At 41.9% G+C, this 121,606-nt stretch overlaps 2 protein-coding genes across 2 annotated transcripts; both read left to right on the top strand.

Moving 5' to 3' along the window:
* Window positions 1-8,157: 8,157 nt before the first annotated feature.
* Window positions 8,158-100,813, top strand: CR1 (complement C3b/C4b receptor 1 (Knops blood group); the record flags this gene model as incomplete). The annotated part of the gene is made up of 24 exons (XM_079762068.1): window positions 8,158-8,299; window positions 19,752-20,144; window positions 20,734-20,910; window positions 20,997-21,099; window positions 22,339-22,424; window positions 24,603-24,821; window positions 27,217-27,396; window positions 28,296-28,395; window positions 31,807-31,892; window positions 34,376-34,768; window positions 35,358-35,534; window positions 35,621-35,723; window positions 36,465-36,550; window positions 39,712-39,939; window positions 42,166-42,345; window positions 42,944-43,043; window positions 45,876-45,961; window positions 78,457-78,585; window positions 84,701-84,877; window positions 85,486-85,585; window positions 90,816-90,901; window positions 97,920-98,312; window positions 100,444-100,620; window positions 100,707-100,813. The coding sequence occupies 24 exons, from the start codon at window positions 8,158-8,160 to the stop codon at window positions 100,811-100,813; spliced, it is 4,008 nt and encodes a 1,335-aa protein (XP_079618194.1).
* A 2,025-nt stretch (window positions 100,814-102,838) lies between these two features.
* On the top strand, window positions 102,839-116,959 carry LOC307093236 (complement receptor type 1-like). The gene is made up of 7 exons (XM_079761161.1): window positions 102,839-102,914; window positions 105,211-105,429; window positions 108,155-108,346; window positions 110,114-110,137; window positions 112,324-112,399; window positions 113,428-113,532; window positions 116,185-116,959. The coding sequence occupies exons 1-7, from the start codon at window positions 102,875-102,877 to the stop codon at window positions 116,195-116,197; spliced, it is 669 nt and encodes a 222-aa protein (XP_079617287.1). The 5' UTR covers window positions 102,839-102,874; the 3' UTR covers window positions 116,198-116,959.
* The last annotated feature ends 4,647 nt before the right edge of the window (window positions 116,960-121,606 follow it).

Genomic DNA, 121,606 nt, shown 5'->3' with positions numbered 1-121,606 from the left:
TAAAGAAAGAGTAGGCATCCTGGATACAGGTTTTTCTCTAGCCACATTCCGTGTCTTGGGTACAGGAGCAAAATTATGGAGAATTGACTCTAACCAGGATAATTGGTCGTCTAATGCATGTAATAAAATGTGAGAAGGACAAGTAAACTGAGGATGTATGCAAGATGGTGATTACAACGATGGACCATGGAATTTAACCTGGCAAGGTGGGAAGTGAGGACACTAAGGGGGTGTGAGACTGAAAGATGGTGGTGAGATCAATGGGTTGTGGGTACTGAGAAATACAAAGATGGTTGGGTCAGGGCAAACTAGAAGGACAGATTTGGGGGTTGGACAGTGAAATGGTCGACATTCTGGAGCTTAATGTGAATAAAATTGAAGGTACTTCCATGGGCATAAGTGGCAGAGTAGAATGAAAGATAAGATCATTGGCAGAGAAGATGAAGGCGCTGAAAGGGCAGGTATTTGAAAATAGCACCGCTGGGAATATCAAATCGATGAGGGCTATTAGTGCAGGGAGAATGGAGAAGGTTGCTGTGAGCTAGAAGTGAAACTTTCAAGCAATGAGGAGAGAAAGCAGATGTTAGGAGATTAATGCAGAGGAAGTGGTAATGAGTGGTGTATTCTGATAGCATGTGACGTAAGACTGGGGAATTGAGTCATCAGCCTACTAGGATATGGCTTCTTCTTCCATTTCTCTGTTGAGAAAAGCTTGAAAGGATGATAAGAGGTCCTTGAGAGAATGGTACTAGACGTATTAAAAAGGAGGTACAATAAGTGATATAATCAATGTAGATATTTCTTGCAGTAGAGTCTTAAAAGAGAAAGTAATGGAAAAGAAAAGACATACCTCGCATTTGGGATGCTGTCCTTTCTCAATGAGTGAGGGTAGGAGCTGAGACTTGAGTAGGCAGGAACCAATAAAAACAGCATTCTGGAATCTTTACGTGAGCGAAGGCTATGCATGCTGAGTTAGATAGGTTTGCTGGACTGTGGGTCTGAGTATAGTTTTCCACCTTGAGTATCATTGCTCCACTTTGAGTCATAGTTCTGAATGGAGGAGAAAAGAGCTCACACATTTCCTGAAATATCTGCTACAATCTCTTTTCAAGCCTCTTCCCACTCTACAGCATTTCATATTTGTAATTTCTCCATTCGCCATATAATTCATTCCAACTCTTGCTTTAGAAATGACTGACTCTTGTTCCTAATAATTTTGAAATCTGGGGTTCTTGTCTCAGAGGCAAAAGACCTCAAAGGTTCCATGACTAGAACTGACTCTCTATAAATGGTTTGCTTTGTAATCTCATGTACTTTATTTTATGCATCCTATATAATAAGTCTAACATGCAAATAGACCGAACATGGAACAACTGGTCATTATGACACGCACTGACCACCAGGGGGAAGATGCTCAAAGCAGGAGCTGCACCCTGGTGGTCAGTGCGCTCCCACAGGGGGAGCACCGCTCAGCCAGAATCCGGGCTCACAGCTGAGGAGTGCAGCAGTGGTGGCGGCAGCCTCTCTTGCCTCTGCAGCAGCACTAAGGACCCCTTGGGGGATGTCCGCCTGTCAGCTTAGGCCTGCTCCCAGTTAAGCCAGCAGGCAGACATCCCCTGAGGGATCTCAGACTGCAAGAGGGTGCAGGCCAGGCTAAGGGACCTCCCCCCCGCCCCCCCCCCCCCCCCCCCCAGTGCACAAATGTCATGCACTGGACCTTTAGTTAAAAAATAATTTGAGAAAGAATCCATAGGTTTTACCAAACAGGCAAAGAGATCTATGATATACACAAAAATGTTAAATGTTTTCTTTTTAAAAGGCCTCTTCTTGAGTCTTTCTGGAAATCTAGCTTCATAATCAGCACACTACCTATATTGCCAAGCTTTTCCTAGAACATTCCCACATCCCCGGGACCTCAATATACTCCATCTGTCCCATACCCAAGGCTTTCTCAGTCAAAAACAAAACAAAACAAAAACATTTTACTCTTTTCTTTGATCCAGCTACCCTCTCTCCCCTCCATATTAGTTTCCTGTCACTGCTGTAACATGTACCTTGCTGGTTAAAATGACACAGGTTTACTCTTTCACAGTTCTGTTCAGAAGTCCAACAAGAGTCTGACAGGGCTAAAGCCATGGTGTTGCCAGGACTGGTGCCTTCTGCAGGCAGGGAATTCCTGACTTGCCTTTACCAGCTTCTGGAGTTGGCTGTCATTCCTTGATTTTGGCAGCATCCAACCTCTGCTTCAGTCATCACCCTCTCCCACGCTGATCTACTGTCTCCCTCTAACAAGGACCCTGTGATTACATTACCCAGTCAAATAACCCAGGGCAGTGGTCAGCAAAGTCATTAGTCAACAGAGCGGCAAACCACGGCTCGCGAGGCGCATGAGGCTCATGAGCCTCAGTTTGCTGACCACTGACCCAGGGGAATCTCCCATCTCAAGTTCCTCAATGTGATCACAGCTACAGAACCTCTCATTACATCAGGTAACATATTTTCAGGTTCTAGGAGTTAGGACCTGGACATCTTTGAGGAGCTATTATTCAGCCTGCCACACACATCCATTTCTCTCATCCTTGAACTCTTAGCCCCATGCTCCAAATATTTCCCACCCCCTATTTTTTTTCATTCCAACAAATGGTAAAACCATTCCTTTAGAAGCCTGGGGCGAATTATTGATTTTGTTTTTATCACTATTAACTTTCAGAAGGGAAGTAACCAAAATGCAATGCAAAAATGGTGTTCATTCCACCTCCAATATCGTGTAATTGCCCACTTTATCTAGTCAAGGCCACCACCAAAACTACCCAGTCCAGTCTCCCTATTACAGATGGAATTATATTTTTAAAAAATTCAACTCTGATTTATTCGCTCTCTTTTTAAAAAATCGTTCAGTGGCTTGGTATATCTCAATTCAACATAGAGGAATTGGTTCTTCATCGTCCCTGTACCCTGTACATGTTGTCTGTAGCTGTCAACACAGACAGCAGGCATTTAAGGAGCTGACCTACCCACGCACATTTTTGCAAAGGGCACAAGTCAGGCAGGAGCATAAGGCAGTGGAGCCGGGAGAAACCACCGCTTGGACCTGCCCACTCAGGCAGGCAGAACACACAGAGCAACTGAAGTTCAGCTAGATAGTGATCCCGTATACGGGACCTGAAGGTGGACTTTGGACACCAAATTCGCTAGAAACAATGCAAATTGAGAGCAGGCATGGCCTCCCCCGCCCATTAAGGGGAAGCTGTGGTCAAAAGCTTTTTGTTCCGCAACCCCAACTGCGCTCCCCAGATCCTGGGCGCACAGCCTTGACTATGGTCTGTGTCCTCTGAGCTGCGCTTTCTAGTGACTTGGATTTTCTTCCCGCGAACGTTGGTGACTGGGGTGCTCTGGGAAGATGGGAGCCCATACTTGGAGGAGTCCGGAGCCTCTCTGGCCACCAGCGCCCTCTCCCTCCTGCTCCAGAGGAGCCCTCCTGGCGGTGCTGATGCTGCTCGCGCTGCCCGCAGCCCGGGGTGAGATGCGGGAGGGGCGTGGGGAGTGGCTCCCGCAGGGAGGCAGCCGCGGGATCCATGGATTCTGGGGTTTCGTTTTCAGGGGGCTCAGCTTGCGAGAGGGCGAGGGCACGGGGGCTCTGGGATCCCCTCTGTGTCCTCAGACCCTCCTGGCCTCAGGGTAGAGTCTGGTTCCTCTCTGCAGGGTCTTAAGCGGTCCCCAGCCAGGGGAGAGCGCAGATGCTAAGGTGGTGCAGCAAGAAGTCCTTGCCTTCCTTGTTAACCAAGACTGGCTTTGTGAGAACGGGGCGCGGATACTAGTGCCAGAAAGAAGTCTGGGAATGTGACCAGCCTGGGTTCTACTCCTGGAAACTTCTTAACTGCGAGGAAAGTGACTACCCCAGCCAGCGTCCCTTTCCTCTTCTGTGAAATGGGAACACCCATATCCCTACCTCAGGGGATTGCTATCTAAATGGCATAAAGCATGCTAGGGGTCGAACCCAGTGCCTGTCACTCAATTTCTGTTCCCCAGCCATTAACTCTGCACGTTGTTCATGGGGGTGTTGGGATGAGTAGTGCTGGGAGGTGCGGTTTTCACCCGAAATCTGCCCTGCATCCAGCCAATATTCAGCCCACAGCACCTCCATCATCAACGCGATCACACTGAGAGGCTACAGGAGGGCATATCCCTGGCAGGGCACTTGGGGTTAGGAGAACTAGGGACGCCCCAGAACCCTCAGCGCAGCTGGCCTCCCATACAAGCTGGCCTCCCACCCTGGAAGTGTGGACCCGTTTTAGCCGTGTGTTTGGAACAAAATAAACCCATGATAACTATTATGGAAATTTTGAGGTCATGCCTTCCCTTCCTTCCTTCCTTCTAGCTTTAGGTAAACAACTTCAATGAGGGCCCTTGGCTTCTTATTTTTGGCTTTCCCCAAAGACCTTCTAGTTGCTGGGGCCCGTGGGCCACATCTCAGTTGGAGTGACAGTCTGGACTCTGTTTGCCCAGCCTCTGCTTGACAACTGAGCTTGGCTCTTCCCTGTTAGTAGACACTTTACATTGGTTATTGGATGGCGCCCTCTCTCATGGGAAAAGAAAAACCAGGTTTTCAGAAGAGTTGGTGTTCATGTTTTCTCTCCTCAGATATCGGAAAGTAACCTGTTGGGGGAGGAAATGTAATAGAACCTAAAGTTTTCTTTTCAGAAGAGAAGCGTCCCCAGTAAGTTAAGCCAGCTGTTGTCAGTGCTTGGAAATTGCTGTGGACCTTGTGAGTCTCTGGCTCCCTTCTTACTGGAATATTGTTATAGTTTCCCCCTGTTAACAACCTCAGACACTATTAACTGCCCCCCAAGTTATTTTACTAAGGTTATCACACTAGCTGTGAAACAGCCTAAACCAGTGGTCGGCAAACTGCGGCTCGTGAGCCACATGCGGCTCTTTGGCCCCTTGGGTTTTTAGCAAAGGCCAGCTTAGGAGTACCCTAATTAAGTTAATAACAATGTACCTACCTATATAGTTTATAAAAAATTTGGCTCTCAAAAGAATTTTCAATCGTTGTACTGTTGATATTTGGCCCTGTTGACTAATGAGTTTGCCGACCACTGGCCTAAACTAAGCTAAGTAGTGATTTACTTGCCAAAGTAATTTAGATAGAGACTGTTGATGGGATGTTGAATGTCACAGCACTTTGGAGTTGAAAAGAAGCCTGAGAGAGCCAGGCCTCCAAGGTGGATGCATATAGACCTAGAGGGTGAGGTTTGATGAAATCTCTATCATTAGGAGACCCGGGTTCTGGTTTGCCCAGGGTCTGCTACATACCAAATGGGGGTCTTGGATCCAGCAAGTCAATTAACATCCCTAACTTTCAGTGTCCATGAGTATAAAATGAGCATATGTGACATGCTGTTATCTGAGAGGGCTATTGCAAATATTGCATGAGGCAGTGCATGTGACAATGTTTGGAACCTGGAAATCCCTGTGCAGATCTAAGAGACCCTGATGAGGAAGCCACACAAGACAACCTCAAAGCCACAGGGGGTCTGAAATGGAGCCATCTCAGCTTCAATGATCAGAAAAGGCTGAGTGGAAGGAGCACAGCTTAAGCAGCACGCAAGGAGGGAGTCCAAAAAAAAACAGTTGTACAGGATGATTCACAGGGATATTGATTTATATACCAAGGAGCACACTCAGGAAGCATTACTAGTGTTCAGTATAGCAGTCTCTGTTGCCCTCTTCTGGTCCTCAGGTGAGCTCTCACTCTTGTTCCCTGCTGTGTAGAGATGCAAGGTCGAAAGGAGGGGCATACCAGTTTGCTTCTGTGTTTTGTGACATATTTCAGTTTGCATATATATGCTCAGATGAGAAGGTGTGTATGGTGACCATTAGACAGGTAACTTCAGAATTGTCTTGCATAGAAACACTGAGTGAAATAATTCTAATGAGGTGAACTCAAGCAAGTAAGAAAATAGCATACCTGCCAACACTCCCACACACACAGGCACACAAACACATATACAAGCTCTTTGTCGGAGAAACACTGTCAATCTCATCACAACTGACCAAAGGTTGATAAAAGCAAAAATGTAGAAAGTATTAAGAAACTAGCAATAGATAGCTTTATATCCACCATTACTAACAGAGAAACTCACTGTATTTTTGTCTGTTTAAATGTTAGTTAATGATCACATTATATTATGATTAGTAAAGCAATTATAATGTTTATTTCATCTCTATCCTATTTCTTTAAATTTCTATTATATGTAATATACAATATAAGTATCTAGAAGATTTGAGCAAATATGATTAATTGTTAATTGGGCCTTACTGGCATACCCAAAACACTATACCCACTATAACAGACACACCTTTAAAAAAATACATCTGATACAGTTACATCAGTTGACTATATGCTGAAACATAAAAGTGTCAATCAATTTCAAAACTTGATAATAAATCTACAGCTAAAAATTTCCTCAAATGTTTATAAATTATGCAAAACAATGCTAACTAAGCCATGGGTCAATGAAGAAATCACAATGGCCATTACCAAATATTCTGAGCTGAAAAAATGCATTTGTACACTGGAAACCTATGTAATTTTATTAATAGGTTAATTTATTCTCAATAAATTTAATAAAGCTAATAAACCCAAACACCTGAAAATATGGCACATCAAAACTTTGAGAATACAGCTAAGTCTATGCTCAGAATAAAATAATATGAATGCTTATTTCAGAAATTATGTAAGGCTGAAAATAAAAAAATCTAAGTTACCATCTCCAGAAATTTATTTTTTAAATTCAGCAAATAAGCTAAATAAAATTTTAAAAGGTAAAATAAAAATAAGTACAAATCAATAAATTCAAAAGTTGATTACTTAAAGCCTAATAAAATTGAATAATTGATTTATTAGTCTCAATCTACCCTCCATTATTTAAATTAAGTAATAAGGTGTGTGGAAAGAAATATAAGATTAATCAAAACAGAAGAGAACCTATTTCTAATGTAAAATCCTTTCCCAATAGCTATTTCTTCTTTATTACATACTAGAGGCCCGGTGCATGAAATTCATGCATGTGTGTGTGAGGGGTGTGTCCCTCAGCCCGGCCTGCACCCTCTCACAGTCCGGGAGCCCTCTTGTGATGTCTGCTGATGGCTTAGGCCTAATCCCTGGGGCAGCAGTCAGACATCCCTCTCACAGTCTGGGCCTAAGCCAGCTATTGGACATCCTTAGCGCTGCCGCGGAGGAGGAAGAGGCTACCGCCACCGCCGCTGCGCTCACCAGCCGTGAGCCCAGCTCAGGGCTTCTGGCTGAACATCACTCCTCCAGGGGAGCTCACTGACCACCAGAGTGTAGCTCCTGCGTTGAGCATCTGCCCCCTGGTGGTCAGTGCACGTCATAGCAACTGGTCGTTCCACCATTCAGTCTATTTGCATATTAACCTTTTATTATATAGGATTGTTAACTCTAAATGGTATTTTTATTAGTTTAAATTAAACCTTTAGATCTTAAGAAGTGAATGAGTCTGATGTTTAATTCAAGATTATACATTATACATTATAATGCATACATTATAAAATATAGGCCCTCATAAAGTTTACCTGTTGAGCTTGGTTGGCAACATCTTTTAACAATTGTGACACTACTGAAGGCCAGAGAAGAGGCTGTTGTTCTGCTAGGTCTGAGTGGTCTACTGGGAATTAAGATAGATGGAGAAACGCAAGCACGCTGCTTATTACACAAGAGGATGAGATAAATGAAGCCAGAGCCCAGGAACGTTCTGATTGACTAAACTGTGAAGCTATGAATTAGTTTTTCCTTCAGTGAAAGAACAGATAGAGTAGATATATAGATATAGATAAAATAGATATAGATTAGATATATGTTGATGTAGATATAGATATATATTCATTGCCTTCAAAATAGCAGGAACTTTTAAAATGGATAGATGCTGTTTTAAAAAGCTCTTTTCTAAAGTTGCTGCTAAGGGAAGCAATCCTTTTACCAGTATTAAAGTGTTCATTTTCTTCTTTGATCACATCTGTGAAACATATTGGAGAAAAAGAGGAGGTGGAATCAAAGTTCCCTCATTGATCTTGATGTCCCTGTGATCTTGGTCTTCAGGTCAATGCCAAGCCCCACCACATTTTCCATCCGCCATGCCTACAAGACAGACTGATGAGGTGGAGTTTCCCATTGGAACATCTTTGCAGTATAAATGCCGCCCTGGTTACCAGAGAAGAGTTTTCTCTATCACCTGCCTAAGAAACTCGGTCTGGTCAAGCCCTGAAAGCTGTACACGTAAGTAACTCTGGACTGAGAACTCCTCTGTATCAGTGAAACATCCATAAGAACTGACACAATTGTTCAAATTTGGGAATGAAAACCTCTATGACTTGTAAGTTTGCCTAATTAGTAGGTGGGAGAGTTATTAGGTCATATCTTCCTACTGCTTTGAGTTCCTGGCACCTACATTAAAAGTTCATTTCATAAGAAACTGTCATTATAGGGCATGATTGAGCGAAAATCTCCATTCACTAGGCCAGTGGTCGGCAAACTCATTAGTCAACAGAGCCAAATATCAACAGTACAATGATTGAAATTTCTTTAGAGAGCCGAAAACCAACTTCTGCTCATGGGCCATGAAGTTTCAATCGCACTGTACGTGTGCGCCCCCACGTGGTATTTTGTGGAAGAGCCACACTCAAGGGGCCAAAGAGCCGCATGTGGCTCGCGAGCCTCAGTTTGCCTACCACTGCACTAGGCATCTGCCATTTTCACAACTGAAACTCATATATGACTCAGGAAAGAAAAAAAAAAAAAGCGCAAGTAAGAACAAAAGCCCTGACTGTGAGACCTTTACACTGGTTGAATCACAGAGTAAACACTTTGGTAACAAATAAAGTTTACATTTTCCTGGAAGGCATGAGATGAGGATTAGATAGAACTGGAGGGGTGGTCTTTTTGAAAGTGGTGCTTAGTAGGTGGCTGATTTTGAGACAGTCTTGTGAAATTCCCCAATGTGGTGGAATCTGTAGAACTACAAATGTTCTTCAGTAAGCTACAGTCCGGTTGGGTCTTTACTAAGTTCAAGGAATTCTACCCCAGTCCCCAAATTCTGCTTCTTTCCCATAGGTAAATCATGTGAAACTCCTTCAGAACCCATAAATGGCAAAATGGAAATAACTGGAGAAGCCAAGTTTGGATCAGTTATTAAATATTCTTGTAATGAAGGGTGAGTTTGCAGTAACATTTGGGGGTTGGGGGAAGGGTGACGGTTCAAAAATCGTAACACCAATTTCTAAACAATAGCATTAGATTGGAGAGTCAAACTACCTATTGTTAACACAAACCAATAGGAATTCTAAGTGGAGGTGGTAGCTTCAATCCAGGCATTTAAATACCCTTGAAAGGATTAAGCATATATTTCAAAAATAGAAAAAAAAAATCTAGAAAATGGGGTGGGGTGGGGAGGGAGGTGCCTGTTGCACACCAAATTAATGCACATAAAACCAAGTGAAGCATTCATTAGATGGGGAGGACCAGCTCTCTAAAGAAGCAAATGGAACAAACACTGGTTTACCCACAAATATATTCTCTCCTCAAAGCAACAAGAGCTGGGGATGGTGGATTGAGCGGGAGGTGGGAGTGATTTGTTTGGGAGGATGGAGCAGGTGTGAGGACTGGGCAGATCCGGATTGCTATAGCACCTCTCCAGCAGTGCTCACAGTGCAAGCATCATGCTGCGGACATATTCTTGGCGTAGCCTCGGGGGAGGCATCCCACTTAGGAAAGAAGTAGGGAGACTGCTTCACCTTATATTAACTTTTACTTTTTTGTTTTTGTTTTTGCTTACTTAAAATACATACAAAATAATATAAGTGAACAATGAAAATAGTGCTAACAATAAAATGAGCTCCAGTGTATACACTACTCACCTTAAGAAATATTACTAGTACCTTTGGAGCCTCCTTTGTGCCCTTCCCAATTCTCATTCCTCCAGAAGTAAGCACCATTCTGAATTTTATGTTTTTCATTCCCTGGAGTTTATTTTTTTATCTCCTCCTATGTATAATCCTATATGTATTTTTTAAAATACATTTTTATTGATTTCAGAGAGGAAGGGAGAGGGGGAGAGAGAGAGAAACATCAACCATGAGAGAGAACCATCGATCGGGATCGGCTGCCTCCTGCATGCCCCCCACTGGGGATCTAGCCAGCAAAATGTCTGAATGGACCAGATATTGTGTTGAAATGTTTTAAAAAAGGGAGTATGGGTGACTCTAAGATTTTTGGTTTGATCTGAAAGAAGGAAATACCACAAATGGAATAGAAGTATATTTTTCTAACACTCAACACTAACTGGTATACATAATTTTTAAAAATTTTAAATAATTCTTTATTGTTGAAAGTAGTACATATGTCCCCTTGTCCCCCCATTGACCTCCTCCAGCCCACCCCACCCCAGGGGCACATGTATTTTTAATGGCTGTTACCCGGGTGTGTTACAAATTTTTAAATATTATTCCCAACTGAAATTATTATTAATCACATATATAAAACAAAGAGACATACATACATAAATACATACATACACTACAAGATGGAAAAACGTTTTAACTAGAATTCTTCTTAGGATAGACATACTATCTTAGGAAGGTGAAACTCCTAAGGCGCTGTTCTGTGCAAGGCAAAGGGGAGAAGTTGCTTGTTACTGCAGAGAAGCAGGAATAGAAAAACAAGGGAGGAAGAGAATAAAATGCCGAATGGCACCCACTCTCCAAGGTAACAGCTCCCTAAAATGCCCTGAAATAAAATGCTTTGAGCAAGTGGGTTTAGGGAGAGACATATAGAGGACAGGGCTTTGCTGCTGGATAAACTGGAGTGCAGAGCCCTGAGGCAGCAGGGCAGACCCTGGAGGCAGAAGCAGAGGGAAATGGGGGCAGTAAGCCAGGACACACAGACATCTGGGGGTAAAGGAGGACTCACACAGCTGTGACTTACAGGGCCCAGTCCAGTTTCACCACCTCTACCTGACAGTTGATATACATGTTCCAAGTATATCTCTTTCTAGAAAAGACTGAGGGAATTTACTCTGAGCCCTCGCCACCCCAACATGGTTCTCAGACCAGCAGGGTCCGCATCTCCTGGGGGCTTGTCACAAATGCAGAATCCTCATACCACTGAATCAGAATCCATTTTCACAAGATCCCCGGGTGATTTCCATGCAAATGGAACTCTTGAGAAGCACTGCTCTAAACCATGAACCATGCTAGTTTCTGTAATACAGCGTTTGGATCATTTTTCTGTACCTTTCCCATTTTTTCTACAATGAAAAGCTATTAACTTTTATAACCAGCTTCTAAAGAGTTAATACTACAGCCTCCAGTTTCAGGACAAGATGGGAAGACTCACTTTTCCCTGCCTGTCTCTGTACATATAACTAAATACCCTGGAAATAGTTCAAATGCAACTATTAAAAGGAACACAACATTTGGAAAGAGGTGGATGGTCTAAGGACCACAGAACTTAAAGAATGACAGCACTGTGAGTTCCGTGGGCTTTCTCTCGTACTGGGTGCTGTGCTGGAAAGGAGTATAAGCTGGAAGTAGCAACAGGCAGAGAGAGAGAGATCCAGCAACAGGCAGAGAGAGATCCAGCAATAGAGAGAGAAGAACAGCTCTCTGGTCATAGGACTGGGAAAGGGGAAGCCAGGCAGGACATAGTGGTGAGACCCATGTTTAGTGGCAATGGTGGTGCAATCTGCACATGTTAGCAGCATAAGCAGAAACCAGGGATGGAGGGAGGCTGTCCTTCCCATGTCCCACACCCATGTCCCACACCCACGAAGGCAGCAGGTCCACTCCACGCCTACTCCACCAATAGCTGTGTCCATAGCAGATTATTCTGGGTGGTTTTTCAGAGAAACCTCCCATGCCCATGTCTGCTGGTCCTCTATCCAGCAGCAAAAGACAGTCTAGATAAATGTCTCCTTCTCCTGTTGGCACCAACACATAGGAAGTGGGAAGCTCTTCCTCACCAGAAAGCCAGAGAACAGGCCAGAGAGTTTATTCTCCATCTCGAGGGTTGGACATCCCCCATTCCCCATCTAGTGACATCAGGCAGCCCAGCAGAGCACCTTCACTCCCACAGGCAGCAGGGATACATCCCGAACTTAGTGGAGCCAGAAGAATGAAGCAAACCAGAATGGCATTACAAGGCTCAGAAGGCTGAGTTTTCATTGGAACTAAAACTCACAAAAGGAGGACAGAATCTATCCAACAACTAAATGACATCCACTGCTGTCACACTTTACATTTATCTCTGATTGGCTTATTTTGCTGTTTGAATAAAGCTTGCATTGCCATATATATATGTGTGTGTATATATACATATATATATACACATATATACATACATATATATACACATATATACATACATATATACACACACACACACACACACATATATATGTATATATGTGTATATATACACACTAGAGGCCCAGTGCATGGATTCGTCTGGTGCATGGATTCATGCACTGGTGGGGATCCCTCGGCCTGGCCTGCTCACTCTTGCAATCCGGGACCCCTCAGGAGATGTCAGAGAGCCGGTTTTGGCCTGATCCCCACAGGCCAGGTCAAGGGACCCCACCAGTACCTGAATCCGTGCACCAGGCCTCTAGTATGCATATAAGATCTTTGGTTAATGTCTTCCCACCCTCCTGCCTTCCTCCTTCCCTCTGAGATTCATCAGTCTGTTCCATGTTTCTATGCCTGTGCACTGAGCATCTTCCCCCTGGTGGTCAGTATGTGTCATAGCTACTGGTCAAACAGTCGGCTGGTTGCTTAGGCTTTTATATATAGAGATGGCATTGTTCCAACTATACCAAATAACACTTGACAATTATGTGATATTATTTGTCTCAATTTGTAATAGTAGCAAGTTTGATCCTAGCTATACCAACTCTCGTGAATGGCTCAGCCCAGCATTCCATCACTACACATAGCTTCTGTTGAAGTAAATATAAATGTCATTAATTTTTCTAAATTTTATGGCACACTTTAAACAGTTTGGGGCATACTAACTGAGAATTTCTTCCTTTAATATTTAAAATATGAGATTATTGTTCAACTATTTTTGTTCTGCTTGGATTTCCTTTGGTTCTAATTTGATGAATCTTATTTACCTTAGATTTACATAAAAATGTATCTGAAGTTGATAAAGAAGAGAGATTCCATCCAGTTTAGAAGGTATAAAGGAAAAAATTTACAAGTCCCAATACAGACATAAAATTTGAGAAATTGATAGTTTGACAGAAGGAAATTGTTGTTCTGAATTCTTCAAGATGGTGGTCTCTTGTAAATAACAATCTAAGCAGCGACATTAGAATGTAACATTCATTATTCTTTGCCTCTAGATACCAACTCATTGGTGAAACTTCTAATTATTGCAGCATTGTAGGCAATACTGTCGCCTGGGAAAATAGAGTACCTGTTTGTCAGAGTGAGTTGAAATCTTCTTTTCTATTACCTTTACCAGTAGAGTCTAAGTTTCCACCTCTATTTATAAAAATTTGAATTGAATTCCTTTTGTGCATTCTGTCCTTCAGATAGTTGAAGACAGCACTACTGTCCTCAAAGTACTTGTGGGTTTCCTGGCAACTGTTTAAGTTCTTCCTTATCTCGGGTTGCGCCTTTTGTGAATCTAGGGACTTAAAGGCATAAAAGCCTCTAAAATGTATTTCTACTTCAGTTAATTTGGAATTGTGTTGGTTCTACCATCCCCAGTATAATAACCATTCTGCTTGGCAAATAAATATAGAATGATAAAGCGATGCTCTCCAAGGTTCATGAAGCTGTGGAAGAATCAATACACTCATGTATGAGGGTTCAACAAACCCTCTTGAAAGGCTCCACCTATATAATAAAGAGGGAATATGCTAATTGACCCTCACACCATCACAAAGGTGGTGATGCCCACAGCCAATAAGGAGGGAATATGCTAATTGACTGTCATGCCCTCAAATATGGTAGTGCCCACAGCCAAAAAAGAGGGAATATGCTAATTGAATGCCAGGCCTTCAAAGATGGTGGCGCCCACAGCCACAAGATGGCAGCGCCCAGTCCCTTCAGCTCCGCCAGTGTAGCAGGCGTGTGGCAAGGCCGGAGTCCCCAGTCCCCTTAGCCCCCCAGCCACCCAGGGCCGGCCCAAGGTGCAGGCGAGCCTTGGATGGCAGCTGCCCAGCTGATGCCCGAGGTGTAGGCAAGCCTCAGATGGTGGCTGCCCAGCCGCCCAAGGCCTCCCGAGGCTCAGGTAACCAGGACTGGCTGAGGCTTGTGCTGCCAGCAGTGGCAGCAGCAGAGGTGTGATGGGGGCGTGACCTTCCCCTGATCGCCGGGTCGCCTCCCACCCCTGAGGGCTCCCAGACTGTGAGAGGAGGCAGGCCAGGCTGAGGGACCCCCCTCCAGTGCATGAATTTTCATGCACTGGATGTCTAGTATACTATAAGCCTCAAAAGTAGGTACATACAAGACCTACTTCTTAGAATTCACACTGAGGAAATAAACACAGCTTTCTGCAAGGAGTTCACTGTAAACTTGTCATTGCTGCATTCTTTATAATAGTGAAATTGTCCCGGTGACCTAAATGTACTACATGTTTCAAAATATGGTTTAGAAAGAAACTACCAGAAGAAAAGAAACATGATAAAATGACTACATAGGATTTCCTAAGGAACATAAAATAGCCATGCAGCATTAGAAGAAATAAATCTGTACACTGGAATTCTATTCAGCCATAAAAGAAAAATACATTGGAGAAGCACTTAATGACATAAAGATGTTTATTATATCTATCTGATGTGAAAAAAATCAGATGACAAAACAGTTTGCATGGCAATAGCTCATTTTATTAAAAGATCATACATCTATGCGTATTTCTATATTTTCATCTCTAGCTCTAATTCTGTAACCATTTTTATACCCAAACCCCAGTAACTGGTTTTAAGCCTCTTTGGTGAAGGCTGGGGGGGTGGGGGAGAGAGTTTCCTATACCTTTTGGCTGTGTAGCAGGGTGCTTTCTCAAGAAGATCCAGACTCCCATTTCCTCAGGATCCTCTGTGTGTGTGAACTGGTTCTCAGTCTGGGAATCGGCTGGTGAAGAACCACCCTCCTTTACAGTGCTTCACGTCAGACTTCCGGCCACCGAACCTAGATCTCTTCTGCTCATACAAACCTGAGTTCACTCTTCATCTACTTCATTTCTTGAGACTCCATGATCAATGAACTGATGACAAAGGTCTCTGCAGATAAATCATTCTGATTTGTTTCAATGGCCTCTGGCAGTTAAGGGCTGCCACTGGGCCTCTGGCATTCTGAGGTCCTGTCATCCCCCTTGATCTTAGGGAACCTGGTTCAATAGCTACTGTTTCCCACTGTCATTCCTGGCCTACATAGAGGGCCTACATCACAGAGTTCTTCAAAGATGCGGAAACTCCTACATGAATGTATTTCTCAAAGCCTTGGGTGAAAGATCCCTCTTTCACCCGTCCCCCAACCCCCACCGGATGGACTTAGTTAAGGAGCCTATGCACAGGTCTTACAAAATGAATGCCCTGGAGCATTCTCAGAGCCCTGGGCCATTGTGATGCCAGGTGGGTTCTTGGCTTCTTGCAGGAAGGAATTCAAAACTTGAGTCGGACAGAAGAGGTTAAAATGGAGAAGCAGGTTTTATTGAGCAGACAGGACACACAGGAAAAGCCACTCCTCAGACAGAGGGGTGGACTCCCCTCAGGAGAGAAGGAAGAGGCCCCAGCCATCTCTGGACATTGAGCTTATACCTGTTTGTAGTTTCTATGGAAAATTGCTGGGACGGGGAAACAGAGTGGGGAAAGTCGGGATTAACCATTACAAGGCATATTTTGTGGTCTGTTTCCCTTTTATGGTATAGGTAAGTGATGGGTATGGCTGAGTAGCTAGTCATCAGTCTTTGCAGGAATGTCCTTGGTTCCCGGGTCCCTCATGGTCTGCTTGCATTTCCGTGTCAGGCAGCACGGAGCAGGCCCCTGGCTTCACTTTGTTTGGCTGTAGTTCATTTATATCGTTTTCATGCCCCTCTCCTATATGAATAGGATATCTGCCCCTGAGGTATGTTAGCAAAGTTCTGGTCTCTCAACTTCACTCGTCATGGTCCACACTCAAACTATCACACTGAATTCAGAATCTCACTTCTTTGGGGGCATTTGTACCTCTGTTACCCTGGGATAAATATTGGTCCAAATATGGAAGCAGAACTACTATCAGTGTTAGGAAATAAGAGATTTGTTATGAAATTAGACCTTGAGGTGTGAGGAGCTGCTCTAACAGATGAGAAACACCAGTCATCGAGTGCCTGGGAGTCGGCGCTTTCAGGAAGCTAAGCTCACCTGGCTGCTGGCGTGGAGCTGGGAAGGGCTCATGCAGAGAGTGGTCTTGTTGGCTCTTCACAGCTGCTGCTGCTGTCAGTTAACAGGGACGCATGTGACCGTGGGGAGGAATCAGTGCAGGTGAGCGGGACCAGCGTTTGCAGAGAGCTGGATGCAAACATAGGGAGAGCGCGAACAAACGGGGACCCCTGGCTCCTCTGCATCTGTCCCCTCGACACCTCCAACCAAGAATGACCTTCAGAGGAGAATGGCTGTTGCTTCACTTCTGCCTCTCAAATTTCAGGCCCATTTCTCAAGCTCCAACCCTAACCTAGAGCCACGCAGGCAAAGTAAGTCTGGGGAACCTGGTTCCAATTAGCCTGGGTGACACTGTACAAAACCAGTAGATAAATAAAACTTTTATCTTCCTCTCCCCCTTCCCCCGCCTCCCTCCTGGCCCACCTCTACCCCACTTTGTAGCTTTCACTGTCTTCTTAAATTATTATTGGTAATTTATGTTTTCATTTATATCACTTAGGTTTTCAAAATGTTTAACATACAGTTGTCTACAGTTTCATAAATGGTCTCATGTATATGTAAATATATTCAAATTCTATTTCTTACTGCTGTATATCTGTGTTGTCTCTCCTTATACTTTTTTAAATTGATTTTTTTTAAACTTTTTTATTGAGAGTATTACAGATATCCCCCTTTCCTCCCTTGTTGCCCCCTTCACCCGGTTCCTGCCCCACCCCAGACTTTCACCACCCTATTGTCTGTGTCCATAGGTAATGCATATAAGATCTTTGTTTAATCTCTTTCCTCCCCTTCACCCCGCTTCCATCTGAGATTCCTCAGTCTGTTCCATGTTCTCATGCCTCTGATTCTATTTTATTCAGTTTATTTTGTTCATTAGATTCCTTGTTCGTTTATTTATTTTATTTTTTTCTTTATTGATTAAGGTATTACATATGTGTCCTTATCCCCTCAGTGTCCCCCCACTCCCACCACCACTCATGCCCTCAACCCCTGGTGTCTGTGTCCATTGGTTAGGCTTATATGCATGCATAGAAGTCCTTTGGTTGATCTCTCCCCCTAAAACCCCACCCTCCCCTACCTTCCCTCTGAGGTTTGATGGTCTGATTGATGCTTCTCTGTCTCTGGATCTGTTTTTGTTCATCAGTTTATGTTGTTCATTATATTCCATAAATGAGTGAAATCATGTGATATTTATCTTTCTCTGATTGGCTTATTTCACTCAGCATAATGCTCTCCAGTTCCATCCATGCAAATGGTAAGAATTCCTTCTTTTTTACTGTAGCATAGTATTCTATTGTGTAGATGTACCACAATTTTTTCATCCACTCACCTGCTGATGGGCACTTAGGCTGTTTCCAAATCTTAGCTATGGTGAATTGTGCTGCTATGAACATAGGGGTGCATATATCCTTTCTGATTGGTGTTTCTAGTTTCTTGGGATATATTCCTAGAAGTGGGATCACAGGGTCAAATGGGAGTTCCATTTTTAGTTTTTGAGGAAATTCTATACTGTTCTCCACAGTGGCTGCACCAGTCTGCATTTCCACCAGCAGTGCACGAGGATTTCTTTTTCTCCGAATCCTCGCCAGCACTTGTTGTTTGTTGATTTGTTGATGATTGCCATTCTGACAGGTGTGAGATGGTACCTCATTGTTCTTTTGATTTGCATCTCTTGGATGATTAGTGACTTTGAGCCTGTTTTCATCTGTCTCTTGGCCTTCCTTATGTCTTCTTTTGGAAAATATCTATTTAGGTCCTTTGCCCATTTTTTGACTGGATTGTTTATCTTCCTTTTGTTAAGTTGTTTGAGTTCCCTGTAAATGTTGGAGATTAAAACCTTATCGGTGATAACATTGGCAAATATGTTCTCCCATGCAGTGGGCTTTCTTGTTGTTTTGTTGATGGTTTATTTTGCTGTGCAAAAGCTTTTTATTTTGATGTAGTCCCATTTGTTTATTTTCTCTTTAGTTTCCATTGCCCTAGGAGCTGTATTGGTGAAGAAATTGCTTTAGCATATGTCTGAGATTTTGTTGCCTGTGGAATCCTCTAGTATATTTATGGTTTCCTGTCTTATGTTTAAGTCCTTTATCCATTTTGAGTTTATTTTTGTGTATGGTGTAAGTTGGTGGTCTAGTTTCATTTTTTTTCATGTATCGGTCCAATTTTCCCAACATCATTTATTGAAGAGACTGTCTTGACGCCATTGTATGTTCTTGCCTCCTTTGTCAAATATTAATTGAGCAAAGTGGTTTGGGTTGATTTCTGGGCTCTCTATTCTATTCCATTGATCTATATGTCTGTTCTTGTACCAGTACCAGGCAGTTTTGAGAAAAGTGGCTTTGTAATATAGCTTGATATCTGGTATTGAGATCCCTCTTACTTTGTTCTTCTTTCTCGGGATTGCTGCAACTATTCAGGGTCTTTTTTTATTCCAGATGAATTTTTGGAGAGTTCATTCTAGGTCTGTGAAATATGCCCTTGGTATTTTAATGGGGAGTGCATTGAATCTGTAGAATGCTTTGGATAGTATGGACATTTTAATGATGTTGATTCTACCAATCCATGAACATGGTATGTTCTTCCATCTGTTTATGTCTTCCTCTATCTATTTTTTCAGAGTCCTGTAGTTTTCTGAGTACAGGTCTTTGACCTCTTTAAGTTTATTCCTAGGTATCTTAATTTTTTTGGTGCAATGGTAAATGGGATTGCTTTTTTAGTTTGTTCATTTATTTTGATTTTTGGATTCAACTGTTGATAGATATGTATGTGTTGCCACTTTATTGTTCATATTTTTTATCTTTTTTTTCTTTTCCCTCTTCTTCTTCCTCTTCTTAAAGAACACCCTTCAACATTTAATGTAATACTAGTTTAGTGGTGATTAACTCCTTTAGCTTTTTCTCCTTATATATATATATATTATTATTATTAAGGGTATTTTGATTTTATTTTTTTAAAGCTATACTGGTCTCATTTATAACAAAAATGAAAATTAAGAAGGCAGTTGGAAAAGAGTAGGGGGAAAACTGTGTAAACTATGATATAATATTATCAAAGAGTTATTTGTAATGAAAAGAATGTGAATTGTATTACTATATGGATATGTTCATAGGAAATAATCTAAGTAGGAAAAGCAGACTTATGCTTTTTATTATGTCTACGTAAATTAACTTTGGAAAACCTAGTCTACATGTTAGCAAAGATGAAAAGCAAATAACAAGTGTAAAATAGTAACCGTTTAGTGACATTGGATTGCTCTCAGTAGTTATTTCAATTCACTATTATTTCAATGGCTTTCCCTTTTTTCAGGTATTCAATGTGAGCCACCACCAACTATCCCCAATGGAGATTTCTTAAGCAACAGCAGAGAAGATTTTCCGTACGGAATAGTGGTGACCTATCGCTGCAATCCTGGGATTGGAAGGGACAAGTTTGAACTCGTGGGCGAGAAGTCCATATATTGCACCAGCAAAGATCAAGTGGGCCTCTGGAGCGGCCCCGCCCCTCAGTGCATCATACCTAATAAATGCACGCCTCCGCACATTGAGAATGGAATAAGGGTGTCTGCAAACAGAAGCTTGTTCTCCTTAAATGAAATCGTGAGCTTTAGGTGTCAGCCTGGCTTTGCCATGAAAGGCCCCTCCAGTGTGCGCTGCCAGGCCCAAAACACATGGGAGCCCGAGTTGCCCAGCTGCTCCCCGGGTGAGTCTGACTGGGGCTTCCAGGGGGCCTGCAGGTGCCAGGAGCTGTGGGAGGATCCCCAGTTTCGTGTTTGTTCTGGGAGGGAGATGTGTGGTGAGCAGGGTTAGTAAATTTTCTAGGAGTGAAGCATGAAGCATGAAAGGAAGGAGTATGGGTGCCCGCACTCCTGTGGGTGTGCCTTCATCCTGAGAAGTGAGAGCATAATTCATCAGGGAAGGGGACATTTGGGATGCTCCTATTGAGCAGTTCTCAGGGCAAAGCACCAGCTCTCAGTCAGAGAGAAACAGGATGTGAGCCTTCTGGTCAGCTGTGTAATGAGTACTCTCTGTGCATCATCTCACCGACTCTTTACAATCCTCCTTTGAAAGAGTGCTATTCTCTTATCCATCTGACTGTGAAGTTAGCTTGGTCTTTCAGCATTTGAAGAAATCGTCTAAATCACGTGCCAGGAAGAGAATTCACGTGTGTCAGGCCCTTTGTTAGACCAGAACCCTCTACTTATGAGTTCCTGACTCCTTGGATGAGTTAAGATTTAGCAAAGAATATTCCCCCATAACTGACAGGAACGTTGTGCCTGCTCTTTCCCCAGTTTGTCCGCCGCCTCCAGAAATCCTGCATGGCAAGCACACCCCCAGCCACAAGGACAGCTTCTCCCCTGGGCAGGAGGTGCTCTACAGCTGTGAGCCCGGCTATGACCTCAGAGGGGCTGCCTCTCTGCGCTGTTTGCCCCAGGGAGCCTGGAGCCCAGCCGCCCCCACATGCGCAGGTGCCTCCCCTCACTCTCACCCTTTTGGCAGATGCATGTCTCTGCACCTCACATGGCAGTCTTACTCCTCATTTCTTTTTCTCCAGTGAAATCGTGTGCTGCCTTCCAGGACCAACTTCCTAATGGCCGTGTGCTCTTTCCACTTAACTTGGAGCTTGGAGCAAGAGTGTCCTTCGTTTGTGATGAGGGGTGAGTGTGAGCTTGACGGGCCCCCTGGACACTAAAATTGGATTTAGAAGTTAATTCACAAAGGGAAGGTTTGGTGTGGCTAAAAAATTAATTCAGGGATTACATCTTGGAAGTGTGTAAGGAAAGTAAGAGTAAGGAACAGATGAAAAAATAGCATGAGATATGAAGGAAAAATTGGGACATATATGAAATGGCAGGTATAAAGACAAATACAATGACAGGTTATGAATATATATGTGATGCAGTAATTGAAAAAATAATATTTTTCAAGCAGTGAAAAAGAAGAGTAATTTGGAGAGTCCCAAGAAAAGTATGATATGTAATAAGCTTATTAAAAATAATTAAGATGATTTAAGAATTATTTAAGTCATTTTTTAACCATGAAAAGGAAAATTTGTCATAAGAGTAAAAGCATAAGAATGGGTGTTTTAATCTAATCACATATCTCTGGTCAGTAACGTGCTTGGGGCTCTGAAATGGGGTCCCGGTGGCTGGTGAATGTTTTAGGTAACGACCTTGTTCATGTGAGCCTGGTGCTCTTCCCGGTGTGCTCCTCTCTGCATGGGAAGGATCCAGTGTGAGCAAAGAAGCACCTGACCTCAGACTCTTTTAAGGAATCCTGGCAGGCACCCAGTGACAGCACCCACTAAGATTTCAGAGCCATCGGGGTCCCACATGCTTTGACCATTCTGGATGGTCGCATACAAAAGTCATTTCTGATCTCCTTTCCCTTCCCCTAGAGTACTCAAACTTACTCAATAGCCCAACGTGCCTTCTTCACAGCCATCACAGCCAGAGAGACAAAAGGGCAATCTTTGTGCTCTTTCCAGTTACTCTCTGCTTTTTCCATGCAAACTGGGAACTGTTTTACTCCCTATTCCAGTATCAGGATTAGGAGAATTAGGAGTCTGTTGCATTAGAAGACTGGGTTTCCCAGATGACGAGTACATTTATCAGGTTTATCATGGGATGATCAGCTAGAGATTCACTTCTCAGAATATGGGTCCCGGATCAAGGAGATGGCTGCTACGCTATGACTGCCTTCTTCAGTTCAGCCTGGCACTATGAGTTATGTGGCCAACTAACTGTCCTCCCTAACTGGAGGCTGTGATTTGTCCAGATCGATATGGCCTCCAAACTTCTGCCACCTGTTGGTTTCGGATGCTAAGGTTTTCGGCAGGGCCTCAGATTCTTGCAAACTGAAACAGCTCACCTATGCACTACCATTTTCTTCTTTAGATTCCATCTACAAGGCAGCTCTGCTAGCCATTGTGTCTTGGTTGGAATGGAGATCCTCTGGAATAGCAGTGTCCCTGTGTGTGAACGTGAGTAGAAGGAATAACACTTTTTGGATAGTTCCTCCCTTACCCTATTTAGTATTTTGACTTATGGCAACCCCAATATGGTTTTTCTATTTTCTAATCTGAATTATTGAGATATAGTTGCTTTGTAAAATAGTGCTTCTTTATGACCAATTTGTTGTGATGCATGTTATTGTACATCATGTGTTTTGGGAACCATTTTCTCTGTCTCTGTTATTTTGAATTCTTCGCTCTAGGTAATATATCCTGCAGTAGTTTGCCTCTAGATCATGAGAGATTAAATAATGTGAAGCTTTGACAATTTTCTTCCTTTCTTCTTTCTTTCCTTTCCTAATTCTTTCTTTTCCTTTCTTTTTCTAATATCAGGATGTAATCACTCTACATTTTTTCTACCTACTGGCTAACATGTAAATATGAAACATGCATTCATTCAAACAACTATTTATTGAGCACATACTATGTGCTTGGTATTTTCCTAAGCACTAGAGTTATAGCAGTGAAAAAGATAAGTTAATGCCCTGTCCCCATGTTATTTATACCCCACTGGGGAGATGGTCAGAAAAAAAAATAAACAAATAAATGTTATGGAAGTGATATATCAGAGCAGTGAAAGAATGAGGGAGAAGCTGGGAGCAACATTACATGGGGTAAGCAGTTTAAGACGCCTTAAACTCTCAAAACACACACTTAAATAAATTATGTTGAAAGATTCAGAAATAATAAGCTGATTAAAACATGAGTCTCCTGCCACTCAGTTGGTTGGAGCATTGTCCTGTACACCAAAAACTTGCAGGTTGGATTCCCAGTCAATGTACCTATCTAGGTTTCAGGTTCCATCCTGGTCAGGGTGTGTATAGGAGGCAATCAATTGATGTTTCTCTCACACAATGATGTTTCTCTCTTTCTTGTTCGTTCTCTCTCTCTCTCTCTCTCTCTCTCTCTCTCTCTCTCTCTCTCTCTCATCAATAAAAACATATCCTCAGGTGAAGATTTAAAAATAAAAGAGTCTCCTGTATGTAGGGTCAATACCAAGTTCTCCTGTTCTACCCAATTATATTTTGCCCAATAAAGAAAAGATTTTGCTTTATCTCTTGACCTTAAAGATTTTATATATATATATAGAGATAGATAGATAGATAGATAGATAGATAGATAGATAGAGATAGAGATAGAGATAGAGATAAATATATATATGACAATCACATTTTACTACAGTGTTTATGTTGTTAGAAATCTACTCAGACATCAAAGTGTGCTTTTTATAGTAAAACTTATGAAAAAATAGCTTACATACTGTTATCTGCTATCCAATGTTCCTTCATGGGAATGGGAATGATAAGTGGCTGTCCTACTGGCCTGCATGAGAGCTCAGTTATTGATTGGACATCTTTCTTATTTTCCTGACTCTTACTATTGACGTAGCTTCCTCAAAACACCAAGCCTCGTTAGAAACGCAAATTAGAAGTGAGGAGGGGACTGTTTTATACAGACAAGCAGATACTAGAAAGAGGTAACAAGTTGAAGCCTGACAGAAAGTAAAGGAGAAAATTAAGTCATAAGCAGATCCATACATTTTGAAAAACAAAGCAATCTGAGTTACTTAGAATTTTTACAATAACCTCAGAGGCTTCAATTCATTGTGTCAGCACACTGTCATAATCAAGATCGATGGCCAGATCAATAAGTTATCAAGGAAAAATTTCACATCTTTAAGGTGATTAGTACATGGGGACTACATTGTCAAAATATTTCTTGAAAATATCTTCCTTGGAGGACAGTGACTTTATCTGTGCTCTTCATCACTATATTCCAGGGCTCCAATGAGTGACTGACACAGAGTATGTGCTCAAGTAATATTTATTAAGTGGTCGAATGAGTTATCCTCTAAAGGGTTGTTATTCTTCTTTAAAAGTTTTGCTACTTAATTCAAGGGTGTTATGTTTCTATTATCCAGAAGACTTAACTATCAGGAAGATTCAAGATAAGCAGATTTCTTTTGTACTTTTTCCATGAAAAATGAGATGGAGATCTTATTTCATTATGCCCATCTCATCAAAGGCCGACAGCAAAGATAGAGTCATTGGTGTTTTCTAGGTAGCACTAACCATAGCATCCTATGCCTGTAGACTACCTCTAGTGAAAACTCCTCAATGAAACTAACAGCCCTTGCGTTCTTTCCAGAAATCGTATGTCCAAATCCTCCAGATATTCGTAACGGAAGACACACAGGAAAACCTCTGGAAATCTTTTCTTTTGGAAAAGAAGTAACTTACACATGTGATCCCCGACCAGACAGAGGGACGGCCTTTAGTCTCATTGGGGAGAGCACCATCCGCTGCACAAGTGATAGTCGAGGGAACGGGATCTGGAGTGGCCCTGCCCCTCGCTGTGGACATCCAGGTTAGTACATACTATGCCACATCCCAAATGGCTCCAGAAATATCTAAAACAGAACTTCCAGAATCTTCTAATTACAGCACCATGCTAATTTGTGCACTTGACACAATTAAATGCAAAATCGGTTATAAATGATTTTAAGATGTGTTAACACGTAAGAGTCTGATAACTTTCGTTGCTAGAGAATTGGTGAAAAGAGAAGATGGTGGGCGGTAGTTCTAATTATAACTAGCATTGGCAGAAAAATGTTTTCAAAGCATAGAAATTGAAAGCAAACACCTATGGGCCTTAACTAGCTAAGTTATGCCATCTACAGTTTTTGGAGGGAAGCACAGGTCAGTAGAGAATAAGGCCAGGCAAAACCACTTTTTCAATACTCATTTGGCCCAAGACCCCTGTGCATTCTCTGTGAAAACTGAGCTGCATTGTAGACAAACTACATAGATTGCGCTGTAGACAATTTGGGCTAAGCTCTAAATTAAAATAAGTCTTATTTGCTCCTTTGCCCCCCAGTAATTTTAGTTGTTGAAATCTTCTCACTTTGGTGGAAAGAAAAGGCAAAGGAAAATGCAAACAATAAAGAGTGTGTGTATTTCTAAGGTCTGGAGAAGGTTTCCTAAGACACCCACCCGCCCTGAGACATCAACCTTGAGAGAGTGAATACAGGAAGGAAAAATGAAATTGTAGAAGGGGCATTATATACTGAACACTGGGAAAGTCTGAGAGAAAATAACAATTCTAAAAGGAAAAGCACCGCCCTGGCCGGTTTTGCTCAGTGGATAGAGCGTCAGCCTGTGAACTAAAGGGTCCCAGGTTCAATTCCAGCCAGGAGCACATGCCTGGGTTGTGGGCTCCATCCCCGCAGTAGGGGACGTGCAGGAGGCAGCCAATCAATGATTCTCCCTCATTGTTGATGTTTCTATGTCTCCATCTCCCTTCCTTCCTCTCTGAAATCAATAAAAATATATTTAAAAATAAATAAATAAATAAATAAATAAATAAATAAATAAATGGAAATGTACCATGTGATCCCCAACCAGATAGAAGTCATTCTAATCACTCAGAAGTCATTTTGGCCCTACTCTCCTGCTCCCTCACCATAGCTTCAATTTGGGATGCACTTATAAGCTTGTTTACCAGTGTAGAGACCTAGTCCATATTACTGAATCAATAACAAAAGACAATCTTCTCTTACGTTTTATGATTTTTTTCATTAGAAACCTATCTAAGATGGCAACTCTAGTTTTATCAGCTAGATTTTTAGACTAAAGACCTGCCAGGTTACCTTCGTGTGTGATTTGGCCTTCATGGTAAATTTCAGTCCCGATGGGCACTCTTTGATCTAGAAGCTAGTAGAGCTAATATTTAAGCTGTAAGATAAAACTAAACAGGTAGTATAGATGAATACATTTCCTATAAAAAAAAAACACCTTGCAAATAAGCCACATTTTCTATTGAGAAAAATCTGAATTATTTTCAATAGATGAGAAATTGCTTTGCAAATCCTCCAACAGAAAATGCTCTGGGTGCAGAACTGGCTGTCATATAGCCATAGCTATTTAATAAATAACCTGAAAGGAGGTGGAGGGCAGCTGAAAGAGAAGCTAAAATAGAAGTTACTGCCAAATCCAAGTACATATGATTTCTATTTTTCCAAGCTTTGTACTGTTTTGGATTCACATTATTTGACCCTAAATCTAATAGGCCACAGGAGCATGGAGCTAAAGCTAGAATTGGATTTAATTTACACTTCAAACAAATGTTTTCTTATAATAAAAAGTGTAGTTTTGTTTGTTTCATTTTAAGGAAATGCTACTTATTTCCTCCTTGTGTTAAAATGGCGTACTTAGGAATCAGACCTACAAAATAAGTGGCCCCTTCCTAGTGTTAAGGAATAGCTTGAGTTCTCCATTCATGCTTGTGAAACCTCCATTGGGGTTTTGATTCACTGAAGTACAAGGAAATTTCCTATTTGGCCTAAGACCCGTGCATTCAGACAGAAATGGTGGAACCTGAGCAGAAGAACTCTTTTTGGCTCCCTAAAAATGTGAAAATTGAATTGAAATTGTCTTTGACAGCAAATTATATGAGCAAAAAAACCAGACAGCAGAATAGTTTTCCAGATAGTATATTTTCTAATGGGCAGGTGCTAATGGAACTTTCCCTCCCAAGGTTACAAGGAAATTATCTTTCCAGAACTAAAACTTCCTTTTGTTCTGGTATCAAATCTAATGAGACAGAGAGAGAGAGGGGGAGAGAGAGAAAGAGAGAGAGAGAGAGAGAGAGAGAGAGAGAGAGAGAGAGAGAGAGACAGAGAGAGACAGAGAGAGAGAGAGAGGAGGAAGGGCATTGTGTCTCTTTATGTTAAATCTGCTGTTCTTGATATCTTGGTCTTTAGGTTTCTGTAATGCTCCAGATCATTTTCAATTTGCTGAGTTGAAAACCCAAACCAATGAATCTGCATTTCCTATTGGGACATCTTTAAAGTATGAATGCCGCCCTGAGTACTACCGGAGGTCATTCTTTATCAGGTGTCTAGACAACTTGGAGTGGTCAGGTGCCCAGGATGTCTGTAAACGTGAGTGAAACCTGTATTGGAGCTTCCCATATCTATCAAACTCTCCATAGGATCTTCTTCAACTTTTTCAAATTTTAGAGATAAGAAAACTTTGCTCCTCAAAAGTGTCCAGGTAGGTGGATATAAGAGTTGGTGTTGTAGGTCATCCCTAATTATTAGTTGAAATGTTTATTTCATGAAACTGCTTTAATATATATTTGCAGGAAAAAACACACAAAACCTATTCCTTATGAGAAAGTAAGTAATGAACAACTTCAGACCAGGAAAAAATTTATAAGGAGACATACACTGAGTGGCCAGATCATTATGATCTCTGAACGCATAATAATCTGGCCACTCTGTGTGTGTGTGTGTGTGTGTGTGTGTGTGTGTGTGTGTGTGTGTGTGTATTATTAGAGGCCCGGTGCATGAATTCATGCATGGGTGGGGTCCGGCCAGCTGGTCAGGGGAAGGCGACATGGGTGGTTGGCCAGCCTGCCTGCTGGTGGAACTCCTGGTCGAGGAGACAATTTGCATATTAGCCTTTTATTATATAGGATATACACTGAGTGGCCAAATTATTATGCGTTCAGAGATCATAACAGTCTGGCTACTCGGTGTACACTGTTTTAATAACCAGGTAAGAAAAAAATTTATATTGGTAGGATATAAGGCTATAATTAACCTCTATATTTCGATGAGCAATTTGAGGTAGATATAAGACAGATGTAGGTGGGAGGTCTTTTTTAAAGTGGTACTTAGAACGTGGCTGAACTTGAGGCAGTCTGGTGAGGCAAAAATCTGTGGAACCATCAGAATTTCATGTACTCTTTAGTAAGTTACAGTCACGTTGAGACCTTCTGTACTACAAAAATTCAGATTATTCTACCTGGCTCCAAAATTCTGTTTCTTTTCCACAGGTAAAGTATGTAAAACTCCTGCAGAGCCTACGAATGGCATGGTGCACATAGACACAGACATCAATGTTGGATCCAGAATTAATTATTCTTGTAGTACAGGGTGAGTTGACAATAACATCTCTTCGTTTAAGATTTGCAGAATAGCAATACCACCTTCTAGTCACTTATTAGAAAGGAGAACTAGACTATGACCACCTGCTTTTTAAAAAAATATATTTTTATTGATTTCAGAGTGGAAGGGAAAGGGAAAGAGAAACATCAGTGATGAGAGAGCCGTTGATTGGCTGCCTCCTGAATGCCTCACACTGGAGATTGGGCCTGCAACCTGGGAATCGAATTGTGACCTCCTGGCTCATAGGTGGATGCTCACCCACTGAGCTACGCTGGCCAGGCGACCATCTGGTCTTTAAAAGTCTGAATATAGGTGTTCAATTCCTGATTGGAATGAGCAAAATGTTGATGAGATTCAGAGGGAAATCAGTGATCTTCGTGGAAACCACAGTAGTGCATATAAGAAAACTGAGGTACTCACCAGGTAGAAAGGACAAAAATGAGGGGAGGGCAGAGTCAACCCATATAAACAGCCCTAATTCAGATCGGACATGGCTGGAACCAAGGGAAGGCCACTGAGCAGGTCTGTGAGAAAATAAATCTTAAAGGCAATTGCACCATTTGGTTGCTAGGGCTGTCGTAAGAAAGTACCACAAACTGCGTGGCTTAGAACAGCAGAAACTTATTCTCAGACAGGTCTGGAGGCTGGAAGTCCAAAATGAAGGTGTTGGCAGGACAGGCTCCCTCCAAAGCCTCCCTCTGCAAACTTGTGGGAGCCTCCGGCCTTCCTTGGCAGTGTCAGCGTCACTCCCATTTCTGCCTCTGTTTTCCCACGGCTCTCTTCCCTCTGTATCTGTGTCTCTACATAGCATGTCTCCTCTCTGCGTGGATCTATGTTCAAACTTCTCCCTTTTTATAAGGATGTCAATCATATTGGATTAGGGCTGCCCTGTTGACCTCATCTTAACTCGATTACATCTGCAAAGACCCTATTTCCAAATAAGGTCACATTCATGGGGACTTCAACATATCTTTTTGAGGAATGCTATTCAACCCTATAGCAGAGCCCCCTGTGAAAATGTCAGTCATAAAATGTTTACTGGTCAGGGGTCCTGCTTACCCTTGCTCAGCGTACAGTGGACCCTTGCTCACGTTCTCTGTGTAAGCAATGCAGCCCATTAGGGACTCTGGGCTGCAGTCAAGCCAGGATAAGCACTGAAAAATCACTTGTGGTCACTGACATATGTATTCGCCACCCTAGGCCTCACAGAGCACAGTACCTATACTCCGACAAAGTAAAATTAGAATAATCTAAACACTTCTCTCCTTCTGTGAGCTCTTTAAAGTACAATCAATAAATTTTCTGACTGTACCTTCTTCATGTTGTTTTACTAAATGGAAGTGGACTGTCTATTGTATGAACCAGCAAACCATTGAGCTTATGATAAGTCTCAGGAAATAATTTAAAAGAGACCAATCTGAAAAATCATAATTTACCCTTCAGTTACTTCCAAGAGTTAGAGGAAACTTTTGGAACATATCCTGTTTAAATTTTTAACAAGATTCAGTTGCACACTGCTTTTGTAAAACTAGTTGGAAATTGGGAATGTCTGCACATGAATGAAAAGCAAAATTGTCAAACTAAAAAAAAAAATCTGTGATCAACACACTGAATTATGTAGGAAATTAAAGCAGAAAGTAAGAAAAAATTAACCCAATTCTTCCAGAAATTAAGGGAAAAGAATAAAGAAAAATACAAAAGAGAAGCTATGTTTATACAGACAGAATGAGAATTAAAAATACAGGGAACAAAAACTCCCAAAGGGAGAATAATAAGCCATACGTTAGCCATCATAGGGAAATGTCTGTATTCAGGAAGAGAGATTTGACTTTGGGTGGCAAACACACAATGCAATATACAGATGACTCATTATAGAATTGTACACTTGAAACTGATATAATTTTATTAACCAATATCACCCCTATAAATTTATTTTAAAAAATAAAAATAAGAAAGGCATGTTTTTAAAACTTTAAGAATTCAGAAAGGAAATTAACAAACTACACAACCTGCAAAAGAAATGGATGCATATTGGATAACAGTGATCCTTGGAATCACTAAATTGCAGGAGATAGTGTTTCTAATGAGCCAAGATAGTATTTATATCTAGAGGCTTTAACCTTTTGCACTTTGATGTCAGGTGTGACTCGACACGGTTAGCATTAGAATAAAAGAATCGAGAAAAAAGCAAGCGAGTGCAAAGGGTTAAATATATATTGAAGGAAAAAATTATACTACTTAAGTACACATTCTGGGAAGAGAAAAACATAAATCTAGGAAATCCAGAAATAAATTTTTAAAAAGGGAAAATGACACAGTACAAAAGTACTACCAGTGAGGTAGAAAATTTGTAAAAACAAATTTTAAAAAATCATGGCGGAATATTTTCAACAGTTATGAAACTAAATACAATGACAGAACTAAGTGTTCAAAAATAAAACTTTGCAATGTAATAATTTAATAACAATCTCTAAAGTCATAAAATGTATCCATAAAACCAGAAAATGGGAGATAGTAAGACAAGGTAAACTGGACTTATATTACACAGGGAATGGGTAAACTATATATCTTCTGACATGAAAATTGAGAAAATAGGTTTAATATATGTGCTGAGTAATTACACTATATATGCACATGAAATGAAATTTCTAATGGAATAAAATTGAATAATAATTAACTTCCCAATTAATAGAACACTTAAAAGAGGTGCACCTATCTGGTTCATATACTGTAGAAAATAAGAAGGAGGAAAAGGGAACAGTAAGGAGTGTATCTGTCTCTTCTGCCAAAGTAACTCCCTCCTGTCTGAGGCAGGTGTGTTTCATTCATTGCTGCATCTTCACCTTTGGACACTATGAAGCCAGTAGTCTAACTAATGATGACAAAAGCAAGATCAAAACACCATTTAATTCAGTAAATCTGAATGGTTTCATCTTCCTATTGAAAGACAAAGGCTTCTAAATGGGATTAAAAGCATCAAATATGGTATTTACAAGAAACTTGCCTAAATTAAAATTACATAGCAGTGTTCATTATGTGTGTATACAGGAAAATGCAAACAAAGTTTAAAATGGCAATAATAATATGAGAATAAAACAGGATTTAAGAAATTATCAAACAGGTCTACAAGAGGATTATTTTATTTTGGTCCTGATACAATTCACAAGGAAGCCAAAAAATTAAGAAGCCGAGTATTGCCCTTAGGAATTAAAGGTGAAATATCCCTTTCAATAGTCAGAGGGTAGGAAAAGAGAAATGAGAAAACCCAGATAGAACAGGTGGAGTTTGGGCTAGTCCGTAGGCTTCTCCCAGATTGTACTCTGGCGAGTCTGCCACGTATGCATGCTGTGAGGAAGTTCATGGGAGGTGGATGGAATAATTTTCACTTTTTGCCTTTAGGTATCAACTCATTGGTCACTCATCTGCCAAATGTATCATCTCAAGCAATACTGCCATTTGGGATACAGAGCCACCACTCTGTCAAAGTGAGTTAACATCTCTTCCCGTCGATCCCACTAGTTCATCCTAGCAGTGTGCCCCTAGAATTATGAAGACTCAATCTCATCCATCTTGGCAATGATATCCTTCCAATATTTGAACAAAAAGAGTCCTATTCTGAAAAGTGTTCACAATGTCCCAAACCTCTAGTTCCTCTTGGGTTTTCCTTATCTTGGGGTATAATTTAAAACAGCCCCCAACTTCCTCCTTTCTTGGTTGAACACTTCCCAATATGACGATCACTCTCTTTGGTGAAGTAAACAAACACAAAGTTAGTGAAAGTGGCCCAGCTTCCTCTCTGCCCACTCTTAGCATCAGGTCCTATATTGAAGCAGTGGCTGTCTCCCTTCCTTCTAATTCTTTGAACAGTGACATGCTGTTTTCCTGGGAGTTGTTTGGAATATGAGCTTCCTACACTTTGGGTAGGAAGAGCAATGAGCAATCACAAATTAACCAAGAATATAAAGAGGATACACCCCTGGGTTTGGAGATAATGTGAAGAAATCGACACTCTCACAGCCAACTGCTGGTAGGATAAGTGGGAACAAACTTTCTAAAAGACCAATATGCAATAGGTGTCAAAACCCTTAACTGTAAACATGCCTTTAATTGAGAAATTTGACATTTTCTGATTTATTCTTTAAAAAATAATTACCATGATTTTTTTCCTGCAAGGATATTGCTATACAGATACTTACCTACATTATTGTTTGTGATAGTGAAAAAGCAAAAACAACATAAATGTTGAGCATATTTCAAACAATGTTTCAGAAATAATGGTATCCAAACGGGAGTGAGATGATCCTTTGGAAATTAGGAAGGAAATACAATTTCTGAATATATTTAGTTTTATTTTGTGCTTTAACATTTTCTGTTTATCTGTTTTTAAAGCACTTAATCCATTAGTATTTTGCATCTGCACATTATTTCTAACTCAATAAATATACATATATTGGGAAAAATTAAGGAACAAAGCATGTATTCTGCAAGAAAAAGAAAAAGTTTAAAATATGCCAGAAAGCATTAGCCAAGAAAGATAGCTCTTCCAAATGGAATCAGATAGAACATTCTTACACTGAAATATTATTAAGCCAACAAAGATATTTTAGAAAAAATATTGTATGTATGTATATTAAAAATTATACATTAAACAGTTAACAGTGTTTCTTTTTAGATAACAGATTTAAAGGTATTTTTTATTTATTTCATAAATTTTCTGCAGGAAAATATCATCTGAAATGTTTTCTTAAAAGTGAAAATAAATAAGTGTTCCTACTATAAGGTAGAAATGATAGAAAGATTTTGTATGCTCATGAATGCTTTAAAATGCCTAGGAGTTATCTGATACTTAGATATAGATTATATTTGTCTATAAAATTATCTGTGCTTCCTATCTTTTTAGGAGTAGCATTTTTGATGCATTTTTCCACTTCTATATTCTACCATTTCCTGAGTCAATATTGGCAAAAATATCTATATCTCTGATATTAACATTTTCTAAATTTTTAGCATAGACTAGTCACTAACACATATATTCTGCTATTTTTATTATTTCTGAATCCATGATTATTGTGTCATGTGCAATATTGCATATTTTTTGTTAGCTGGGCCAGAGCTTTTTGTGCTTATTTATTTGATAAAGATGCTATATGTATGCTACCTCATATTACTCAGCAGTAGAATATAGCAGAATTACTTCTATAGCAAGAGAACTGAATTAAGAATAGTGAAGGAACATAAAAGTTCTCACATAACATGAGAAGCATGTGCACTATATATGAACATTTATTGAACTAAAGTTCATGGAAAACAGCAGGAGCCATCATATTGTGATTACCGAATCTACAGTTGTGCATAAACTCTGTACGTTAGAAAAGATTCGACAACAGCACAAGTGCTGTGAATATTCATATTTGGTAATTTGGGTTTTTAAAAAACTGGTTACTAACATTCATAATTAAACTAGAGGACCGGTGCATGAAAATCTGTGCACTCTGGGGGGTCCCTCAGCCCAGCCTGCGCCCTCTCGCAGTCCGGGACCCCTTGGGGGATGTCTACCTGCCAGCTTAGGCCTGCTCTCCAGGGGATAGGGCCTAAACTGGCACTCAGACATCCCTCTGGCAGCCTGGAAACCCTCAGGGGATGTCCAACTGACAGCTTAGGCCCACTTCCCACAGTCATATATCCTTAGTGCTGCCCAGGAGGCAGGAGAGGCTCCCGCCACCTGCCGCTGTGCTCACAGCCATCAGCCTGGCTTGTGGCTGAGCGAAGCTCCCCCTGTGGGAACGCACTGACCACCAGGGGGTAGCTCCTGCATTGAATGTCTGCCCCCTGGTGGTCAGTGCACATCATAGCCACTGATCATTCCTGGTCATTCTGCATTAGGGTCAATTTGCATATTACCCTTTTATTATATAGGATATAACTTTAAGAAATTGAGGTTTTGTTCAACTTGCCATCCCTTCTCCAGGCATTCATTGTAAACCACCACCAACCATCCCCAACGGAGATTTCATTAGCAACAGCAGAGACTATTTTCCGTACGGAATAGTGGTGACCTATCGCTGCAACCCTGGGATTGGAAGAAACAAGTTTGAACTCTTGGGCGAGAAGTCCATACATTGCACCAGCAAAGATCAAGTGGGCCTCTGGAGCGGCCCCGCCCCTCAGTGCATCGTACCTAATAAATGCACGCCTCCGCACGTTGAGAATGGAGTAAGGGAGTCTGCAAACAGAAGCTTGTTCTCCTTAAATGAAATCGTGAGCTTTAGGTGTCAGCCTGGCTTTGTCATGAAAGGCCCCTCCAGTGTGCGCTGCCAGGCCCAAAACACATGGGAGCCCGAGTTGCCCAGCTGCTCCCCGGGTGAGTCTGACTGAGGCTTCCAGGGGGCCTGCAGGTGCCAGGAGCTGTGGGAGGATCCCCAGTTTCGTGTTTGTTCTGGGAGGGAGATGTGTGGTGAGCAGGGTGAGTAAATTTTCTAGAGGTGAAGCATGAAGCATGAAAGGAAGGAGTATGGGTGCCCGCACTCCTGTGGGTGTGCCTTCATCCTGAGAAGCAAGAGCATAATTCATCAGGGAAGGGGACATTTGGGATGCTCCTATTGAGCAGTTCTCAGGGCAAAGCACCAGCTCTCAGTCAGAGAGAAACAGGATGTGAGCCTTCTGGTCAGCTGTGTAATGAGTACTCTCTGTGCATCATCTCACCGACTCTTTACAATCCTCCTTTGAAAGAGTGCTATTCTCTTATCCATCTGACTGTGAAGTTAGCGTGGTCTTTCAGCGTTTGAAGAAATCGGCCAAATCACGTGCCAGGAAGAGAATTCACGTGTGTCAGGCCCTTTGTTAAACCAGAACCCTCTACTTATGAGTTCCTGACTCCTTGGATGAGTTAGGATTTAGCAAAGAATATTCCCCCATAACTGACAGGAACGTTGTGCCTGCTCTTTCCCCAGTTTGTCGGCGGCCTCCAGAAATCCTGCATGGCAAGCACACCCCCAGCGACAAGGACAGCTTCTCCCCTGGGCAGGAGGTGCTCTACAGCTGTGAGCCCGGCTATGACCTCAGAGGGGCTGCCTCTCTGCGCTGTTCGCCCCAGGGAGCCTGGAGCCCAGCCGCCCCCACATGCGCAGGTGCCTCCCCTCACTCTCACCCTTTTGGCAGATGCATGTCTCTGCACCTCACATGGCAGTCTTACTTCTCATTTCTTTTTCTCCAGTGAAATCGTGTGCTGCCTTCCAGGACCAACTTCCTAATGGCCGTGTGCTCTTTCCACTTAACTTCGAGCTTGGAGCAAGAGTGTCCTTCGTTTGTGATGAGGGGTGAGTGTGACCTGGATAGGCCCTCTCTTCAACAGGTACATTCATTATTGGGGTTAACAATTCTAAGGATTCCTTGACAGTCATTTAGTAACAGTCATTCAATGAAGATCTGGAGGCACTTCAGGAGACCGATGTTCTGAAAATAAACCAGATGTTTTAGGATAATTATGCACTAAGGAATCCTGTCCTCTTTTCTTGTGTTTGTTTTTTTTTTCTAGTTAATTTGGCTCTGCTCTTCAATAATCCAGATATGCCATAAGTGTCATTTAGGAATATTCCATGTGTACTGGCGCAAAGTACAGTCTCTGATATCTTCCCTCATGTTCTATGATTTGCCAACCTGAATGAGGAGCTGTTTCCTTCTGGTCCATTAAGAAAAGGAAATGCTACATTTCGCATTAGAGGAAAAAGTTCCTCCTGATGACAAAAGGGTGCTATCAGAGAGCAGTCAGGGAAAGATGACCTCCTGGAGGCCTGGGCCCAGATCAGGAAAATGCCTGCCTGTTTCTTGTTCCTTCTTTGGTACAGGACTCTTACTCAGTAAGTGGATGCTACCATTTTTCAAAATGTTTTGCTTTCTGAGCCTTTATCCCAAGAAACCAAATGAGCTGAGCTTTTTCACCAGGGGTTTCACTGAGGAATTAAGCTGTATTTTAGCAGAAAGGAAGAAGCTGAGATCTAACCATGAAGAGAAGAGAGAAAGGGTACGCTCACCCAGTCACTCCTGCTTTTGTCCCTTAGGTTTCATTTACAGGGAAGTTCTACTAGTCACTGTGTCATGGTTGGAATGAAGAGCCTTTGGACTAACAGTGCTCCCGTGTGTGAACGTGAGTAGAAGGAATATGTGCTCAGCTCTGAATATTTCTCCTTCTTCTTCTTTTCACTTTTTTCTTTTCATTTTCTTACCGAGATTTTGCCCCATAAGATTATCAAGTGTCTGCTTCTCTGTTTATCTTCATTTTTGATAGAAATATTTCCTTGTGGATTAGTTAAAAAGAATGCTTTTGGGGGAAAATAAACCTGAGCATCACGTGTTTTGGGTACCATCCAAAAATATTTAGTAGCATATTATGTGCTATAAATGGGGAGAAATGCTTTGTAGATGGAGAGAAATTTGTGGCCTGAAGTTTTGTCAAATTTTCCCTTTTTTCCTGGCAAAAGTGATAGTCACACTTCAGCTTTTCTATCCTTTTCTAAATCACCTATTCATCCATATATTATTTTTTTAGCACTTACTATGGCTAAACAGTCTTCTAGACACCAGGAGTATGCCTGTAAACAAGATACACTAGGTCCCTGCCCCCATGTTGCCTATATTCTTGGATAGGAAGAAAGATTTTAAAAAATCACAAGTAGACAAGGAAACACATGGATAAGTAAGTTCAAATAATACTAAATGTCGCTAAAGGGAAAAACAACAAGGTAATGAATAGAATAGTTATGGGAATGGGAATAAGGAATGCCAGAAAAAGAATAAAGTTTCTATTTTAAATAAGGTAATTAAGGAAGTCCTTAATGAGGAAGTAACATTTAAGCATTGGCAGCAATTAGTTGATGCCAATGTGAATTACATAGAGGAAGAACCTTCCATTCAGATGGAACAGGAAGTGCAAAGAAAGGCCTAAGGCAGATATTTTCTTGGAATTTCCTTTAAAAAGCCTGTTCTAAAATTTTCTTGGAAGCTTATGAAGCTGGTGTAGAGTGAAAAGCTGAGGGGTCAAAAAGTGAGGTATAGCTAAGAAAATCTGAGAGTACAAACTAGGAAGCGACTGTAAAAATCTAATCAGAAATGTTAGCCCAGAATAGCAGTGGGAGAGGTGATAAGAAGTGCTCAAATTCTGGATGCATTCGGAAGGTAGAAATGACAGAATGTGCTGGTGGTTTACACATAGAGATTAAAATAGAGAATAAATGAGGTCATCTAGTGAGTGAATGTGTCCATAGAGCAGATGCATGGGCCATGCCTCAGAAAGCCAACATTGAGAACTCAGCAATATGAGGAGTCAGTAGAAGAGATGAGGAAGCAGCTGGTGCGTTACGATAAGAACCAGGAGGATGAGGGTATCTTTGGAAGCCCAGTGGAGAAATTATTTTAAGAAGATGAGACCAAGCAACTCTTTCAAATTCTACAGAGAGGTCAAGTAAGATGAGGACAGAAAATTATCAGTGGGTTTAGTGACCTGGAGGTAATGGGTGACCTTGACAAAAGCAGTTTTAGTAGAGTTGTGGGAGCATATGCTTGATTGGAATGAATTCAAGGAAGAACAAAGGGAAGGAAAGAAAGGTCATAGGCAACATCTTAAAGGAGCTCTAGTGTAAAGGAGTAGAGAAATGGAACTGCAGAGGGAAGTGGAATTAAAGTTATTTTTTGTTTGTTTTTAAGATGACAGAAATATAGTTTGTTAAATATAGAAATATAGTGTGTTAAATACAGAAACACTACCAATATATTCAGTCTGTCCATTTATTTTTTCACTAAATCAAACAGAATATTGCTTCATCTTCTGATCATAACTATTGAAAAATACAAGTTTATAATAGAATTTTTCATGTGAGTACTCTGCTTTAAAATTATTTGGACCTCTTGTACTGATTTATATAATGAATCTTGATAATTAGGTCTTTCATATTTGGAAGTTACCTATTAGAAAATCTTAACTTTCTGAAAGTATAGTTAAGAAGCATGAAAAAAAAAAATAAAGAGAAAAATACTCTTGTCAACCCAAAGATATACTTAAAATTGCTTACTAAAGTGTAAATGTTGATTAAGCTATTCCACTCTGAGATTAGTGTATGTTTTTTAAATATGTTTTTATTGATTTTAGAGAGAGGGAGGGAGAGAGAGAAATATCATGATGAAAGAGAATCATTGATAGGCTGCCTCCTACACACCCCCTACTGGGGATGAAGCCCACAAGCCTGGCATGCGCTGTTACCGGAAATCGAACTGTGACCTCCCGGCTCATAGGTCAATGCTCAACCCCTGAACCACACTGGCCAGGTGGGATTAGTTTATCCATGATTCTATCAAGTTGCAGTATCCTCTTCCCAAATACAGATCAAATCAGAAGGGGAAAGGAGCTTCTCCAGATAGTTATACTCAAAAGAAATAAAATCTGTACAAACTAGTAAGTATCTCAAAAGTCCTATCATTTCTGAGCCTTTTGGAGCATGCACTGGAGTATGGAGGATGTTTCATTTCATTGTGACATTACTGTCACCATTCATTTTGTTTTTTAGAATAACAGCCTCAAGTCATCAAGAAAGATTAAATCACTGATAGAGAAGTAGTAAATGTATAATATATTTGGAAAGATTTCTCTATGATGAAAATCCTTGATGTTAAAAGAGCTTGTCTGTTTTGTGCTTAAAATGGTACTTGATATATAGTAAATGTTCAAAAACTTGCTTGTTAAATTAATGGATGATTTTTTTTTAATTAAATTGGTGATTTTCTTGTTAAGGTGGTTAAGATTTTTTTTTTTTTTTTACTTTAAATGAATAAGCTCTCAATTATCCAGAAGTCTTAACTCTCTGAAGAGTTCAGGATGCTAAAACCCCTTTTGGACTTCTGTAATAAGCACTGATTTAGGTGTCTTTTTTAAAATTTTTATTTTACTGTTTAAAGTATTATAAATAGTAGTACATATGTCTCCTTTTTTTCCCCATTGACCTCCCCCCGGCCTCCCTTACCCCCGACCCCCCCACCCCCGGCACAGGACCTCACCCCCCTCTCCCCCTGCCAGTGTCTTGCATCCATTGGTTATGCTTATATGAATGCATACAAGTTGATTTAGGTATCTTGTCATTTAGCTGCATCTCGGCAGAGGATTTGATAATTAGTCCTCTTGATAATATATTTATTTTACAGTCCATATGCTTCCTAAGAGCTTAATTGTTCTTTAATTGGCAATGCAGTCATCGCATCATACCTGTAGAATCAATGTAAACATTTTAATATAATTTATGGCTCTTGTCTTCTTTCTAGAAATCTTTTGTCCAGATCCCCCTGCTATCCCTAATGGAAACCACTTAGGAACTTCTCTCAGAGACATTCCCTATGGAACAGAAATATCTTATACATGTGACTCCCACCCAGACAGAGGGATGACCTTCAAGCTCATTGGGGAGCGCACCATCCGCTGCACAAATGACAGTCAAGGGAAAGGCATCTGGAGCGGCCCTGCCCCTCGCTGTGAACTTTCTGGTTCTCCTGGTCAGTACCCACCTGCATATACCCTAAGTGTGTTCAGAATATCTGTACCAGAACTTTTATATTTCTATAGTAAGATTACAGTGTGTGCTTATGAGTTTAACTGTCATAAGTGGAAGTGTCAAATTACATGCCATCGCTGAAACAGATGGTTCCAGCAGTGCCAAGCTATGACTAAGTAGGGAAGATGCTAATAACTCATCTTGCTGGTTAAGTGGTGAGGAGAGTAGGGGAAGAGGAGAAAGGGAAAGGGTGGAGAGAAGACAGTAAGCACTTCCTGTGTAAATCTGGAAGAAAAATATATTCATTGGAGAGGACAGGAAAACAATTGCCTATGCACACTAACCAATATCAGGATAACTGATAAAGCACCCTCTACAAGGTCACGGGCATGCAAAGGATAAAACTGGCAATATAGATATTATTTAGCTAAGGCTTTAGCTAGACTTATGCTGAATAGGTTAAGTCACAAAATAAACTCACTATACCAGTGGTCGGCAAACTCATTAGTCAACAGAGCCAAATATCAATAGTACAATGATTGAAATTTCTTTTGAGAGCTGAAAACTGACTTCTGCGCACGGGCCACGAAGTTTCAATCGCACTGTACGTGCGTGCCTGCACATGGTATTTTGTGGAAGAGCCACACTCAAGGGGCCAAAGACCCGCATGTGGCTCGCGAGCCGCAGTTTGCCGACCACTGCACTATACCTTTGTATCTTAAAGACCTCAACTCAAAGTTCACCCACTTGTCAGCTCGCCTAAGGGCCCATCTTAATCTGTCCTTAAACTCTTCCCCCGTTCGTTCTGGGAGTGAGAAGAAGCAAGGAAAGAGCAGCTTAAGGAAAACAGTACCAAAAGAAAGACACTATTTCTTTCTAAGGACTGGAGCAGATGGCCTGGTACTTGAGGCCTTCCTAAGAATGAAACCTGGAGTAGACTCCATGCAGCGCCAGCCTTGGAATACCACTTCCCCTGCAGGGAAGCCCTGAGAGAAGAGCAATCCAATGAGAAAAGGCCATTCGTGATGAAAAGCATTTAGCCTTTCTTTGATCTCGCTCGCCCTCCAACTGGGTGTTCTATATCTGAATCTAATGATATTTCTTTAAATGCAGATGCCTAGATCGCAGCCAGGCCCATTGAACTGGCAAACAGAAGCAGTCTCCTCCTGGGAAGAGACAGTTGAGTTCAAATTCTATTTCAAATGTGCAGCGCACAATATACCCTCTCATAAAGAAGACATAACTTCTGAGAGGATGCTGCTTAATGGCTTAATCTATTTGTCCTTGTCCTTAAATGCCTGGTTTAGCATCAGAATAAGAAAAAATAGTCTATTGGATTCCTAGGGCTATTATAACAAATTACCACAAACTAGGTGGCTTAAAATAATAAAATAGTTATTCTTTCATAGATAATGGGGCTAGAAGTCTGAAATCAAGGTGTTGGCAGGACCCCAATCCTTCCTATGGCTCTAGAGGAGAATCCTCCTTTGCTTCTTCCAGCTTCTCATGGCTCCTGGTTTGTGGGCTCATCACTCTGACCACTGCCTCTGTCTTCACATGGCCTATTCCGCTCTGTCTCTGTGTCTCCAATCTCCCTTTCTTTTCTTTTATCAGTACACCACCAGTCATTGAATTTAGGACCACCCTGGTAACATGGGATAATCTCATTTCACTATCATTACCTTAATTATATCTGAAAATACCCCTATTTCAAATGAGTTCCCATTCCTCAGAAATTCTGGATGGATGTATCTTTAGGGGAAACATCATTCAACCCACTACAAGTAGTGACTGCTCTTTAGTGCCAGAGGAGCAGCTTATGATGAGCACCCTGGGAAAGAGGCAGGGAGCAATAAATGAAAAGAGATGGTAAAATATATGTCTTGATATACAAAGGTACATTAACACTAATAAATGAGGATATGAATGGTTAACTCTAGGCATTCTGTTAGGAGGTCTGACATGTGAAACCATTAGCTAAATGTCTTGCTTTGGTGAAATAAGAGGAGAAAGTTCAGAAAGGTAAATAGTCTTTAAGTGGCAACATTTTTTGATGAGTAGATGTTGTTGGAAAGCACCATCCTAAGGTAACTTCAAAAAGAAAAAAATATTTGCCATTATGACAAGTCTCTGTTTATGTGCTCATATATCAACTTAATTGGAGAGAAAGAACAGTTGAGTGGAAGTCTCATTGCTCACTTGATACTCCTGTGGCTTTGGTCTCCAGGTTACTGTAAAGCTCCAGAACGATTTCTATTTGCCAAGCCTACAACCCTAACTGATGAGTCTGAGTTTCCAATTGGGACATCTTTGAGCTACAAATGCTCCCCTGGGTATTTTGAGAATATGTTCTCTATCACCTGCTTAGAAAATTTGGTTTGGTCAAATGTGGAAGATGTCTGTAGACGTGAGTAACCCTGTCCCGGGAACTATGTTCTGTAAGTCAAAGCATCTATGGGATCTGATTTAATTTGTTTTGATTTTGAAGGTGAGATATCTAAGTTGGCCCAAGATATTTAAATGGAGGGTGGACTTGTAAGTCACCCCTTTTTATTGTCTGGCTTTCTGCAGCTTGACCAGATATTCATTTCGTGGGAAAGACTCACACTAAAGGAATTGTAGGGAAACTTTCCATTCACTGGAGGTTACCTTTGATGGTATGGATGAGTGAAAAAGGAACACCAAAGAAAATGATATGGGTCGCAGTGTAGGCAACTAAGATGAAGGGAAGTCCCAAATTATGAAGCCTTTGGTTTAGGCGGGTGGGATGAGAAAACCATTCTTTAGCCATGGATGGCTTTTATTGAGAGATGCAAGGTAGTCCTTTAAAAGCGGTACTCTGTTGCTTCTTGATTCTAAGGTCGTATGGTGAGTATCCTCAAAGAGGCAGTTCCGTGGGAAAATCACAGATATATAGGCTAAGCGTGCTGCACTCCAGTCTGAATCTTAAGTCAAATGTAAATCTGACTCTACACCTACTCCCAAATTCTGCTGCTTTCTCATAGGAAAATCATGTGGATCTCCACCAAAACCTTTCAATGGCATGGTGCAAATAAACACAGATACTCACTTTGGATCAACAGTTAATTATTCGTGTAATGAAGGGTGAGTTGGGAGCACTCTCTTTGGAATATGAGTTCCAGAACCGCAATGTCCATCTCTGTCCCAGTCTTAGAGAGGCAGACTAGATGACTTCCCCCTGTACTTCAAGAAGTAAGCAATAGGAGTTCTAAACAGAGATGGTAGCTTGAACGTGGGCACATGACCAAAGGGATCTAAAAAAGGGAGATGAATGTCTATCTGTATTATAAACCAGGGTGGGCACCATGCCCTTGCCGAAGGTAGTCTATGTGAAACCTGGTGAGATAGCCACTGGATAAAAAGGACCAGCCTGCCAGGTCAGTAGAAGGATAAATTCTAGTTGAACCATGCAGTCATCCTTAACTGAGGTCAGTGAGTACTGTAGCTGAGTTGGAGGACCCTAAAAAAGGGGTGGGAGGGTAAATCATATATAATATCAGTTCTGGGAAACATAAGCATTCAAATGCACACAGTGTAGGGACACTAATGGAATTTTTGCTCTTGAATTTTCTTTCTGAACTTTCTCCTGTTATTTCACCAAAGCAAGACATTGAATTTTCTTTTCTAGCTTCAGTAACTGAACTAGAAGCCATTGCCTCAACTTAGAGTGAGCAATTAAATAAAGTATATTAATTTTTAGTTCCACAATAAATTTAGAGGAAACAAGTTATCTAAATATATCACATCTTTCTGCATAAACTGCTCTTGGTGATCGGTCCCATCCTGTCCTACTCATTTAGAATCTATGCATTGTACCTATGATCCAGCAATTTTAAACTAGGATAACATTCACCCCTGCTCACTTTGTCTGAAGCCTGGAGATTTTAACACATTTCCATACAATCTCTTCACCAGTTCTTTCTCACCTCCCATTGTGAATAAGCCTAGAGCTCTTTCATTCATGAGGGAAACAAAACACCATGAATACAAGGGAAGGAAGATAGAGCAATTAAAAATAAAAGAGACATTTCTTGCAGAAATCAGAGACAATATTCCTCTACAAATCAGTGTACTCCAATAAATAAGGGAATGAACTCTAAAACAGGATGCTAGAAATCTCTCATATCTATTTGTAACATAGAATTTCTGAAACAGTATGAGGATTTAATAATCTGATATCAGTAAAGTTTATATATGAGTAAACACACAGTAGTCTAAAAAAAGCAACAATAATCAAAGATTGAATTCTAAGAAAAAGAAACCAAATAGATCATGAGAAAGCTGAATTAAATTCTCCAGAATAAATGACAGACAACACTGGAAATTACACACACACACACACACACACACACACACACACACACACATTTTCACACACATTGAAACATGAGAAAAAAATTTAAAAAGCAAAAATTGGTGAAGTATCAATTAGCACAGAATGGAAGATACTTTCCCAGGTCAGAAAGAAAGAGGTTAGATTGTTGGAATCCTAAGGCTTACTGAAAAAATGCAGAATTAATGAAAAGAGGCCCTTACCCTCTATGGAGAAAATTTATGACATTCAGATATTAAAACAATTTGCAACTCTCCAGAGCTAAAATAAACAGGGGAAAAAATGTACATTGCCATCAAATGTTTTTTCCACACCCTAAATAGTGGAAATTAGTATTTTGAAGGAAAATATTGTGCTATAAAATATCTGTACTCAGCCAAGTTGCAGAAGTGTAGTCTTACATGACCAAGTACCCACAACATATACCAATTGGATATATTTCTTGAAAAAAGGATAATTCCCATACTAGATGTGTTTTGATATCTTCTATGTGAGTGCAGTACAATAACACTAGAAATTCATAAGCAAAAATTAATTAAAATTCAAAGTTTTGGATCTTGATCAAAGAGAAAATTTAAATGGCCATTGCAGATTACCTATAAAAAAGCAATAATGAATGATTATTGAGTGCAGTTGTCCCAAGCAGTCTACCAAGTGCTTTAAATGAATTAACTTAATCTTTAAAATGACAATTAGAAGTGGGCATTGGCCAGTTAAAAACACAGGATTCTGTTACTAATAAGGAGGAGAAAAGTGGATACTGAAAATACCTATAGTTTCTGCTACAGATGGTTAACTGTCCTGATCATGTATCTTAAGTAATCAAGAGGCAAAGTTCTTAGCTGGTGCAGAAACTATCCCACTGTTACATGGCATTGCATTAGACACCTTACCTTTCACTTAATCGAGGTTAGTCCTGCTGTACTTTGGAACACTTGACTAGCTTAGCAAGTATCCTTTGTGACATTTCTTGCAGTAACAGTATAGGGACATAATAAAAAGAAGATGCAATATTCCAAAATTTGTGACCTATTTTGAATGGTTTTATGGCACAGTGGACAAATACCCCTGGTTTCCACCATTAAAGTATGAAAATGATTAACTATTTCTTCTGGCTTTTCACTGAATCTTCAGGGTAAAGCCATCATTCATTCCTTCAGTCAACAAATATTTGTTGAGCACCCCAAGCTTAAACATCTTTTGACGAGGGCCAGAGACTGCACATATTTCCATTAAGACATTTTCTGCCTTTGAGGAGTTCCTAATTGCCTTGACAGAACACATGGATTTAAAAAAACACACCTCAGTTTCCCTAAAGATAAGTTCAAAAATGTTCCATTATGAATAACACAGTTATTGCATTGAATTCTGAGGGACTAGGAATGATGGATTAAAGAGGTGGGAATTGAAGCTTGTTCTTAGCAATAAACAACTGGTTTGCAGGTGGAAATGGGGTTTCTTCTTTGCGGTCTCCCATGTGTTAGTTTGTCCTGTAATTTGTAAAATCCTCTTAGCATTATTTTCTCATGGTGATTTAGTGGGAAACATGGGTAGGGTATAATCATTTTTCATCTTGTTTCTAGGTATCGACTCATTGGCTCCCCATCTGCTGCTTGTAACCTCTCAGGCAATAGTGTCACTTGGGATAAGGAGGCACCTGTTTGTGAAAGTGAGTGGAAATATTTTCCCCCATAATTCCCTCCAATTGACCCCGATTTGACCCTGTAGTTACAAAGAAGAAATCTAATCCTTCATGCACAGACTAGTCTCTGAGATATTTGAAAATTGGAGTCAATTGCTACATGGTTCTCCTGTTTTGCTTTTTGTTTTTAATTTTAGGAGGTCATTTATCTGAAACTGTGGGCTTGACCTCAGGTCAAACTGCCCTCCTCTCCTACTTTTATAGTAAACTCTTTCCCGAGAAAAGACCATTCTCCTGTGAGTAAATTTAAAATACATTAGAGAAAATTAAACCCGCCTCTGCCAGCTTTTAATAGCACACGACAATCCCAGGAAAGAGATACATTACTCTATTCCTTATTGTTCTTGCTTTGAACAACTAAAGAAAATATTGTATGTCTTAACAATTCCCCCAAGCTAAAGAAAATATTGTATGTCTTTTCAGAGAATATTCAGAGAATTTCAAATTATGGGCAGGTTAAGGATGCACCTTTTCTCTGGCCCTTTCTTCCTCCTTCAAATTCCTCCATGTTCAAACCCTAGTTCCTGATTAGCTGGCTCTGTGTATTCAATGGGATGTTGTAAAGTGAACCTCCAAAACTTGAATGAACATGGAAGACTGAATACAAATGGATAGAGTGTTAAGGCTGTTAAGGAATCAGTATCACATGCAGAATTGATGTCAGTAAAAGTGAGCACAAATTTCTGGAAGGCTAGTGAGGAATAAATACAAAAGCCGTAATGCAATACCTTTTGACCTAGCAATTCCATTTTCTAGAACATAATCATGGAATTTTCCTATGATTTTGGTTTAAAGACATTTAATGCAATTATATTTATAATCATGGGAAATGTTAAGAATCTAGATGTTCAGCATGGTTTGAAAATAGCTAATAGAAGAAACAAGACTTATTAAAAATGATTATAAAATTTTAAGAAAGATGTAAGATGAAATTAGAGGCTGAGATGCCTCATCCAAGTGGAAATAAACACTATATCTATTTACCGGCATGCCTGAATATTATCCAGCTACCAAATATGATGTTCTATAAAATATATATTCAGATATGTATGTATGCCCACACATGCATATGCATACATACGTATCTGAAATGATATGCATTAAATTAAGAATATTTATTTTTGGACCATTATTATTTTCTTATTTTTGTTTGTCCATATTTTGTAAAATTCCTACAATGAATGTATTCATTGTATTCACAAGTATTCACACACACACACATACACACAAACTAACATTAGCTTTTAAAGATCCAAAGAAATGAATGAGAAATTATACAAGGTGCATCCTTAACCTGCCCATAATTTGAAATTCTCTGAAAAAGTATAAATTAGCAACGTATTATCAGTTTACTATAAAAAATTTTTTAGGCCTAACACCTTTTGTAGGGGGTTATCTCTGATGAAAAATGTATCCACTTCTATGGCATTTTTAGGTCAATAAACAGTTAACTGCATCAATATTGGTTATATACACTGAGTGGCCAGATTATTATGATCTCTGAACGCATAATAATCTGGCCACTCAGTGTATATCCTATATAATAAAAGGCTAATATGCAAATTGTCCCCTCGACCAGGAGTTCGACCAGCAGGCAGACCAGCCAACCACCCATGTCCCCTCCCCTTGGCCAGCTGGCCGGATTCCACCCATGCACGAATTCATGCACCAGGCCTCTAATATATATATACACTGAGTGGCCAGATTATTATGCGTTCAGAGATCATAATAATCTGGCACTCAGTGTATATGTCCATTTATCCTCTCACTGATCTAAACTATTCATCCTGTTATTTAGTCCTGAGGAGGGGCTTCCCACATATCAAGACTTTCCATGTGGGGAGAGTAATGAATAGGGAACACATATCCCTGTTCTCATGGAGTTCACTTTTTTATTGATTTCAGAGAGGAAGGGAGAGGGAGAGAGAGAGATAGAAACATCAATGATGAAGGAGAATCATTGATCGGCTGCCTCCTGCATGCTCCCTACTGGGGATTGAGCCCGCAACCCAAGCATGTACCCTGACGTGGAATTGAAACCTGACCTCCTACTTCATGGGTCCATGCTGAACCACTGAACCACACCGGCCGGGCATGGAGTTCATTTTCTACTTAGGGAGGCTGCCCACGAACAAGAAAATAAATAAACATATAAAATTGAATGCATAAAATATGTTAAAATTGATGTGTTATAAATTTTAAAAAACAGTGTTATATGATAAATTTGTATGGTACAGGGAGGTGAGTCAATAGTTGAAATGATGAGGTGAGGTACCCTAAATTTTCAAACCACTTGCTTAATAAAACATGCTGAAGATTCAGAAACTGATAGATAAAAGTGTTTTATACACCAAGACATACTGATTTAGTCTACTCTGTTTACTAAAGCAAAGAAAGACTTTTTAAAATACCATTTTTTGATGATTGAACAATATTCATTTTAATTTGGATTTTGATAAACCACCTGAGAGAAATCTTTTTGTTCATCTTATGTGATTATGGTGGAACTTTATGAGAGCATTCCATATGTATAAAACTCAGATAGATACTCATCAAATTCAACATTCCCAACACACATAAAACTGAAAATAAATTTATAATTAAACTTTGGATAAACACGAACACAAACAAATCAATTATTCTTTGATGTACTAAAGACTTCATTTGATTACTAGTATACATACAATTCTGATAAGCTTGGGTATCTCTTCCCCAATTCATATCAGTTTAGAAGCATCAAATTAGTTTTAGGGAGGGAATTGCTAGAAATAGGTACACTAACAGCAGGAAGAAATGACAGCTGATGTGTTGGAAGAAAGAAAGCGAAAGAAGAAGAAAGAAAAGGCTACTTGGTGCCTTTTAGTCTGACTGTAGGAATCAATGTATTCTGATGGCATTACGGTGTATTTGATGTAGGCACTGATGATAATGATCTCAGTCAACAAGAAACATTTACATCAGCTGCAAATGATAGTCTACATTTCATAAATTTCACAGAGATTTCCCTGGAACTTCAGACATTTTAGAGCCAAAACCTTGTTTATCTTGTATTGCATTGTCAGCCTAGGACTCTTACTATGTTTGACATAAGGTAGGACATCAAATAGTTGCTGAAAAAACAACACACAAATTAATTACCTTTCAAATTGATTAAAATCTTAGCTGTCCGGAGGGTCTTTTGGACGTTTGCAATAAACTGCAAGCTATGTCTCACCTTCCTCAGTTTCTTCTCTAAAAATGTCCTATATATATAAATTGCATCCACCTTAGTTATATTATCATAGAAAGAAATGTGTTTAGACCTGGCTGGTGTGGCTCAGTGGTTGAGCATCGACCTATGAACCAGGAGGTCACAGTTGGATTCCTGGCCAGGGCACATGCCCGGGTTGTGGACTCAATCCCCAGTAAGGGGCGTGCAGGAGGCAGCCCAATCAATAATTCTCTCTCATCAATGTTTCCATCTCTCCCTCTCCCTTCCTCTCTGAATCAATTAAAAATTTTTTTTTCAAAACGGATTGTGTTTATAATACAGTTCCCAGGGTATCAATATTGTATAATCATTTTGATTGAAACTCTACTGGAACCTAACGCTCTTTTCTTGTTTCTAGAAATCTTTTGTACAAATCCTCCAGCTATCCTTAATGGAAACCACACAGGAACTTCTCTGAGAGTCATTCCCTATGGAACAGAAATATCTTATACATGTCACTCCCACCCAAACAGAGGGACGGCCTTCAGTCTCATTGGGGAGCGCACCATCCGCTGCACAAGTGACAGTCAAGGGAACGGGCTCTGGAGCGGCCCGGCCCCTCGCTGTGAACTTTCTGGTTCTCCTGGTCAGTACACATTTCCCCACCTCCCATATGGATCAGTGTGTCTGGGCAAGAACCTCCATATCGCTATCATGACAGTTGTGTTCCTCTGAATATCACTTTGTTATGAATATCAGACACAGAAGTACCTGCCAGGAGAATAACATGGTTCTAGAGGTGCTGCACTGTTTCCCAACTGGTGGTATTCTGATGACCCTGCCCACTGGGGTGAGGAATGGAGGATGGTGAGGAGAGGAGGCAGTAGAGCGTGGAGAGAATCAGTGAGGCCCAAAGTGTATAGAGAATATTAAAAAAACAGTGGAAATATTTGGTTGTGCCATCTCTATTACTAGTTGTTTCCATACTCTATAGATGGTGTGCAGAGCAAAATGTACACCGACGGCGTAATTTATTTCAAAATTGGTAATGCTCTAGAAGTAATTGGGCAAGTCCCGATGTAGCCATTTGTGCTCCTCTTGTTACTTCTAAGAGTTCTCCAGGCCGTGACTGCATTTTGTTGACCCTTCTTCTCGCCTTTAGCAAAAGGAACTCAGGATGCCCTGGAGAAGTGAAGTGGGTGGTTGTGCCCTTGGCCTCTGTAGCTCAATCCTTTGCCATGTATTTCTAGCTTTAAGTGCCAGTCCCTGGCAACCAGAAGCTCCTTTGTGGCTGTGATTGTCCATACAAGCTCCGTCCTCCAGAGAGGACAGATGGCATTGACTGGGTTATTGTAGATGCCAGTGGTGTTTCTGTCTGGTGCTGTCTGCAGGTAAAGGACATACATGATCCTGTTTAAAGGCTGAGAGGTCTGTGTTTAGAACACTAGTCTTCCCACTGACCCACAAACATTTAGTGCCTTGAGACCTGCCTGCCTAAGTCTTCATGTGGCTCTAAGAGTCAGAAATATTATTAGATGTGTTGGCATGTTCATACTTCTCTGTTTAACTGAAAGTCTTTTTTTGAACTTAGCATGCCCACCTCCACCCAAGATACACAATGGGCGTCACACTGGAGGACATGTATCTCCTTATCTTCCTGGGATGATAGTCAACTACACCTGTGACCCAGGCTACCTGTTGGTGGGGAAAGCCTTCCTTTTCTGTACACATGAGGGAAAGTGGAGCCAAGTGTACCATTATTGCAAAGGTAACTTCTATTCTTACTGGGTTTTTATGGGAGATTTCTGCATGAGGCTAATAAGATGGAGATCTTTTCTGAGAGGATGATGAAATGAGTATCAATAGAGGAGAAGAAAAGCAGAACAAACAGTAGGAAGAGAGGCTGCACAAATATCCTTACCTCTCCCAAATAAGTAGGAAGAACAGAGGGAATTTTCAGTAATAAAACAGACATCAATCACTAATTTAAAATGCTTTCCAGGCCTTTTACTAATAAACTATTCAGCTTTAAAGGATCACAGATGGTCCTCACACACACCCTTAAAAGGTCAATAAGAGAGTAGAAGCACCTTGTTGTGAGGACAGTAGAAGTGAGGTCTGAGCAGTTAGTTCGGGAATTGCAGGGTGCGGAGTCTCACTATTACTTCCAAGTCCAAAGGTAAAGAGTTTATTGCCTCTTACCTGCACCAAGTCCCAGGAATGATTTTTGTTATTCTGTCTATGTTTGCAAAAATGAAATATGACTTTAAAACCTTTCTTGGCAGTATTCTAAAAAGCTACAAAATGTCGAATTAAAAATCATATTCTATGACTAGGCATGCTACTGAGATCTTTACAAAAGGGATGTGTGTTAGTCTCCCGAAGACTCTCATGAGGTGGGATGATTATTCTTGCTTTCTTACCGAGGAGGAAATTGAGGTGTAGAGAGATCCAGTTACTAGCCTATGATCCTCAGCGCAGGAGTGATGGTGCTAGGATTGGACCCCAGCTTTCTAACTGCCTTTATACTGTCTCCTTTCAAATGTGGCTTTTTACTTTTCAAAATTATGCGTTAAGGGCTTTTTGCTTTGCTTGTTTCTCTTCTATTCTTTCATTTTTCAAATACTATGTGATGTTAAGGATTAGTTAGTCTTATGGCTGCTGTGGTTACAGGACTTTATGACCCTCCCTGACCTAAAAGTCTCAGAAATCCTCCTTGGCTTCCTGCCCCTCAATTTTAGAGACAGAGAAGAAGTGGCCCAACACAATAATGGCAAGTGGCCCTGTTTTGGTTATTTGCCAGAATGGATGGTACTTACAGAGTCCCTGTGGCTCTGCAGAAACCAAAAGCACACCCCTCCTTTAAAAAAAATTTTTTTAATGGATTTTTAGACAAAGAGGGAGTGAGAGGGAGAGGGAGAGAATCATAATGTGAGAGCCAAATATCAAGCAATCAACTGCCTCCTGCATGCTCCCTACCATGGATTGAGCCTGCAGCCCGGACATGTGCCCTGTCAGTGCATGGGATGATGCCCAACCAACTGAGCCACACCTGCCAGGGCTCCTCTTTGCTTTCCTATATATTAAAAGGCCAGGGACCATAAGCGTAATGACTGGAATGACCCCTCAACCAGTCTCCATGAGGTACATTGATCACCTCTCAGTCCCTCCCGCTCCAAGCCCGCAAGCTGCGGTGGGCGGAGTGGTGAGCAGCAGCAAGCAGTGGCAAACTACTCATGCACAATTTTGTGCACTGGGCCTCTAGTAGTTACATTAGAAGTATGAAGATTCAGGGAGTCGTTCCAGGATTAACTATTCAGATTAGGACTCTGGGATAGTTGTCCTTTAAATAAAATAATTGTATCCCATTCTCCTAGCAGTTGCTTTCTTTTCATTTACATAAAATTAATTTTTGTCTTAATAACTGATCTCTTCCAACATGTCTTATTAATTCTCTATTTTTAGCCTTAACAAAATTCGCCAGGAATCTTATTAAAAAGACAGTTTCTTAATCTCCATCCCCAAGAACTTTGATTCTGACATTTTGAGTTGGGGTCCAGAGGTCTATTTTTAACAAACCCACTAGAATATTCTGGTGTAGAAAGACCACAGACCAAACTGTGAGAATTAGCATTTTACCTGGTTGGGTTTTACAAAGGAAAAAGGAAATTAGACTTTTACTCCTGAAAAACAGCTTTGCTTAAATTGAAGAAATTGTTGCTGGGCAGAGAAAGACAGCAAAGTAAGATTGAGCTAAATGAGATAAATTAAGTTGAAAATTGATATTTTAAATTCAGAATCAGGATTTATTAATGTCTTTGTTCTAAGTATAGAAAAGAGCCGGACACAGGCATTTAATCAAGAGGCAAAAAGCAGTATTTGTTGTATTCCTAGAAAGTGTTAATGTGATCTTCCTATTTCCTGTGGTATGACCCAGGTGCATCTAGGCTAGACTATGCTTACCCTAACTCCTCATCATTCCACAACTTTTCAGTTTCAGAGTTGTTCACAATTAAAAGTGGATTACAGTACATTCCATATTCCTAGGAAAATAAAGTTTGAGAATCTTAAATCATAAGATGTTTAGGGAGGGGATATCAGTTTTTCTTGATTGAAAACATGACCCATCTTTGCTGAAGAGAAAATAGGTTTGGGGGTCATAGGTCTTTCTATTATGGTAGTTACAACTAAAGTTATCAATAAAATATCAATTTCCTCCTGATTTTTCTAATTTCAGAGGTAAAATGTAGCCTCCCGAAGTTTACAAATGGAATCTGGAAGGAGTTGGGCATGAGCCAAGAATTTCGATATGGAGATAATGTAACCTTGGAGTGTAAAGATGGATATGCTCTGGAAGGCAGTCCCCAAAGCCAGTGCCAGGCAGATAGCACATGGGACCCTCCTCTGGCCACATGTACTCATACATCTGGTAAGTGCAAGAGCAGGTACAAGGAATGTAGGTGCTCCCCAGTCATGCACTGTTCATTCATTCATCCGTACTGGCATCAAATGTGGTGTGATTGTTACAGCACATGATAGCACTAAGGAGTGCAAGAGTAGCTCCTAATTCTTCTCCAAAAGCCCTTAGCAATGGGAGTCAAGCCAGCCTTGCTCTCTTCACAGTTCTCAACCCATTCATCTTTCCTTGGGGACCTCCCTGAACCTTTTTTGTCTGCATCACTCTATTGTTGCACACATCCCACAGTAATGATTCATTTATAGCCCGGGGCCTTAAAAGTCAAGAGCCCATCAGAGACAGAGCAGGCCTTCAAGAATTTCAGCCTGAGTCAGGAAATACCTTCCAAGTTGCTGAGACCAGCTGTTCCATCTCCCTCACTGCTGTAAGCTACAGGACTCTAAACTGGTCAAACTACATCAGCAGATTTAGAAATCGGGTGTCATTGAGCTGTATGGGCAACTAGATAGCAAATTCTAAACCCTGAACTTATACACATCAAGGAGCTGATGAGCAAAATGAACAATGAATAACTTTTCTTAATCTAAGTTAGTGCTAGGCTTCTCTCACCCATTCTTATGATTCTTATTTGTAGCAGTGAATACCAAGATTGTTCAAGATGTTTTTATTTTTATTTATTTATTTATTTTATTGACTAGAGGCCCAGTGCATGAAATTCGTGCTTGAAGGGGGGGGTGTCCCTCAGCCCAGCCTGTACCCTCTCCAATCTGGGACCCCTAGAGGGATGTCCAACTGCCTGTTTAGGCCTGATCCCGGTGGGAGTGGGCCTAAACGGGCAGTTGGACATCCCTCTCACAATCCAGGACTGCTGGCTCCCAACTGCTCACCTGCCTGCCTTCCTGATTGCCCCTAACCGCTTCTGCTTGCCAGCCTGATCACCCCCTAACCACTCCGCTGCCAGCCTGATTGATGCCTAACTGCTCCCCTGCCAGCCTGTTTGCCCCCAACTTCCCTCCTCTGCTGACCTGGTCACCCCTAACTGCCCTTCCCTGCAGGCTTGATCGCCTCCAACTGCCCTCCCTTGCAGGCCTGGTCCCTCCCAACTGCCCTCCCCTGCTGACCATCTTATGATGGCAATTTTGTGTCCACATGGGGGCAGCCATATTGTGTGTTGGAGTGATGGTCAATCTGCATATTACTCTTTTATTAGATAGGATAGAGGCCTGGTGCAGGGGTGGGGGCCAGCTGGTTTGCTCTGAAGGGTGTCCCGGATCAGGATGGGGGTTCCCTTGGGGCATGGGGCAGCCTGAGCAAAAGGCCTGTGGTGGTTTGCGGGCCAGGCACGCACCCTGGTGACCCAAGTGGAGGCCCTGGTATCTAGAATTTATTTACCTTCTACAATTGAAACTTTGTAGCCTAGAGCGGAGCCAAGCCTCCTGCTCGCTCCGTGGCCGGCAGCCATTTCTGTTGGGGTTAATTCTATAATTGAAACTTTGTAGCCTTAAGGGGAGGCCTAGGCCAGCCAGGGCAGGTGGAAAGCTTGGCTTACTCTGTTGCCCGGGGCAACCCTGGCCTGCTCTCTCCAGCTCAGTGGCTGCCGCCATTTCTGTTAGGATTTGTTTACCTTCTATAATTGAAACTTTGTAGCTTGAGTGGAGGCTTAGGCCTGCAAGAGCAGGCGGAAAGCTTGACTTCCTCCGTTGCCTGGGAAACCTTGCTCTCTGTGGCTGTAGCCATCTTGGTTGGGTTTATTTGCATATCTGCTCCTGATTGCTGGTGGGTGTGGCTTGTGGGTGTAGCAGAGTTAGGGTCATTTTACATATTACTCTTTTATTAGGTAGGATTTCAGAGAGGAAGGGAGAGGGAGAGAGAGACAGAAACATTAATGATGAGAGAATCATTGACTGGCTGCCTCCTACACTCCCACTACTGGGGATGGAGCCTGCAACCTGGACATGTACCCTTGACTGGAATAGAACCTGAGACCCTTCAGTCAGCAGGCTAATGTTCTATCCACTGAGCCAAACCAGATAGGGCGTTCAAGATGTTTTTTATAGTTAATCCCTTGAATGTGCTAGTTAATCTGACTTACAAATGATATTTCCAAATTATAAACTCGTCTTAATATCAAGTTATATTCACTGTGGCAAAAAGCTCACTGCCTAGCTGGCTGAATGAATGCCTTTAGAGGGTTCAAAGATGTGGCCATAAAATATAGAAAATTCCCATGATGGAGGGCCACCCTACCAGACATTAAAAGAAATATAAAGCCACAACACATAAATTTCTTTAAAGCAGCACAAAATTGACTCCTTTTTATAAGTGAAACAGAATAGATATTAATAAAATAAAGGTTATTATTATAAATAAGATACAGTTGCAATATACCAGAGAAGGTAAAGATGATCAAATAGCATAGGTAGCATTGAAACAGTTTTAGAACTTTTCTTTTTATCTTACAAGAGGTACCAGATGTATAAAAGGGTTACAGTTTTAATAACGTCAATAAAGAAAAGCTAATGTAAATTATATTTATTTATTAAACCTCTGGAAGAAGGCTTGAACTTTTTGAACTTTTTGATATGATAGAGAAAATAATAAAAGATCAACAAATTTGACTTACAGCTTATGTGCGTATTTTGGAAAGTAAATACGAAAGCAGTAGACAGATGAGAAATATGTGACAAATTTAATGAAGACTTAATAGTATTATCATACAAGTAGCAGTAGTGGTAGTTGTGGTGGTAAAAATTAACATATTGATTGAGTGCTTAATTCCACTGTTCAAAGGTTAGGTAGGTAAAGAGATGCTATAAATATGTAAAAACCTAGATGTAAGGGAACATGTTCTAGAAGGAAATGTACCAAAGCATTTCATGGTAGTAGAATTATATGTAATATTTTTCTTTTGTTCTGTTTTATACATTCTTTCTGTAGTTCTATTCATTTTATGATAAAATGGTAAGTTAAAAAGAAAGGAAACAGACCACTGAGAACACAAGATAAAATGAGATTGTCTCAATAAAACCAATGTGTTTTTTTATATTAGAATAAAATTGGACTGTGCAAGGATAAAAATTAGGCTAACTTGTCATTGGCTGAGGGCTCCTGTTTAGTCACGTTGAGTGCTTGACTGATGCATCTGTGACCTTTATCTTCCTTTTAGGCCGACGTAATGCTCGCATTATTGGTAAGTTTTATAAAGGGTTTGCTGAGAAACGCTAGCATCTTTAACAGTAAGTATCCACTTATAATGACTGAAATGTAAAAAGAGAGATCAAAATATCTTACATTGCGATTTCATTTAGAAAGGAAACAGTGATAAACTCAGGCCACAGTGTGGCAAAACTGGTATCCTCATATGCCTATAGAGTATCCTCCATCAAGGGCTCTGCACTGTCTTTGAACCATTAAAGATGGCCAGTCCTTCATCTTATTTTATTGTAGCTGGAGAATACAACCTGGGAATATTCTTCAGGGTGGCAGTCATGCTCACTTGCACAAATTGGAAGCCACAAAGACCACTAAGCCCGTTTCTGGGATCTGAGTATATAAGAGGAATAGTGTTATGATAGAGTCGGCTTCAGAGGGAATTGGCAGAGTTTGTTGTATAGAATAGCTGCTGTGTCTCACACAAGAGATGCGCAGGACCTGAGAGCCGGAGCCCAGGAGCCTCAGTGCTGTTCTCACATGTTGTTGAAAGGCTGCTGTTGGACTTAAGTTACAAAATGGCTCTGCTCACTCCTTACCCTTAACCCTATAGCAGTGACACTAAAGGGCTAGATTAAACAAGAAGCAGAGGGGAAATCTTTTTGTTGTTGTTAATCCTCACGGGAGGATATTTTTTTCCATTGACTTTTAAAGAGAGAGCATTAGCAGTAGAGGTAGGGAGGAGACTCGCCCCAACCAGGGCAAGGATGGAACCTGCAACCCAGGTAGGTGGCCTTGACCGGGAATCAAACCCATGACCCTTTGGTACACGGGCTGAGCTCTAACCACTGAGAAATGCCAGCCAAAGGGGAAATCTTAAAGGTAAGCCTGCGTCGGTGTTTTTTAAACCAGAATTTAGTTACATTTTTAAAAAATTATTGGCAACCTCTAGAGAGACTAGATATGAAGATAGAGATGAAAAGCTATGGGTTGTATTTTGCATGCACTTGATTACCTTGTTTTACTGCCTAGGCATATCCTCCAGTGTGGTCCTCTTTCTTATATCCATCCTTGTTTCCTGTTGGATGATTCTAAAGCGCAAAAAACGGTCAGTACAGCCAGGGGCTTTGCCATCACTGAGACCTATGTTCATACTCACTCACTAGCTTTGAACCCTGGGCAAGATACTTAGTCTTTCTAAAGTTCATTTTCCTTGCCAGAAAAATAGGAAAATAATTGTTCCTACTTCAACACCGTGCCTCTCTTATAATGAATGTCACAAAATGTTAGCTATTGTTATTTACACATGACTATTATTGCTGACATTTGAAAAGTAATTCAATACTTCTTTTACTATCAGTTCTTATGTACCTTCATGACAATAACTGCTACTTTCCATACTATAGGTATTGTACAAAGTACAGAACGTATATCTTCACTATGGGAGTGAAAGGAAGCCTTGTATAAGATTGCAGTGCAGAGCCATTTAAATGTCCCAATCCTGCTCATCAATATAACTTTGGGAACAGAGAAACGTGTTGTTCTAAGGCATGGTTACAGTTCCGACACAACATGTGGAATGGTTTTAGTATTATTTTCTAATCCAAGTTTTTAGTTAGTTTTGAAAAGTGTGACTTGGTTACATTTTTCTTTTTAGAAAGTTATTGATTACCCCCTTTCAAAACAAAAATGTATATAATTATTTTCGCCATCTTTCTTCTCTGCCAATTAGCAGTGATACAGATGCAAAATCTAAGGAAGTGAATATCCATTTACAACCCCAAGAAGGCAGCTGTGACCATGAGGAAAGTCTGCAAACAAACGCTGTTGGTGGTGTCTTTATTGGATGATGGTTTCCAGTGCTTTGGGGTGAGGACTCCATCAGTGCTGTGCACAGGCACTGGGTTCCAAAGCATTCCTCTATGTTGGTGCGTTTGTTATCAGTGGAAGTGGAGCCCTCGGGGGGCCATGGGGAAAAGAATTTTATGGATGATGTAAAGTTAAGGGGGTTCCCTTCCAAGGTCCCATCTACTGGTATGTCAGCCCCACCATGGAAGAAGTCCGATCTTATCTTCAGCAGGGCTAGACTTAGGGATGCCCCGCCTCCACCCCATAGTAAAGCACAGTCCAGCCAAGCATCCTGCATGTGGGGTCCACATGGCCATGGAGAGAGAACAGGCGGGGCAAGTGCAGGTCATGAAGCGAGAGTGCCACAGAACAAGGACAGAACAAGTGAGAGGGAACTCTTGTCTGGGGACAATGTATTCCCAAATTTTCCTGAGTTTGCATTGGTGTCCACCCCCCTAGCCAATCCATTGTTCCTCAAGCTAGACTGACAGGCAAGCACCTTTTCTACATCACCCTGACTTCACTGTGTATGTGCCCATCTCCCTCTTTGTTCAACTCCTTCCCCTGAGCATGTCCCCTGACTGCGAATCGAACAGGTAACCTCTTGGTACGTGGGAGCCATCAGGTACCTACAAAGATATCTAAAACCTGAGACAAATTATGCCCTAAATTTTAAAATGAAAGCTACTGACGACCTCTTTTCAAAACTAAAATGTATATAATTTAGCTATTTTTCTCATCTTTTTCTCCCCTACCAATTAGCACTAATGCCTGGCCAGGCAGGGGTGACGCATTTGTTTTCCTCTATTATCAGGGTACTTTGATGGGAAAATTGTGCAAAACTGATTCTTAGCTAGCCATGCTACCACCAAATATAAACAGACTAAATAAGCAGACCACGAGGGCAATGCTTGTCTTTATAAAATTTTATTTTAAAATGTTCCAGAAGACTGCTTAAAATATCATTTGATTTACCCTATTCCTGCCAGGTTACCTGTTTAAAACACATTGCCACCTTTCTTCCTATCTAAGTTGCATGAACCCAGCTGAGAATTCACTGACCCAGGAAGCTGTCCAAAATAACTCTAGTCCAAAGTGATGTCTCTCTTTGGAACTCAAAGCACTTCCTGTCTATTGCACTTTTTAAAATAAATTATTTTCTTTCAAGGATAATATATACTCATTGAAAACAGAAAATACCCAGAAACATAAAAATAATAAAAATCACTTGTAATAACCCAGTGGTTAGTATTATTAAGCTACTTTGCATATTATTTTACATTTGCAAGGTTATACTTTGAGATTATATGGATGTGATTTTGGTTTCACCAAATGACAACCATTCTTCTCATTGTTAAAAACTATATATAAATACATCATACAGTATTCAATTTTTCATTTGTTTTTTGTTTTTTTTACCCATTAACTCTATCACATTCTTTCACTCACTCATTCATTGATTCTACAAATATTGATTAGTCACTTATCATTGTCACCGGACAATCAATAAGTTCGGGCTGCCTGTCACTACTTGAGCCACTTCAGCAGACAGGGTTCAATCCTATGTGAGCATTTATTCCAATACTGCCGGCAGTAAGGGAGAGCAGCAGGTCATCCATAAACATCTGCTCTGTTCCCCACCATAAGCCAGCTGCTCATATTGGGTAGAAGGATGAAGATTACATGGGAAAGTAAGCAAAAGGGATAAGAATAGGTATGCAAAATGGGCAGTTTACAGGTAATGCAGGCCAGGGATTTGCAAAGGCCTGGGGGCGCCTCTGGTTTCTGCAACAAGGTTGTTAACCTTTCAGTGATAGCAGGCAGCTCCTAGATGTGGAGGATGGACCACATTCCCAGGTGACCTCCCAGGTCCCACATGCAACTCCCAGCCTGCTTGGAATGTGCTTTCTGTAATCAGAACAAAGCAATCATGGTGAACAGAGCATGATTCATATTTCTTATCATTATACCTGGTCCCCAATATTCTTTGTGTGCCCCCAACATAATGTACCACACATTGTGCTTGTGTGTTTTCTCTCCCCTGCTAAATTAACTTGTGTATTCATAAGGACCATAGTTGTAAATTTACCCAAATATCTGAGTATAGACTTAATCGAATGAGAAGTGGTCAGTAAATATTTGAGAATCAATTTTCCTACATGTTATTTATCCTCAACTTTTTGGAGACATTCTTTTACCTCAAGGTGCACCTCAAGTTGTGTTTATTGACTGTTGGCCGCTTTTTTATAAAAAGCTAGGAACTCCTTAATAAAGTTATGTCAAATTTTCATTTTAAGATTGGAATTTTGACCACAGGTATTCTACAGGAGAAGGTTAATTGTTTGTAGACAAGGAGTGAGCTAGAATCCGTACCAAGCTGAAACGCTGTGCCCTCAGGTCAGGTACAGGGTCAGAGAGGATGCAGGTAAGGAGGCAGACTCCAAAGACACAGCCACGCGTTGAAACGCATGAGAATGCTCGATGATGATGATGCAGCTAACATGGTGTTGGGAACACTTGTGAGCTAGAAAGGGGACAATGATGAAGGGTCAGGTGGCAATAATTACTGGGAGTGTCAGGTGAGCTGATGGGAGTCTGTCCATTTGTGACAACACAGTGTTCCTGGCCTGAAGAAAGAGTGGCCACGGAAGCATCTGGACACCTAAACTATGCAATACCTCCTTTCAGTCTTGACTGTGATACGGGCAGGAGGACATGTTATCAGAAGCTGCCCCCCCTCCAAACTACCAGATTCTGTTTACTTCCCCCTGCCATAACCATGGTTCAGAAAGGGACTAAAGGAAAGGTGTTGTTGTTGTTTTTAATATATATTAGTTGTTTTTAATATATATATATAATAAAAGTATATATATATATATATACTTTTATTGATTCCAGAGAGGAAGGGAGAGGGGGGCAGAGAGAGAAGCATCAATGATGAGAGAATCATTGATTGGCTGCCTCCTGCATGTCCCCTATTGGGGATCGAGCCCGAACCCTGGGCATGTGCCCTTGACCTTAATCAACCCAGAACCGTTCAGTTCGCAGGCCGATGCTCTATTCACTGAGCCAAACCAGCTACGGAATAAAGGGAAGGTTTGTTGTGTTACAATGGACCTGTAGGTTTCTGGAATAAGGCTCTTTTTATTTAGTTGCTCAACTCTGAGGACACTTTGCCTTTAACAAAAAAGAAATGGGGAATAGTCAAGTTATTTATTAATCTCTTATCTACTCAGTATCTCAGTTTATGCCATTTGTGTCCTACATAGCTACCAAAACAGAGGGCAATAAACACTTCTTTTAAACGTGTAAGATATATGAAATGTCAGCATCAGGATTATCAGCATATAAATTTGTTGACCCTGCTGTCATTTATTTATTTATTTTTTTAAATATATCTTATTGATTTTTTACAGAGAGGAAGGGAGAGGAATAGAGAGCTAGAAACATCGATGAGAGAGAAACATCGACCAGCTGCCTCCTGCACACCCCCCACCGGGGATGTGCCCGCAACCAATGTACATGCCCTTGACTGGAATCGAACCTGGGACCCTTCAGTCCACAACCGACGCTCTATCCACTGAGCCAAACCGGTTTTGGCCCCTGCTGTCATTTAAATAAAAATTCCTTTTATTTCAGTGTCCTTCCTTGACAAAATACTATAACGCTGAAGAACACCTCAAATGAAAATGCTCATTGGAAAGGAGCCAATTCATTTCAACAGAGTAAGATCTGGGACTCATAAAACCCTTGAAGTGACTTCACAGAGAGGCCAACGTGTGCACTTGAAGATGCTGAAGCTCCCAATTCCCCAGGAAGCTCCCTCCCGGAGTCTGGATGCTGTCACTCCATCTTCCTTCTTTGTGCTGAAATGAAAGAGCACGCTGGCTAGTCAGGACAAAGACTGCACTGAGGGCTGAGAAGTAGTCTCAGTTACTTAAAGGAAGAAGTTGTCACCTAGGATTTCTGTCTCTAAGTTTGTCATTTATCTTTCTTATTTTTAATTATTTATATAGGTGACCCTTGAACAATGTGGGGGTTAAGTGGTGCCATCTGAATGAAAATGCTGTTTCTGATTGCCAATTTGCTAAATCCTGAATGCAAAATCCCAGGATACCGAGGGGCAACTGTACAGTTATTGAAAAATATTCAAGTATAGTTATTGAAAAATATTCACCCATGCAGTTCAAACTCTTGTTGTTCAAGTGTTAACTGTAATATGGAATGGACTCAAAAAGTGCAGGAGGAAGATATGAAAAACAAATAGGTCACATATAATTGTACTACCCAGGGATAACTACTGCTAATGTTTTAATTCACTTTCTGCTAATTTTTCTTCATATATATGGGTCTTTATACACACATAAGTCTTTCTTTCTTAAATACCTTCTTTTTTGTTTATAGAACAGAATCCATCCCTTTTAGACAGATTGGAGTAAAAGATATGTTTTCACTTTCTCAAAAATAAGTAATTTCTGTTTATTAAAAAGTCATTAGATGATTATAGGAAAGATGGGTTAAGAATACTCAAGGGAAATATTTGGGGGGAAAATAAGCTTTGGATATTTCCTAAGCTCTGTTTCAAAAGTATTTTGTACTATGCTCTGTTTAAAAAACATACTGAATTTTAAATAAAAGTAAAATTTTTATATAAAAGTAACTAGTTTTCTTTTGAATGGATTCCGACTACACTAAATTAACTAAGAAACAGGACATTTAAGAATTTATCAAATTAATAACATGTGTTGACACATCCTCAACAAGTAGCCCTAGAGTGTCTAAAAAATCCACATCCTTATAGATGAAAAATTCATTTGGGGTGATATTAGGGGCCATCCTAGAAAATATCAGAATCTTTCTGGATATTTAAGAATAGATTTGTGTATGACTACTGCTACTTCTGTGTAATTCTGTTTTTAATAATTGTTTTTGAAGTATATTCTGATGTTTATATTGATAAATATCAATAGTGAACTGGACCTCAACTAGAAGTTCAATTTAAAGTCATGCAAGAGAAAAAAAACACAGCAGAACCAAAAAGTCAACTGACAAAGTGGGAAAATAAATTGCAACATATCACAGACAAAGGGTAACGGGCTTAGTTGAGAGTTAGTAATTCAAAGACCAATTCTCCCCTACTTCTCTAAAAGGGCAAGAGAGATTTATCCAGATCACTCACACACACACACACACACACACACACACACACACACGCACGCACGCACGCAAATAGTACACAAATATATAAAAAGGTGCTCAATGGTTTGCTTAGCAAATCTCTATAGTTTCTTGGGTTTGGGGAATAGAATCTTTTAAAAGATGTGTAGAAATTAACTGAAAAGTAGCCTTGTTAGAATTAAAAATCCCTTCATAGAAAAAATTCTAAATTCTTTTTTTCCCCCTCTGAATGGAGTAGGTAAGTGCACAATGTGATTGAGAAATATCTGATGCCTGTGACTTTTTAATTGTTAAAAATCCATGAGATATTTTTAAAACATTGGTTATCTCTGGGAAACAATGTGTAAAATACCATATTGCCTAACTTAATTGTATTATTGAGCAATTCTGTTAACTTCTTTTTTATTTTAAATATATATTTATTGATTTCAGAGGGGGGAAGGGAGGGGGAGAGAGGGATAGAAATGTCAATGATGAGAGAGAATCATTGATCAGTTGCCTTCTTCACACTCCCCCCCCCCACACTGGGGATTGAGCCCAAAACCCAGGTATATGCCCTGACAGGGAATCAAACCGTGTTCTCCTGGATCATGGGTGGACACTCAACCACTGAGCCATGTCCATTGGGCTTCTGTTAACTTCTTGTCTCACATTTTTCATCTGAAAAGCAGCAGCTTAAACAATTACTCTCCAAAGCTATTTCCAATGTTAATCTAACTTTTTTTTGTACACTTAGATGTGAGATGTAAGTTAATTTTAAACTATGTTTTAATGACATTTTGTCTCCCCCATTATATAATGAGAAAGAAAAGATTTTATTATTGAAACTCTTCTTATGAAATATGTTTGCAATGTATTTACATTTTTGAGCCTTCCGCAACAAGAGGAAACAAAATAAAAATGTGTTCCTTCTGAGAAATGCCCTCCTTTCTGTATTTGACTGGCTTCACAAGTCCTGCTTGGGTGTGGCCTACCACAGTGAGGCTCTGGCTGGTAAAGCTATTGGCGGGCAGGTGCTTACCAGGTGCAAATAGAGAAGGCATAGCTCTCAGGGCCAACCTCAGAAGCAGGGCTCATCCTCTGTTCAGCCAGCCACTCTCTTTCAGCTTTCCACAAACACCTACTGGGTAATTCACCAGGGCAGTCGAAGGCCTTTTCTGGGAGCATTCACAGGTGCATTCATGCTGCTACCCCCACCTCTGAAAAGCATCATGTAAATATACTAATGTAGGTGGCAAAGAATCATCTAACATTGTTTTCTTTTAAGGAAGTCGGACTCTGATAATGACATCCCCACAAACCAACTACATCATACCACAATACATAAAGCCTTAAAAGAGATCTGCCACACAGCTCAAAACCTGAGTATTCATGCCTCTTCACCACTCTTTCTCCTTTTCTCCTTAGCAGTTTGAAAAAATCTTTAGAGGGAGTTAGAGGAACCACTAGATTTTTTGTTATTAATCCTCACTGGAGGATTTTTCCATTGATTTTATCGAGGGGGGAGTGGAAGAGAAAGAAACATTGATGAGAGAGTGCCACATCAATCAATTGCCTCCTGTACATACTCCAACCCAAGTGGGGTGGGGAACCTGCAAGCCAGGTACATGCCCTTGACCGGAATTGAACCCACAACCCTTGGGTTGGTGGGCTGCTACTCTAACCACTGAACAACACCAGATAGGGCCGAACCACTAGTTTTCACTCCCCTACTTCCCTCAAAGCTTTAACTCTTTGTGTTTTCTCCTGTGAGGACCTTAGGAAGTTCACTGTCAATATTCTCCTTTGAACTCAGTCACTAACATGATCTCAATGCTAAGGGACAAACATTCGATCCACTTCATAAATCAGCTTGTCTGCCTGATTAAAAAAGGTTTTCAGTGCAGACATTCGTATCTCATTTTTTAAAGAGAGAAATTCAGTTTTGTTTTTAATGTCTAAAATTATCAAAATCTCTCAGAATTTTTTAGCATTTGGTGAATCCATAGAGTGAAGAATTGAATGAGACATGTTAAATGCACTTGATAGCAACACTTGTTTGTTTCATTCAGTACTTAATACATATTTATTATACATCTACTCCAGGCCTAGAACTGTCTGGGCACTGGAGAAAAAGCAATAAAACTCAATTCCTGACTCATAGAAATAGGGAACAAGACTTGGCACAAATCCTGAGATGAGTTAACTCTAAGTTGAAGCAATCGATGTGAAAAATTTAAATTATATTTAGAATGCTTTGATGAATACCAGGTGTAGAAATTTCATTGACTGAAAGAAAATTCCAGTCCTAAATCTAATCTAGTACCTGCAACTAAGAAACAAAACACTAACCATATTTTCCCCCTATCTTTTGAATATTCTAACAAGAAAAAAAAACTTACCTCCAAGCCCCCAAATAAATGGGAAATGTTTTTCTCATCTTTATGGAGATATAATTGACATATAACATAGTGTACTAGTGGTTGTAGAGAATAGATTCTCTGTTTTAATAAGTGACAACATTAAGCTACTAAACCAGCAGTATAATTCTTTTACAACTGTTACAATGAAGAGAAATGATAATTCCCCATAAGTGAGTTTCCTTTTCACTGTCTCCTTAATTATACCTCTTTTAATCTGTTTCATTGTGGGGTAATCTAGATTTCATAACCCAAGATATTTTGGTGTTTATTTTGTAATCATCTCCACATGCAGTGTCTTACATGCCAATAATCCAAATATTAATTATGTTGGTCTGAGAGGAAGAGGAAATTCCATGGTTTGTTGAACCCAGAAGTCTTCAGTACATCTCAGATGCAGAGTTGTGTAAATATATATGAAGTCTGTAATTCCCGAAGGAGCATTTCAGGTTTGCACGGGGAGCTTCCATTTCCTCACCAACATCTCATTCTTTAACCTGGAGCAGTACAGGTTCTATCCCCACCATTGTATGAACAAAATAGAAGTTGATATATATATTGGATGGTTAAATTTTTTTTTTTGTTTACCTGAATTCAAATGTAACATAAGGTCAGTCAATACAGAAAACTGAAAACCACAAAGAAAATTAAATATAATGGGGTATATTTCCAACTAATCTCTTTTTATGTGCATAAATATACTACTTTTGTTTCAATAAAAGAAATACTGAAAGGTATATACTGATTAGAATTCTGCTTTTTTTTTCATTTACAAATACACTGAGTGGCCAGATTATGATGATCCCTGAACACATAATAATCTGGCCACTCAGTGTATATCCTATATAATAAAAGGCTAATATGCAAATTGTCCCCTCAACCAGGAGTTTGACCAGCAGGAAGGCCGGCCAACCACCCATGTCCCCAGGCTGGCCGGACCCCACCCATGCATGAATTCATGCACTGGGCTTATATATATATATATATATACACACACACACACACACACACACACACACACACACACACACTGAGTGGCCAGATTATTTTGCAATCAGAGACCATAATAAGCTGGCCACTCAGTGTATATTATAGTTTCTCACATTGACATTATTTTACACTGTTTGCTACATTGAATTCCATCCCACAAAGTTACCAAGCATCAATTCCTTAATACTATTATGAGACACTTAAGGTTTATATTTTTTCCCAAAATTATACACCTTTGCTCACAGCTCTCATGATTTCTTTGGGATAAGCTCTAAATGGAACTGGTGGTTTAAAATCCACCTCCATTTAAAAACATTTCACATTTATAAAACTGAGGTTAAAAATTCGAAGTTTGAGGGTGCTAGTCCCCTCAAAATGTTTACTCCCGTTGGGTGATATTTTTCTTCTTTAGCAACAACCAATGGGAAGAAAATGTCAACTTTTGTTTCCTTTTTACTACCCATTGTGTTACCTGCTTTTCCCCTCTCCTTTTACTACTCACACAAGGTTAACACACGACCCTACAAACCTACAAATAAATCTTGCTCATTCTCAATTTTCAGGCATTGAGAGATTGTTTCACCAGAAAAGCTCTATTTTTCTACTTCATCTAACCAATTACTACCCATTCTAACTCTACTGACATCCATTGCTCCCAAAAATTTGCCACTCAACATACCCTTATTCTTACCTTTTTCGTGCACGTATATTTCCTCTTCAATGAAATGAAACATTTCGTTCTGCAAGCGCATGGGCCCCACAGAGTTGAGGCTTACTATGCCTAATGGCACAGTGTTGTTTAATAGTTTCCCTTCCCAGGGGTCCTCTCAAGAGAGTAAGGGACAAGAGTAATTTACATTAGGTGTAGGGAGGGCAAAGGCCAAACCCACCCAGGGCCTGTCCTTCCCCATCCAGGCCTGATACACCACCCAGGTGCCCAGACCCCTCCTTGCAGGCTGCCCATTGGCCCTGGAGCCCGCCCAGGACACGCCCACTTGTGGGTGGGAACCTGGCACTGAATCTGGGTTTTGCTACATCTGATAACTTAGCTCAATGAGGCACCTGCTCCTTGGCTCTCTGGGGATTCCCGCTGATCTCCCCGAAAATGACGGCTTCTGGCAGGACGCGAACCACACCTCCCCGCCGCCCTGGGAGCCCCCTTTCTTCTTGGAGCTTCGTTGGGGTGCTTTCGATGGCTCTAGTGCTCCAGTTACCCACATCCTTAGGTAGGAGCTTGGAGAGGGTGTGCGCTCCTGGGGGCGAACTGGAGCGGGTCGGGGAGCCCCAGGCCATCCTCCGCCAAGGGCGGGGGAACAGGGGAGGAGAGGGGTTTCCCTTGGTGGGTCGGGAGGAGGGAGCAGGTCTGGGTCGACCCCGGTGGTGCGGAGTTGGGGTGAAGGCGTGGCCCGAGATGCCCTGATCTCTCTGGGCGCGGATCTAGGGCGGTGGGGAGCCCGCAGTGCCCGCGGGAAGGTTGCTTGGTGGTGGTCTCTAAACCACGGCGGATGCTGGGCGCGCAGGCGTTCCCGGGCTCAGCTGAGTTCCTAGCAAATGCTTGCAGGTGTTTGGGGTCTGAATCAATCAGGATGTGAAGCACGGGCCACGTGCTCCAGGTGAGGGCTACCCTGGGGTGCGCTGGCGCTTGAGGTTGTTGCTAGAGCCCTTGCTCTGCCCGCGGGGCGGGGGTTGCTCTGTGTTCCCTGCGCCTGGGGACGCCTGGGTGAGTGGGCTGTTGTGCCCAGCTGGGTTGGGCTGGGGATCCCGGGCGGGTGTGGTGTGGTCTGGAGTGAGTTTGTGGAAGTGCCCAGCGCAGCGGTGCAGGGTGTGGGGCAGGGAGCTCACTGCTTGCTTTCTATGGGGCTGAGGAATGCGTGTTGGGCTTGTAGTGATGCAGGAAAGAAGGCTGGGTTCCTGGGGCTCAGCGGGTTTTGAAAGGGCGAGCAGGGATGTTTGTACTCAAATAGATTGGTTGTTGGCCAATAGTGTACAGGGGTTATTTTTTGTTTGTTTTGATTTGATTTTCTTTCTTCCTTTTTGGGGGGTGGAGGGGGCATGGAGTCATCTTTGTGTTCCTATCAAATATAGACAGTACTAGAAGCCCCGTGCAGGAAGTGTGGGGGGTCCCTCAACCCAGCCTGCACCCTCTCCAATCTGGTTTCCCTCTCACAATCCAGGACTGCTGGCTCCCAACTGCTCACATGCCTGCCTTCCTGATTGCCCCTAACTGCTTCTGCCTGCCAGCCAGATTGATGCCTAACTGCTCCCCTGCCAGCCTGATTGCCCCCAACTGCCCTCCCCTGCCAGCCTGATTGCCCCCAACTGCCCTTCCCTGCAGGCCTGGTCACCCCTAACTGCCCTCCCCTGAAGGCCTTGTCAGCCCTAACTGCCCTTCCCTGCAGGCCTGGTCACCCCTAACTGCTCTCCCCTGCAGGCCTGATCCCTCCCAACTTCCCTCCCCTGCTGGCCATCTTGTGTCCACATGGGGGCAGCCATCTTATGTGTTGGAGTGATGGCCAATTTGCATATTACTCTTTTATTAGAGAGGATACTATTACCAAATGGTTTCTTGGAATTGTTTTTTTTCTTCTTTTTTTTTCCACCATGTTGGGTCCTATATGAGGGGAGATGCAAAACAACCTAAAAAAAAACACACATTAGTAGCCAACCAATGAGAAAGGACTACCCTAAGAAATGCTAACATGCTTTTCCCTTACAGCTCAAAAACACAGCTGAGGGCCCAGCCACTAAGTTTATTTTGTGTTTCACTGAATGGAATATGCAATTTAAAATACATATGCCACAAAAAGCATGCTTATCATATCAAACATACACAACCAAAGGACAATGATTTTTAACACTTGGGTCTATGCCCATCTGTCTTTATATCCGCTTGTGTTTCTATTTTTAGAATTCTACCATATATACAATTTGTGTGCTGCATTCTGTCCTAAGCAGCCATCATTCTACAAATAGTTGCCTTGTACGTGCCATGTCCTGTGCTTGTCCTGAGGACACACGGATGAACAATAACAAACCGTTCCTATTTTCATGATCCTTATTTCATGGTTTTTTATTGTGTGCTCACACACACGCGCACGCACGCGCGCACACACACACATACACAGGAATATCAGCAGGGACTGTGTTTTGCCCACTGTTGGATGCAGGCACACAGTAGGCAATCAATCAATATTTGCTATAATGTACTGGGAGTGGCAGACACTCACCAAAACATAATACTAGCCTGTTATAACCCAAGAGAGAGGCTCTGGAGGGATGAAGGATGATTCCCTGACAGCATTTAATTAACAAATGACTGGTGGGGGGTAACATGGACAGTAAATAGACTAAGAGATAAATTTACCAGGTAACTCCAAAACCCTCAGAGGCTTATGGAGACAAAATAAATGAGGAAATGGTGATTGCAAACAGCGCTAGAAAGTTCCTGCCAGTGTAAGCATTCCAGGCAGAATTGTCCTCTGGCTCTGCAGTTTATGAACCCGTCCTTGCTAGAGCAATCCCTGTGAGTCACTGGACCATCTCTTGCTGGGAATGGGGAAGCGCCCTCTGCTCCACTGCCTGAGAGTGGTGGTCACATGTTGGGTCGCCAGCAAGAAAATGCTGAGACAGAGATGGTGTGTAAGACAGTTAATTAGGAAATGTTCTTAGGCTCAATATTTACGGAAAGGAGGAGGAAAAAAATCAAAACTGGAACAGAAGAAGCTGGGTGTCAGTGCAATCTCAATGAAGGTCTTGGGCAACTCTATGGGAAGTTATGAAACTGGAATTACTCTCTAGATGTATCCCGAGTTAAGGAGAAAAAGCCAACATTCTATTCCCAGTGTAGATTAGTCATGGTATGCAGACCACCCCAGAAATAGAGTTTGACCATGGGAGAGCTGCTTAAAACAAACAAACAAAACAGAAAAAGAAAAGGGGGGCGGGAAACAGGTAGTACTAGAGCTAATGATCAAGAATTTTTCCAAAACATACTGTATATAAGATTAGATTTTATTTAAATGAGGATAAAATAAATCCTCAATCCTATTGCCCATGAAAACAGGAAATTGGCTGATGTCAGATTTGATTCAAAATACATGTTGAAAAATAAAGTCTTTATGCAACAAGGCTAGAATCAAGTTAGTGGAGTATTTTAATAAAGAATAATAAACATTTAAATGCTCTGACCTAAAGCTTAAATGACTAAGATAGTAATGTGAATTCATTAAAGCAATTTTAGGGAATCATACCTGTGCTGAGCTTATAAGGTCACTGATGTACTTTAGTTTCCTGTGCTATCCCAGAAAACTTTTTATTTATAAGGTTTTACATTTTAGTTCTTATATTATAAGTAGATGAAACTACTCCAGGGTCTTTTTGGAACTTTATGAAACATTATTTCCTCCATCTCTTCCTAAAACCTCTAAAGTCTATCCTAAAATATGTTTGCACTTCTGAGCTTATTTCTCTGTATTTGCACCCCTAACTGCAAGATATGTATTTTTGTCCCAGAAATGATTGCCACCCATTTTTTGTTTACTTTCTAAAGATTAAAGTTGTCAGGAAAATTAGTGACTAAACAGAAGCAGAGTGCACGTTTTAGCCTCTCTTACTTTGATATTCCTGTGGTCTTTGTGTCTAGGTCAGCGTTAGTTCCTGCCAAAGTATGCTGTCGCTAAGCCTAAAGTTCAGAGTGATCAGTCTGAGTTGGCTGTTGGGACATTTTGGGAATAAGAATGCCTTCCTGGGTATATAAAAAAAGTCGTTCTTTACCACCTGTCTACAGACCTCTCAGTGGTCAGATGCTCAGCAATACTGTAAACATGAGTATTCTATAATAGAGTCATCTTTGGGCCTATTCGTGTATCTCTGTGAGCTAACCTGTTGTGTTCATGATAAATAACCAGCAAGCTAGTAAATTATCTTAATGAAGAGGATCCTGGGTTCCGCATGTTTTCTTTTACTCCTTAGGGGCATTGAGTGTTGAGGTTAAAAGAGTTAAGTTTTCATTGTAACATTTTGGTGTACAATTTACACTTTGGTTGTTTCATTGGCAGTTTTTTCAGAAGCCCTAGTTGCTTATAAAATGTCATTTAATAATATGTACATTTGTTATTAGAATAAATTTTATCTTTTAAAAAATGCACCTTATATGATATTTTTCTGGATTCAATGAACTCCTGAATACAGACATAGTCTCTACAGCAGTGGTTCTTACACAGGTTGAGAACCGCTAGCAGGGTCGCCTAAGACCATTGGAAAACACAGATATTTACATTATGACTCATAACAGTAGCAAAATGACAGTTATGAAGCAGCAACGAAAATAATTTTATGGTTGGGGGTCACCACAACATGAGGAACTGTGTTAAAGGGTCGCGGCATTAGAAAGGTTGAGAACCACTGCTCTAGCCCCTGGCAACCACCATTTACTTTTTGTTCCCGTGAATTTAATTAATTTAGGTACTTCATATAGGGGGAACCATACAGTATTTTCCTTTTGTGACACATGTATTTCACTTAGCATGTTGTCCTCAAGGTTCATCCCTATTGTAACATGTGCCAGAATGTACTTTCTTTTTCAGGCTAGATATATCATTGCATGTGTATACATTTTGTTTATCCATTTATTTTTCATTGAACATTTGGCTTGTTGTCACCTCATGGCTGGTGGAAATAACACTGCTTAGAACACAGGTGTGCAGCAAATACCTCCTGAAGACATTGCTTTCGATTCGGTTGGATATATACCCAGAAGTGAGATGTTGTTCAGCGTATATTATTCATTCAGAGTGCCATTTTCATTTCTCCACATTATCTGTTCATGCACTTCAGACCATCTACTCTCTTCTACCATCATCTCTATTTTCCATCTTTCACTGAGCAGATGAAAACATCACAGGGTATCTCTCTCAAGTTCCTCTCCCTCCACCTCTAAGCTTATCTATATCCATCCATTCCACTGACCACTTTCACAGACTGCACTGTTCTCCCCGCTCCCTCTTTCTTCCAGTTATACCCTCTGTCATCGCTGGCTCCTTTCCACCTGCCAACCTGATCCAGCTAGTACCATTCATCTCCAAGTCACAGAAATCTTATCTCACACTGGCTTAGACCAAAATTTTATTATATCACATGACAGAAAAGATCGCGGTGCTGCTGGCTTCAGTCAAAACAAGAAAGTATTCAAATCACATCCTCAGGAATCTATTCCATTCCCTGGTCCTGCTTTTCCATGCTGGCCTCATTCTGTGGTCGACACTCCCTAAAAACTGGAAAAGTATTTGCTGACAAGGCCAAACACACACCTTGTCAGCCTAGCATTCCAGCAAAACGAGCTTCTCTCTAATAACTCCTTCAAAAGTCCCTTCATTAGCTCTAGTTTGTCAAAAAATGTCACATGCCTCCAACTAAACCACTTACTAGGACCAGGGCAGTGAACTAGCAGATGGCAAGGCCTGTGCTGCCTGCCCACAGTTGGAGCTGGGGTAGGATTGATGTACCCTTCTCTTTACCACTGCTGCATCTAAGAAAATAGTTAACCATAGCTCCCTCAATCATTTCACTCATTCACTCAACAAATAATTATGTACAACCTTCAGTGTGCTAAGGAATGTTTTAGGTCATGGGATATAGCAGTGATAAAATAACAGTCCCCATGTGCTGGAAGCCAATTCCAGCATGTCATAATTATAAGAGTTTCATCAAAAGGTTGATGAAACTTGGGGACTCAACCAGGGCTGAGTCATATATGTAATTACCTGTTGGAATAGCTGAAAGGTACTTCCCCCAAACGTGAATAGGATGATTGTTTGCTGCCAGACAGCTCAGGGCATCTCAATCTACATGTTACTGCCTCCTGTTGGCCAAACACCTGAACAGCTGTAGGCTATTTCCCAATCTGACAATGGTTCTGTACCCTACCCTTTGAAGTGTATTATCTCCACCTTGCCTTAGGACAAATTGTGTTAATAAAAAGCAGGGGTCCTGAGACAAGGAGAACTAAGAACTTGGAACTTTAGCTCCTTTAGCTGAAGCTCCTCTGACCCCCAATGCCTTTCAAAATTATCTTTCATCTCCGGACTCTTATTTAATCTACGCACAGCCTTTCTCCAGATTGCTGAACCCTTCTTAATGCTGGGACAAGAACCCTGGCACCCATGTAGCCTTTATTCTACTGAGGAGAGAGACAATAAGCAGATTGCCACATAGTAATAAAACCAAAAAAAAAAAAGTTATAAGTACAATATTTTAAATTATCTAAGTCAGTGAAAGAGGAAAGAAAGTTCAATGGACAGGCCATTGTTAATAGTGGCCAATGAAGGGTTCATTAAAAGGTCACACTTCAGCCAAAGGTGAGGGAGGTAACCATGCAGACAGATATCTGGTCAGAAAGTATTCCAAGCAAAAGGACCATTAGAAGGAAAACAAAGGACTATGCCTGCTGTTTTAGAGAAATGACAGATCTGCATGCTTAAGGTAAACTCTATTAGAAAGGGGGAAACAGTGGTACCGAAGAGAGAGGAGAATTCCTGGAGTGATGTTTTTGAAAAAGTGAGAGCAGATGATCTATACTGCTATAGAGGTGAGCCTTAGGTAACGGTGTGAACAGTATAACCATGCTAATAGGAGAGAAGGAAGCTATATAGGCCAGATACAGGCCCTGGGGGGAAGTGATGAGAGAAATTGGTGGAAATTCTCTTGGATTGCTTCTATTTTTCTCTGAAGAAAAGCAGCAAAGGTATAAACAGAGATTAAGAATGATGTAGGAGATGTCTGCATTCAATGTCAATATAAAAAATATGAAACAGCCATTTAGGAGAAGGATAGAGTAAATGGACTAGGCAAATACAGTAGGGATTCCTAGCAGCATCACAGTAGTCCATTTGAAAGAAGCCATCGTTAAAGTAAGGGTAGGCATCCTGGATACAGGTTTTTCTCTAGCCACATTCCGTGTCTTGGGTACAGGAGCAAAATTATGGAGAATTGACTCTAACCAGGATTATTGTTCGTCTAATGCATGTAATAAAGTGAGAGAAGGACAAGTAAACTGAGGATGTATGCAAGATGGTGATTATAATGATGGACCATGGAATTTCACCTGGTAAGGCGGAAAGTGAGGACACTAAGGGGGTGTGAGACTGAAAGATGGTGGTGAGATCAATGGGTTGTGGGTACTGAGAAATACAAAGATGGTTGGGTCCGGACAAACTAGAAGGACAGATTTGGGGGTTGGACAGTGAAATGGTCGACATTCTGGAGCTTAATGAGAATAAGTGGCAGAGTAGAATGAATGGTAAGATCATTGGCAGAGAAGATGAAGGCGCTGAAAGGGCAGGTATTGGAAAATAGCATCGCTGGAAATATCAAATCACTGAGGGCTCTTAGTGCAGGGAGAATGGAGAAGGTTGCTGTGAGCTAGAAGTGAAACTTTCAAGCAATGAGGAGAGAAAGCAGATGTTAGGAGATTAATGCAGAGGAAGTGGTAATGAGTGGTGTATTCTGATAGCATGTGTCTGGGGAATTGAGTCATCAGCCTACTAGGATATGGCTTCTTTTTCCATTTCTCTGTTGATACTATCTTGAAAGGATGATAAGAGTTCCTTGAGAAAATGGAACTACACATATTAAAAAGGAGGTACAATAAGTGATATGATTAATGTAGATATTTCCTGCAATAGAGTCTTAAAAGAGAAAGTAATGGAAAATAAAAAACATACCTCACATTTGGGACGCTGTTCTTTCTCAACGAGTGAGGGTAGGAGCTGGGACTTGAGTAGGCAGGAACAAATAAAGACAGCATTCTGGAATCTTTATGTGAGCAAAGGCTATGCATGCTGAGTTAGAGAGGTTTGCTGGACTGTGGGTCTCTGTTTGTGAAACTGCACTGAGTATAGTTTTCCACCTTGAGTATCATTGCTCCACTTTGAGTCATAGCTCTGAATGGAGGAGAAAAGAGCTCACACGTTTCCTGAAATATCTGCTACAATATCTTTTCAAGCCTCTTCCCGCTCTATAGCATTTCATATTTGGAATTTCTCCACTCACCATACAACTCATTCCAACTCTTGCTTTAGAAATGACTGACACTTGTTCCTAATAATTTTGAAATCTGGGGTTCTCGTCTCAGAGGCAAAATAACTCAAAGTTCATGGCTAGACTGACTCTCTATAACTGATTTGCTTTGTAATCTCATGTACTTTATTTTATGCATCCTATATAATAAAAGGCTAACATGCAAATCAACTGACCGGTGGAACGACCAGCCATTATGACACACACTGACCACTAGGGGGCACATGCTCAATGCAGGAGTTCCCCCCTGGTGGTCAGTGCGCTCCCACAGGGGAGTGCTGCTCAGCCAGAAGCTGAGCTCACAGCTAGTGAGCACAGGGGCGGTCGCAGGAGCCTCTCCTGCCTCTGTGGCAGCACTAAAGACCCCTTGGGGGATGTCCACCTGCCAGCTTTGGCCCGTTCCATGCCAAGCGGGCAGGCGGACATCCCCGAAGTGGTCCCAGAATGCGAGAGAGCGCAGGCCTGGCTGAGGCCCTCCCCGCCCTCCAGTGCACAAATGTCATGCACTGGGCCTCTAGTTTAAAAATAATTCTGAGAAAGGATCCATAGGTTTTACCAAACAGGCAAAGAGGTCTATGATATACACAAAAATGTTAAATGTTTTCTTTTTAAAAGACCTCTTCTTGGGCCTTTTGGAAATCCAGCTTTATAAATCAACATACTACCTATATTGCCAAGCTTTTCCTAGAACATTCCCACATCCCCTGGACATCAATATACTCCATCTGTCCCATACCCAAGGCTTTCTCAGTTAAAAATAAAATTATGTTTTTCCTTGATCCAGCTACCCTCTCCCCGCTCCATATTAGTTTCCTGTCACTGCTGTAACATGTACCTTGCTGGTTAAAATGACACAGGTTTACTCTTTCACAGTTCTGTTCAGAAGTCCAACAAGAGTCTGACAGGGCTAAAGCTATGGTGTTGCCAGGACTGGTGCCTTCTGCAGGCAGGGAATTCCTGACTTGCCTTTACCAGCTTCTGGAGTTGGCTGTCATTCCTTGATTTTGGCAGCATCCAACCTCTGCTTCAGTCATCACCCTCTCCCACGCTGATCTACTGCCTCCCTCTAACAAGGACCCCGTGATTACATTACCCAGTCAAATAACCCAGGGCAGTGGTCAGCAAAGTCATTAGTCAACAGAGCGGCAAACCACGGCTCACGAGCCGCATGTGGCTCACGAGCCGCAGTTTGCTGACCACTGACCCAGGGGAATCTCCCATCTCAAGTTCCTCAATGTGATCACAGCTATAGAACCTCTCATTACATCAGGTAACATATTTTCAGGTTCTAGGAATTAGGACCTGGACATCTTTGAGCTATTATTTAGCCTGCCACACACATCCATTACTCTCATCCTTGAACTCTTAGCCCCATGCTCCAAATATTTCCCACCCTCTATTTTTTTTCATTCCAACAAATGGTAAAACCATTCCTTTAGAATCCTGGGATGAATTAATGATTTTGTTTTTCTCACCACTGACTTTCAGAAGGGAAGTAACCAAAGTTCAATGCAAAAATGGTGTTCATTCCACATCCAGTATCATGTAATTGTCCACTTTATCTAGTCAAGGCCACCACCAAAACTACCCTCAGTGATGGCAACGCCTCCTTGCTGGTCTCTCCAGCCACTATTGCCTTATTCCAGTCCAGTCTCCCTATTACAGACGGAATTATATTTTAAAAATTCAAATCTGATTTAGTCACTCTCTTTTTAAAAAATCGTTCAGTGGCTTGGTATATCTCAACTCAACATAGAGAAATCGGTTCTTCATCGTCCCTGTACCCTGTACATGTTGTCTGTAGCTGTCAACACAGACAGCAGGCATTTAAGGAGCTGACATACCCACGCACGTTTTTGAAGAGGGCACAAGTCAGGCAGGAGCATAAGGGAGTGGAGCCAGGAGAAACCACCCCTGGGACCTGCCCACCCAGGCAGGCAGAACACACAGAGCAACTGAAGTTCTGCTCGACAATGATCATGTGATCCCATTTACGGGACCTGGAGGTGGAGTTTCCACACCAAATTCTCCAGAAACAAAGCAAATTGGGAGCAGGCATGGCCTCCCCCGCCCATTAGGAGGAAGCTGTGGTCAAAAGCTTTTTGTTCAGCAACCCCAACTGCGCTCCCCAGATCCTGGGCGCACAGCCTTGACTATGGTCTGTGTCCTCTGAGCTGCGCTTGGATTTTCTTCCCGCGAAGGAACATCTGGTGACTCTCGGGGAAGATGGGAGCCCATACTTGGGGGAGTCCGGAGCCTCTCTGGCCGCCAGCGCCCTCTCTCTCCTGCTCCGGAGGAGCCCTCCTGGCGGTGCTGATGCTGCTCGCGCTGCCAGCAGCCTGGGGTGAGATGCTGGAGGGGCGTGGGGAGCGGCTCCCGCAGGGAGGCAGCCGCGGGATCCACGGATTCTGGGGTTTCGTTTTCAGGGGGCTCAGCTTGCGAGAGGGCGAGGGCACGGGGCTCTGAGATCCCCTCTGTCCTCAGACCCTCGTGGCCTCAGGGTAGAATCGGGTTCCCCTCTGCAGGGTCTTAAGCGGTCCCCAGCCCGGGGAGAGCGCAGATACTAAGACTGGCTGTGTGAGAACGGGGCGCGGATACTAGTGCCAGAAAGAGGTCTGGGAATGCAACCAGCCTGGGTTTTATTCCTGGAAACTTCTTAACTGCGAGGAAAGTGACTACCCCAGCCAGCGTCCCTTTCCTCTTCTGTGAAATGGGAACACCCATATCCCTACCTCAGGGGATTGCTATCTGAATGGCATAAAGCGTGCCAAGGGTGGAATCCAGTGCCTGTTATTCAATTTCTGTTCCCCAGCCATTAGCTCTGCATGTTTTCATGGGCGTGTTGGGACCAGCAGTGCTGGGAGGTGCGGTTTTCACCCGAAATCTGCCCTGCATCCAGCCAATATTCAGCCCACAGCACCTCCATCATCAACGCGATCACATTGAGAGGCTACAGGAGGGCATATCCCTCGCAGGGCACTTGGGGTTTGGAGAACTAGTGACGCCCCAGAACCCTCAGCGCAGCTGGCCTCCCAGAGAAGGCACCCTGGAAGTGTGGACCCGTTTTAGCCGTGTGTTTGGAACAAAATAAACCCATGATGACTATTATGGAAATTTTGAGGTCATGCCTTCCCTTCCTTCCTTCCTTCTAGCTTTAGGTAAACAACTTCAATGAGGGCCCCTCGCTTCTTATTTTTGGCTTTCCCCAAAGACCTTCTAGTTGCTGGGGCCAATGGGCCACATCTCAGTTGGAGTGACAGTCTGGATTGTTTGCCCAGCCTCTGCTTGACAACTGAGCTTGGCTCTTCCCTGTTAGTAGACACTTTACATTGGTTATTGGATGGCGCCCTCTCTCATGGGAAAAGAAAAACCAGGTTTTCAGAAGAGTTGGTGTTCATGTTTTCTCTCCTCAGACATCAGAAAGTAACCTGTTGGGGGAGGAAATGTAATAGAACCTAAAGTTTTCTTTTCAGAAGAGCAGCGTCCCCAGTAAGTTAAGCCAGCTGTTGTCAGTGCTTGGAAATTGCTGTGGACCTTGTGAGTCTCTGGCTCCCTTCTTACTGGAATATTGTTATAGTCTCCCCCTGTTAACAACCTCAGACACTATTAACTGCCCCTCCCCCCAAGTTATTTTACTAAGGTTATCACACTAGCCTCCGAATGTGAAACAGCCTAAAGTAAGCTAACTAGTGATTTACTTGCCAAAGTAATTTAGATAAAGAAACTGTTGATGGGATGCTGAATGTCACAGCACTTTGGAGTTGAAAAGAAGCCTGAGAGAGCCATGCCTTCAAGGTGGATGCATATAGACCTAGAGGGTGAGGTTTGGTGAAATCTCTATCATTAGGAGACCCGGGTTCTGGTTTGCCCAGGGTCTGCTACATACCAAATGGGGGTCTTGGATCCAGCAAGTCAATTAACATCCCTAACTTTCAGCATCCCTGAGCATAAAATGAGCATATGTGACATGCTGTTATCTGAGAGGGCTATTGCAAATATTGCATGAGGCAGTGCATGTGATAATGTTTTGGAACCCGGAAATCCCTGTGCAGATCTAAGATACCCTGTCTAGGAAGTCACCCAAGACAACCTCAAAGCCACAGGGGGTCTGAAATGGAGCCATCTCAGCTTCAATGATCAGAAAAGGCTGAGTGGAAGGAGCACAGCTTAAGCAGCACGCAAGGAGGGAGTCCAAAAGCAGTTGTACAGGATGATTCACAGGGATATTGATTTATATACCAAGGAGCACACTCAGGAGCATTACTAGTGTTCAGTATAGCAGTCTCTGTTGCCCTCTCCTTGTCCTCAGGTGAGCTCTCACTCTTGTCCCCTGCTGTGTAGAGATGCAAGGTCGAAAGGAGGGGCATACCAGTTTGCTTCTGTGTTTTGTGACATATTTCAGTTTGCACATATATGCTCAGATGAGAAGGTGTGTATGGTGACCATTGGACAGGTAACTTCAGAATTGTCTTGCATAGAAACACTGAGTGAAATAATTCTAATGAGGTGAACTCAAGCAAGTAAGAAAGTAGCATACCTGCCAACACTCCCACACACACAGGCACACAAACACATATACAAGCTCTTTGTCGGAGAAACACTGTCAATCTCATCACAACTGACCAAAGGTTGATAAAAGCAAAAATGTAGAAAGTATTAAGAAACTAGCAATAGATAGCTTTATACCCACCATTACTAACAGAGAAACTCACTGTAACTGTATTTTTGTCTGTTTAAATGTTAGTTAATGATCACATTATATTATAATTAGTAAAGCAATTATGTTTATTTCATCTCTATCCTATTTCTTTAAATTTCTATCATATGTAATATACAATATAAGTATCTAGAACATTTGAGCAAATATGATTAACTAGAGGCCCAGTGCAGGAAATTCATTCACGGGTGGTGGGGGGAGGGGTGGTCCCCTCAGCCCAGCCTGCACCCTCTCCAATTCGGGATCCCTCTCACAATCCAGGACCACTGGCTGCTAACTGCTCACCTGCCTGCCTACCTGATTGCCCCTAACTGGCTTCCCTGCCAGCCTGATCACCATTAACCGCCTCTGCCTGCCGACCTGATTGCCCCTAACTGCCCCCCCCCTGCCAACCTGGTCACCACCAACTGCCCCCCTCACCTGCCGGCCTAGTCACCCCTAACTGCCCTCCCGCCAGCATGGTCATCCCTTACTGCCCACCCTCTGGCCTGATTGCCCCCAACTGTCCCCCTCGGTTGGCCTGGTCACCCTTCACTGACCCCCTTGCTGGCCTAGTCACCCCTCACTGCCCCCCTCTGCTGACCTGGTCACCCCTAACTGTCCCACCTGCCGACCTGGTTGCCCCCAACTGTCCCCCGCTGGCCTGGTCGCCCCTCACTGCCCCCACTGCTAACCTGGTGGCCCCACGCAACCTGCTATTCAGTTGTGTGGTCACTCCTCACTGCCCCCCCTTCCGGTCTGATTGCTCCACACAGCCTGCTATTCAGTCGTCCCTCACTAACCCCCCTGTCAGCCTGGTCACCCCATTCAGCCTGCTGTTCAGTTGTTTGGTCGTCCCTCACTAACACCCCTGTTGGACTGGTCGCTGCACACAGCCTGCTGTTCAGTTGTTTGGTCGTCCCTCACTAACACCCCTGTTGGACTGGTCGCTGCACACAGCCTGCTGCTCAGTCATTTGGCTGTCCCTCACTAACCCCCGTGCCGGCCTTGTCGCCCCACGCAGCCTTTTTGGTCATCTGTTCGGTTGTTCCAGAGGTGATGGCCCCTGGCTCTTTATATATTATAGATTGTTAATTGGGCTTCACTGGCATACCCAAAACACTATACCCACTACAACAGACACACCTTTAAAAAAAATACATCTGATACAGTTACATCAGTTGACTGTATGCTGAGACATACACGTGTCAATCAATTTCAAAACTTGATAATATATCTACTGCTCAAAATTTCCTCAAATGTTTCTAAATTATGCAAAACATTGCTAAATAAGCCATGGGTCAATGAAGAAATCACAATGGCCATAACCAAATATTTTGAACTGAAAAAAATGCATTTGTACACTAGAAACCTATATAATTTTATTAAGCACTGACACCCCAATAAATTTAATAAAGCTAAGAAACAAAAAAACCTGAAAATATGGCACATCAAAACTTTGAGAATACAGTTAAGTCTATGCTCAGAATAAAATAATAATATGAACTAGAGGCCTGGTGCACAAAATTCGTGCACGGCGGGGGTGGGGGGTGTCCCTCAGGCTAGTCTGCACCCTTTCCAATATGGGACCCCTTGAGGGATGTCCGACTGCCCTCTCACAATCCAGGACTGCTGGCTCCCAGCTGTTCGCCTGCCTGCCTTCCTGATTGCCCCTAACCGCTTCTGCCTGCCAGCCTGATCACCCGCTAACCACTCCCCTGCCAGCCTGATTGATGCCTAACTGCTTCCCTGCCAGCGTGTTTGCACCTAACTGCCCTCCCCTTCAGGCCTGGTCCCCCCCCAACTGCTCTCCCCTGCAGGCCTGGGTCCCACCCAACTGCCCTTCCCTGCAGGCCCGGTCACCCCCAACTTCCCTCCTCTGCCAGCCTGGTCACCCCTAACTGCCCTCCCCTACGGGCTTGATTGCCCCCATCTGCCCTCCCCTGCTGGCCTGATCACCTACAACTGCCCTCCCCTGTAGGCCTGGTCCCTCCCAACTGCCCTCCCCTGCTGGCCATCTTGTGCCGGCCATCTTGTGTTCACATGGGGGCAGGATCTTTGACCACATGGGGGCAGCCATCTTGTGTTGGAGTGATGGTCAATCTGCATATTACTCTTTTATTAGATAGGATTCTTATCTCAGAAATTATGTAAAGCTGAAAACAAAAAAAATCTAAGTTACCATCTTAAGAAATTTATTTTTAACTCATCAAATAGGCTCAATAAAATTATTTAAAGGTAAAATAAAAATAAGTACAAAACAATGAATCCAAAAGTTGATTACTTAAAGCCTAATAAAATTGAACAATCTACCCTCCATTATTTAAATTAAGTAATAAGGTGTGTGGAAAGAAATAGAAGATTAATCAAAACAGAAAAGAACCTATTTCTAATGTAAAATACTTTTCCAATAGCTATTTCTTCTTTATTACATACTAGAGGCCTGGTGCATGAAATTCATGCACTTGATGGGATTCCTCAGCCTGGCCTGAGCCCTCTCGCAGTCCGGGAGCACTCAGGGGATGTCCGACTGATGGCTCAGGCCTGATCCCTGGAGCCGGCAGTCAGACCTCCCTTTCACAGTCTGGGCCTAAGCCGGCATTTGGACAAGCTTAGCACTGTTGTGGAGGCGGAAGAGGCTCCTGCAACCACCACTGCCCTTACCAGCCATGAGCCCAGCTCAAGACTTCTGGCTGAGTGGAACTCCCCTTGTGGGAGTGCACTGACCACCATGGGGCAGCACCTGCATTGAGCGTCTGCCCCCTGGTGATCAGTGTGCATCATAGAGACCCCTTATTCTGTCGTTAGGTCAATTTGTATATTAGCCTTTTATTTTCAAGGATTGTTTAATTCTACATGGTATTTTTATTAGTTTAACTTAAACCTTTAGATCTTAAGAAGTAGATGAGTCTAATATTTAATTCAAGATATGCATTATAAAACATAGGCCCCCATAAAGTTCAGTTGTTGAGCTTGGTCTGCAAAACATGCTGAATTTTCCTGTGCTGATATATTGACTTGGCAACATCTTTTAACAGTTGTGACACTACTGAAAGCCAGAGAAGAGGCTGTTGTTCTGCTAGGTCTGGGTGGTCTACTGGGAATTAAGATAGATGGTGAAATGCAAGCACGCTGCTTATTACACAAGAGGATGAGATAAATGAAGCCAGAGCCCAGGAACGTTCTGATTGACTAAACTGTGAAGCTATGAATTAGTTTTTCCTTCAGTGGAAGAACAGATAGATTAGATATATAGATATAGATAGAATAGATATAGATTAGATGTATATTGATGTAGATATAGATATATATTAATTTCCTTCAAAATAGAGGAACTTTTAAAACAGATAGATGCTGTTTTAAAAAGCTCTTTTCTAAAGTTGCTGCTAAGGGAAGCAATCCTTTTACCAGTATTAAAGTGTTCATTTTCTTCTTCAATTACATCTATGAAACATATTGGAGAAAAAGAGGAGGTGGAGCCCTAACCAGTTTGGCTCAGTGGATAGAGCGTCGGACTGCAGACTCAAGGGTCCCAGGTTCAATTCCAGTCAAGGGCATGTACCTTGGTTGCGGGCACATCCCCAGTAGGGGGTGTGCAGGAGGCACCTGATTGATGTTTTTCTCTTATTGATGTTTCTAACTCTCTCTCCCTCTCCATTCCTCTCTGTGAAAAATCAATAAAATAAAGTTAAAAAAAAAAAAAGAGGAGGTGGAGTAGAAGTTTCCTCATTGACTTTGATGTCCCTGTGATCTTGGTCTTCAGGTCAATGCCAAGCCCCACCACATTTTCCATCCGCCATGCCTACAGGACTGACTGATGAGGTGGAGTTTCCCATTGGAACATCTTTGCAGTATAAATGCCGCCCTGGTTACCAGAGGAGAGTTTTCTCTATCACCTGCCTAAAAAACTCGGTCTGGTCAAGCCCTGAAAGCTGTACACGTAAGTAACTCTGGACTGAGAACTCCTCTGTATCAGTGAAACATCCCTAAGAACTGACGCAATTGTTCAAGTTTGGGAATGAAAACCTCTATGACTTGTAAGTTGGCCTAACTAGTAGGTGGGAGAGTTATTAGGTCATATCTTCCTACTGCTTTGAGCTCCTGGCACCTTCATTAAAAGTTCATTTCATAAGAAACTGTCATTATAGGGTATGATTGAGTGAAAATCTCTATTCACTAGGCATCTGCCATTTTCACAACTGAAACTGATATATGACTCAGGAAAGGGGAAAAAAAGTGCAAGTAAGAACAAAAGCCCTGACTGTGAGACCTTTACACTGGTTGAATCACAGAGTAAACACTTTGGTAACAAATAAAGTTTACATTTTCCTGGAAGGCATGAGATGAGGATTGGATAGAACTGGAGGGGTGGTCTTTTTGAAAGTGGTGCTTAGTAGGTGGCTGATTTTGAGACAGTCTTGTGAAATTCCCCAATGTGGTGGAATCTGTAGAACTACAAATGTTCTTCAGTAAGCTACAGCCCGGTTGGGTCTTTACTAAGTTCAAGGAATTCTACCCCAGTCCCCAAATTCTGCTTCTTTCCCATAGGTAAATCATGTGAAACTCCTTCAGAACCCATCAATGGCAAAATGGAAATAACTGGAGAAGCCAAGTTTGGATCAGTTATTAAATATTCTTGTAATGAAGGGTGAGTTTGCAGTAGCATTTGGGGGTTGGGGGAAGGGTGACAGTTCAAAAATTGTAACACCAATTTCTAAACAATAGCATTAGATAGGAGAGTCAAACTACCTATCCATTAACACAAACCAATAGGATTTCTAAGTGGAGGTGGTAGCTTCAATCCAGGCATTTAAATACCCTTGAAAGGATTAAGCATATATTTCAAAAATAGAAAAAAAAAGTCTAGAAAATGGGGTGGGGTGGGGTGGGGAGGGAGGTGCCGGTTGCACACCAAATTAATGCACATAAAACCAAGTGAAGCATTCATTAGATGGGGAGGACCAGCTCTCTAAAGAAGCAAATGGAACAAACACTGGCTGACCCACAAATATGTTCTCTCCTCAAAGCAACAAGAGCTGGGGATGGTGGATTGAAGGGGAGGTGGGAGTGATTTGTTTGGGAGGATGGAGCAGGTGTGAGGACTGGTCAGATCTGGATTGCTATAGCACCTCTCCAGCAGTGCTCACAGTGCAAGCATCATGCTGTGGACATATTCTTGGCGTAGCCTCGGGGGAGGCATCCCATTTAGGAAAGAAGTAGGGAGACTGCTTCACCTTATATTAACTTTTGCTTTGTTTTGTTTGTTTTTTTGTTTTTGCTTACTTAAAATACATACAAAATAATATAAGTGAACAATTAAAATAGGGGTAACAATAAAAGGAGCTCCAGTGTATACACTACTCACCTTAAGATATATTATTAGTACCGTTGAAGTCTCCTGTGTGCCCTCCCCAATTCTCATTCCTCCACCAACAGGACCTCTCCAGAAGTAAGCACCATTCTGAATTTTATGTTTTTCATTCCCTGGAGTTTCTTTTTTATCTCCTCCTATGCATAGTTGTATATGTATTTTTAAAATACATTTTTATTGATTTCAGAGAGGAAGGGAGAGGGGGGGAGAGAGAGAAACATCAATGATGAGAGAGAACCATTGATCGACTGCCTCCTGCATGCCCAGCACTGGGGATCTAGCCAGCAAAATTTCTGAATGGATCAGGTAGGGAGCAGCTATAGGATTAAGCCTTGGACTGACCTGTAGCAGGGCAACAAACAAGACCCAGCCTGGAGGGCACAGCTCTCCTAGCATAATTAAGCCAGACAGGTAATTCCTTCCTAAGTAGCTAATGGGCTATGGGAGGTGCAGCAAGTGTTGCCAAAACAAGAACAATTGTATACATATTAATCTACCTTTGTTTTAACGCAATGGCTTGCAGGCTGGATCTTTCTGTGTCCTCATCCAGGCATGGGAGATCAACCAAGCCCCAGCTGTATTCTCTTTGTCTGTCTCCTTTGATCCTTCACCGCCCCTCCTCAGGTTCACCCTTGGCTATGCTGGTGCAGCACAAACCAGATATTGAGTTGAAATTTAAAAAAAAAAAAGGAGTATGGGAGACTCCAAGATTTTTGGTTTGATTTGAAAGAAGGAAATACCACAAATGGAATAGAAGTATTTTTTTTTCCTAACACTCAACACTAAATGGCATATGTACTTTTTAAATTTTTAAAAAATAATTCTTTATTGTTGAAAGTATAACATATGTCCCCTTATTCCCCCCATTGACCTCCTCCAGCCCACCCCGCCACAGGGGCATACATATTTTTAATGGCTGCTACCCTGGTGTGTTAAAATTTTTAAATATTATTCCCAACTGAAATTATTATTAATCACATATATAAAACGAAGAGACATACATACATATATACATACATACACTACAAGATGGAAAAACGTTTTAACTAGAATTCTTTTTAGGATAGACATACTATCTTAGGAAGGTGAAACTCCTAAGGGGCTGTTCTGTGCAAGGCAAAGGGGAGAAGTTGCTTGTTACTGCAGAGAAGCAGGAATAGAAAGACAAGGGAGGAAGAGAATAAAATGCGAAATGGCACCCACTCCCCAGGTAACAGCTCCCTAAAATGCCCCCAAATAAACAAAAAAATGCTTTGATCAAGTGGGTTTAGGGAGAGACATATAGAGGACAGGGCTTTGCTGCTGGATAAACTGGAGTGCAGAGCCCTGAGGCAGCAGGGCAGACCCTGGAGGCAGAAGCAGAGGGAAATGGGGGCAGTAAGCCAGGACACACAGACATCTGGGGGTAAAGGACTCACACAGCTGTGACTTACAGGGCCCAGTCCAGTTTCACCACCTCTACCTGACAGTTGATATACATGTTCCGTGTATATCTCTTTCTAGAAAAGACTGAGGGAATTTACTCTGAGCCCTCGCCACCCCAACATGGTTCACAGACCAGCAGGGTCTGCATCTCCTGGGGGCTTGTCACAAATGCAGAATCCTCATACCACTGAATCAGAATCCGTTTTCACAAGATCCTCGGGTGATTTCCATGCAAATGGAACTCTTGAGAAGCACTGCTCTAAACCATGAACCATGCTAGTTTCTGTAATACAGCGTTTAGATCGTTTTTCTGTACATTTCCCATCTTTTTCTACAATGAATAGCTATTAACTTTTATAACCAGCTTCTAAAGAGTTAATACTACAGCCTCCAGTTTCAGGACAAGATGGGAAGACTCACTTTTCCCTGCCTGTCTCTGTACATATAACTAAATACCCTGGAAATAGTTCAAATGCAACTATTAAAAGGAACACAACATTTGGAAAGAGGTGGATGGTCTAAGGACCACAGAACTTAAAGAATGACAGCACTGTGAGTTCCGTGGGCTTTCTCTCATACTGGGTGCTGTGCTGGAAAGGAGTATAAGCTGGAAGTAGCAACAGGCAGAGAAAGAGAGAAAGAGAGAGAGAGAGAGAGAGAGAGAGAGAGAGAGAGAGAGAGAGAGAGAGAGAGAGAACAAACCAGAGAAGAGAAGAGAAAGAGGGAGAAGAATTGCTCTCTGGTCATAGGACTGGGAAAGGGGAAACCAGGCAGGACATAGTGGTGAGACCCATGCTTAGTGGCAATGGTGGTGCAATCTGCACATGTTAGCAGCATAAGCAGAAACCAGGATGGAGGGAGGCTGTCCTTCCCATGTCCCACACCCATGTCCCACACCCACGAAGGCAGCAGGTCCACTCCATGCCTACTCCACCGACAGCTGTGTCCATAGTAGATTATTCTAGGTGGTTTCTCGGAGAAACCTCCCATGCCCATGTCTCCTGGTCCTCTACCCAGCAGCGAAAGACAGTCTAGATAAATGTCTCCTTCTCCTGTTGGCACCAACACATAGGAAGTGGGAAGCTCTTCCTCACCAGAAAGCCAGAGAACAGGCCAGAGAGTTTATTCTCCATCTCGAGGGTTGGACATCCCCCATTCCCCATCTAGTGACATCAGGCAGCCCAGCAGAGCACCTTCACTCCCACAGGCAGCAGGGACACATCCAGAACTTAGCGGAGCCAGAAGAATGAAGCAGACCAGAATGGCATTACAAGGCTCAGAAGTCTGAGTTTTCATTGGAACTAAAACTCACAAAAGGAGGACAGAATCTACCCAATAACTAAATGACATCCACTGCTGTCACACTTTACATTTATCTCTGATTGGCTTATTTTGCTGTTTGAATAAAGCTTGCACTGGTACACACACACACACACACACACACACACACACACACACACAGACACACACACACACTCACACACTAGAGGCCCAGTGCATGGATTCATATATCAGTGGGATCCCTTGGCATGGCCTGTGCCCTCTCGCTATCCGGGACCCATAGGGGATGTTGGAGAGTTGGTTTTGGCCCGATCCCTACAGGCCAGGTTGAGTAACCCCACCAGTGCATGAATTCATGCACCGGGCCTCTAATATGCATAAAAGATCTTTGGTTAATCTCTTCCCACTCTCCCCCCTTCCCTCTGAAATTCATCAGTCTGTTCCATGTTTCCATGCCTGTGCATTGAGCATATGCCCCCTGGTGGTCAGTGTGCGTGATAGCTACTGGTCGAACAGTGGGCCGATTGCTTAGGTTTTTATATAAATAGATAGATAGATGGCATTGTTCTAACTATACCAGATAACACTTGACTATTATTTGATACTAGAGGCCCGGTGCATGAAAGTTCATGCACTGGATGGGGGGCCCTCACCCAGCTTGCCCCCCTCTCACAGCCCAGGAGCCCTCAGGGGTGGGAGGCAACCCAGCGATCAGGGGAAGGCGACGCCCCATCACACCTCTGCTGCTGCCAATGCTGGCAGTGCAAGCCTCAGCCGGCCCTGGTTACCTGAGCCTCGGGCAGCCCTGGGTGGCTGAGCAGCCACCATCTGAGACTTGCCTGTGCTTCAGACCTGCCTTGGGAGGCTGGGAAGCCGCCATCCAAGGCATGCCTGCGTCTCTGGCTGGCCCTAGGCAGCTGAGGGGCTGAGGGGACTGGGGGGCTCTGGAGACAGGCGTGTGGAGTAGCCAGGCCCACCTGAGGGTGGTCCCGGCCTTATTGCGTGCCCACCGCCCCAGTGGGGCTGAGGGGACTGGGCGCTGCCATCTTGTGGCTGTGGGCGCCACCATCTTTGAGGGCATGGCAGTCATTTAGTATATTCTCTCCTTCTTGGTTGTGGGTGCTGCCATCTTTGAGGGCGGGCAGTCAATTAGCATATTCCCTCCTTATTGGCTGTGGGCACCGCCATCTTTGAGGGCGGGGCAGTCAATTAGCATATTCCCTCCTTATTGGCTGTGGGCACCACCATTTTGCAACAGTGTGAGGCTCAATTAGCATATTCCCTCTTTATTAGATAGGATTATTTGTCTCAATTTGTAATAGTATCAAGTTTGGCCCTATCTATACCAATTCTCGTGAGTGGGTCAGCCCAGCATTCCATCACTACACAGAGCTTCTGTTGAAGTAAATATAAATATCATTAATTTTTCTAAATTTTATGGCACACTTTAAACAGTTTGGGGCATACTAATTGAGAATTTCTACCTTTAATATTTAAAATATGGGATTCGTGTTCAAATCTTTGTTCTGCTTGGATTTCCTTTGGTTCTACTTTGATGAATCTTATTTACCTTAGATTTACATAAAAATGTATCTGAAGTTGATAAAGAAGAGAGATTCCATCCAGTTTAGAAGGTGTAAAGGAGAAAATTTACAAGTCCCAATACAGACATAAACTTTGAGAAATTGATAGTTTGACAGAAGGAAATTGTTGTTCTGAATTCTTCAAGATGGTGGTCTCTTGTAAATAACAATCTAAGCAGCAACATTAGAATGTAACATTCATTATCCTTTGCCTCTAGATACCAACTCATTGGTGAAACTTCTAATTATTGCAGCATCGTAGGCAATACTGTCGCCTGGGAAAATGAAGTACCTGTTTGTCAGAGTGAGTTGAAATCTTCTTTTCTATTACCTTTACCAGTAGAGTCTAAGTTTCCACCTGAATTTATAAAAATTTGAATTGAATTCCTTTTGTGCATTCTGTCCTTCAGATAGTTGAAGACAGCGCTACTGTCCTCAAAGTACTTGTGGGTTTCCCGGCAACTGTTTAAGTTCTTCCTTATCTCAGGATGTGCCTTTTGTGAATCTGGGGACTTAAAGGCATAAAAGCCTCTAAAATGTATTTCTACTTCAGTTAATTTGGAATTAGGTTGGTTCTACCATCCCCAGTATAATAACCATTCTGCTTGGCAAATAAATATAGAATGATAAAGCGATGCTCTCCAAGGTAATGAAGCTGTGGAAGAATCAACACCCTCATGTTCGAGGGTTCAACAAGCCTCAAAAGTGGGTACATACAAAAGTAGAAGTAGAATTCTGCTTCTTAGAATTCACACTGAGGAAATAAACACAGCTTTCTGCAAGGAGTTCACTGTAAACTCGTCATTGCTGCATTCTTTATAATAGTGAAATTGTTCTGGTGACCTAAATGTACTACTTGTTTCAAAATATGGTTTAGAAAGAATCTACCAAAAGGAAAGAAACATGATAAAAATAACTACATAGGATTTCCTAAGGAACATAAAATAGCCATGCAGCATTAGAAGAAATAAATCTGTACACTGGAATTTTATTCAGCCATAAAAGAAAAATATCTTGAAGAAGCACTTAATGACATATAAAGATGTTTATTATATCTACTAGAGGCCTGGTGCATGAAATTCATGCATGGGGGGGGTTGTCCCTCAGCACAGCCTGCACCCTCTCCAATCTGGGACCCCTTGAGGGATGTCCGACTGACCATTTAGGCCCGATCGGGGGCAATCGGACATCCCTCTCACAATCCATGACTGATGGTTCCCAACCGCTCGCCTGCCTGCCTGCCTGATTGCCCCTAACTGCTTCTTTCTGCTAGCCTAATCACCCCCTAACCATTCTCCTGCCAGCCTGATTGATGCCTAACTGCTCCCCTACTGATCCGATTGCCCCTAACTGCCCTCCCCTGCTGGCCTGATCACCTTTAACTGCCTTCCCCTGCTGGCCTGGTCGCCCCTGACTGTCCTCCCTTTCAGGCCTGGTTGCCCCCAACTGCCCTCCCCTGCTGGCCTTATCCCTTCCAACTGCCCTCCCCTGCAGGCTTGGTCCCCCCCAACTGCCCTCCCCTCATGGCCTGGTCGCCCCTAACTGCCCTCCCCTGCCAGCCTGGCCCCCCGCAACTGCCCTCCCCTGCAGGCTTGGTCCCCCCCAACTGCCCTCCCCTCATGGCCTGGTCGCCCCTAACTGCCCTCCCCTGCCAGCCTGGCCCCCCGCAACTGCCCTCCCCTGCAGGCTTGGTCCCCCCCAACTGCCCTCCCCTCATGGCCTGGTCGCCCCTAACTGCCCTCCCCTGCCAGCCTGGCCCCCCGCAACTGCCCTCCCTTGCAGGCCTGATTGCCCATAACTGCCCTCCCCTGCAGGCCTTGGTCCCCCCCAACTGCCCTCCCTTGCCGGCGTGGTCCCTCCCAACTGCCCTCCCCTGCAGGCCTGGGTCCTACCCCAACTGCCCTCCCCTGCAGGCCTGGCCCCCCCGCAACTGCCCTCCCCTGCAGGCCTGGTCCCCCCCAACTAACCTCCCCTGCAGGCCTGAGTCCCCCCCACAACTACCCTCCCCTGCTGGCCTGATCACCCACAACTGCCCTCCCCTGCCAGCCATCTTGTGGCGGCCATCTTGTGTCCATATGGGAGCAGCCATCTTTGACCACATGGGGGCGGCCATCTTGTGTGTTGGAGCGACAGTTAATTTTCATATTACTTTTATTAGATAGGATTTGATGTGAAAAAAAAAAAAATCAGATGCCAAAACAGTTTGTATGGCAATAGCTCATTTTGTTATATTGGAATAGAGTGAGTCAAACAGAAGACGCCACAGTCAGAGGGCCAGATTTGGAGTCTTCATTGCAAACGCAGGCGGCTGCGAGAGGACTAATGCCTCTCCAAAACCTCTCGGCCCTGTATGAACTTAGGGGATAGCTTATAAAGGCAAACAAACAAACAAACAAACAAAAAAAAACCCTGTGCTGGGATGGGGAGACCACATCTAAAGGCCTGGCTTGGCACCAGTGCTGATAACTCCGTCTCGGGGTTGTGTATTTTTCATGGTTTATGGCATCTCTAAAATGGGAGTCGTACTTAGGTAAACAAGTCTTGCAGGACCAGATAATTCAAAGGGGGCAGTGACTAGACTATAGGCTGACAAGAATGTACTGGCACAGATTCAGATTGTTAGCCCCTCCCCCAAAATGTCTTATTTTCCTCATTATTCGCAAAAGCGTGCCTACAAAGGTAGAAATAGCAGAGTTACTTCTATCAGGGAGGCTATCTGGTTCAGTTACTTCCTGGAATTAACAGAACAAAGGACCATGTGTGTTTAGTGGAAAATTTAAACCACGGTTCTTACAAAATGGAGGTTACAGGAACAAGATGGAGTGCCTATGGTTCAGATGGAGGGCAAGGCACAGGATGGAGTCAGTCCTTTCAAGACCCATTGTTCAATTTTATTACAAGATCATACATCTATGCGTATTTCTATATTTTCATCTCTATCTCTATTCTGTAACCATTTTTATATCCAAACCCCAGTAACTTCTTTTAAGCCTCTTTGGTGAAGGCTGGGGGGGTGGGGGAGGGAGTTTCCTATACCTTTTGGCTGTGTAGCAGGGTGCTTCCTCAAGAAGATCCAGACTCCCATTTCCTCAGGCTCCTCTGTGTGTGTGAACTGGTTCTCAGTCTGGGAATCGGCTGGTGAAGAACCACTCTCCTTTACAGTGCTTCACGTCAGACTTCCGGCCACCAGACCTAGATCTCTTCTGCTCATACCAACCTGAGTTCACTCTACATCTACTTCATTTCTTGAGACTCCATGATCAATGAACTGATGACAAAGGTCTCTGCAGATAAATCATTCTGATTTGTTTCAATGGCCTCTGGCAGTTAAGGGCTGCCACTGGGCCTCTGGCATTCTGAGGTCCTGTCATCCCTCTTGAACTCAGGGAACTTGGTTCAATAGCAACTGTTTCCCACTGTCATTCCGACAGTGGGAATGGCCTACATAGAGGAACCATAGAGTTCTTCAAAGATGCGGAAACTCCTACATGAATGTATTTCTCAAAGCCTTAGGTGAAAGATCCCTCTTTCACCCATCCCCCCACCCCCACCGGATGGACTTAGTTAAGGAGCCTATGCACAGTTCTTACAAAATGAATGCCCTGGAGCATTCTCAGAGCCCTGGACCATTGTGATGCCAGGTGGGTTCTCGGCTTCATGCAGGAAGGAATTCAAAACTTGAGCCGGACAGAAGAGGTTAAAATGGAGAAGCAGGTTTTATTGAGCAGACAGGACACACAGGAAAAGCCACTCCTCAGACAGAGGGGTGGACTCCCCTCAGGAGAGAAGGAAGAGGACCCAACCATCTCTGGTCGTTGAGCTTATACCTGTCTGTAGTTCCTATGGAAAATTGCTGGGACGGGGAAACAGAGTGGGGAAAGTCGGGATTAACCATTACAAGGTATATTTTGTGGTCTGTTTCCCTTTGATGGTATAGGTAAGTGATGGGTATGGCTGAGTAGCTAGTCATCAGTCTTTGCAGGAATGTCCTTGGTTCCGGGGTCCCTCATGGTCTGCTTGCATCTCCGTGTCGGGCAGCACGGAGCAGGCCCCTGGCTTCACTTTGTTTGGCTTTAGTTCATTTATATCGTTTTCCTGCCCCTCTCCTATATGAATAGGATATCTGCCCCTGAGGTATTTTAGCAAAGTTCTGGTCTCTCAACTTCACTCAGCACTCAAACTATCACACTGAATTCAGAATCTCACTTCTTCGGGTTCATTTGCACCTCTCATGAGTCATAATTTTTATCCCCCACCCCCACCCCACCCCTATTCCTGCCAGGAATTGAATCTGGTGAGAGCACTAGAAACGATGTGAGGTGGTAGGGGTAGGTCCTGAGGAAGATCATCGAGTGTTACCATTTGCGTGGCCAGGTTTAGTAAATAAAAAATATTCTATACCCAGGTAAATCTGAATTTCAGATAAGCAACAAGTATTTTTGCAGTATAAATACTCGTATATGCCATGCAGCCCGGCCCGCATGACTCAGTGGTTGAGTGTCGATCTATGAACCAGGAGGTCAGGGTTTGATTCCCGGTCAGGGCATATGCCTGAGTTGCAGGCTCAATCCCCAGTGGGGTGTGTGCAGGAGGCAGCCAACCAATGATTCTCTCTCATCATTGATGTTTCTCTCTCTCTCCCTCTCCCTTCCTCTCTGAAATAAATAAAAATATATTTTTCAAAAAATTAATAAATATATATATATATATATATATATATATATATATATATATATATATACCATGCAATTCTGAGATATAATTATACTTGGAAATGTTTACTTTTTTCTGAAATTCAAACTTAACGGACTACCAATACTTCCTCTGGCAGCCCTGTCAGGGCAGCTACGTCAGGAGGGTCCATTAGACTTTCTTCAGGGAAGAGGAGTCTCGCCTCCTCAGACAGGGGAGGAGGAGCTACTTCTCCTCGCAAAGGACAACCCAGCAGAATTCCCAGGTTCCAGGCACTCAGCTGCATTAGCATCTGTCCGGACATCTCCATCTCAGTTTTCAGAATCCTCTTCCAAGCAGTGCTCCGACTTTAGCACACAGACCCTGTGACATGGTGAGAATCAGCCACAGGACTAGATGTTGGGTTAGTTTTTTCAGAAAGCTTGGCCCTGTGGCTACAGGGCACAAGTGTTCTTTTAGGCCAGAGACAGAAGCTTTCAGAGCCAGACCTTGAGCAGGAATTTCAAACTTTGAACCCATCACTTTCATTCTCTCAGGTTTTTAAAACAAGCACCCAAGCCCACTCTATGCCTTCCCTAGACTATCCTAGGACAGCCACCACTTAGTCACTCAAAGCTTTGCTCCCATGTTTACAGATGGTAACTCGGGGATCTTCTGTCCCTGCATGCCATCAACTATTTGTGTGTCCCTTTCCACGATCAGCATTAACATGAATTCTTCTTTTAAAATATATTTTTATTGATTTCAGAAAGGAAGGGAGAGGGAGAGAGAGACAGAAACATATTGAGAGAGAATCATAGATCAGTGCCTCCTGTACACCCCCTACTGGGGATGAGCCTGCAATCCGGGCATGTGCCCTGACCAGGAATCAAACCCTGACCTGGTTCATAGGTCAGTGCTCAAACTCTGAGCTACTCTGGCCAGGCAACATGAATTCTTAAATATAATCATATTAAAGAACCAAGCCCAGATTCCTCTGTTACCCTGGGACAAATATTGGTCCAAATATGGAAGCAGAACTCCTATCAGTGTTAGGAAATAAGAGATTTGTTATGAAATTAGACCTTGCGGTGTGAGGAGCTGCTCTAACAGATGAGAAACACCAGTCATCGAGTGCCTGGGAGTCGGCGCTTTCAGGAAGCTAAGCTCACCTGGCTGCTGGCATGGAGCTGGGAAGGGCTCATGCAGAGAGCGGTCTTGTTGGCTCTTCACAGCTGCTGCTGCTGTCAGTTAACAGGGACGCATGTGACCGTGGGGAGGAATCAGTGCAGGTGAGCGGGACCAGCGTTTGCAGAGAGCTGGATGCAAACATAGGGAGAGCGAGAACAAACAGGGACCCCTGGCTCCTCTTCATCTGTCCCCTGGTCACCTCCAACCAAGAATGACCTTCAGAGGAGAATGGCTGTTGCTTCACTTCTGCCTCTCAAATTTCAGGCCCATTTCTCAAGCTCCAACCCTAACCTAGAGCCACGCAGGCAAAGTAAGTCTGGGGAACCTGGTTCCAATTAGCCTGGGTGACACTGTACAAAACCACTAGATGAATAAAACTTTTATCTTCCTCTCCCCCTTCCCCCGCCTCCTCCTGGCCCACTTCTATCCCCCTTTGTAGCTTTCTCTGTCTTCTTAAATTATTATTGGTAATTTATATTTTCATTTATATCATTTAGGTTTTCAAAATGTTTAACATACAGTTGTCTACAGTTTCATAAATATTCTCATGTGTATGTAAATATATTCAAATTCTATTTCTTACTGCTGTATATCTGTGTTGTCTCTCCTTATACTTTTTTTAATTGATTTTTTAAACTTTTTTATTGAGAGTATTACAGATGCCCCCTTTCCTTTCCTGTTGCCCCCTTCACCCAGTTCCTGTCCCACCCTAGACTTTCACCACCCTATTGTCTGTATCCATAGGTAATGCATAATGCATATAAGGTCTTTGTTTAATCTCCTTCCTCCCATTCACCCTGCTTCCATCTGAGATTCCTCAGTCTGTTCCATGTTCTCATGCCTCTGATCCTATTTTATTCATCAGTTTATTTTGTTCATAGATTTCTTGTTTGTTTATTTTGATTTTTAGATTCAACGGTTGATAGATATGTATTTGTTGCCACTTTATTGTTCATATTTTTTATCCTTTTTTCTTTTCCCTCTTCTTTTTTCTCTCCTTAAAGAATACCCTTCAACATTTCATGTAATACTGGTTTGGTGGAGATTGACTCCTTTAGCTTTTTCTCCTTATACTTTTTTTTTTATTAAGGGTATTTTTTATTTATTATTAAGCTATACTGGTCTCATTTATAACAAAAATGAAAATTAAGAAGGAAGTTGGAAAGAGTAGGGGGGAAACTGTGTAAACTATGATATAATCAAAGAGTTATTTGTAATGAAAAGAATGTGAATTGTATTACTATATGGATATGTTCATAGGAAATCATCTAAGTAGGAAAAGCAGAGTTATGCTTTTCATTATGCCCACCTAAGTTACAACTTTGGAAAACCTAATCTATATGTTAGCAAAGATGAAAAGCAAATAACAAGTGTAAAAACAGTAACCGTTTAGTGACATTGGATTGCTCTCAGTCGTTATTTCAATTCACTATTATGTCAATGGCTTTCCCTTTTCCCAGGTATTCAATGTGAGCCACCACCACCCATCGCCAACGGAGATTTCTTTAGCAACAGCCGAGAAGATTTTCCGTATGGAATAGTGGTGACCTATCACTGCAACCCTGGGATTGGAAGGGACAAGTTTGAACTCGTGGGCGAGAAGTCCATATATTGCACCAGCAAAGATCAAGTGGGCATCTGGAGCGGCCCCGCCCCTCAGTGCATCGTACCTAATAAATGCACGCCTCCGCACGTTGAGAATGGAATAAGGGAATCTGCAAACAGAAGCTTGTTCTCCTTAAATGAAATCGTGAGCTTTAGGTGTCAGCCTGGCTTTGTCATGAAAGGCCCCTCCAGTGTGCGCTGCCAGGCCCAAAACAGATGGGAGCCCGAGTTGCCCAGCTGCTCCCCGGGTGAGTCTGACTGAGGCTTCGAGGGGGCCTGCAGGTGCCAGGAGCTGTGGGAGGATCCCCAGATTAGTGTTTCTTCTGGGAGGAAGATTGTGGCGAGCAGTGTGAGTAAACATTCTAGGGGTGAAGCATGAATCTAAGAAGATGTGTATGTATATGTGTGTGTGTTCAAGTTGAGAAACAAAGCAAAATCTGGGCACAGAATGTGAAGTTCCCTTAGGATTCTTAGAGAGGCTAGATAATGTGCACGATTAAACAGATCCTAACTTGCAAACTGAAGACTGAAACCCAAATCTGCCTGACTCTAGAGCCATGGAAATCAAAACCACTCTAGATTGCTCAAGGAGTGGGGGATTTAGGGCAGATAACAGGATATAGGATATTGGAAGGTTGGAAAGAGCAAAAGGAGAAGGGCTGTTTGCAGGGAGCAGGAATCTGCTGTTGGCTCGGGACTGAAGAACCCATGCCCGCACTCACTGCTGAAACACACTGAGCAGCCCTCCCCTCTAGTGCTGGCCCCGGGACCAGGATGCAGCTGAGATCGCTGGAGCCAAAGCCATTATCGCTAGACACTAAGTCGCTACTGCTAACTAAGAGCCATCAACACTGCTACTTCCTGAGCCTCCTCTAGAAGAAGAATGGCTTTTGTCATCTTCCCACCTTTGAATTTGTTATATATTCCAGCAGTTGACAGAGTCTAACCAGAACTCAGCTGGCCAGGGAGATAAGCAATTATAGTTTGCAGGCTTCTGGCCCCAACAGTCAAAGGAGAATGCAAAGGTGTGAGGCTGGGAGTTCACAGGGATTTAACCCTTTGCACTCGCTTGCTTTTTTCTAGATTCCTTTATTCTAATGCTAACCGTGTCGAGTCACACTCGACATCCGAGTGCAAAAGGTTAACCCACACAGCACTTAAATATCACATCACTGTGCATTTATTAACCAAGGAGGCAGAGGGGTAGTGAGCCCTGAAAATGGGTTTTTAGAGCCTCAGAGTATTTTCAAAGTCCTTAAGGGAGTCATTCCTCTGGTCTAGTCTCCCATCTTATACCTGAGCAAGCTGAAGTCCAGAGAGGGGACCTGACCTGCTCTAAGTCAAAAGGAAATGGTGTTTCATTTTGCTGCAGCTTTATACAATTTATTTGAGACTCAAGTGTGTTTTGATTGAGTTAAAACCAATTGTGTAAAGAGACAGTCAGAGACTCAGTTACAAAATGCTGTATTGCAAGATGCGCTTTCATTATGAGGGCAGTACTTATTTTTAGAAGATTTTGTTCAGTGGTTGCCCATCTTCTCATTGGAATGAAAGAAGAACTCCAGGTCTTTGCTTTATATAGCATCTGGCTATATAAAGAAGAGGCTGGGAGTTCTTCTCCAACCCATGTCAGAGGTCACTGAAAAAGGAGTTGGGCTCTGGCTGGTGTTGCTCGGTGGTTGGTTAATCGGCCCACGTACTGAAGGGTTGCAGGTTCGATCCCCAGCTCCCATGGGGCGCATGTGGGAGGCAACTGATCAATCTCTCCCTCCCTCCCCCACCCTCTCTCTCTCTCTCTCTCTCTCACTCTCTCACTCTCACTCTTTTTCTCTTCCCCTCCCTTCCTCTCTCTCTAAAAATCAATGAAAAAAAAAATCCTTAGGTGAGGATATACAAACAAACAAAAAAGGAGTTGGGAGGGGATGAGAAGAGATGTGAGTCCTGTTTGTTGTACCAGAGTGGGATTGGTGATTGGCAGATCTGTTAGATAAGATTTGAGCATGAGCATTCCTTATTGCCTAACAGGTGGACTGTAAATTGGTGATGCTTTTCTTGAAAGTAGTATGAAGATATTAAAAAAATCCCTCAATCTTAACAATTGTATCTGGGTAACCAGTAATGGGAATCATTCTAGAAGGGAACTGTCTGCAGCGTAATCTTCGGTGAGGATTTTAGATGGAAAGAAAACAGTAAACTGAGGATATCTCAGTGCTAGTACAGTTCTGTGCTAAATCAGGTCTGTGGCCTCTCTCTCATATTACCATTCACAAAATGAGGGTGTCAGTCATATAGACTTATAGCTATGATTCTGTTGGCCAATTTACCGCTGGGGAAAAGTGCTTTTCACATTATTAACAGCGCTTGGTTCTCTTTCCCCAGGATGTCCGCCGCCTCCAGAAATCCTGCATGGCAAGCACACCCCCAGCGACAAGGACAGCTTCTCCCCTGGGCAGGAGGTGCTCTACAGCTGTGAGCCCGGCTATGACCTCAGAGGGGCTGCCTCTCTGCGCTGTTCGCCCCAGGGAGCCTGGAGCCCAGCCGCCCCCACATGCGCAGGTGCCTCCCCTCACTCTCACCCTTTAGGCAGATGCATGTCTCTGCACCTCACATGGCAGTCTTACTCCTCATTTCTTTTTCTCCAGTGAAATCGTGTGCTGCCTTCCAGGACCAACTTCCTAATGGCCGTGTGCTCTTTCCACTTAACTTCGAGCTTGGAGCAAGAGTGTCCTTCGTTTGTGATGAGGGGTGAGTATGAGCTTGCTGGGCCTCCTGGACACTAAAATTGGAGTTAGAAGTTAATTCAAAAAGGGAAGGTTTGGGGTGGCTAAAAAATTAATTCAGGGATTACATCTCAGAAGTGTGTAAGAAAAGTAAGAGTAAGGAACAGGTAGAAAAAATAGCATGCGATATGAAGGAAAAATTGGGACATATATGAAATGGCAGGAATAAAGACAAAGACAGTGATTTGTTATGAGTATACACTGAGTGGCCAGATTATTATGATCTCTGAACGCATACTAGTCTGGCCACTCAGTGTATGTATTATCATATGGGAAGCCCAGTCTTCTAATGCAACAGACTCCTAATTCTGATGCTGGAACAGGGAGTAAAACAGTTCCCCATTTGGATGAAAAAAGCAGAGAGTAACTGGAAAGAGCACAAAGATTGTCCTTTTGTCTCTCTGACTGTGATGAATTCATGCATGGGAGGGATCTGGCCAGCCTGGCCAGGGGGAGGGGACATGGGTGGTTTGCCGGCCTGCCTGCTGGTCGAACTCCTGGTCGAGGGGGTAATTTGCATATTAGCCTTTTATTATATAGGATATACACTGAGTGGCCAGATTATTATGCGTTCAGAGATCATAATAATCTGGCCACAGAGTGCATATGTGATGCATTAATTGGAAAAAATATATATTTTCCAAGCAGAAAAACAGAAGAGTAATTTGGAGAGTCCCAAGAAAAGTGTGATATTTGACAAGAAGCTTATTAAAAATAACTAAGATGATTTAAGAATTATTTAAGTCATTTTTTAACCATCAAAAGGAAAATTTGTCGTAAGAGTAAAAGCTTAAGAATGGGTGTTTTAATCTAATCACATATCTCTGGTCAGTAACGTGCTTGGGGCTCTGAAATGGGGTCCCGGTGGCTGGTGAATGTTTTAGGTAACGACCTTGTTCATGTGAGCCTGGTGCTCTTCCCGGTGTGCTCCTCTCTGCATGGGAAGGATCCAGTGTGAGCAAAGAAGCACCTGACCTCAGACTGTTTCAAAGAATCCTGGCAGGCACCCAGTGACAGCACCCACTAAGATTTAGGAGCCATCGGGGTCCCACATGCATTGACCATTCTGGATGGTCGCATACAAAAGTCATTTCTGATCTCCTTTCCCTTCCCCTAGAGTACTCAAACTTACTCAATAGCCCAACATGCCTTCTTCACAGCCGTCACAGCCAGAGAGACAAAAGGGCAATCTTTGTGCTCTTTCCAGTTACTCTCTGCTTTTTCCATCCAAACTGGGAACTGTTTTACTCCCTGTTCCAGTATCAGGATTAGGAGTCTGCTGCATTAGAAGACTGGGATTGCCATATGACGAGTACATTTATCAGGTTTATCATGGAACTAGAGGTCCAGTGCATGAAATTGTGCACTTGGGGGGGGGTGTCCCTCTACCCGCATTGTGAGAGGGCACAGGCCAGGCCGAGGGACCCCTACCAGTGCGTGATCAGGGCCAGGAAGGGACACAGGAGGTTGGCCAGTTAGGGAGGGACCACGGGAGGGCTCCAGAGAGTGCCCAGCCTGTCTCGCTCTGTCCCAATCGGTCGGACCCCAGCAGCAAGCTAACCTACTGGACAGAACATCTGCCCCCAGGGGGTCAGTGGAAGTCATAGCAAGCGGTTGAGCAGCCTTAGCATATCATTAGCATATTATGCTTTGATTGGTTGAATGGACAACTGGATTACTGGACACTTAGCATATTAGGCTTTTATTATATAGAATGATCAGCTAGAGATTCACTTCTCAGAATCTCGGTCCAGGATCAAGGGGATGGCTTCTATGCTATGACTGCCTTCTTCAGTTCAGCCTGGCACTATGTGTTATGTGGCCAACTAACTATCCTCCCTAACTGGAGGCTGTGATTTGTCCAGATCGATATGGCCTCCAAACTTCTGCCACCTTTTGGTTTCGGATGCTAAGGTTTTCGGCAGGGCCTCAGATTCTTGCAAACTGAAACAGCTCACCTATGCACTACCATTTTCTTCTTTAGATTCCATCTACAAGGCAGCTCTGCTAGCCATTGTGTCTTGGTTGGAATGGAGATCCTCTGGAATAGCAGTGTCCCTGTGTGTGAACGTGAGTAGAAGGAATAACACTTTAGGATAATTCCTCCCTTAACCTATTTAGTATTTTGACTTATGGCAACCCCAATATGGTTCTATTTTCTAATCTGGATTATTGGGAGATAGCTGCTTTTTAAATGGTATTTATTTGTGATCAATTCGTTGCGATGCGCGTTATTGTACGTCATGTGTTTTGGGAACCATTTTCTCTGTCTCTGTTATTTTGAATTCTTCGCTCTAGGTGATATATCCTGCAGTAGTTTGCCTCTAGATCAGGAGAGATTAAATAATGTGAAGCTTTGACAATTTTCTTCCTTTCTTCTTTCCTTCCTTTCCTAATTCTTTCTTTTCCTTTCTTTTTCTAATATCAGGATGTAATCACTCTACCTTTTTTCTACCTACTGGCTAATATGTAAATATGAAACATGCATTCATTCGAACAACTATTTATTGAGCACATACTATGTGCTTAGTATTTTCCTAAGCCCTGGAGTTATAGCAGTGAAAAAGATAAGTTAATGCCCTGTCCCCATGTTATTTATGCCCCAGTGGGGAGATGGTCAGGAAAAACAATAAACAAATAAATATTATGGAAGTGATAGATCAGAGCAGTGAAAGAATGAGGGAGAAGTTGGGAGCAACATTACATGGGGCAAGCAGTTTAAGACTCCTTAAACTCTCCAAACACGTACTTAAATAAGTTATGTTGAAAGATTCAAAAGTAATCTGTTTAAAACATGAGTCTGCTGCCACAGCTGGGTGGCTCAGTTGGTTGGAGCATTGTCCTATACACCAAAAGTTGCACCTTGGATTCCCAGTCAAGGCACATACCAAGGTTTCAGGTTCCATCCTGGTCAGGGTGTGTATAGGAGGCAACCAATTGATGTTTCTCTCACACATTGATGTTTCTCTCTTTCTCATTTTCTCTCTCAATCTCTCTCCCCACCCCCTTATCAATAAAAACATATCCTCAGGTGAGGATTTAAAAATAAAAGAGTCTCCTATATGTAGGGTTAATACCAGGTTCTCCTGTCCTACCCAATTATATTTTGCCCAATAAAGACAAGATTTTGCTTCATCTCTTGACCTTAAAGATTGTAATATATGTATAAATAAAACAATCACATTTTACTATTATGTTTATATTGCTAGAAATCTACTCAGACATCAAAATGTGCTTTTTATAGTAAAACTTATGAGAAAATAGCTTACATACTGTTATCTGCTATCCAATGTTCCTTCATGGGAATGGGAATGATAAGTGGCTGTCCTACTGGCCTGCATGAGAGCTCAGTTATTGATTGGACATCTTTCTTATTTTCCTGACTCTTACTGTTGACGTAGCTTCCTCAAAACACCAAGCCTCGTTAGAAATGCCAATTAGAAGTGAGGAGGGGACTGTTTTATACAGACAAACAGATACTAGAAAGAGGTAACAAGTTGAAGCCTGACAGAAAGTAAAGGAGAAAATTAAGTCATAAGCAGATCCATACATTTTAAAAAACAAAGCAATCTGAGTTGCTTAGAATTTTTACAATGACCACAGAGGCTTCAATTTATTGTGTCAGCACACTGTCATAATCAAGATCGATGGCCAGATCAATAAGTTATCAAGGAAAAGTTTCACATCTTTAAGCTGATTAGTACACGTGGAATACATTGTCAAAATATTTCTTGAAAATATCTTCCTTGGAGGACAGTGACTTTATCTGTGCTCTTCATCACTATATTCCAGGGCTCCAATGAGTGACTGACACAGAGTATGCGCTCAAGTAATATTTATTAAGTAGTCGAATGAGTTATCCTCTAAAGCAGTGGTTCTCAACCTTCCTAATGCCATGACCCTTTAATGCAGTTCCTCATGTGGTGACCCCCAACCATATAATTATTTTCGTTCCTACTCATAACTGTAATTTTGCTACTGCTATGAATCATAATGTAAATATCTGATATGCAGGATGTCTTAGGCGACCCGTGTGAAAGGGTCGTTCGACCCCCAAAGGGGTCGCGACCCACAGGTTGAGAATCGCTGCTATAAAGGGTTATTATTCTTCTTTAAAAGTTTTGCATGTTAAGTTTCTATTATCCAGAAGTATTAACTATCAGGACGATTCAAGATAAGCAAATTTCTTTTTCCATGAAAAGTGAGATCGAGATCTTATTTCATTTAGCCCATCTCATCAAAGGCCGACAGCAAAGATACAGTCATTGGTGTTTTCTAGGTAGCACCAACCATAGCATCCTATGCCTGTAGACTACCTCTAGTGAAAACTCCTCAATGAAACTAACAGCCCTTGCGTTCTTTCCAGAAATCGTATGTCCAAATCCTCCAGATATTCGTAACGGAAGACACACAGGAAAACCTCTGGAAATCTTTTCTTTTGGAAAAGAAGTAACTTACACATGTGATCCCCGACCAGACAGAGGGACGGCCTTTAGTCTCATTGGGGAGAGCACCATCCGCTGCACAAGTGACAGTCGAGGGAACGGGATCTGGAGTGGCCCGGCCCCTCGCTGTGAACTTCCTGGTCAGTACACGTTTCCCCACCTCCCATATGGATCAGTGTGTGTGGGCAAGAACCTCCATATCGCTATCATGACAGTTGTGTTCCTCTGAATATCACTTTGTTATGAATATCAGACACAGAGGTACCTGCCAGGAGAATAACAGATGGTTCTAGAGGTGCTGCACCGTGACCCCACTGGTGGTATTCTGGTGACCCTGCCCACTGGGGTGAGGAATGGAGGATGGTGAGGAGAGGAGGCAGTAGAGCGTGGAGAGAATCAGTGAGAGCCAAATTTTATAGAGAATATTTTAAAACCAGCGGAAATATTTGGTTGTGACATCTTTATTACTGGTTGTTTCCATACTCTATAGATGCTGTGCAGAGCAAAATGTACATGTCGATGGAGTAATTTATTTCAAAATTGGTAATGCTCTAGAAGTAATTGGGCAAGTCCCGATGTAGCCATTTGTGCTCCTCTAGTTACTTCTACGAGTTCTGCTCAGCCCGTGACTGCATTTTGTTGACCCTTCTTCTCGCCTTTAGCAAAAGGAACTGAGGATGCCCTGGAGAAGTGAAGTGGGTGGTTGTGCCCTTGGCCTCTGTAGCTCAATCCTTTGCCATGTATTTCTAGCTTTAAGTGCCAGTACCTGGCAACCAGAAGCTCCTTTGTGGCTGTGATTGTCCATACAAGCTCCGTCCTCCAGAGAGGACAGATGGCATTAGGACTGGGTTATTGTAGATGCCAGTGGTGTTTCTGTCTGGTGCAGTCTGCAGGTAAAGGACATACATGATCCTGTTTAAAGGCTGAGAGGTCTGTGTTTAGAGAATTAGTTTTCCCACTGACCCGCAAACATTTAGTGCCTTGAGTCCTGCCTGCCTAGGTCTTCATGTGGCTCTAAGAGTCAGAAATATTATTAGATGTGTTGGCGTGTTCATACTTCTATGTTTAACTGAAAGTCTTTTCTTGATCTTAGCATGCCCACCTCCGCCCAAGATACACAATGGGCGTCACACTGGAGGATGCCCATTGTGTATCTTGGGCGGAGGTGGGCATGCTAAGATCAAGAAAGACTTGTATCTCCCTATCTTCCTGGGATGATAGTCAACTACACCTGTGACCCAGGCTACCTGTTGGTGGGGAAAGCCTTCCTTTTCTGTACACATGAGGGGAACTGGAGCCAAGTGTACCATTATTGCAAAGGTAACTCTATTCTTACTGGGTGTTTACGGGAGATTTCTGCATGAAGCTAATAAGATGGAGATCTTTTCTGAGAGGATGGTGAAATGAGTATCCATAGAGGAGAAGAAAAGCAGAACAAACAGTAGGAAGAAAGGCTGCACAAATATCCTTACCTCTCCCAAATAAGTAGGAAGAACAGAGGGAATTTTCAGTGATAAAACAGACATCAATCACTAATTTAAAATGCTTTTTAGGCCTTCCTACCTAATAAAATAGTAATATGCAAATTGACCACACCTTCACTACGCCCAAGCCACGCCCACCAGCCAGAGCCACACCCACCAGCCAATCAGGGCGAGTATGCAAATTACCCAACAAAGATGGCAGTTAATTTGCATATGCTGAGAGAGGAAGGAGTGAAGACTGAAGACAACTTAGAAGGAAGAGGAAGGAAAAGCGGAAAGCCAGGTGGCTGCCAGAGGGAAAGCCCGGGCAGGGCGGAGCAGGGCGGATGGCAGTGGCGAGCAGGTGCAGGCGAGGTGGCACACGCGGCCGCAACAGCCGCTTGCAGGATTTTCCTGCAAATGGGCTACTAGTTTACTAATAAACTATTTCAGCTTTAAAGGATCACAGATGGTCCTCACACACACCCTTAAAAGGTCAATAAGAGAGTAGAAGCACCTTGTTGTGAGGACAGTAGAAGTGAGGTCTGAGCAGTTAGTTCGGGAATTGCAGGGTGCGGAGTCTCACTATTACTTCCAAGTCCAAAGGTAAAGAGTTTATTGCCTCTTACCTGCACCAAGTCCCAGGAATGATTTTTGTTATTCTGTCTATGTTTGCAAAAATGAAATATGACTTTAAAACCTTTCTTGGCAATATTCTAAAAAGCTACAAAATGTAGAATTGAAAGTCATTTTCTATGACTAGGCATGCTACTGAGATCTTTACAAAAGGGATGTATGTTAGTCTCCCAGAGAATCTCAAGAGGTGGGATGATTATTCTTGCTTTCTTACCGAGGAGGAAATTGAGGTGTAGAGAGATCCAGTTACTAGCCTATGATGCTCAGCGCAGGAGTGATGGTGCTAGGATTGGACCCCAGCTCACCCCCTGCTTTCTAACTCTGCCTTTTATACTGTCTCCTTTTAAATTGACTTTTTGGCTTTTCAGAACTATAAGTTAAGGGCTTTTTGCTTTGCTTGTTTCTCTTCTATTCTTTCATTTTCCAAATACTATGTTATCTTCCTATTTCCTATGGTATGACCCAGGTGCATCTAGGCTAGAGTATGCTTATCCTAACTCCTCGTCTTTCCACAACTTTTCAGTTTCAGAGTTGTTCACAATTAAAAGTGGATTACAGTACATTCCATATTCCCAGGAAAATAAAGTTTGAGAATCTTAAATCATAAGATGTTTAAGGAGAGGATATCAATTATTCTTTATTGAAAACATGACCCATCTTTGCTGAAGAGAAAATAGGTTTGGGGGTCATAGGTCTTTCCATTATGGTAGTTACAACTAAAGTTATCAATAAAATATCAATTTCCTTCTGATTTTTCTAATTTCAGAGGTAAAATGTAGCCTCCCGGAGTTTACGAATGGAATCTGGAAGGAGCTGGACATGAGCCAAGAATTTCGATATGGAGATAATGTAACCTTGGAGTGTAAAGATGGATATGCTCTGGAAGGCAGTCCCCAGAGCCAGTGCCAGGCAGATAGCACATGGGACCCTCCTCTGGCCACATGTACTAGTACATCTGGTAAGTGCAAGAGCAGGTACAAGGAATGTAGGTGCTCCCCAGTCATGCACTGTTCATTCATTCATCCGTACTGGCATCAAATGTGGTGTAATTGTTCTGGCACGTGATAGCGCTAAGGAGTGCAAGAGTAGCTCCTAATTCTTCTCCAAAAGCCCTAAGCAATGAGATTCAAGCCAGCCTTGCTCTCTTCACAGTTCTCAACCCATTCATCTTTCCTTGGGGACCTCCCTGAACCTTTTTTGTCTGCATCAGTCTATTGTTGCACGCATCCCACAGTAATGATTGATTTATAGCCTGGGGCCTTAAAAGTCAAGAGCCCATCAGAGATAGAGCAGGCCTTCAAGAATTTCAGCCTGAGTCAGGAAACACCTTCCAGGTTGCTGAGACCAGCTGTTCTGTCTCCCTCACTGCTGTAGGCTATAGGACTCTAAACTGTCAAACTAGATCAGTAGATTTAGAAATCAGGTGTCATTGAGCTGTATGGGCAACTAGATAGCAAATTCTAAACCCTGAACTTGTACACAGCAGGGAGCTGATGAGCAAAATTAGCAATGAATAACTTTTCTTAATCTAAGTTAGTGCTAGGCTTCCCTCACCCATTCTTATGATTCTTATTTGTAGCAGTGAATACCAAGATTGTTCAAGATGTTTTTATACTTAATCCCTTGTATGTGCTAGTTAATCTGACTTACAAATAGTATTTCCAAATTACACACTGTAATCTCCTTAATATCAAATTATATTTACTTTGGCAAAAATCTCACTGCCTAGCTGGCTGAATGAATGCCTTTAGAGGGTTCAAAGATGTGGCCACGAAAGACAGAAAATTCCCATGATGGTGGGCCACCCTACCAAACATTAAAAGTAATATAAAGCCACAATACATAAATCACTTTAAAGTAGCACAAAATTGACTCATTTTTATAAGTGAAATAGAATAGATATTAATAAAATAAAGGTTATTATAAATAAAAGTAAAAGTATCTTACAAATTAAATATAACAGAGACGGTAAAGATGATCAAATAACATAGGTAGCATTGAAAGAAATTTAGGACTTCTCTTTTTATCTTACAAAAAGTTTCAGATGTATTAAAGAGTTAAAGTTTTTAAAGTCAATATAGAAAAGCTAACGTAAATTATATTTATCAAATCTCTGGAAGAAGACATGAATTCTTTGAACTTTTTGATATGACAGAGAAAATCATTAAAGATCAACAAATTTGACTTATAGTTTATGTGTGTATTTTAGAAAGTAAGAAAGCAGTAGACAGATAAGAAATATGTGACAAATATAATGAAGAATTAATAGTATTATTATACAAGTAGCAGTAGTGGTAGTTGTGGTGGTAAAAATTAACATATTGATTGGGTGCTTAATTCCACTATTCAAAGGTTAGGTAGGTAAAGAGATGCTATAAATATGTAAAAACCCTACATGTATGGAAACATGTTCTAGAAGGGACTGTAACAAAGCATTTCATGGTAGTAGAATCATGTGTAATATTTTTCTTTTGTTCTGTTTTATACATTCTTTTAATTCTATTAAATTTTATGATAAAATGGTAAGTTAAAACGAAAGAAAACAGACCACTGAGAACACAAGATAAAATGAGATTGTCTCAGTAAACCCAGTGGTTTTTTATATTAGAACAAAATTGTACTGTGCAAGGATACATTTTAGGCTAACTTGTCATTGGCTGAGGGCTCCTGTTTAGTCACGTTGAGTGCTTGACTGATGCATCTGTGACTTTTGTCTTCCTTTTAGGCCGACATAATGCTCGCATTATTGGTAAGTCTTATAAAGGGTTTTCTGAGAAACGCTAGCATCTTTAACAGTAAGTATCCACTTATAATGAATGAAATGTAAAAAGAGAGATCAAAATATCTTACATTGCGATTTCATTTAGAAAGGAAACAGTGATAAACTCAGGCCACCGTGTGGCAAAACTGGTATCCTCATATGCCTATAGAGGTTCCTCTCTCAAAGGCGCTGCACTGTCTTTGAACCATTAAAGATGGCCAGTCCTTCATCTTATTTTATTGTAGCTGGAGAATACAACCTGGGAATATTCTTCAGGGTGGCAGTCATGCTCACTTGCACAAATTGGAAGCCACAAAGACCACTAAGCCCGTTTCTGGGATCTGAGTATATAAAAGGAATAGTGTTATGATAGAGTCGGCTTCAGAGGGAATTGGCAGAGTTTGTTGTGTAGAATAGCTCCTGTGCCTCACACAAGAGACGCGCAGGGCCTGAGAGCCGGAGCCTAGGAGCCTCAGTGCTGTTCTCACATGTTGTTGAAAGGCTGCTGTTGGACTAAAGATTACAAAATGGCTCTGCTCACTCCTTACCCTTAACCCTATAGCAGTGACACTAAAGGGCTAGATTAAACAAGAAGCAGAGAAGCAGAGGGGAAATCTTTTTGTTATTGTTGTTAATCCTCACCAGAGGATATACACTTAGTGGCCAGATTATTATGATCACTGAACTCATAATAATCTGGCCACTCAGTATATATATATATATATATATATATATATATATATATATATATATATATACACACACACACACACACACACACACACACACACACACACACACACTAGTGGCCCGGTGCACAAAATTGGTGCATGGGGGTGGGGGAAGTGTTCCTCAGCCCAGCCTGCACCCTCTCCAATCTGGGACCCCTCGAAGGATGTCCTACTGCCGGTTTACAGGGATCGGGCCTAAACTGGCAGTCAGACATCCCTCTCACAATCCAGGACCGCTGGCTCCAGCCATTCACCTGCATGCCTGCCTTCCTGATTTCCCCTAACCACTCTGCCTGCTGGCCTGCTCGCCACCAACTGCCCCCCACTGCCAGCCTGCTCGCCCCCAAATGCCCCCCCCCCCCGCAGGCCTGCTCACCCCCAACTGCCCTCCTGCTGGTCTGCTCACTCCAAACTTCCCCTGCTGCTGTCCTGATCACCTCCAACTGACCCACACTGACAGCCTGCTCACCCCCAACTGGCCCCTCTGCTGGTCTGCTTACCCCCAAAGGCCCCTGCTGTCCCATCCTGGCCTGATCACACCCCCCCCCCCCCGTGACCCAAGGTCCCAGCCCCTCCTTTTTTTCTTTTCTTTCTTTTTTTCAATGCCTCCTTGAGTGGAGGCCAGGCCCGGCTGGAAGCAAGTATCTAGGATTTACTTATCTTCTATAATTGAAACTTTGTAGCCTTAAGCGGAGGCCAGGGCCAGCCAGGGCGGCGGGAAGCTTGGCTTCCTCCATCGCCAGGGCAACCCAAGCCTCCTGCTTGCTCCAGCTCCGTGGCTGGCCACATCTTGGTTATATTAATTTGCATACTCGCTCCTGATTGGCTGATGGGCATGGCTTGTGGGCATAGTGGAGTGATGGTTAATTTGCATGTTTCTCTTTTATTAGTGTAGATATCAGAGGCCCAGTGCTTGAATTCGTGCATGGGTGGGGGTCTGGACAGCCTGTCCAGGGGGAGGGGACATGGGCGGTTGGCCAGCATGCCTAGTGGTCGAACTCCTGGTCGAGGGGACAATTTGCATATTAGCCTTTTATTTTATAGGAAATACACTGAGTGGCCAGATTATTATGCGTTCAGAGATCATAATAATCTGGCCACTCAGTGTATTTTTCCCATTGACTTTTAAAGAGAGAGCGTTGGTGGTGGGGGTAGGGAGGAGACTTGCCCCAACCAGGGCAAAGATCGAACCTGCAACCCAGGTAGGTGCCCTTGACTGGGAATCAAACCCATGACCCTTTGGTACACGGGCTGAGCTCTAACCACTGAGAAATGCCAGCCAAAGGGGAAATCTTAAAGGTAAGCCTGCATCAGTGTTTTTTAAACCTGAATTTAGTTACATTTTAAAAAATCATTGGCAACCTCTAGGGAGACTAGATATAAAGACAGAGATGAAAAGCTATGTATTTTGCATGCACTTGATTATCTTGTTTTACTGCCTAGGCATAGTCTCCGGTGTGGTCCTCTTTATTGTATCCATCCTTGTTTCCTGTTGGATGATTCTAAAGCGCAAAAAACGGTCAGTACAGCCATGGGCTTTGCCATCACTGAGACCTATGTTCATACTCACACACTAGCTTTGAACCTGGGCAAGATACTTAGTCTTTCTAAAGTTCATTTTCCTTGCCAGAAAAATAGGAAAATAATCATTCCTACCTCAACACAGTGCCTCTCTTATACTGAATGTCACAAAATGTTAGCTATTGTTATTTATACATGAGTACTAGAGGCCTGATGCATGAAGATTCGTGTAAGAATGGGCCTTCCTTCCCCTGGGTGCCGGCACCCCCTTCACTCCGGCCAGAGCCGCCTTTCCGCCTTCCCACGCTGCCGAGGGGCCCGAAGCAGCTGGGGTGGTGCGGAACGCCTGCATCGTTGCCATGACACAAGCGTCCTCCCCTGCCCCGGCTGCTCAGCGACTGCATATGCAAATTAACCTGCCATCTTTGTTGGGTTAATTTGCATACTCACTCCTGATTGGCTGGTGGACATCACAAAGGTACAGTCAATTTGCATCTTACTCTTTTATTGGTGTAGATTATTACTGACATTTAAAAGTAATTCAATACTTATTTTACTATCAGTTCTTATGTACCTTCATGACAATAACTGCTACTTTCCATACTATAGGTATTGTACAAAATACAGAATGTATATCTTCACTATGGGAGTGAAAGGAAGCCTTGTGTAAGATTGTAGTGCAAAGCCATTTAAATGTCCCAATCCTGCTGTAACAGTATTTACTCATCAGTATAACTTTGGGCATAGAGAAATGTGTTGTTCTAAGGCACTTGTCTATAAGCAGGTTAGAGTTCCGACACAACATGTAGAATGCTTTTAGTATTATTTTCTAATCCAAGTTTTTACTTAGTTTTGAAAAGTGTGACTTGGTTACATTTTTCTTTTTAGATACCTTACAAAGATATAGGAAACCTGAGACAAATTATGCCCTAAATTTCCAAATGAAAGTTATTGATTACCTCCTTTCAAAACTAAAATGTATATAATTTAGTTATGTCCCCCATCTTTTTCACCCCTGCCAATTAGCAGTAATACAGATGCAAAATCTAAGGAAGTGGATATCCATTTACATCCCCCAGAAGGCAGCAGTGACCATGCGCAAAGTCTGCAAACAAACGAGGAACCTAGCAGGTACCGAACACAAATTGAAATCAAAATGCTTTCAACAACTCAAGTATGGAAAATGGAAACAGGATTTAAATATGATATTGTACCTGGTAGATCACTAACACCAATGGCATTTTGAAAGTACTTCAGGAGCTGGAAACGCTGTTGCTGGTGTCTTTCTTGAATAATTGTTTCCAGTGCTTTGGGGTGAGGACTCCATCGGTGCTGTGCACAGGCACTGTGTTCCAAAGCATTCCTCCATTTTTGTGCATTTGCTATCGGTGGAAGTGGAGCTCTTGGGGGGCTCTGGGGCAAAGAATTTTATTGATGATGTAAAGTTAAGGGGGTTCCCTTCCAAGGTCCCATCTACTGGTATGTCAGTCCCACCATGGAAGAAGTCCGATCTTATCTTCAGCAGGGCTAGACTTAGGGATGCCCCACCTCCACCCCATAGTAAAGCACAGTCCAGTCCAGCATCCTGCATGTGGGGTCCACATGGCCATGGGCTATGAAGCTTATAAGGACACATGGCTATGGAGAGAGAACAGGCGAGCGCACGGGGCAAGTGAAGGTCATGAAGTATTGTGTCTAACCCCTAGCCAATCCATTGTTCCTCAAGCTAGACTGACAGGCAAGCACCTTTTCTACATCACCCTGACTTCACTGTGTATGTGCCCATCTCCCCCTTTGTTCAACTCCTTCCCCTGGGCATGTGCCCCCTGACTGCGAATCGAACAGGTAACCTCTTGGTACGTGGGAGCCATCAGGTACCTACAAAGATATCTAAAACCTGAGACAAATGATGCCCTAAATTTCAAAATGAAAGCTACTGACTATCTCTTTTCAAAACTAAAATGTATATAATTTAGCTATTTTTCTCATCTTTTTCTCCCCTGCCAATTAGCACTAATGCCTGGCCAGGCAGGGGTGACACATTTGTTTTCCTCTATTATCTGGGTACTTCGATGGGAAAATTGTGCAAAACTGATTCTTAGCTAGCCATGCTACCACCAAATATAAACAGACTAAATAAGCAGACCACGAGGGCAATGCTTGTCTTTATAAAATTTTATTTTAAAATGTTCCAGAAGACTGCTTAAAATATCATTTGATTTACCCTATTCCTGCCAGGTTACCTGCTTAAAACACATTGCCACCTTTCTTCCTATCTAAGTTGCATGAACCCAGCTGAGAATTCACTGACCCAGGAAGCTGTCCAAAATAACTCTAGTCCAAAGTGATGTCTCCCTTTGGAACTCAAAGCACTTCCTGTCTATTCCACTTTTTAAAATAAATTATTTTCTTTCAAGGATAATATATACTCATTGAAAACAGAAAATACCCAGAAACATAAAAATAATAAAAATCACTTGTAATAACCCAGTGGTTAGTATTATTAAGCTACTTTGCATGTTATTATACATTTGCAAGGTTATACTTTGAGATTATATTGATATGATTTTGGTTTCACCAAATGACAATCATTCTTCTCATTGTTAAAAACTGTATATAAATACATCACACTGTATTCGACTTTTCATTTGTTGTTTTTTACCCATTAACTCTATCGCATTCTTTCACTCACCCATTCATTGATTCTACAAATTTTGATTAGTCACTTACCATTGTCACCGAACAATCAATAAGTCCAGGCTGCCTGTCACTACTTGAGCCACTTCAGCAGACAGGGTTGAATCCTATGTGAGCATTTATTCCAATACTGCCGGCAGTATGGGGGAGCAGCAGTTAATCCATAAAAATCTGCTCTGTGCCCCACCATAAGCCAGCTGCTCATATTGGGTAGAAGGATGAAGATTACATGGGAAAGTAGGCAAAAGGGATAAGAATAGGTATGCAAAATGGGCAGTTTACAGGTAATGCAGGCCAGGGATTTGCAAAGGCCTGGGGGCCCCTCTGGTTTCTGCAACAAGGTTGTTAACCTTGCAGTGATAGCAGGCAGCTCCTGGATGTGGAGGATGGACCACATTCACAGGTAAGGAGGCAGACTCCAAAGACACAGCCACGCGTTGAAACGCATGAGAATGCTCAGTGATGATGATGCAGCTAACATGGTGTTGGGAACACTGGTGAGCTGGAAAGGGGACAATGATGAAGGGCCAGGTGGCAATAATTACTGGGAGTGTCAGGTGAGCTGATGGGAGTCTGTCCATTTGTGACAACACAGTGTTCCTGGCCTGAAGAAAGAGTGGCCACGGAAGCATCTGGACACCTAAACTATGCAATACCTCCTTTCAGTCTTGTCTGTGATACGGGCAGGAGGACATGTTATCCGAAGCTGCCCCCCCTCCAAACTACCAGATTCTGTTTACTTCCCCCTGCCATAACCATGGTTCAGAAAGGGACTAAAGGAAAGGTGTTGTGTGTTACAATGGACCTGTAGGTTTCTGGAATAAGGCTCTTTTTATTTAGTTGCTCAACTCTGAGGACACTTTTCATTTGACAAAAAAGAAATGGGGAATAGTCAAGTTATTCATTAATCTCTTATCTCCTCAGTATCTCAGTTTATGCCATTTGTGTCCTACATAGCTACCAAAACAGAGAGCAATAAACACTTCTTTTAAACATGTAAAATATATGAAATGTCAGCATCAGAATTATCAGCATATAAATTTGTTGACCCTGCTGTCATTTAAATAAAAATTCCTTTTATTTCAGTGTCCTTCCTTGAGAAAATACTACAATGGTGAAGAACACCTCAAATGAAAATGCTCATTGGAAAGGACCCAATTCATTTCAACAGAATAAGATCTGGGACTCATAAAACCCTTGAAGTGACTTCACAGAGAGGCCCACGTGTGCACGTGAAGATGCTGAAGCTCCCAATTCCCCAGGAAGCTCCCTCCTCGGAGTCTGGATGCTGTCACTCCATCTTCCTTCTTTGTGCTGAAATGAAAGAGCACGCTGGCTAGTCAGGACAAAGACTGCACTGAGGGCTGAGAAGTAGTCTCAGTTACTTAAAGGAAGAAGTTGTCACCTAGGATTTCTGTCTCTAAGTTTGTCATTTGTCTTTCTTATTTTTAATTATTTATATAGGTGACCCTTGAACAATGTGGGGGTTAAGTGGTGCCATCTGAATGAAAATGCTGTTTCTGATTGCCAATTTGCTAGATCCTGAATGCAAAATCCCAGGATACCGAGGGGCAACTGTACAATTATTGAAAAATATTCAAGTATAGTTATTGAAATATATTCACCCATGCAGTTCAAACTCTTGTTGTTCAAGTGTTAACTGTAATATGGAATGGACTCAAAAAAGAGAATTTGGAAAATGCAGGAGGAAGATATGAAAAACAAATAGGTCACATATAATTGTACTACCCAGGGATAACTACTGCTAATGTTTTAATTCACTTTCTGCTAATTTTTCTTCATATATATGGGTCTTTATACACACATAATTCTTTCTTTCGTAAATACCTTCCTTTTTGTTTATAGAACAGAATCCATCCCTTTTAGACAGATTGGAGTAAAAGATATGTTTTCACTTTCTCAAAAATAAGTAATTTCTGTTTATTAAAAAGTCATTAGATGATTATAGGAAAGATGGGTTAAGAATACTCAAGGGAAATATTTGGGGGGGAAATAAGCTTTGGATATTTCCTAAGCTCTGTTTCAAAAGTATTTTGTACTATGCTCTGTTAAAAAACATACTGGATTGTAAATAAAAGTAAAATTTTTAAATAAAAGTAACTAGTTTACTTTTGAATGGATTCAGACTACACTAAATTTACTAAGAAACATGACTTTTAAGAATTTATCAAATTAATAACATGTATTGACACATCCTCAACAAGTAGCCCTAGAGTGTCTAAAAAATCCACATCCTTACAGATGAAAAATTCATTTGGGGTGATATTAGGGGCCATCCTAGAAAATATCAGAATCTTTCTGGATATTTAAGAATAGATTTGTGTATGACCACTGCTACTTCTGTGTAATTCTGTTTTTAATAATTGTGTTTGAAGTATATTCTGATGTTTATATTGATAAATATCAATAGTGAACTGGACCTCAACTAGAAGTTCAATTTAAAGTCATGCAAGAGAAAAAATACACACAGCAGACCCAAAAAGTCAACTGACAAAGTGGGAAAATAAATTGCAATATTTCATAGACAAAGGGTAACGGGCTTAGTTGAGAGTTAGTAATTCAAAGACCAGTTCTCCCCTACTTCTCTAAAAGGGCAAGAGAGATTTATCCAGATCACTCTCACACACACACACACACACACATGCATGAACACAAACAGTCCACAAATGTATAAAAAGATGCTCAATGGTTTGCTTAGCAAATCCCTATTGTTTCTTGGGTTTGGGGAATAGAATCTTTTAAAAGAGGTGTAGAAATTAACTGAGAATTATCCTTGCTTAGAATTAAAAATCCCTTCATAGAAAAAAGTCTAAATTATTTTTCCCCTCTCTGAATGGAGTAGGTTGGTACACAATGTGATTAGAAATATCTGATGCCTGTGACTTTTTAATTGTTAAAAATCTATGAGATATTTTTTAAACATTGGTTATCTCTGGGAAACAATGTGTAAAATACCATATTGCCTAACTTAATTGTATTATGGAGCAATTCTGTTAACTTTTTTATTTTAAATATATTTTTATTGATTTTAGAGGGGGGACAGCAGAGGGAGAGAGGGATAGAAACATCAATGATGAGAGAGAATCATTGATCAGTTGCCTCCTGCACGCCCCCGCCACCCCAAATAGGGATTAAGCCCAAAACCCGGGTATATGCCCTGACAGGGAATCAAACCGTGTCCTCCTGGATCATGGGTGGACACTCAACCACTGAGCCATACCTGTTGGGCTTCTGTTAACTTCTTGCCTCACATTTCTCATCTGAAAAGCAGCAGCTGAAACAATTACTCTCCAAAGCTATTTCCAATGCTAATCTAACTTTTATTTGTACACTTAGATGTGAGATGTAAGTTAATTTTAAACTATAATGCTTTAATGAAATTTGTTCTCCCCCATTATATAATGAGAAAGAAAGAAAAGATTTTATTATTGAAACTCTTCTTATGAAATATGTTTGCAATATATCTACTTTTTTGAGCCTTCCATAACAAGAGGAAACAAAATGAAAATGTGTTCCTTCTGAGAAATGCCCTCCTTTCGGTATTTGACTGGCTTCACAGGGCCTGCTTGGGCGTGGCCTACCACAGTAAGGCTCTGGCTGGTAAAGCTATTGGCAGGCAGGTGCTCATCAGGTGCAAATAGAGAAGGCATAGCTCTCAGGGCAAACCTCAGAAGCATGGCTCATCCTCTGTTCAGCCAGCCACACCCTTTCAGCTTTCCACAAACACCTACTGTGTAATTCACCAGGGCAGTCGAAGGCCTTTTCTGGGAGCATTCACAGGTGCATTCATGCTGCTACCCCCACCTCTGAAAAGCATCATGTAAATATACTAATGTAGGTGGCAAAGAATCATCTAACATTGTTTTCTTTTAAAGAACTCGGACTCTGATAATGACATCCCCACATACCAACTACATCATACCACAATACATAAAGCCTTAAAAGAGATCTGCCACACAGCTCAAAACCTGAGTATTCATGCCTCTTCACCACTCTTTCTCCTTTTCTCTTTAGCAGTTTGAAAAAAATCTTTAGAGGGAGTTAGAGGAACCACTAGATTTTTTGTTATTAATCCTCACTGGAGGATTTTTCCATTGATTTTAGCAAGGGGGGGGGGTGTGAGAGAAGAGAGAAACATTGATGAGAGAGTGCCACATCAATCAATTGCCTCCTGTACATACTCCAACCCAAGTGGGGTGGGGAACCTGCAAGCCAGGTACATGCCCTTGACCGGAATTGAACCCACGACCCTTGGGTTGGTGGGCTTCTACTCTAACCATTGAACCACAATAGCCAGGGTGGAACCACTAGTTTTCACTCCCCTACTTCCCTCAAAGCTTTAACTCTCTTTGTGTTTTCTCCTGTGAGGACCTTAGGAAGTTCACTGTCCATATTCTCCTTTGAACTCAGTCACTAACATGATCTCAATGCTAAGGGACAAACATTCGCTCCACTTCATAGGTCAGCTTGTCTGCCTGATTAAAAAGGTTTTCAGTGCAGACATTCGTATCTCATTTTTTAAAGAGAGAAATCCAGTTTTGTTTTTAGTATCTAAAATTATCAAAATCTCTCAGAATATTTTAGCATTTGGTAAATCCATAGATTGAAGAATTGAATGAGACATGTTAAATGCACTTGACAGCAACACCTGTTTGTTTCATTCAGTACTTAATACATATTTATTATACATCTACTACAGGCCTAGAACTGTCTGGGCACTGGAGAAAAAGCAATAAAACTCAATTCCTGACTCATAGAGCTTGTCCATAAAAATAGGGAACAAGACTTGGCACAAATCCTGAGATGAGTCAACTCAAAATAAGTTGAAGCAATTGATGTGAAAAATTTAAATTATATTGAGAATGCTTTGATTGACACCAGGTGTAGAAATTTCATTGATTGAAAGAAAATTCCAGTCCTAAATCTAATCTAGTACCTGTAACTAAGAAACAAAACACTAACCATATTTCCCCCCGATCTTTTGAATATTCTTACACAAAAAAAAACTTACTTCCAATCCCCCAAATAAGTGGGAAAGTTTTTTCTCATCTTTATGGAGATATAATTGACATATAACATAGTGTACTAGAGGTGGTAGAGAATAGATCCTCTGTTTTAATAAGTGACAACATTAAGATACCAAATTATAATTCTTTTACAACTGTTAGAATGAAGAGAAATGATAATTCCCCATAATCGAGTTTCCTATTCACTGGCTCCTTAATTATGCCTCCTTTAATCTGTTTCATTGTGGGGTATCAAGATTTAATAACCCAAGATATTTCGGTGTTTATTTTATAATCATCTCCACATGTAGTGTCTTACATGCCAATAATCCAAATATTAATTATGTTGTTCTGAGAGGAAGAGGAAATTCCATGGTTTGTTGAACCCAGAAGTCTTCAGTACATCTCAGATGCAGAATTGTGTAATTATATATGAAGTCTGTAATTCCAGAAGGAGCATTTCAGGTTTGTACGGGGAGCTTCCATTTCATCACCAACATCTCATTCTTTAACCTGGAACAGTACAGGTTCTATCCCCACCACTGTATGAACAAAATAGAAGTTGATATATATATTGGATGGTTAAAATTTTTTTTGTTACCTGAATCCAAATGTAACCTAAGGTCAGTCAATACAGAAAACTGAAAATCACAAAGAACATTAAATATAATGTGATATATTTCCAACTATACTCTTTTTATGTGCATAAATATACTGCTTTTGTTTCAATAAAAGAAATACCAAAAGGTATGTACTGATTTGAATTCTGCTTTTTTCATTTATGAATATATTATAGTTTTTTACATTGACATTATTTTACACTGTTTGCTACATTGAATTCCATCCCACAAAGTTACCAAGCATCAATTCCTTAATACTATTACTAGACACTTAAGGTTTATATTTTTTCCAAAATTATACACTTTTGCTCACAGCTCTCATGATTTCTTTGGGATAAGCTCTAAATGGAACTGGTGGTTTAAAATCCACCTCCATTTAAAAACATTTCACATTTATAAAACTGAGGTTAAAAATTAGAAGTTTGAGGGTGCTAGTCACCTCAAAATGTTTACTCCCATTGGGTGATATTTTTCTTCTTTAGCAACAACCAATGGGAAGAAAATGTCAACTTTTGTTTCCTTTCCACTACCCATCATGCTACTCGCTTTCCCTCCCTCCTTTTACTACTCACACAAGATTAACTCACAACCCTACAAACCTACAAATAAATCTTGCTCATTCTCAATTTTCCGTCATTGAGAGATTGTTTCACCAGAAAAGCTCTATTTTTCTACTTCAGCTAACCAATTACTACCCATTCTAACTCTACTGACATCCATTGCTCCCAAGAATTTGCCACTCAACATACCCTTTTTCTTTTTCGTGCACGTATATTTCCTCCTCAATGAAATGAAACATTTTGTTCTGCAAGGGCATGGGCCCCACAGAGTTGAGGCTTACTATGCTTAATGGCACAGTGT

This window comes from Cnephaeus nilssonii (assembly GCF_951640355.1).
Source record: "Cnephaeus nilssonii genome assembly, chromosome: 21".
NCBI classification, from domain to species: domain Eukaryota; kingdom Metazoa; phylum Chordata; class Mammalia; order Chiroptera; family Vespertilionidae; genus Cnephaeus; species Cnephaeus nilssonii.
The sequence above is the reverse complement of the archived record's forward strand: the minus strand, read 5'-3'. Positions and strand labels throughout refer to the sequence as shown.

Coding starts and splice junctions, on each gene's coding strand:
- LOC307093236 (XM_079761161.1), top strand. CDS start 102,875: ATGGAGATCCTCTGGAATAGCAGTGTCCCTGTGTGTGAAC. Junction 102,915..105,210: donor CAGTGTCCCTGTGTGTGAAC/GTGAGTAGAAGG, acceptor CGTTCTTTCCAG/AAATCGTATGTCCAAATCCT. Junction 110,138..112,323: donor ACATAATGCTCGCATTATTG/GTAAGTCTTATA, acceptor TTTACTGCCTAG/GCATAGTCTCCGGTGTGGTC.